At 41.3% G+C, this 121,235-nt stretch overlaps 3 protein-coding genes across 5 annotated transcripts; all 3 read right to left on the bottom strand.

Moving 5' to 3' along the window:
* Positions 1 to 6,734: 6,734 nt before the first annotated feature.
* On the bottom strand, positions 6,735 to 12,222 carry LOC139202660 (uncharacterized). Its single transcript, XM_070832208.1, has 7 exons — positions 12,186 to 12,222; positions 9,727 to 9,846; positions 9,517 to 9,633; positions 9,208 to 9,264; positions 8,647 to 8,802; positions 7,866 to 7,979; positions 6,735 to 7,739 (listed from the first exon to the last, which is right to left on the bottom strand). Exons 2-7 carry the CDS (start codon positions 9,844 to 9,846, stop codon positions 7,692 to 7,694), a joined length of 612 nt encoding a protein of 203 aa, XP_070688309.1. The 5' UTR covers positions 12,186 to 12,222; the 3' UTR covers positions 6,735 to 7,691.
* Positions 12,223 to 14,326: 2,104 nt separating this feature from the next.
* Positions 14,327 to 39,663, bottom strand: lpin1a (lipin 1a). 3 transcript variants are annotated; one of them, XM_070846745.1, is made up of 23 exons: positions 39,502 to 39,663; positions 29,777 to 29,977; positions 29,302 to 29,397; positions 26,053 to 26,149; positions 25,734 to 25,956; positions 24,395 to 24,469; positions 24,036 to 24,128; positions 23,793 to 23,904; positions 23,122 to 23,353; positions 22,882 to 23,034; positions 22,710 to 22,803; positions 22,305 to 22,504; positions 22,065 to 22,158; positions 21,506 to 21,575; positions 19,874 to 19,966; positions 19,659 to 19,723; positions 19,425 to 19,563; positions 18,970 to 19,118; positions 18,676 to 18,762; positions 18,404 to 18,556; positions 17,860 to 17,974; positions 17,528 to 17,631; positions 14,327 to 17,404 (listed from the first exon to the last, which is right to left on the bottom strand). In XM_070846745.1, the coding sequence occupies exons 1-23, from the start codon at positions 39,577 to 39,579 to the stop codon at positions 17,233 to 17,235; spliced, it is 2,895 nt and encodes a 964-aa protein (XP_070702846.1). In that variant the 5' UTR covers positions 39,580 to 39,663; the 3' UTR covers positions 14,327 to 17,232. The 3 variants fall into 3 exon arrangements, with proteins under 3 accessions (XP_070702846.1, XP_070702769.1, XP_070702910.1); XM_070846668.1 differs by having other exon boundaries at positions 23,793 to 23,907; XM_070846809.1 differs by lacking the exon at positions 39,502 to 39,663 and adding an exon at positions 32,800 to 32,934 and having other exon boundaries at positions 23,793 to 23,907.
* A 2,286-nt stretch (positions 39,664 to 41,949) lies between these two features.
* Positions 41,950 to 60,323, bottom strand: greb1 (growth regulating estrogen receptor binding 1). Its single transcript, XM_070830856.1, has 33 exons — positions 60,170 to 60,323; positions 59,884 to 59,991; positions 59,161 to 59,337; positions 58,729 to 58,911; positions 57,389 to 57,502; positions 57,107 to 57,241; positions 55,097 to 55,270; positions 54,122 to 54,244; positions 52,509 to 52,694; positions 51,904 to 52,040; positions 51,458 to 51,734; positions 51,218 to 51,346; positions 50,916 to 51,128; positions 50,349 to 50,546; positions 50,036 to 50,219; positions 49,725 to 49,908; positions 49,470 to 49,606; positions 49,014 to 49,365; positions 48,787 to 48,902; positions 48,494 to 48,699; positions 47,793 to 48,390; positions 47,049 to 47,205; positions 46,851 to 46,953; positions 46,591 to 46,746; positions 46,274 to 46,410; positions 46,010 to 46,171; positions 44,690 to 44,894; positions 44,386 to 44,548; positions 44,131 to 44,249; positions 43,651 to 43,883; positions 42,979 to 43,179; positions 42,694 to 42,832; positions 41,950 to 42,113 (listed from the first exon to the last, which is right to left on the bottom strand). Exons 1-33 carry the CDS (start codon positions 60,321 to 60,323, stop codon positions 41,950 to 41,952), a joined length of 6,024 nt encoding a protein of 2,007 aa, XP_070686957.1.
* Positions 60,324 to 121,235: the final 60,912 nt, after the last annotated feature.

Consider the following 121,235-nt stretch of genomic DNA (forward strand, 5'->3'; position numbering starts at 1 on the left):
TCCTTGGCGTGCCGTTGGTGCAGTGCGTGAGCTGTCACCAAGCATCCAGTGAATTAACACTCAAAACCACTATTTGTCAAAAAGCAACAACTGAATTCAGGTCAGTCTGTTAAATTAATTAATTTTACTGTTTTTCAGTCTGTTAATGTTAATAATGAAATAAATGTTAACTGTCATTTGCAAAATATTTGTATATGTACATTTAGCAATAATGATGTACATATTTTTATTTAGCAAACCAAACTATGTTGTGGAATAAGTTATTATTAAGTTGCAATTCGTGCCACAACACTCATTTGAAATGGTTCCCTAGGTGGCAGTGTGTAATAGTATTTCCATTGCACAGTTTCCAGGGAAAATGTACTACTGCCCTGCGGTTTGCTAGAGGTGTGGCTGTAATATTAAACTGCCACAGAGATTAAGAGGCGTCACAAGCACATGGTGTGGAAGGGTGGGGAAATGCCCTCATATGGAGTTGTCAACAAAGCGTCAACCGGTGGGCTGGCTCATAGTCCTCCTGACACTGGAGAAGCTTCCCTTTAGAATTAAAGCACATAGAAATGATTGGATACACCACAGCCTTCTTCATCAGTGCATCTACGGTGGCTCGAGCGTAACTCTGACAAACAGCAGAAGACTACATGACAGATATGACAGTCTGTTTTGTATCTGACCATGGTCTGAACTCCTGACAGAAAAAAGACAAGAAACAACGCTTACTAAGAGAATTAGGTCATTATTCTATCATCAGTATGAATGACCGGCACTGTCTTGTACTCATTTCTTTATACACAATACAATATACAATTTTGTATTTACTGTATATTTGTGTATTTCAAAAAATGGCTTCCCTGATACCAACTTTTTGTGGTGTGAATAAAACTACTGGCTCTATAAGCTGCAGTTCTGTGGTCTTCCATTGGTTCTCCGTGGGCTGCTCTCCATCCCACTCCATAACAGGCCATGGAAATTCTGATGCAAGAAGCAAGTGCTCCTTATAGGCACCTGTCCTTCCACGTCACGCCAAGCTCCCAATATGAAAAGCGTGTGATTGTTTTCCAAACGAGAGTGTGCGTAGATAGTAGACAGGGACTATATAGCTTCCATGGGGGTTCTTTTAACTGAGCTGCAAGCAGCACATGGTGGGACACTGTATGCTGGAAGTTTCACACAGCACACCACAGGATAGTTTAGTTGCTCCTCTCCCAGTATAACATGGAGGTAAGATAATATTTATTTCTACCTGATGTACATGTTGAAGCAGCTTGTACAACTGTAATGACTTCTGTGACTTTACTTTTATTGATGATTTAGAATATTTCAGAATGCTCATTATTAGGGGTGCTTTTTATTTTCATTGGTTATTCTTGCTATTGCTAATTTATTCATTCTAAGCATGTACTGACAATTATGCACGTTGAACACACTCAGTCTTATTGATGTGCTTAAACGACAAAGTAGTTGTAGAAAATTGATAAACCTTGTAAATGAATGCCTTTCCATGGTTTAAACTGTCATACAAGAAAGAAAGGCCAAGAAGTCCTTCATAGGCTTGTAACTGACAGACGGTGTAGATCTGTATATATATATATATATATATATATATATATATACACACACACATATATATACACACACACACACACACATATACATGCATATATACACACACACACACACATATATATATATATATATATATACACACACACACACACATATATATATATATATATATATATAGTGGGGAAAATAAGTATTTGATACACTGCAGATCTTGCAAGTTTTCCCACTTACAAAGAATGGAGAGGTCTGTAATTTTTATCATAGGTACATTTCAACTGTGAGAGACAGAATCTAAAAAAACAAAAAAAACCAATCCAGAACACATTGTATGATTTTTAAATAATTAATTTGCATTTTATTGCATTCTTGCTGGTTGGTAGGTGATCAAATACTTATTTCATTCAATAAAATGCAAATTAATTATTTAAAAATCATACAATGTGTTTTTCTGGATTTTTTTTTTCTCTCACAGTTGAAGTGCACCTACGATAAAAATTACAGACCTCTCCATTCTTTGTAAGTGGGAAAACTTGCAAGATCGGCAGTGTATCAAATACTTATTTTCCTCACTGTATCTGCTCTGTTTGCAGAATTAAGGATGTAAGGTTTTAATCACAAGTAGCATAAACTGCAAATAGAAGAGTAAACCAGCAAAAGCACTAAAATGTCTTTCAGCCCAATAAGAGTTAACACAGACAAACTATTGGAGTCTATTTATGTTTTCCAGGGCCATTCATCTCTTTAATCTTGTAATCCAAACTGCAATAACTACTACTGACTGAGCTCTTTACTCACCAGGTGGCACCCGGTGTTCAGGAAGCTAATAGCCACGCAGCATCACTGTTGGCAAGTCTGAACCTCCAGAGAGAACAAGCTCAGTTCTGTGACTGTGTAGTCATACAAAGACAGAGCCCAGGTCGGCTCTACCCCGCACACAGGTGAGCGACCTAAACTGGTTTTAAGTACATATTGGCAACATATTCTTGTTGTTATTGGTTGTTGTGTCTCCTGCATAATGTTCATGATTTGGTACAGCATCACATATGTAGTATCCTCTTTGCTCCCCCAGGTGTGTCCTGGCAGCTTCTAGTCCAGTGTTGGCATCTATCTTATCATCTACGGGTGCCCTGGTGGAACTGCAGGCTCCGTGTCTGTCGGACTCTGTCCTGGCACTTCTTTTGGAATACATATACACAGGTGCTTTGCCATTCATTCGTAGCCATCAACAATATTACAGTCTGCTCACTGCTGCCTGCCACTTGCAGATGGATGAACTGCAGGAGGCTCTGAGGGCTCGGCAAGATACTGAGGTGAATGCTGCAGATAATACAAATGCTTCCACTGGAGCAGAAAATCAGTCATATAAATACACTGACAATGCTTATAGTAAAACTGTGAACACCTTCAGTCAGAATCTGCCATCATCAAACACTTGCAGTGTACATTCACTGGAGAGAGAGGATCATCAATATCCAGCCAATATGGACATGTGTGAGAAAGCAGAGCTGTGGAGAAGTAGCAGTGAAGACGGTGCAAACCACAGAAAATGCACAAGCCCTTTAAGCCAGACAAGTACCTGTTGTAGTACATCTGAAAGCACTGACAGTAGTGTAAATGTAGGTAACTGCAGACAAATTACTTATGTGACACCTCAGGATGGGAATCAAAATATCCCTCACACCGCCGGAGTGTCTGCAGTGGACAAAGAGGTGAAAGAGGATCAGTTTCATTCAGCTGGCAGTGTAAACCCAGAGAGTTGGCAGAAGAGCACAGAGGAGGAGCAAGTGCAGACAGTTGACTACAGGAGGAGCGTGCATTTACTCTGCACTAATGAAGTGCAAGAGGAGGAGATGAGTGGAGCGGCGGAGACGCAGCAGCTGTGTTTACCAGTGAAAAGTAAAGCAAAGGAGAAGCAAACAAGCAGAAAAGAGGAAGACAAATTGTTTCACTCTCCCCGTCATCTCCTGACCTCACACTTAAAGGACAATGCCGGTGCCTCACAGGCCTCCTCCTCTTCATCGTTTTCCTCATCACCACATCCGTGCTGTGGGGCCGTACCTGTCATCTGTCACAGCAGTAGAGCAGCTATGGGAGAAGTGTCTACAGCAACTGCTCTCCACCCAGTATCCCAGGCCTCCGTCAGCTCCAGCAGGGCCCCTGAGCCCCGATCAGAACGCACCGACACAAACAGCATTGTTGAAGATATAACCACTGAACACAAAAATCATTATGTGGAACAGAATCAGGATTATAGACACAATAAAGACCATATTGGAACACATAGTTGGGATTACAATGATAATTCGGATCAATGTTCAATACAATACTTGTGTTACAAATCCAATGAAGATCGGAGCGACATAAAGCGTGCTCTCAGCAGCAGCAATACGGATCATTTTACAAAGCAGAGTGATGAAAATATGGGCAATGGATTATCTGACATTACAGACCGTAATCACCACCATGCTCATTCATTTCAGAATAAGACTCACACAAAACACGTTAGGATAGATTCAGTGCTGCAGAACAAGGATTGCAGCAGTTTCACCAGAAGATTAAATTATAAAACTGATCACAGTTTTGATGACCCCACCCCCAAACATCAGCGACTGGATCACTCTGATTGCCACAATGGCTCAGAGGAACAGTCCATTCAGTCACAGGATCCAAGAGCTGTAGTTCCATTTCCTGTCCAGGACTCAGACCCAGGAAGTGACTCTTGCAGTGAAGATTTGCGCCCCAGAGGAGAAGTGAAAGCGGAGCACAGTTACTCAAGCAAGTGTCCAGCTGAAATGAGACAGGACACCCACTGTAACCTCTACGGAGTACGGACCTCTACGGATTGGTACCAAAACTTGCATAGAGCTGAGATGAACACAGACGATGAGCGTCACTCATACAACAAAGACACAGTTATGACAAACAAAAGAAGCAGTGTAGATGTTTGTCTGTCTGTGTCCACCACACCGGGATCAACTTTGGATACTGATGTCACAGGCAGTCTCTCTGCCCTTGAACGCCACACACTTTTGGAGCTTGAAAAGATGTCAGGCACTGAGGTCACAGAACCAGACTTAACTTTTACAGTGTCTGAGGACAACAATACGTCTGACCCTACGTATAGTGTTGTGGGGCAGTCATACCGTGGACATCTTCATTATCAATGCTTACCCCAGGAGGGGACACACTTATCACATGAAAACTCTGATCACAAACACTCCTACGCTAGTCACCCTGATCATTCAGACCACTCCAGTGATGATGAGGAGGTGGGTTCTTTTGCCAGTCCAGGTCACAATCGTCTGAGGCAGCACTTTGCTTCTACAGACAAGGTTCTACTGCTGGACATTAGCGCTAAACCTGCTGAGTTGCTAGTGTCCTGCAAGCACAGCTCTGACCAAGGAGAGAAATGGGTTCCATGCAGCCACGGGGACACAGATAGGAATGCGTCTGGGAATAACGACAGACAGCAAAGGAATGAAATAACGTCTGCAGAAGGGGATGATGAGACAAAAATTAGAGCTGGGACAAAATGTGGGTCTGAGAGTTGTGATGAAACTAAATCTTGGTTCGGAGGAACAAATGTTGAAGAAAGAAAATCAGCTGGTAAAGTGCTAAGCTTGCCAGGAGCTGAGGTTACACATAAAGCCAAAGTTGTGGAGGGTGAGAGCCAGACCACCACTTTGACAGTCTGTTCACCTTCTAGTGCACCAGACTATGTAAAAGCCTCCATGTCAACTGCCTTGTCTGTGTGCATGCCGTCTACCCTTTCAGCCAGCATGCCAACAAATATCTCAGCTCATCTGTCAACCCCTGTTCAACACCCTTTCCAGTGCTCTATGTGCGACCGTTCCTTCAGCCAGCGAGGCTCTCTGAATAGACATGTGCGGAGTCACCTTGGCGTACGGCCCTTCCCCTGCCCCCGCTGCCCTATGACTTTTTCACGGCAGTACCGTGTCACAGAGCACATGCGTGTTCACCTGCGCTGTGCTCTTGAGAGTGACTTTCAGAAGCCCCCTGCTTCATCAATTTGAGACAATGCAGGGAGGCCACAAAAGTGAAATGTATTTACCTACAATTGGAGAACGGTATTATGCAAATGTGTTGGTTTGTTTAGCTCAGCATTATGAGATTTTATTCTATTTATATTATTATATATATATTATTATATCTTGTTTTATTATTTATTGAGATTTATTCCATTTTTTGCAATTACATGGACAATTTGGGCACTATAGTTTCAACAAACCTATAATCAGTATTTTTATGTCAACAATGGAACACATGACTACTTGTGAAAGGGAACACAAATGATGATTATCACCCAAAGCTACCCTCAGCTACCCTCTATAGAGTTTTAATTTTGGTTTTTTACTATACGTTACCTGTCCAGCACCAAACAGCAGGCACACAAAATGTTTTTTTCAGTCACTGTTTTAAATGAAAAGCCACTAGCTGGTCAATATAGAGACAGATATTTCCCAAGACTTGGTAGAGGCAAAAACAGTGAATATTGGTCTTACAATTGCCAGGTGGCCACAAAAATGATTCCAATGAATGCTAAGTGTTTCTGTGTCTGCTAGATGTGCAAGTTGGCAACTTTCTGTTTAGAAGTTCATCATATAAACTAAACCAGAAAGCTAGCTACATTCTGTCTAAAAGCACAACCTGATCCCACTGAAGCAGAATGAATTCATGTGTGATTGCACTTTGGTGATGTTTGAATTATGTTGTTAATCTGTGCTCAAAGTGAAAATGTGAAATATTGGACCTTTTTCTGATGTTGTGGCAGTGTTAAACTGAACTGTTCCTACTCCTGACCCTTGTGTACATACAAACATTTTCCAAATGATTGCTTTGTTTTATTACATCAAAATGTAACCTAAATATCATTGCACTCCCTGTTCTGTTAACACGGAAATGTATTTATGACTGACTATGTCTCATGCTGTCCTCTGTAAGTGAGGACAGTCTATTGGGTGTCGTAGTGTTTGTACTTAGTGGTGTTGCTGCTGAAAGATGAGCTGACAAAGTAAAAAAAGTTCTGCAATGAGAGTCTGCATGTTCTGTCTGCTCTATGCCAAACTTCTTCTGTGAGATACATGAAGGCAGAAGTGGATTGCATCCTTCAGCGGTCAACACTTCACACAATAAAAACATGGGAACAGTTTATCAGAGGTGACGTGTTTATGGTCCGACATTACATTTTCATGTTCAGATGTCTCCGCTCTGATTAAAAACACACTTTCTCTACTCACATGTTTCAGAACTAACATGGCTGCGTGTTTCCATTTGGTAATAATGCAATTCTGGATGTGAACCATCAATAAATAGCCTACTCACTTTCTAGAGTCATTGTGTCTGCAGTTCTGAAAATGAGTAAACATTTAGTAAAGAATCAAAGTTTCTTACTTCTTAAGCCATAAGCACGAGTTTTGTAAATCCTCTGAAGTTATAAGTGTTAATAAATCTTTAATGGTCAATAATAATTACGATAACGAATGCAGTTTTGTCATTCATTTGTTCACAGTTGAATTCTGGGCCTGATGTTCTGTAACACTTTTTCTAAAGGTAAGCGGTCAAACAGTACCCTGATCAGACTGATCTGCCTTTGCCAAAAATTGGACATGTAGGCAGTGATCCAGTAAAGCTGGTCAACCGGTCCACAGAAAATTATGCCATGCTGGAGGATAACCGCTCAATGACCTCTAAACCATTAACAGCCAGATCACATTGTTAGAATGTGGTACCTATTTACTGCAACAGGAACACCAGCAAGCTTGTCTCAGTTTACCCCTGCCATGAAATTAAAATAAGTTTTACTTTTCAACCAGCTCAGAGGAACATTGGTTTTCAGAACGTTGTCCTGTGGTCTAGTAGTGCAAACATAATGTGGAGACAGGTCAGCCATCACCAGACTGCAAGTAAGTAGCAGTTGCAATGCTCACACAGTGGTGGAAGTGGTAATAAATCAGACACATATCATACATATACACACAGATTCATACTGGGTCGGTAAGGCATTAATATATATTTAGGAATCAGGTATCTTGTTGTGCCCATACAGAGAAATACTTTGCTGTCCTTGTATGCTTTATATTTCTATATTTCTCCACCTGTGCTCGTTATTCAGCTGGTGTTTCGGTTGCCGTAGTGGTCATCATGATAATGGCCTAAAGAGAAGAGAAAGAAGAGCACTGACTGCTTGACTTAACTGGACCTTAGTCATGTTGCAACTTTGTTTAAGCTTAGCAAACATTGTGACTGAGACTGTATTAGTGCGTTTTATATCTTTTTACCTGGCTCTTAGTGGAACGCAGAGCAGCCCCGGCAAAAACTGACATTACAATGAAAATAATTGCACCCACGATGCTGTAGAAGAGGAAAATCGCTTCCACAGCCACTCCCATGTCCTGTCCAAGACATAAGACAAACACAAAAAGAAATGTAATGTATTTAACATTTGTAGAGTTGTTTGCCCAAAATGTACAGAGGCTCACAGTGCCATTATTAAGCTCATTATTGTGATTTTTCCCTCTGCTATATTTGAGTTTCTTTTTATTTAATTCTAGAAATTTCTTATTTAAAAATGTTGGGTTTTATTTCATAACGCCACAGACGTGCCTCAGCTTAATTGGTTTAGTAAAATGATGGGAAATGTTATCATTTATTATTTTAATGTCTTATCTACTCAAATACTGAACACTTTGGGGTTCCATTGTTAATAATGTAATTTATTAAGTAATTGAGATAGAGAGGTGATCCTGAGTCAATGCCAATTAGGGTAAGTTTTACCAAAAGAAAATTGAAAAAAAAAAAAAACTGGGCAGTACTGCAGATGTATGCTTCCAAAATATCTGCTTAATCTATGACCCAACAATCAATAAATCATTTAAAATGTACGTTCACAAACCCAGAGGAGCTGACCATGTAAAGGTGAGGTGTTCTTTTGATATGGACATTTTAAGTCAAGCCAAGGTACACAAACTGATTGTAAGAAAACCATCATTCGATGAAGAAATGTAATATCTAAAACCACCACCAACAAAACCAACCAGTAATAATAAAAATGATAATCACCACATGATATGACGACCATAACGCATTTTCTGTGGTGTTGTCGTCGAACTCATAATGCCTGTAGTAGTGGTTGTGTACTAAGCTGGGACAGATGTGCAGGATAGTCCAACATGAGCACAGTATACTCACGATACTCAGAGCCAACGAGATGGTTACCTACATGTAGACACGAGCAGACACAGTAGAGAAGAAACAGACAGAAGCTCACAAATGCTGTAATACGTCAGTACAGTATCTGGACATCATGGAGAGCCCTGCAAATGGCCATACATCAGTGGATTCAGTCATGCCAAATTGGTCAATGAAAAGAAGCATTGATTAACACCTAAATAGTGGACTCTATAAATCCTAGTAGGTGTCATTTTAAAAGCTTAACTGAGAAGTTAAACTTTTAATGGAAAAACCATATTAGACATAAATTAATATTCCAAACATTATTTGTATTTTACATGTCTGAAGGGGATCAGTAATAAAATGTTTGATCCGCAGGGCTCTTCTGGTCCTCTAAATAGGTATTTGTTGGAAAACATGCCAGTGTCGCTTCAAAATATTCGAGCTTACTGTTTTCTTGGTTGGGTTGTGCTCTGTGACAATATACAGAATCCCACAAATGATGAACTAAGAGAGGTGGAGAAAAAATAAGGTCATTATTTAAACCTCAGATGTTTTGGGGTGTCACAGTAGTGCGCTAAATAATAACTGATCAGTCTATTGTTGGCGTTTAACTACTGAAGGGAATTCAAATTACCATCAGCTCTAAATCAAATTTCAATTAATGATGACTTCTTGGTTTTGTACTTTGGCTGTCTAGTAGATAACTAACTAACTAACTAAATAATGACTGAATGAGTCTCTTGTTGTGCTACCAACCACTACTGCCAGCAGAAAGCCGGGCGGGATGACTGTCCATATGTGGAGAAAAGAGGAGTTTTCCATCAACGCGATGGAAACGATGAAGAAACACGAGCCCATGACCAGCACAGTGACCTAAGACAAAATCAAAATCAGCCTCAAGCATGACCTCTTCATATGTATTCTATTTAAATTTACATCATATCAGTGTTTGTGTGTGCTTCTCACGCCAATAATCTTGGGTTGCCCCTTAATGAAGCGGTGCAGAGGTTTGCTGCCTCCCACCACTGCCGTGGTGCCTTGAAGAGTTCCATTATTCCCACTCGCAGAGTAGAGCTCAGCAGACATCTTGTAGACACAGACACAGGACGGAGAGAGACTGAGAATATTAATATGGCCAGTCATTTGAATGCGATGCATCCATGTTACACATAAGGTGTCATGTCACGTTAGGTGTCATTTTGATTTTACTGAGTCTGACGGATATCTCAATTCCAATTCTCCCAATCAATTTTGATTCTTATTGAATCTTGATTTAAATCTTTTTTTTTTAATTTCCCATTACATTTTTGTTTACAATTATATTAGCAGTAGAATCCCCTCCCCCAAACACAACCCAAACAACGCTTGGATCTACACCAAAAATAATATTTATAATCATAAACTAAACTAAATACAGGTTACTTACAGAACATACATAAGATCCAGTAACCCACAGTAAAGTGGTATAATATTAACATGTGCAACAAATACAAAATACTACAATAGAAATAAATCAAAGCTCATACACAAGCTACTTGTCAAAGTGCACACATGTGGGTCACAAAAACATTTAGCACACATGCATGTCTTTAGATGGCTTAATAGATGTGCGAAAGGCTATTGTGGGGACAACGAACAAACAGTAAGCACATAAACAAAATGACAAACAAGAAAAAAAAGGGACACAAATAAAATGAAAATAAATGAATCAAGCAAATACTTGGGTTAGGAGATCATCATCATCATTATACCAGTAAGTAACATAGTTATGGCTGATCAGTTGGAAGCCTTTTTAGTTAGTGTGATATTAAAGGTTTCTTGACCTCTCGAACCTCTGAGTACAAATCTGATTTTCCCAAGTTCAAGAAAGAACGTCAGGTTCCCAAACCAAGAGGATGCTAATGGCGGACTGGGTCATTTCTAGAGGAGCAGAATCCTCCTTTGTGCCAGGAGGGAAGAAAATATAATTAGCACCCTTGGTGTGCTAAGGTGGTGGGGGTGTGGCTACACCTGTCACACATGCTGTTCCCATTTAGGTATATTTATGCTAATTTGTCTCAACAGTGGATCCTGTAAAAGACCTTAATCTGTATGAAACCCAGTCATCCACATGATGTAGTAGAGCTTACCCTGTCAATTATCTCAATATTCATTTCTTTCTCCTGGCAGCTTTAGTTTGTTAAATGACATTAGGCAAAGATAAGTGATCTCTGGCTGGGGCCAAAGTAGAACAGTTCCTCCTAAAGCATCAGAGCTGGTTGTGAAGGACATGAAGGAAGCTGAGTGGATGTATAATAACGGTTGAGATGAGGGCGTGTCTAAGTCTTTGTTGCTCAACAGGGGTACAAAGCTATAGAATAAAGGTCAAGAATTAGGGAAGCCAGCGCAACTGGATTTTTTGTTACTGGGATGAAGATATGAAGAACACAGCAGAGTGGGAGAGGTGTTGACATGCATGATTTGGTATTGGTTGAAGGCTAAAAGAAAAATACATTAAGCACAAAAGCTACCAAAAGATCCTTTTGGTAAAATTAGAGAAGAATCATATTTTTCTGGGACATTATGACTGGATATGTCAAAAACACTGCACTCTGATGTACTTCCTCCCTTGAAATATATAACAGTGATGACATTGGTTGTATTTTGTAATGCTTCAGTACCCTTTTAGTGTGGGTATTGACTAGAAACCGGAAGTGGAAGGGCAAGAACCCCATGGATAAGCAGCTCTCCCTCCTAAACAAATCTCCTGTTTTATTCTTTTTCTTTTACTCACCTAAAGTTTGAAATTACAGTCTATTTCTTTGTAATTTCCGCAAAAAAAAAAGCACAAACCTAAAGCAGGTAGTGTGCAGTATGACATTACATTGACTTCAGTGTGATACATTTTACACTTCGAGGTCATCACAAAAGTGCTCACACATGTTATTAATTAAAAAAAACAAAACGTTAAACAACTACATCTCCCATGACGCCATGGCAGCAGTCCAGTGGCTGAGGCGCATGGGATATGCTGTCCTTAAATGCCAACAGATGATTCGTCTTCTTTAACCTTAAAATAACTTATTAAAACAATATATTAGACTGTAATCGGTCGGTAAAGGAACAGATACATGTTTCTATCGGTCCAACAACTAAATACACCTGGAATGACCAGTTTAAGATCGTCCGAAACTCTTCATGTGAAAACCTACGGAAGTAAACAGTGCAATACTGACTACATTCACTAGAAAAGTTTTAGGATTTAGGCCGCGTGTCTGTTAGTCTGTATGTATTTAGATATCAAATCCTTACGATGACATCGCGCAAAATTGATTTACTGAGAAAATAGCACACAATCAGTAGCAGAGATTGTAAACACGTCTATCTGTGTGCTACTGGTATAATAACGTAGCGCAGAGTAATGTAGTGAGAGAAAAGTTAGAGACCTTGTGCTGTGCTGTGCCGTCCCGTCGCTGATGGAATACTCCCTGTCCCTGAACTAAACACTCACACGTTCACATCTGGAGCAGCGTCATGGGCGATCAGTGAACGATCCGATCACTTTGAACACAACCACAACGGTGACACACAGGCAGTAGTCACCAGGGTTTCTTATTGTTCAGTGACTCTGCTTGGTATTGTGAGACATTTAATTTTTTTCTTTTTTGAAAGACATAATTGAAGGACATAATGTTAACTAGTACAGGCAATAAAAAGTGACCTTTAGCTATTGTACAGTCTAGCAGAGTGATTCCACACAAGTGACTGAGGTGGTGTGTTCAACAAGTCCTTCCAATTATATGATCAAATGTTTGTCGTTGTAGTTGGCTAAGAAATGTGAAAACCAAGATGGTTGCAAGTGCATGAGTCTCAGAATTGTTTTTCAGTAGCTTTTAATGATTTAGCATCACTCTCACATTATATGGGAGCTCCTGAAAAAGAATTCTGTGTTTTTCCATTAAAATATTCATGAAAAAATGATGCACCTATAGTGATAAGCAACAGTTGCAGGTGTGTGTGTTTGTACCTCTTCCTGACAGTGTCATCGCTGAAGGTGTTTTGATTCATCCTGAAGGACAAATTCGTTTTTTTCTTTGGATTTGCTTTTGGAGTTCCATTGTTTGTAGTCAGCAATCTTTTTTGTCCAACCATAGCAAGCATTTACTCGCAACTCAGTAGACAGAAAGAGAAAAGCATGGCCTACCCTCTGGCGGAGCAAACACTGCTGGCTGTTGGACCCTCCATCCATCCATTATCTGTACCACTTATCCGTCAGGGTCATGGGGGGAGGGCTGGAGCCAATTCCAGCTGGAAGCTGTTAGACCCTGCTTATTTTTTCCAAGGAATGTTGGCACTGACTTTGTTATATCAACAAATACCATAAAAATCAGTAAGTAAATCAGTAAGCCATATACTCAGCCACCTTTGTGTTGATTCATCTGGCAACGTTGATATTCCACTGAAAATTTTCAAGATCATAACTTTAACCATTAACAGTCAAAAATGGCCGTGTCCTAAAAGAGAGTCTAACTTTCCTTCACTCCAGGAAAAAGACAGGGGATGGAGGGAGGGGGCTGTGTGTGTGTGTGTGTGCGTGTGTGTGCATGCATGTGTGTGTGCGACAGGGTGTGTGTGGTCACAGGGGGCAGAATTGAAATGGAGAAGTACAAGGAATGTGATGAAATAGTTTGAGAGAGGGGGAAGGAAAGAGATACAAAAGTTCCTGTTTTTCCTAAATGAATACAGCTGTGTGTTTCTGTGCTGCTCCTGTCATGAATTTGATGAGAGTTTAAAAAGGCCAAAAAGAGGATAAGACAGCAAAGATAGAAGGAAGAGGACTTGGGCTATATTTAAAGGGGGAATAATTGATGAACTTGATAGCTGCTGTGTTTTTCACAAGATAAAACAAAACAGATTAAATGTTTCCTTGCGTCCCTTGTGTCATTTACGTTCTGCTCTCCATCTGTTTCCAGTGGGAGATGCAAAACAGTATTAGGCTGTTTACTCCAGTGCCTCAGTTTCGTCCATTTGGGTCGTTCCCCTTCTACTTTGCACCCATCACCAGTGACACAAGTACAGTACTTGAATGAATGTAGTTACTTACTTTCCACCAATGCCCCTTAAAGATGGATTAGGAAGGACACCACAGCAGAGATAAATCCATTAATAAGAATAACAAACATTAAATGGTAATAGGTTGGATGGTCCAGTGATGGCAGAACAATAATGAACAACTGTTCCGACTGGCTCTGAGCCACAACACAAGACCTGGTTACGTGCAAAAGTATAACATTTATTTAACCAAACAAACACAAGCAACTGCTGGGATCTGGATCAGGTGCCAGGGAGCTGAGCATGTGGGGGGAAAACTGCTTATATAGACTCTGCCCACAACTCCTTACAGGTGTCCTCAATCAGCCATCAGCTACACCTTGTACACAGAACACAGAGTGAAAGACACATGCTAAACAATAACAAACAGTGGCCTGTCACGCGAGTTTGCCAAGGCCAACAAAGAAACAAGAAACAAGCAACAAAGAAACAAGCCATGCATTGGTAGAGGAAGAGTAACACAATGTTGTTCATCACCGTAAAGTTTATTGAAAAATGTGTCCATTGTACTGTCTTATTCAAACTATATTGTTAACAAGTGCACTGTAGGCTGCTGCTTAGTGCCCACAACATAATCTTCACATGGGACAGCAAACTGGATCAACATCCATGTCAACACAGAGACACACTGGATAACTGGTCAGAGCTTAAATAGATCTTTCACAGAAAGAGTCGGTTGATAATCATCACAAAGATGATTTACTCTAAAAATTTGAGAGGAGCATTGCATTCACTAAAAAGAAAAATAACCTTTGCTTAATTTTGACTTCCATATGTCATAAGACGTTGTCATAAGAAGATGTCATATAATGATGGGAAAAAAAAGGATCTTTCAATTACTTAAGTGGCACTGACCTCACACAGATCAGAGTGTGCCTTTAATTACAACGTAATGTCATTTCTTTGCATGTCAAGACTGTGGGAAAATTATCTCATAATTCTGACATATGGAAGCCAAATTATTTAATCTCTTTTCCTTTTTTTAAGGGATGAATTTCCCTACAAAGATCAGGTGACAAGACAGTGATCATTACAATCCACGATAATATGCAACATTACAACAGCATGCATCCTTTGTGTCTTTTCCTCTTATACACACTACACTGGACTCCCCAGAGGCATGTGAACATGTATTTTCAGAAAACAGTTTAAGATCAGTTTTAAGGTTAATTCCTGATTAGTTTTCCTTTAGACAAAGTCGCAGCACAGCTTCAGACACACAGTATCTATCCTAATCACAAAGAATACAGTATATAACACTGACAGGTTCAGTCACAATCAATCAGAGGGCTTCTTAACAGTATTCTGGCATTTTGATTTCACTTTTTTCCCAATATATTTACATTAACATTAATTTTAACAAAATTTTCTGAATTTCTTAAAATGAAGTTTTCTTTTTACATTCAAAGCTGCTTTCAGCTATCTGATTTTGCTTTAACATCAACAGAAGAGGTTTTATTAGGGTTGATGGAGCTCTGCATACTGTAGTTTGCTCCTCATGTGACCAGCCACCTTGATGCAGATGATAAACCAGAGGCACCAAATGAAACAAGATGACACAGGATTATCAGGAAAGAGGACGTTAATTCATCTGTTGGCTTTCTTGAAATTCACGTTAATCGATTGCTTCAGTAACCACATGGTGAAACTGCCACCTCTTAGTGCAACGGGAGGCTGGTTTAAGAGGACGTTTGCAGTAAGGTATAACATGGCTGTAAGTGCATTAGGATGAGCACCAGTAACAAATTACTCTAGACAAAATATATTAGCTCCTCAAAGATTAGCAGAGCTTTCTTTAAAAATAAAAAAAAAGTTTACTTCATATGGTCACAAAATGAATGTTATTCATCATTTACAGTGGTTTCCCCCATTTTAAATCATACATGTGGTACAAATGTACAGACAGGCTTCCAGACAGCTGATGTTATTTGATCAACAGTGGACAAACAAACATTTAATAATCAATGAAAAAAAAAAATTTTACCACTGACAAAAACAGATGTGTTACAGCATCTGAATATACTGCATTTGATTCTCCTATACAGGACATACTAGTGCTGTACACAGAAGTATTCTCATCTGTGCAGTAACAATAATTACAAAACCTGTATGAGCTTATACAGTTATTGCATTGATGAGCATTAGCCATTAGAATAACATACACCCTACATTCTAGCATATCACTGGAGTTCATTTTTTGCACCTACAAAAACACAGACAGAAAGAACACTGACTGAAGTTATTTGCATTGTCCTGCATGTTTCTTGAGTATTGTCACTGAACACTAGTTAGTTGTTCCAGAGCCACATGTTTCACAGTAGTACGGTCAGAAGACCACATGCATTTAGCTGGACCTGCAAAGGCATCTGGCACAGAAGATGACTGGATACACTATCTGTGCTATTTTTGCATGTCCTGGATGATTTTTTCTGTAACACAATGTTATGTGTGGTGGTGTTTCTGGTGCAAAGCATTGTGTTGTATCCGCTGCAGTTGAGGTCAGAAAAGAAAAACTACAGCCACAAACCTGTACCAGGTCAAATCTTAACTGAGATTTTGAATCTCTTTCTATTATTTGGTGACCATACAGAATGTATTCTTTGCTGAACAAGATAGAAATGAGTAACACGCCATGAGGTTGATCTGAGATTTGAAAAGCTGAATGGAACATGTAACTGTCGGTAATGTAGGCAATGTGGAAGAGCTGATTGTGTAGAATGTCTGCGGGGGGTACAGGAGATTTCTGCAAAATAATTTAATCAATTTAACTTTACTTATCAATTTACATTTTAGTAGACTACACCCACTGCTTAGGTCAACTTAAGACAGCTGGCTATTTTAAGATAGGCATGTCTTTTTTTTGCATAGAATTCTGAAAATCCACGGGTATCAGGTGATACGAGCTGGGATAAATCGTTATTTATACCAGCCTATATAAGCCGTTTTGGTGTGTGTTGGTAATGGAATGCCTTTACGCATAAATTATATTTATGTGTATATATTTGTATGTCAGTGAGTCAGTGCACTTGCAAATGTGACATGAATCTTGAATGACGGTAAAGTGGCTCATTAATGTGGAAAACTGAAATGACACAGTATTTACTTTGAGTCAGTAGTTGAATCAGTAGTTACTTATCTTAAGTAACGTCTATGAGCCTTGAGAGAGCCACATAGCTCCATTTATTCATCAGGTATATTAGGAAAAGCTTGATGGCTGTTTTCCACACAGTTCTTGGATACGTTTTTGATTCTAAAACAATCAGCATCTTCACTCTGAACCGAGGCTGCCAGCTACACGACGAATCGCAGAACCACTGACCACAGTGTCGTTCTTGTTTGCGATGTGGACAAAAGCTGGAATGCAGAGTCGTCAGTGTTTCCTCAGCTTGTCTCAAGTGGTTGTGGGTCTTCTTCTCCCTGGCTGGTGCCATCGGGAAGTTGTCCACTCCAGTAGTTGCACTGGCCAAAGTTGTCAGAGCAGGCGAAGTCTGCTCCCTCATTTCGAACTAGGACTGGGAAGACATGGTCAACCATCTCGCACAGACGGCCAAAGCTGAGAAGGAGACACACGGGCATTAAAAGACTTCAACTGTACAAAAGCAGAATTCAGACGCTCAAACGTCTTTTTATCAGGTCACATGGATGAAAATCAAGTGAAACAGAGAAAATAGCTTACGAGGAGATATTGGTTTTGGCGTGCTCCTGTACCAGCTCGCCCTTGGGATTGACAGTGAAAATCCTGTTCAGTGGGACACCCACCTCCTTATAGGAATACACATCCTGAAATCACACATACACCCACAATCAGGTTCACCACCAAAAGCAAAAAGCTCTATTGTGTAATCGTGACAAAGCTGTATTTCAGTCTTGAACAAGTGATTCCACATAACACATGCAAATAATTACAGTTATCACATTAGTATTTTAGAAAGAACTACATTGTCCCTGTAAAATAAAAGTGATTTATAAAAGCCGTCCACTACATGCCTGTGTCTGTAGTAGTCTTACCGTAGCTCTGTTACCAAAAGCAGCGTAGAAAGGTTCAGTGTTTGGGTAGAAAAGGTGCTTTATGTCTGTGAGACACTCGATCTTAAACTTCTCTGGTTTCTTCTCAATCACCTCCCTACACAAGAGGACATGGCACCAAACACATTTTAGACATTAACTGGGAACGTTTTTTATGCTTATCCATGATGCATTTCTGTTCCAGTGCCATTGTCTGAAAGAGATTCATTAACTAAGAGATGTAAAAGAATGACTGAAATGAAAGCATAAAAATCCCTTAAATTGTGGTTAGAGAATTTGCATATCACAACACTAATATGAGCAGTCATTTCTATCATTGTATATGCACTGTATAAGGCAGTCTGTCAGACAATATGAACAAACTGTGCAATTATTGTGTAGCTGCTCCTACTAAATGTTTTATGAATCCAAACTTCAAGCAACAATGATGTACTTCTGTTGAATACTTTGTTTTTATGCCTTCTAGACCATATGAATTCTGATTTATTCAGTGCAACAATTGTTGTACATGTTTTGTGTGGCTGACCTATGCAAGGCAGAAAAAAGGCTGCTGGGGCTGAGCAGCACTGGGCCCATTGGCAGCATGGTTCCCCTCTCATTGACCCAGTGCAGATAACCTCGTGTCATATCAGCCATGCCAATGGCCCTCGCTGAGCAGTACATGAATTTATACCCATTTCTGAGACAGAAAGAGAAGAAGAAACAGACACACAGAGAGAGAAAGCTGATTTAGCCAGATTTCCATAGTTTCACAACTGTACTCTTCTCGATGTGTGCAGATTGTAAGGTTGCACTCACTGGCTGACTCTGTGGTAGAGCCGTGCGATACCCTGGTGGGTCCAGTCTTTACCCAGTGTGGGGAGGATGTGACCCAGGGTGTCTGACCTACAGCGGCGCACAAGACAGGCATCACATTATCAATACAAATACACTTTATTACAGTAAATAGACAAACAGCCGACACCAAATTTGTGTAAAGTCTGACATCTACTGGTGAAGAGCTGACACTGAACTGCCTTCTGTTTCAGTCTTGTTTGTCATTGCAGGTGAATTTCACCTGTTGGCTAATAACAGCGACAGCAGTGACCTTACCTGGTGATGGTTCCATCTATATCGGAGATGACTATTTTGTCATCCCAGCTCCAAAGATAGATTGTGCCATGGCAGCGACAGGTGCCCTGATACTGAGTGGTCACACTGAACACTACATCATTAGGGCCCTCCTTCAGCTGCAGGCTAGTCTGCAAACACACACACACACACACACACACAAATTCATCAAATTCATTCAATGTTGCCAGCTGTCTTTCATTCCATTCCAGTGTTTTGCAGTGACAGATAATTGAATCCATGAAGCCACATGTTTCCATTTAAGATTTATAGCCTAAGATTGGTCCATGGGAAGACAGTGAATCCATGTTTGTTTAGAAGTTGTCCACATTCTTGTTTTGTCATGGTGAACCATGTTCATAAACATGTTTGCAGCATGTTTTTATGTGCAGGAGTTTCTCCCCAGGACAGTAAAAACCGGCTGTAGGAGCGCTCACCAGTTGCTCTGAGGTGAGCCGAAGAGTCTTCTTATAACAGACGCTGCCAGAACTCATGAGTGGCTCTGATTGGCAGGATCCTGACACCTGATTGGATGATCTGTGATCCTCATCGCTAGAGGATGACTCATCCTTCACCCTTAAAAGTCAAAGACAACAAATATGGTGTAAGATAAAACTATGAAAACGTGTTCAAAATTAAATGAATTAAAAAAGGACAGTTGATAGAGTCACCTGTTCACTGAGGGCATAGCGAGTGAGCTCTCTTCTTGGTCTCCTCCTGATTCTGTCACTGATTCCTGCAGTTCACAAAGGTCAAAGGTCACAACTGGCTTAATTGATGGAAACATCAAACAACAACTCCCATGCTTTGTTTCGTATCCTTTCCCCTTTTTGGACGCTCTTTACTGTGCAGGATGTGTAATGACGGCTAAGGATAACTTGCTTACTGATTTGGAGTCGCTGTTCCTGCTCCTCCATGAGAACCACCAGCGTCCTCCTTTCTTTGGCATCTTCTCCTTCATGATGTTCTCCACTGAGGCCTGGAGACAACCGTTGCATATACAACTCAAAACTGACTGAAAAACTCAAAACAAAGTGAGGCAAAAAAATAACAACACTTGAACAGAAAGCACAAAAATAAAGTAAAAATGCAAAGTTTCAAACCACACTCCACAACTCCAAAACAAAAAAATAAAAGTAGTTACAGGTGAAAATTCAATGGCAGACAATTGTTTGTGTGCCATTGAGCAAAGGATGCAATGTAAAACCTGACAGACTTCTCAAGACTGAGACAGGACAGCGATGAGAAAATTAATCCGGAAAATGCACACATAGCACAAGAAGAAAGAGAGAGACATGCAAGACAGAGAGAGGCAAACAGATAGTTTCACAGTGGTGGGAAATGGAGACAACAACACCAAACAGGTAGACAGACATGCCCTAATCAACTCCCAAGCAAAGCAAGAAAACATCATACAGGCTGGTGAGAATCGCTGGAGCCAAAGAGACCAGGGAGGCAGTATGAGAAGAGGCCAAAAGCAGAAAACACATAACTCAAACACCAACACTTGGTGCACACAAACATCGGATGGATGGTGGGAGGTAAAAAAATGTGTAAAAAGGGAAAAAATAAGGAGGGGGATAAAGACATGACATTATTAAAGTGTTAGGAAAACAGTTAGACTGAAAGCCATATTTCACTGTGGTATAAGACTTGATATGAGCCAACAGCCAATTTTAATTACTGGTATATCAGTATCCATAGCGATGCTGTCCGCCTTGGTTATTGTATCATAGATACTGTAAAACCATAACCAAAATGATTTAGTATTGATTATGAGAGCCAGACACAAATAAATACACACATTATCTGGTAGCTTTTGGTTGAAATAATGAGAGCAAGCTGGCAACCAATGACAACAGTGAACCAAAGTGAAACATCAGTTTAAGGAGAATTAATTGCAAAGCGCTGGGAGTGCACAGGAGAAAGTGATGCAGGGGGGTGCAGAAAACTAAAAGACATCAAACACCACCTCATAAATATGAGAATATAATCAAGTTATAATGGAAAATTTTAGCAACTCATTCTGTGCTGTATGTATGTTGTAGCACAAAATGAGATATAACAAAAAAAAACTCCTCTCCATTTACAGTGATAAAAACAGCTCCATAACACGTGAAACATAGTTAAAGATGTGACATAAGGAAGGTTTGAGATAGTATACAGAGGATTCGAGGGTTTGCAATAGTATACAATGATGACAATCATAACCAATGGTTGAACTTAACTGACTACATTTAACTCAAGAACAGTTTTGAGACGTTTGTAGTTTGAGTATTTCATGCTACAGTACTTTATACTTCCACTTCACCACATTTCAGGAGGAAATATTGAGGTTTAAAATACATAAGATATAATACATTGCTCACAAAGTAGATAGATAGATAGAGTAATGGGTCAATAAGAATAATACAATTTTTTCCACCACTGATGCCACGAACAGATAACATAAAACATACAGCACAGTAACTGGAAACAAATGAGAGCATATATTTGTGTATCACTGTGGTGGTCTTACCTGCGGCAGTGGTTTCTGATAGACCTGCATGGCCAACATGACGGGAGCTGCTGTGGTCCAGTTGTAGTACCTATAATAGATGACAGAGGGCGGTGTAAGCATGTCTTTTCAGACTTCAGTCTGCAAAAGATAGCTGACATGTTTGATTCGAAATGTCAGTCAGTTTAAGATGTGATGGAAAGCAGAGTTTGGGGTTTACTGGCTGTGTCCAAACTAACTTACTACTCACTATATAACAAGTTTGCCTTTTTGTAATGCTGTCTGAATGTGTAATGGGGATTATTATACCCTATATGCAGTGGACTCAAAGTATCCCACAATGCATCATGAAAAATAGTGTGCAACCAATGGTCACTAACCAAGCTCTATATTCCATCATGTGGAATGAAGACATAATGAATGGCCCTGCCAGTATTGTCTGAAAGTATTTATTCATGTAGTGGATGAGCTCATTATAAAGTCCTTGTGAATAAGTGAATTCTTTCACTGTCTATAGTCTCTGTGTTCAGTGTAAATGTATATCACTCTTGGGTATTGAACATAGTGTCGTAGTACATACTTGTTTCCTATCTTTACCACCAAGTTAGGGTCATCAATAATAGAGGGGTTTTCAGAGAACTGCTGGTAGGAAACAGCCCTCTCCTGGAACTGTTCTGTGGCATCAAACACACAGAGAGAGAGAGAGAGAGAGAGGCAAGAATACACAGATAGATAATCATTAAACAATGTTTAATAAAATAATGAGGTAAAATTGTAGATAACAGAAGAACATTAGACATTTGTTCTTTTTGTCCTTTACCTCTTGTGATCTCCCTGTTGTCAGTGAGTCCTCCACACAAAGAGATGGCAACATGAGGCAGGTCCCCTATTTGGTCGGACAGACTGTCTACGCCGCTGTCCATCCCACTGCTGCCCACTGACTGCGGGGACTGATTAGCACTTCGCACTCCCATCATCATCATCTCTGAGTCCCCCTTCATTGAGCTACTGCCTCCATCACTGAGGGCAGAGAGAAGCACATGTAAACTCACAGATATACATTATATATCACTGAAACATATTGTTGTGTCATGAATCCTGTCGAGCCAGCTGAGGGCGAATTACGCAGGCCTGTAGTTGTATGTATTTGGGATGGAGTATGGTTTGTATTCGTATAAAGGCATGTGTAAACATGTTGGGTGCATGGGAGCGTTCATTACTGAACCTTTTAGGGAAGTAGAGAGCAGCTACTTCAGGCTCCAGCTCTGTTATGTCATCCAGGTATATACCATCAGCTCCCAGGTGTTGGCTTCTTTTTTCTAGTAAGAAAAAATATGACACATCATCAGTAACAGAAATAAAAGACATTTCATTTTATATCAACACAGCACTGATACCTTTTCTCTTGGACGGTGAATCAGTTCTTCTGATGGGACTCCCTCTGTTCCTGCCTTCATCAAGGCGATCAGGCAGAACCTTGGGAGACACTGAGCAGGCTATTAAACCCTCCATCTCTGGACATGACGGCCCAACACCTTCCACCTCTCTCGCTGGGAAAAACACAGTTCAGAATAAAGTGATGCATAAAAATAGGATACTTTGCACATTAAAAGTACTATTGTCCTCCATGTAACTACCTTGCCCTCTTCCAGCCCGCTCCCCAGTCTTAGTGGTTAGTCCAACCTTGGCTCCATTTTTGCTTTCCTCAGTGTCCACACAGTGAGCAGCGGTCTCCCCTGACTGGGGAGCATAGAGGGTGAGGCAGGAGGATCCAGTGTCACTGATGGCTCTGAAGTGAGTGCTAGAAGACACTGGGATGGAGACTGCTGCGGCAGGGTCCTGCTTCTGGACAGCAGTCAGGAAGGATGGCTGCGAGAGACAGAGATCAAACCTTTCACACAATATTTTTTTAATACTTTTGGACTCAAGTATGTTTCTACCAGGCTTTCCTTGTTTCCAATTATTCATCCAGTTGGAGAAATATACTTATTCTCTTACTTTAGAGTCTGATACCTATCTCATATCTGCTTGGCTGAAACCAGCAGAGTGACTCGCTCTGTCCAAAGATAACAAAAGCCACCCATGAGCAGCTTTAAACCACTAAGAACCACATCATTTCTCATTTGTAATCAAGCAGATGTTTTCCAAAATGTTGAACTATTCTTTTAACAGTAGTGAAACGTTCACAGTACTAATATGTAGAACCAATACAACACGCAGAAGGCTTTGAAATAAAATATGTAAGCAAGTGCAAGGATATTTTCTGCAGTGTGTGTGTGTGTGTGTGTGTTTGTGTGTGGGGACATACCTGGGCAGCCTGTGGCAGCTCCCCCCACGTCCACAGCATCTCAGGGTTGTCTTTGTTCTGATTGGCTAGTTCTGAGTCGCTCTTCGGCGTTGACGACCGCGAATCGTCAGGGCTGCTGGGAAAGTGACAGACACTTGATCACTTAATAATACATATTTTTAACAGATAAAGTACCTTTGAAATACATTTAGAGAACTTAAAAACAGATTGTAGAATAAAAATGCAGCATATTAAAGGTGATACCTAACAAGGGAGGAGAAGTGAGAGGTCTGCTGAGGACAAGAGATGGACAGACCACAGTGTGAAGGGATGGAGAGAGTCTCCTTAGTCAAATTACTACGGAAAGATAAAAAGACATAAAGACAGACAAAATCAGAAATAAGAGACAACAAGAGGGGAAGAGAGAGTGAGACAGCGAATCATGATCATCATCTATTCATTGTGAGCACAGAGAATCTATTAAAAACGAGATGTGCAATGTGAACAGAATACAAAGAACTGAATAGAGGTTAAGAAGTGTTTACTAGCCTCTTAAATAAGACAAGAATGAGTTTATCATCAAGTGTGTGTATCTGTGTGTGTGTTTAATGTCCAAACAATACCTCTGTGATCGGATCCAATCAGTGCCGGGGCGTGTGTGCGTGTTGGCTGTAGAGCCCTGATCACCATACACAGGTCTGATCACAAGCACAAGGAAGAAGTCAGTCATATACACGCCCATGCACACTATAATATATATATGTTCATATGTAGTAAAAAAAGAAGTGATTATGGTCATAAGAATCTCCTGAAACACATAATAATTAAATACTTCTAACTTTGGCAGCCTTTTCAAATGTTCAAATGTAACCACACATCACAAACCAGCCTAAAACCTGCACATCAGGACTATTTAACATGACATGAAACAGACGCGCATTCTTTCATGTCCTTAAGGGTTCAGCCCCGCCATGTGGTGAAGCTCCTAGAGAAAAGCTTGGAACCCCTGCAGTAAGGACAGCACACTGAGCCATTATTTCAAAGAGAGTGAACTCTGTGGGAACAGGGCAAATCCCTGGAGCGCGTCCCATAAACAGAGTTGGGCCTCACACATGTACGTTGTAAACACAAACATGCACACACACGCAGTCTCACACTAATTCTCAGGTCTACACTCACTATAGCAATTAAGATGTAGCAACATTTACAGCAGACTCATGATGAGAGTTGGTGGGTGAGGCAGTTGGCTGAGTTTTGAGTGTTATCAAACTTTTAAGATATTTATTTAAATTTTGATTGTTGATTTTTAGTCAAGAATATTTAATACAGAGATATTAGCTACAATTAATACTCCGACCCTTACCGCTTAATTATAATGAAAACGTAAGACTTAACCATACTAATGGTCAACGGCCATGCTACAGACTCACAATGACAATGCTAACATGCCGATGTTTAGCAGATACACTGTTTACTATTTCACATTTTCAGCACGGGGTGGCTAAGACTAACAGAATGTCCTCAGTTTACGAGGCCTTTTTTTGTATCTGATTCATGTGGTGCAAATGCACAAGGCCTTTTTTAGACAACTGGAACAACCACTTACACATTTATCCATGCATTACAGACACATACACACTGTCCCTCTGCTTAACACAATTAGAGGAGTCATTGGCAAGGGTTCACCTGCATCACAAACAGCATTGTGACTGCTGACGAAGGTTGTTTACCACAGCAATGGAACAGACTGACCTCTCTCCTTCTCTCTCTCTCTCTCTCTCTCTCTCCCTCTCTGTCCCTCTCTCTCTCACTCTAACACACGTACAAACACACAGACAGACAGAACTAGAACAGACAGAAATAAAACCATAAGCTATTGGTTTAGAAATAATGGAATAATGGAAATACTAAGATTAGATTAGATAATGGAAACACAGACACATCTCACACACACACACACACCTGCTGCTGTCACCCTCTCTTTCCTCGTCCGAACTCAAGTCAATGGTGAACATGTCCTCATCCCCCGAGAACTCTTCCTCGCTCTCTTCTCTCCTCCCTCCTCCTCCTCCGCCTGCCTCTGGTCGTGCCTTCCTCCTTCTCTTCCTCCTCTTCTTGGTCATCCCGCCATCACTCTGCTGCGGCCCCAGGTTCTGAACAGGAAGTGAGCTACAGGGGATGGTGTCTGTGTGGTGAGAGAGAGAAGCATGAAAACTGTTTTAAAAAAACACACACTCACATTTTCACACATTTTAAAGTGTCTTTTTTCAACAGGGCCTACCATGGTGACGGGGAGTGCCTCTGCCCAGTTGGGACTCCATTAACTCCTGCCCCACTGACATGATGGGTGATGTTGCAAGATGGGACGGAACTATTTCCTGTCAACAGAGGAACATAACATGATGATCTGAGACCACTGATGAGATTTTTTTAAAAATATATATAGATCACTCATTTCCTACACAAACTTTGTGTTTTGAGCTAAAATCTAACATTATCGTGGCTAACATGCTCACAATGACATGGCTAACAAACGTTTAGCGGACTCATTGGTGGCACTGGGTGAAAAGTCAGGGAATCACCAAAATCATAATGCTTCACCCACTGGGGATCATGAACATCTGTACCAAATTGCATACCAATCCATCAAGATAGTGGTTAAGATATTTATGGTGTGAAATAAGTGTGCGATCACTGACTGACTGATTTTGCCATCTTTGGAGCCACAGCTTTACAGAGCTGCTAGTGTGGCTGTATTTAGGCACAGCAGACAAAGGTGGTGCTAGCCAATACCCCTAAAAATATGATAATTACTGTATGTTTTACACCACAAAAACACAGTATTGCACTACAGTAGTGTTACTGACTGATGAAACAGAAAGGTTTTTTTTCCAGTGCGAGTCAACATAATCTGGTGGGAATTTGGGTTTGAGCTCAGATTAGCAAAATCACACAAATGTATTCCTCATAGTCTCACTACAATGACTACGCCAGAAAGAGACAGAGAGAGAAAGATAAAGAGATGATCCAGGCAGTGCAGAGTGACACATGCCGTGCAGTGCACGTGTCATGACACTGTCCAACATGGCCCAATTCATTTTGCCATGTCAGGTCACGGCTCATCTGCTGCAAACATCCAGCCCCAAACCACTCTTAATCCATTTAAATATTTTGGATGTTTCATTCTCAGTCGATTAACATTACTGTTCCTCTCAAAACTAATCATGAAGGACAAAATAGAATCTACCTGCATCAAATAAATATGAATGAGACTAGTCCACATCTAAATGCAAATTGGTTATATGCAAATTGAGGAGATGAAAACAATTACACTTAACTTTATGTTTTCATCTGTAAGGCACTTCAAAGTAACCACACCAAGATAAACTACACCATGTGTTTCTTTACCGCAGGTATTCAGAAATTCCTGATGTTCTAGCCCGAAGACTAATTTCTGCAGCAACATTTGGTTAATGTCTCACATGCAGGATCTATTTGCCACTAACAAGCCCAAACAAATCCTCAAGTTCATCTATACACCCTGAGGAGCAGAGAGAGGGAAAATAAAGGGGGGTTGGGTGGAAGAGGCACAGAAGACTGGGCTCGATGCCAAATAGTTCCTTAGAAGTGTTGCTGATCTTTTTCCATTCAGGTTGGTGAGATAATACCTTAGACCAAAATACTACAAACACTACTGGAAGATAAATACTTTGGAATTAACACAGCAGTTCTCGAGTTGCCACATCTGAAGGTGTCCCATCCCGTGCATGTTTATCTGCGTGGACGACACACTGTGGTTTACTTCTGCTCAGTATGTTCTGTCTGTTTATCTGCACTTCTGCATGTCTTGTTTGTCCTGCTCCTCTTTCACTATCTGTCTGTCCATCTAACTGTTTCGTCTGTCATCATGTCTGTTTGGGCAAATCACAGATCTGTGTCAGCCAGTTTCTGAGTGCTGTCTGTGTGCAACCAACTATAGAAGGTGAATTTGGCAGAGCTATTTTGCTGGTTTTCCACTCTGGACGGAGAGTTACGTCAAGGAGAAATTTTGACACTTGCCCAAACACTGTAATTTAAAGAGCACCTCTAGCACTTATTGATTGACTGACAGTTGGGGAAAGTCTCCCAATCTTAGATAGAAACAGTAAGTAATGAAAGCAGAATTAGTCCAGCATAATCCTTCAGATTAGGAATTAGATCTCCTCAGATTAAGACATATTCCTCTTAATTCCTGACTGCGAAACACAGCCAACTCTCATCATCATCATCGTCATCATCATCATCATCATCACTGCACTGACCCTCCAACTCCCCATGAATCCTTGTCTATCACTTCACAGAATCAGTTGTCAAGGTAAAAGGAGCTGGTCCCAGATCAGACGTTTTTTTGCTCCACGTATTCCCACGTAACATGATCTTGTTTGGACAAACTGATTCCAGTTTTACAAATAACTTCTAATTCAAACAAATTGTGTGTGAGTGTGTGTTTGTGTGTGTTGCTGATGTACCAGTATCTGTTTATGCTTCTGACTAATTTCCATGAAACTAAAGTCATGCTGGCCAACAAAACGCCACAAGACAGAAGCTCTTGTTCCTTCCTGTTGTTCAGCTTTTATTTCAGCTGCTGTGCTTTTCTACAAACACAGTCTCAAATGATAACGTTGTTTTTTTCTGCGTTTTCTTTGTTTGTTTCTTTAGTTATTTTCTTTTTGTTTATTTTCTTCTCTTGCTATCTGTACACTTCTAGTTGTCACACTTAGTCATTTGTAATTGCTTGCTTGCTTCACTGTACTGCATTGTTTAAAGTAGAATGGAGCCGGTGCTCTAAGCCTGCACTCGTGCTGCTAATGGCCTTTTCACACCAACAAATGCACACAAAAAAAACACATGGTTGTACAGAGAAACAGTTGGTTCTAACTGTAATGTCATCTGGCAATGACGTGCACCTTGTGGTATCTTGTGGTATTAATGCTGCCGTGACTAACTTTCTTCAAATTCTGATTCTGTGGCATATTTTGTATTATTGGTCACACGTTCTTTGCCTGTAATTCTAAGTCTATCTGGCCGGCAACACTTTTGAGTTTGCATTCATAGAAACATTTTGTGCTTGAAATCATTCTGTTTTGATGTTGTCGATCAAACTTCACACTAGGACTGTATGATGATGACAGGCCGTTCGCTGTTGAGAGGTTTCGAAGCCTCCTGCAGCACCTGCCTGGCAGAACTGATTCTCATGTTGTCTCTCAGACTACAAGATAGGAGGGGCACATTTCTGCCTCCTTTGGGCTTGTCTGGGCAGGAAAACAAGACATCTAAGCCTGATTATTATCATGACAAAGAAATGCATGTGAATGGAGAAATCAGCTGCTGTAGAACCACCACATTGCACGAGGACAAGTATTGAATGTATTCCAATTCAAACATTGCCTGTATTTGAGCTGTACGACCTTTGTGTCAGTAAGTTATGTTCTGTCCTATATTTGTGTGTGTTTACTCCCTCAGAGTGATGGCTCTGTCAATCATTACTTACCAGTATGTTCTCGGTCTCTTTGACGAAGAAAGCCTCTCCATTCTCTCCCAGCTTCATGTGCAAACTCACTGGCTCTCCATTAATCTCGATGTCCACCTACAGGATAGAATAAATGGGCCTTTAAACATGTTTCAAGCCTCATTAGCATGAAGAACTGTATATACAGTTATATATCTGTAAGTATATTTCACTGATCTGTCACTTTTGATATACACACAAAAAAAGCATACATACACAGAGTTGGGGGTGCTTCTTTTTAATGCACTGTAATGCAGTATTGTAATGCAGTGCTGTTTCAATAAGTAAAACATGTTGAAACATTACACTTTGCTATTGCTGCATTTACTTTGGTTGCTGTGTGAGCTACAGTCTCTGAGCTCTTAAATTACTTGCTCACAGAAATACACTGTTTATATGGATGAAAAAGTGAGACAGAGAGTGACAGTGTGAGGGAGGAAGCATCCCATAATCTCACCACTTTCTCACGGGACCGCAGCACACCCATCTTGCCGAAGCGGACGTGGAAGGGGGAGCACTGCAGGGAGCCATCGGGTTGCCGGACCACAATGACATCTATACATCCGGACAGTGTTGCAGGGTTGAGTCCCCTGTACAGCTCCTTGACCTGCACAAACACCTGGCCCGCCAGCTGACCCACATAGTTCATGGTCTGTAACTGGAGACAGAGGGGAAGAGGGAAGGAGAGATTTGGGGATTTTATGTTGATTTCTCTATTGATATTCGTCTTTCTGTCCATTATATGGGGTTTTATTTACATTTCAAGCTTTTAAAGCATCCTGAGCATCACACACTCTGAACAGATGAGATGTTCTGTGTAACCACAAGGCCACACTGTCAGGTTAAAATACATTATTGATCCACTGAGTCCAATTACTGCCCAGACACACCGCCAGCCTTGCAAACTCAGATGTTAGGCAGGTTGCTGAAACTATAAATAAGACTGATTTCACATTCTTATCTATATTTTTAGGATATATTTTTGGTTGTCAGTGTGTAAATAATAACAAGAAGAGGAATAAGAATGATAATGATTTTGTAGCACTTTTAAAAACCGGTTTCACAGTAAAAACTGACAATATAAGTAAATAAGATCCAAAATGTAAGATATAAGCCAAAACATGATAAAAGTCTTTTTTCATTGTCTGTTAAAAACAAAAACCATAACAGAAACTGAAAAGTCCTCTCTGTAAATCCACTCCATCAGGGACGAGAGTAATGGAGTGGTGCTGTGCCAGTCTCTCTGATCCACAGCCTCTAATGCTCTGTCTGTCTAGAATGCCAAACATGGCCCAAGAGACAGACGCAGAGGAAATGCATTCACCGAGATGGGCGGCTGCTGATTCAGGAGAGAGAAAGGAGTAAGAGTAAGGAGTAAGTAAGTAAATCATGAATTGTGAATAGACAAGTTTCATGCATATTTCATGCTTGCATACAAATAGGTAAACAAAGGAAGACCATGACAGTTTTGTTACTGCTTCTGGTATGTTGGACAATGTAACACACTGACTAATGGCCCTACAGCTATGACACCTTATTCTAGGGAGAAAGAAAATTGACTTTTTATCTGTGGAATGCAAATAATTTATGTATCCGAGCTTGTGTCAGTATTTAGTCAACAAACTGTGTTCCATTAGTATTTCTTTGGCTTCAAAGAAGGGTGAAAGCATTTGCTAAATGACTTTGATGGACGCACAAACACAGAAAATAATGTGTTGTCTATGCACCAAACTGTACCTTAAAACCTCCACCTGCCACCTGCTTGTGCTGACTCAGATACTGGCATCCATTATGTCCCTCACCCACACACACATACACACACACCTTCGCAGCGTGCCTAGGAGACAGATGGTTCAATATTTTGGCAGACTATGTGAGAACAGTCTAATGACGAGGATGATTTGTTAACACCCATTAATTACAGTGAATCACAGATTGGGGCTCTTCTGCTCTAATGACCCAGCATTACTCTGTCGTGCATCCGCCCCATGTGAGACAGACTTGTTCTTACCGGCCCGCTATAGCTACACGACAAACTACAACCCTGCCCTTGAACCAGTGAGTACACAGTGTCCAGACTGACCTGTACGGTACCTCTGCTGAAATCACATCCTAATAAAGTCTATTCTATTCCAATGTCTGTTACAGTAGACAGCAGCTCCACTTAAACTGTGCACAGTGAGATCTGTGGATTATCCACATTAACCGAGGAATTTCTGACTTTTAAAAAAAAATTTCAATGCTGTAAACATGAAAAATCCATTCATCTGGGGTGGCAACAGAAATGTGGGCAAATAAAAGCAAAACTTCCTGCATGGCTAAATACCACGGGAGTGAAAATATGTTTGTCTGATCATTTGGTTGGATTTACCCTTTAATCTCTTAATGTTTTAGGGTGACTACTGCTCAAGAACATGGAGTGGGGACTGTGTGACTATGATTACATCATTATTTTACAACGTTGTCCCCCTTGTCCCTTTATTTTCTATGTCTCACAAACACACAGACTCACATGCCCCCATTCATGGACATGCCACAGACCTGATATCACTGTCAACACGGACCACGTGCAAACAGATGGGACCGTTCATACACACACACACACACACACACACACACACACACACACACACACCCCAAGCCTGGCCCACTCTTCTAGGAAATCTTTGAATTACAGCCAATCACAATGCTTCTCCTTTACGTAATAACCAATCACGGGACAACTCATAAAGTCACCCACTGCCATTCAATGCAACTGCTAGAAGAAACAACACGCTATTAAAGGAATCTCGTCTAAATAATAATTAACTGTGAGTGGACAACACTTGGCTGCATCCATACACTGAAACATAACCCCCCCCCCCCCCCCCCCCCCCCCCCACACGGGCCTCTTAAAGTTACAAATATAGAACTGGGAGTTATAATATTCAACTCCAGCGTCACTCCAGTGTGACCAGCACACATAAACAGACAGAGGCTGAGGGATTTACAGGCAGATGATGATGTGACGGATCATCCAATTAAATCACTTTAATCTGACTGGAGCAGCAGTTTTACACTAGATTACTGACTGTTACTACTAAAAGGCAACAAGGACAGGAGATCATCATATTCTAGTGTGGGATGTGGTTTTGCACGATGCCATATATTCCTTATTATTTATGACTTATACATAGGCAACACAAATTAAAGGCTTTTTTGTCTCCTTGAATATGTTCACGTTAAAGCTGAGTAACAAGCCTGATGGAATAAAGCACCCTGCGTCAGCATGAGGCTGATCACTCGTAGTATCATGAGTGGCCTGTGAGGCGACATGTAAACATGACGGGGTGAGGCTCTGCAGTCTGCAGTCTGCAGCGCAGCCTGCATCCGTTCCCATCACATGCAAAAACCACGGGAAGGCAGACCGAGAAAACCCAGGATAAATATGCTTTCAGGAGAGCTGATCTGACCCTGTACAGTCCAATAAATAACACTTACATTATTTATCAATGTCTCTTCTCTTCGCTCCGGGATCCTTCCGCCATCCAATTCTTCAACCAGACGTCCTGTTCAGTTTTAATCCGTTACGTGTCAGTCCTCAAATCAAACATAGTCGGTAACGCTTTCCTCACATCTGATCTTAGATCTTCTGCTCAAGGCTGCTTCTCTATTTAAACCGCTGTCAAAATATTCCTCCCTCCTCCGCCGGACTGCAAATAAAGAGCGAGCCGGTTGGCTGAGCCGGGGCGTGACGTCACTCAATGTTGACTGAAATTTCCCACTAAAAGTCACTTTGATTGTGGTTAAATGATAGTGATCTTATACTAGCCTGCTGACACTATTGTACACTGTCTATTCCTTTATCTTATGTTAGGCTGCTGCTGTATACTGAGGTACCATATTTAAAGCATGTACAGGTCCAGGTCCTTTGTGAAAATACTCCACTACAAGTAAAAGTCCTGCTTTCAAAGCCCTGCTAGAGTAAAAGTGTGTATTATCAGCAAAATGTACGTGAAGTATCAGAAGTGAAAGTACTCATTCTGTAGAAAAATGGTCCCTCGGTCAGTGTTTTACTGTATATGATGTTTTTGGATTAATATCACTGCTACATAAATGTGCATGTTGCATTTTACTGCTGTTGTTCTTTAAGCTTATGCTTATTTTAACTAGGACCACTTTTAATGCTGTTGGGTAGTTTGATCTACAGCAATGCATCGTGGTCAATAACATCATCATATGTTGTAATATAAAGTAGCAGAAAATGGAAATATTCAAGTTAAGCACAAATACCTTGAATTTGCATTCTGAAGCCTGAGTAAATGCATTTAGTTACATTTCACCACTGATGCTGTAACTAATGACTTATTAATGGTTAAATGTATTAATTTTAATTAAGTTACTGATTCGTTTGACACTGACCTCCTGGACAAGAGCTGCAGGGCGTCTGGACCAAACTTAACTTAAATATTAACAACAAATTAATGTTCATAAGTGCAGACGTGGACTACTAAAAACAAACGTATTGATGGTTTACTACAATTCATCAGGACAACTAATTTTTGCTGTCGGTTTACTAGACAGTGAGAAACTCTTGACCGTCTATTAATGACTTCCTAATGACTTGCATATTAATTTCTCAACAGCCAGAAAGACTTTTCACAGCCTAATTCTCATGAATGAATAACTGATCTATGGAACACCCGTAAATAATTTATCAAAACTTAATAAAGCTGTTAGTTACAATTTGTAAACAGTTGCATGTTCATGGCAAAGTTCCATATTAAATCTACACAGTATTGTTTATAGTCTGTAAACGCTAAGTGCTTAATTGACATACAGTAAGTTGAAGGTAGAGAGAGCAACTGATGCTGCATGGGAAATATAGTCAAGAGACCTGTGAAAACTCAGTTACCCAAACTACAATACTAACAAACACAGCAATCTCAGGTTCTATATACATTTTACAGAATATGTTTGGGGACGCTTTTCTCCTGTGTATATCTGAGAGAGGAGCAGCAATAAACAGGATCTTGTTCATGTTCTAAAGAAACACAAATCTAGTATGTGGAGCAGAGGAGACAAGAATAGCACTGACATTCAGACAGCTCGAAGGCATCTGTAGTTGTGCAACGTACTGACTGTGGCTCAGTTTTCAAAATGTAAATCTACCTCTATCTGTCTATCTGTCAAGACATTGTTGGAGTGTTCATTATTCTTAGCAGGCTACATTTTGATTCCCAAATGGTGGACTTGGACCAGTTTTGGCAAAATCAGCGAATCAGACCTACTGAACTGTTCTGATGCAGACGCTCTATATAACTGCAACGCTGCAACATTGTACAACCAATGTACTGCACTGGGAAAAACACGATCTTTCCAGAAGTTCCAGGTTATCTACAGCAATATGAAGACTACAATATTTAGTGTGACTGAGCATAAGGTAGTAAGACTATACATTTAAAGGAATAGCTCAATATTTTGGGAAATTGATACTGTGATATCACTTTCATGTCTGTGTGATAAATATGAGGCTAAATGCAGCAGCTAGTTAGCTTAACACAGCACAAAGACTGGAAACAGGGTGACACAGCTAGCCTGGCTCTATCTGAAGATACCAAAATCCAAAATTTCATTTGTACAAAAAAGCAACACACAGACAACAGTTTGCCACATTCCTGTGCTTTTACTGCGTGCTAAGAGACAGCATATGTACTATGCATACGTACATATACATAGACATATTTACATCTGCCCTTAAGACAAGTACAGGACGGCTGCAGACTGACACAGGCAACGCAACAGTAAACAAAAGGAGATCATGACATTTCATTGTCTTTGTGACAAAGAGACAGACACAGAGAGACACGTTGGCTAAACAGAGTGGAGCAGAGTGTGATGGTAACATAAGGTCAATAAGAAAAAACAGCACAAAATAACTAATGGCAGCAGTTCTATTCCAGCAACAGACAAACACTATCAGGCATGTTTTATTCTGCTCAAATAAACATGCACATTTATGAGATGCTATGTTGCTGCTCCTAAAAGAAACCGAGCATCGTCATAGTAGCAGGACAGCTTGTCTTAATTCTGTATGAAAATATGTATTGTAATATCCTCAGCAGTCAAAATTATGTTTTTGACAATTGCTGTTATCAGTGGATTACTGTAATTTATAGATTAATGCATGGCCGCAAACCAAATTTCTTTTCTGGATAACAACAAAGGTATAAACATTGCTGATGCGCAAACAGACACAACTGATTTATTTCCACCGGACACTGGTAGAAAAATGTATCAAATTAAACCAATCTCAGTGTTTTTCTTACTAACTAGAAGTTCCTGAACTCTCTAATCTGATTGTAGTAAAGTTATATAAAGTGCTATTCCTTGACCTCAGTGTCGAGTTCTCGCTTTAGTTCCCACTTTAGAGAAACAAAGGCAAAAGTTTCTCTCCCCACAGAGTCTCCCCTGGCTGGGTCCCACAGCTCTTTTTTGTTGTTGCTCAATGATTCTAAGAAGCAGCCACACCGAGTTTCACTCACACCCAACTCCTCCCACTTCTGTTTGTTATTCTGTATCTATTTAGATATAGAGCACAGTCCTGTGTGTGTGTGTGTGTGTGTGTGTGTGTGTGTGTGTGTGTGTGTGTGTATGTGCGTGTGTGTGTGTGTGTGTGTGTGTGTGTGTGTGTGTGTGTGTGTGTGTGTGTGTGTGTGTGCAGTCACAACATGTGATACAGTTCATGGCCGTCTGGATCCGTTTCTGCAGTCAGTGTATACACATGTTTGACCTGTGTAACTGTTGAACATGTGATTGTTGCCGGAGTCTGTGATTGACACATACACACATGCACACACTATCAGCACCATGCAGCCGGAGAGGGAACAAGGAAACACGTGTTGGGTTTTCTAAGAACTGAGTCATTCATCAGGGAGCAACGGGTAGCCAACTAGAGAGGAGAGGGAGGGGAGAGAGGGAGACAGAGAGTGTGGGCTAGAGAGAGAATTTGCAAAATGTTGAAGATTGTGTGGATGTGTGACAAAGGGAGAGTTGCAGAGGTGTAACAGAGGAGAGGGACTGATTTATTTACTGCAAAGTGCAGGATGATCATTAGATGGATTTACTGAGGCTTTGGTGCACAAATTGTGTTTTGCAGTGGAAGTAAACACAGTAATGTCTATATTTAAAGCCCTACAAGTCTATCATGTATAACACAAGATAAATTATTAAAGTTATATTTCATATTCAATTATATTCTTCTTCTATCTGCTTATTCTTTTCCCATACTTAGACTTTTAGTCTTGCTAAAACTGTGTTACCATCCAAAGATATCGTTTGAAATTTTAAGGAGATGGATGCTACTGTAATGTAAATATATATATATAAAGCTGCAGTCAGCAGCCAGCTAGCTTAGCTTAGCATAAAGACTGGAAACAGGGGGAAACAGTTAGCCTGGCTCAGTCCAACAATAGCAACATCCATGTACCCGCACCTCTACAGGTCTGTGCAAAACCAGACTCAGTCTAGATGTTTTATCCTGTTTCCAGTCTTTATTCTGAGCTAAGTTAAGTGCCTGCAGCTAGATAGTTAACGTAGTGAAATGAGAGTAGTATCAATAATTTAATTTAACTCTTGGCAAGGAAACACAAACAATAATGATAATTAAAATAATTATTCCTGTCACACCGTAATTAAAATAAATCTATGTGGTGTTCTGTACTCAACGTTTCTGGATTCCACAGAAACGATGGTTGGAGCTTTAGTTCCAGGGATGACTCTTTGTTTTGGTGATTCACATTGGCTTCATGGTTTTGGATTCAACAAAAACATCACTGAGTTAAGCGTATTTATGTGTTAAGTGAAGAAAACACTGAGGCTGACTTGATTTTTGTGTCATTTCAGGAATCTCATTCATGACAGCATGTGTGTGACCAAGTTTGCTTATGTGGGTGGGTTAATATTTGCTCTCTGCATGCACGAACTGTATGTGTCTGTGCGTGCATGTGTGTGTGCGTGCCTGTTTACAGTATGTGGGTGTGTGTTCGTGTGTGTGCTGGCTGATGTGTTTTCTAGTGTTCCCTCATTTCAGACACGTGAGAGGGAGAGAGAGGATGAAGAAGGTGGGTTCCTGAGACAGGGGAAGCCTGATCTCTCCCAGGAACTCTCTGGGGTCAAGAATGCGTTCAATTCATCACCACGGAGACCGGGGGGGGGGGGGATTTGGGGGATGGGCCGCAGGAGCCAATCAGAAGGCTGCCTAAGCCACACAGTACAACTGTGAACGAATGAACCCTCCCTCAATGTGGAGTCCTACCAGACATGCTCCACGGCTTTAGACAAACCTGAATAGTTTGGTTTTTAGGGCCAGGATGAAGCTTTCTTACTGCTGCCACCAATCCAACTGTTTTCACCCAAACAACAACGTCTGCCGTATCCCGGAACAAATATGTCACTTATGATTTCTTATTTTCTTTTAATCCATCATTCAGTGTTGTATATTGACCCTAAGAATTGCACATACTGTTAGTGAGGCCACTGGCTGGCCTCAGATAGAACAACAAATCCTCTTATATAATAAATAGTTGTTACATTCCAAGGTTTACTAGCATCATAAACAGCGCATATAGGCATTGTGTTGTCTTTAGCAATGTACATCAGGTAGCAGTGTTCCTTACAAGGTGGCCATGCATTCAACCAGAGGCTGTGACCAATAAAGTTTTCCAAATGATATGTGAACGTCCATCATCCTCATCAGACCATGACACATTCTTTCAAGATGTCTTTCTTTACACTCATGCTGACTTCCATTTCCATTTTAAGGTCCCAACAAAAAACATCATCACAAAGCATCTGTGTGCTTTATATACTGGACTTTAGGATGATTTTATACTCTGAAATCCCAGCTCTTTATTAATTAAGCCCACGGTGCACCTCCTTACAGCATGGAGACCCAAGAGCTTGATGTTTCACAAGGTTTGTTTGTGTTTACAGTCATCATAAAAATGGAAAAATGGGAATAAAGAAAAAGAAAAAAAATGGCACACACCATATTCTTTCCCTCAGACTGACGCCTCTTACAGACTAACACATCCTAACAGAGAACAGCAGCAACCAGAGGGGCAAAATAATGGCAATAATTGGATTTGCGGCTGATATAATCTTAAAGAGGAAAATGGAATGTGGAGGTGCTGCCTGAGCCCACAGAGCCACTCACAAGCCACTGCACGGTGGGACTATTATGTAATAGCTCCTCTTACTGTGGTGTAATATGCCTTTATAAGTACTTGTGTGGGCTTGAGGTCATGCGAGGAGATATGAGCTGTTGATCTAGCACATGGTTTTACTGCACACAGACAAAAACTCACATGCTCACACGCACATACTGAGAACTGGATGTCAAGTATGCAGATGGACAACGGGGGGGGGGCACGAACGACGACACACGGACACACACACACTTCTCTTTTCATAAATACAAACACACACACACACACACACACACAGAATACGCATGTCATTTGATCGCAGTATTTTCAAAGGCAAGTTTTCTAGGAAAGCCTGTCTGACCGGCCATGTGTCATCACCTCATGCTTCCATCCATCTTCACACAAGCCTTCATGTCAGATTTTTACTACTAGAGTTTTCTCTTAGTAAGAAGTAGGTGTTACAGTGCACCTGTAGTCTCCTCTGCACATGAAGACAGTTCCACCATTTCTCTTAGAGATGCTTCTACCTCTCTATGGGCTCAGTTTAGCTCAGTATATTTCTTACACTCCTCTCATGCACTGCCTGCTGCTGGTTGTTTCTAGCCTAGATGTTTTAGGAGCTGTTTAATTTTTCTACACTTAGTAGAAACAGTCACAGAAACAGGTACAGTACTGGTAACTGGAGACCTTAATGACAGAAGTAATAAGGTATTGTCTGTGGCAAAATATGGATCAGCAGGGATAATAAATATGAAACTGGACAACATAATGGCATTGAAATGATCACCTGAATTGATGCAGTCTTTCTAGAAAGTAGATCACAGAACGTCATTGTTTGATAACTCTTACTGCCTTACATACAAATCTGTAGTAAAAGACAAAGCTCGCTACAATTACATTTTCTGCTTCTTGTTTTTGTCTTTATTTTACTCTCCTTACTTCATTCATCTATGTAGTACATGCAGCATATAATTGTATATAATAGTTTTGTTACCAAGGACCAGCTGTCACCGGGGCTGTCATCCTCACTGTAGCTGCTGAAGTTGCTCCCTTTCTCTTCCATGAGGGTCATGTCTCCATGTCGGATGGTTCACAGGCCTGAGCTGCTGTACAGACTCTTCAGTGAAAGACTCAGGCAGGATATCTGAAGGAATCCTCTTCCCTGGTCAGCTTTAATCGTTAGTGCCTTTGTTAAACTCAGTTTGACAATACTTCTCGACAGATGCAGAATGAACTCTGAAGAACCTACTCTGCTAATTCTGATTACATCTCTTTGGGATGGCGCAAAAGCCACTCTGGGTGATTCTGGGTGAGTCCTTTCACTCTTAAATCTGTGGGACTGTTTGTGGAGTAGCTGTTTGTGGGACACGCAGTGAGCGTTTTAGACTAAATTTAACAAGTGTGTTCTGGGAATGGACTACTTGGAGGAAATCTGAGAGGATCCAGACTTGCTGGACTCTACTACTGCTGCTTTAAGTGCCAGTCTGACGCCACAGTGTCCACACACACGCACACACAGCCTTGGAAACATACATACGATGTGGATTTGTGCCAACTGATGACATATGACAGCAGGTTTTTCTGGAGGCATTATAAAACCATAACTGAACATAGTTTGTGTATGGATGTACAATCTGTGGTTTTATTGTGAGCAAAGCGATTACTGTGGCAGAGAAAATGATAGAAGTACAGTTGTCATTAATAAAAAGTTGTGAAATCAGTTTGCATCACACACAGACGCACTGACTTCCATGTGAGGACAGAGGGAGCATCTGAGCACAGAAGCGCTGTCTGTCATCGAAGGATAAAGTTTGTTACTTGACACCCCCCCCCCCTTCTGATGCTTCAGCTAACCTTGGTTGACTTTGGGGGCTCCATTTGCAGTCTCACATATCTCCTGACACAAGACACAACTCCACCTGATGGGGATAATATCCTTTCTGTGCACTTAAATCTGTTTCAGCCAGGCTGCCTATTTATAACATATATTCAAGCTATTCTTGCAATGCAGGGAATATGAACATTTGTTTTATGTTACGTTTCAAACGTACACAGTCTTGGCATTCTTGGCAGTCCAATTTAGATAAATAAAAGCAGCAGTTAGTAAGTTTAGTGGTAACGGCGATAAAGTATTATGTCGAGCACACATTAACTTTGTTTCTGTTCTGTTTTTAATTTTAAGTGAGAGACAGTAACAGCAAGTGTGCAAACAGACTACTTTGTCAAATCCTCTTGGCTTTTAGGCTGCAAAAGTCTAAAAACACTTGTTGACTTGTTTGAAAGATACAAGGGACATACAAACACACACAAGTAAAACCATTTAAAATGCCTGTACATTTATACAATTAAAAGAATACAAAAGCGTACATTGTGAAATGCTGTCAACACACCATGGATTTGTGTTTTAACAGTTACAAATGAAATCATCATGCTGTCTATGGAGGATAAAGCAAAGCAAATGTTCTGCATCCAAACTGAATACGTTTTCTCGTACACACAGTTAATAAGTACTTTTTTACATCCTGAAAATCTTACAAAATATATTCAAAATATAAGTAAAAACATGCAAAACAAACCTTTACATAAATCGCCCAGTAAAAACGTTTGTTGCCAAAAATCGGCTACCATTGCACACAAATGATTGTGCCTATCCTTTTTGAAAGCTTCTTATATTGTGTGCACCTGCCAGGGAGTGTGAACACAGAACACTGTGATATTGCAATAAAAACTTGAACAAAGCTAATCCTGCAAACACATAAGAAATACAAAAGCAGTACCTGTAATTACTGAGTCAGTGAGTTTCTTCAACAGGAACGAATGACTAGTCATTGGTTCATCTTTCTCCTTCAAATATACTGTAACTCAAGTTACTGTATACACCTATCAAGAGGTTTTTAACAAGAGGAATTCTCTAACATTTTAATCACCATTGCTACTTTACAATGGTTATTCTTTAGATAATGTCTTTTTTTTTTAATTCTACCCTACAAAAGGTACTGTGACAAGTGATTTATGGGGTGGCACATACACCACACTAAATGTAAACAATACGAGTCAGAAAATGCCCCGTTTCCTTTTGCTGGCTCACAGGACGACCATGACTCAATAAAGGCCACATAAAAAATATATTTTGCTAAATTATTTCCTCTTGTCTCTTTGGCCAAAACATGTTGGCAGAACTAGACCTCAGAATTATATTTATGTGTGTGTGTGTGTGTGCACACGTTATATGTAGATAATGATCAATGTTTCATATTCCACCCACAACTTTTCCAGTGGGTCTCACGTCTGGGCAATATGCACTGTCTTTTGCATCTTGCATTGTCCATTCAGAACCTGTGGTGCTATAAAAACACTCAAGTACATTTCTACTCTTTGGCAATTAAAGTGATTCCAATCCTGACTGTGACTCTTTGTGGCCCACTGCACGCACGCTTTTCAGTCATATATGTTTTCCAGTCAGAAAGAAGAGCGGTCGGTCCTCCTTGGCGTTGGCTGTCTGGAATTCATCGCTGAGCCTGAACCTCCACTCCTCCTCGAGCTCCAGCCTACCCACCGTCTGCCTCAAGGAGCTACGATCTGCACTGATGACACACAGAGTCGCACCTACAGGGAGGCAGACAGGAGGGAGAGGAACAGAGACTTAAACTATGACATGGAGGTCAAAATCACCTTAGGATGCCGCCATCAGCATGAACAAATGATATCCTGTTTCACCGTTTGTGTTTTTGCCAAAGGTTTTTTTTTAAATCAAGACCACATGTTCTCATGTAGTTGTCTTGGACCTTCCTGTCATGGAGATCAATCTTGATTCTTCAGTTAACTTTTTCCTGAGGCGTTGAAAGCCTTTGCTCTTTTTGAATGTTTTAAACAAGAGCGTCCTATTCTTGTTTTGTGCTGTAATGCAGTTTTCCTTTGTGCCGTAATAAAATTAATCAAGTGTCTTGTCCAGCTTGTTGAAATGTGAAATGCACTATAGCTGCTGTTCAAGGAGGCTAACCTCTAGGTAAACAGGAGTGTCGTAGCTACATGTAGTACATTTAGGCATTCAGACTGAGATTTAAGATATCATGCATAGCTTGCTCTGTACAGTACTGCACAGAAAAAATACACCTTAGCATATGTGCCATCTCTAGCACACATACTGGTATACTTTTTCTTTTCTGTATTTGGCCTGCCTTTGTACCTTTGAGAAAGGTGAACTTCTTTAGGAACCCAGGAGTCACAAAGGAGTCGGCGAAACAGAGAAGAAGGCCACTGAACAGCAGGCCTGTGGTACTGATGTTGACAGAGTGAGGTCTGGAACTCACAAAACACACCGTTACCTGAGGGAGACAACAAGGGTGCTGGAATTAATGGGTGTGTGAACCTGTACTTCGGTTGAGAGGTTAATAATTTACCACAATCACATATACTGTGATAATGCATGCATGTGTGTGTGTGTGTGTGTGTGTGGGCGCGTGCAGTATACCTCAGGCCCCAGGTTGAGAAAACAGTCCACGGAAAGCACAGGGTGTGTGTAGTTCCTGGTGCTGAGTGGAAACAGCTTCTGGCTGGTGTGCTGGAGGTATTTTTCCAGGAGGAGCTGAGCTGGTGTAGCCAAGAAAAGGTGCTTGCTGTCTGGGGCACAGATGTACTGTGAGGGCCCCACTGAGGTGGGAACATCTGTCATCTGGAGAAATGTTAAACCTCTGTTTAATGATCTTGCTACTATAAAAGTTTGCAACAAAAACATATTTCATTAACTGTCACACATATGTAGACATCATCATAGACATATTGATGGGGGGAATGTGGCAAAAAAAATATGGAAATCATGCAGGTGATCACCTGTTTTTGAGGCAAAAACAAGTACATTCTTTCCTATTTTATTCATTTTCTTCTTGGAGAACCAAAATAAAGTTAATCTAAACAATAATCTATTAAATTTATGACTACTGCCGGCTGAATGAAAAGGTTTTAACTGAATATTGTTTTTATGTGAAATTGAAATTGTCATTTGTTCCTGTAGCTACAAAAGGTGATTTTGTGTACGTGTAACTTACTATGCAGGCAATAATCATGAAGTGTTCCTTAAATTTACTTCTTTATTCTGCTCTGTGAGTAACATCTGGTTATGGTTTAATGTGTCTTCAGCATCTACCTTGGTCTTTATAATAAATGTCCTGTATCCTCCAATGGCAATCTGTTTCTTCATGACACTGAAGCTGTTGAACCGGCAGACGAGCAGTCCGGCACTGTGCAGCCTCAGGGTGAAGTCCATATCATGACAGGTGAAGCGGTTCTGGTCATACTGAACGTTCTGACTCCGGTCGACATTGAGGAGGAGGAAGTCGTGAAGGTGACCTCTGGAAAATGGCTCCCTCTGTTTGTTACCTGGATGAAACAAAATAAACTGTAAGATTTGATTTGCCTTCCACTTTATTATCATTATTACAAACATGTATTATAAAAATGTCCAGTTTCTCATTGTGATTCGTAAAGTAGATAAATTATTTAAGTCAAAATAAAAAAAATTAGTAGTTCTTGGTTTTTGTTATATTATATGATGTTACAATTCCTTTTTCCCCTGCAGGGAAAATATATCTTCTGTTAATTTGTCTCTGACATCATGAACTCTGACCTGTGAATCCACGGCTGCTCCACTTCCGGATCCCACAAAGTCCGTAGTGGGCCAGGTCTGGACAGGCCTCCATGTGCTGTAAGATCTGCTTCAGCGAAACAGCGTGCTCCACAGGACCACTGTCGACAGCAAAAAGGAAACAGAAGCTATGCTAAAGCCAATTCGTAAAAAGAATAAACATATTGCTTCTTCTAATACAAGCAACAGCTATTTTGTCCTACACGCATAAAGTATAAATAATGTATCTGTACGTACTTGCGTGCGTCGAGGTCAACAGCGTTCCACATGACACAGGAGTCATCAGCCAGGATGATGAAGGGCCACACATCACTGGCTGGGCCCCCTCCCTCCAAACGCCGACTGCGCTCCAGCTCCAAGTTGTGATACGAAAGCTCCTTGATTAAGAAGTGTGCAGCTCCTACAAGGGAATGGAAATTGTTATTAAGCTCACGGACTGTAAACTGATATTGACATTTCAGAAACTGCTAAGAATACGCGTGTTAAAACTGTTTGAAAAGAAGAAACCACTGCATATCTAAGAGTAGCAGCAGTAACGTACCTATGCCAGCTCCATTGAAGACAGTGGGCAGTACCAGCATGATGTGGTTGGGCCAGTACTTCTTATACACAGCCATCTCATACTCTTTGACCACCAAGATATGTAGATGTGAGGCTCCGTCCATAGCATGGTACAGGTTAAACAGACCGTGCTCATGACGACCCGTGGTCGGGGTGAAGATTGGACTCTTGATACAGTCGGGGCTCTGGGACAAACGTACAGGATGATCAGACATTTTCTGGCTGGTGTGCAGGAGGTTGCACTGCATGTACAAAAAATCTTGTCCAACAGAAATCTGCTGAGCATATACACTGTTGCCCAGTAAGTAATTGTACAATACCCCCAATTTTGTTAAAGCCTGAATACACAGTTTGCAAAGGTTAATTGTGGTTTAAGTTTCACTGTGATATGTTTGGAAGAGTTTGATCAATAAAGTTGAGAAGATATACACTTTATTTATCAAGAATAAATCACATTGTCACAATCATTTCATGAGAAGAGGTAAAAAACATTTTATTCCAACTTTATGGGCAACAGTGTATTTGAATGAAAATGAATATGAACCACTGGGCTACAGTAATCCGTTTTCCCATTAGGAGTATTTGAGTCATAGTCTAGTCTTTATCACCACCTAGTGGATCTCCACAGTGTTGCATTGTTGTTAACCCAGCAGAACACCATTTAAATGCAATGGTGATTGTGGCACGTGTGTGGGAACTGAAAAATAGACTCTAATAACATTTCTAAACAGGACATGAATATTTCATGATATCAGTGATCTGGTGCAATGTTAAGAAGGCTCAAGCAGTGATGCACATCACCTTCTTTCTAATTGTATTTTCATTTCTATGTCTGTTCTCTATATTATGAGATTAGCAGTCACAGGAACATTTTTGGCCCATTTGCTGTAACTCTGACCCCCACAAACTACTGATATCCTCAGTAATGACTGTGATCTTCACAATGATGGTTTCAGAACCCTCCTCCTTGTCGGATGTGTCCAACAAATTTTTGTAACTATCCGAAACTGACAATCCCATATTCACACTCACTTCATGCAGCTGTGTGGAGTTAGGAAATGAAGCTGGTTTTGAAGTTCTCTCTCTAGCTCTCTTTTTTCATCTGTTGCATACCCATTTGTGTGTCACTTTCATGCATACAAACAAGCACAATCATTAACAAATGTTTGTGTTTGGAATAAGCATTTGGAATAGCTGCTTCTGCTGCTTTATTATATTCCACTCAGCACATCAGCATCTGACAAAGGAAACACAAGCATCTGATATCCAGTAGTTCAGGTTTTACTAAGGGAAGTCTTACCCAATCAGAGGTGAGAGGCAGCCGCATGCTCTCCAGCTGGCCTCCCTGTTGGCTGAAGCTGAAGTAGTGCTCTTTCGACTTTGGGATGATGAAGTAGAGCTGGATCTCTTCGCCAAGTAGTAGATGAGTGAATGTGAAGGCATGCAGTGTTGACTCATACATCTGAATATAAGATGGGAGAGGACGGACGACATCTGTGACATTCACATTTCAAAAGCAGAGTGTGTCATTTATCAGATTGTGTGTGTGTCGTGTTCTGCTGACCTGGTATCTGGGGTTGAAGCCCAAGTACTGATGACACTGTTCACAGTGGTGGTAGGTGTTGTAGGCCGCGTATTTAGACAGCTTGATCCTAGATGTCCGCCTACGAAGGTACACATCCTCCTGGCGCACATGGTTTCCTTGGAAGGACAAGAGGGGCAAAGATCGATTAGGACAACAGCACATTACACAGGTAACCTTTGAGGAAAGGTCTGGATTTATTTTTACAAGCAACAAACATTTAGAGATGATGGATGTTCAGAGAATATAGTGGTAGTAGTGTATTAATATATTGACTTTATTTTTCTGATAGTGCCTACCCTCAGCACTGGGTTTATATCCAGGGTTGTAGATGGAACTGATGTCATCATATTTAGGGTCATGGATGGTGTAGTCAAAGGGCATCGCTTTCATAATGTCTGGATTGGGCCAGGGAGTATTCGGTGGGTGGTACTGCACCCCCTCCACCTGGTCACCTAAATACAACACAGATTTACGAGTGTATGCATTACACATGGGTTTACAGTGCCGTGAATATTGAAGAATCTATTCTGACAAAATCCTAGAAATAACTACTGACTGTAGTTGATGTCTTCTTCATCATAGATATCCACCTCCATCAGCCTGATCAGCATCCGAGACAGGATTCCCAAGAAGTGCAGGTACGCTCCTGTCTTACCCACCTGACCGTGGAAAGACCAAAGGGAAATGAATATTAACACTGAGCATAGCTTGGCCTTCAGTTTGAATAAAAGGAAGAACTAACAACAGAAAGTACCTGTGGGGGTCCACTGAGCAGCAGCCTGCGAGGGTGAAAGTTGTCACTTCGTCCTTCGGTGCGATTGCTGCTGTCCATGTGGTAGGAGCGGGGGACTGTCCACTGGCGATAGTACAGAGACTGTTCTGTACATGTCATCATTTTACTGAGCAGGGGCCTGCATACGAAAGACATATTTTGTAATTACATTTCTTCTAGTGAAACTCAGCATCCAATATTTCAAAAGTTAGTTACTGTGTATTGGTCACATCATGTCTTCAAAACTACATATGTTCTTTATGCTAATGATAGAATAATGGGACGCTTCATAGAAAAAAACAGGATAATAACCTCATAACCTTTCATTAATATCAGCTGAGTCACTGAGCCAACTCAAACAGTTAACCTCTGGTTAATTAAAGTAAATGGACTATTTATGATTGCTACAACCTCGAGATTAATTTTGAAAGGAAGTTTTTAAGGATTTCTAACATTGTTGGACTGTTAGATTGCTATAAATAAGGGAGACAATCAGGCATTTTTAAGGTTTAAGCTATATGCTCTGAACTTTACTTTACTAACTATAGATGTACAAATAATAGTAACATTGTATATTACTGACAATCCGTTAAAGTTCTTAACAGTGTTAACAGTGGAACAGTGGCTAGTAAATTTTCAGGTGGGCTTTTAGACATAAGATCTTTATTTTATGTCTATAATATCATACTATATGTACTGGTGTTTAAAAATATGTGTCGGCTTTACCTGAAGCTGCTTGCCCATGCCACAGACATGTGCGGCAGGAATGAAGTACACCGTGGAAGCCCACTGCTGTCACTGGCTGTGATAATGTCGTAGAGCGCACGAGGGAGGAGCACTGAAGGCGGGCGACTCACTCCCCGCGCCCAGGAGCAGCTCAGGTGAGGAGAGGAGGCTCGAGGGGACAAGGAGCCAGAGGAGGTGGATTTGGAGTGTTGGCGACGAGACTGAGCAGGAGGAAGCGGTTGAGGCTGAGGGTGAGGTATTTGAATCTGGGAGAAGGACTGGTGCTGGGGAGGCTGAGAATTTGTTTGCGATATCGGCTGATTTTGACTCTGGATGTGGGGTTGTGGCTGCAGCTGGGAGATCGGTTGGGTCTGGGAATAAGGTTGGGTTTGGTGGTGTGAGGCAGGTTGAGGATATGGAAAAATCTGAGATGGGGGCTGGGGTTGAAGCTGAGTCTGTGATTGGGAGGGAGAAGGTATGGTGTCCATTGTCCCTTTCTGGGTGCTTGGAGAGGTGGTGCTTTGGGCAGGGAAGGGGTCTGAAGCTCCACTGTCTGGACATGACTGGAGCTGCTGGCTGGATGACAGAGGTGAGTCTCCTGAAAATGGCCGGAGGGAAAAGCCAACAATAAATCAGTTAGAGACATTCCTTCAGGAAGGGAGAGAACATTTCACAAAGGACAGTTTATGTGCATTTTCTACCATTCTCCTGTCCCTCCTCCTCCTCGTTGTCAGTACTGCTGAGTTTCTCCGCATCACTCTCCAGCAGGTCACTTCCTGGTCCGGGGTTGTGTGGGGGTCGTGACTCTGCCCTCACTAGATAAGCAGCCAGTCCTAGTTCTTGTTCAAGAGTGGTTCGCTGAAGGTAGGAGCAGCTTATCACTCTGAGATCGCAGTACTTCAGAGACCTGTAGGCAGAATGAATTCATTGTTTGAACTCCAGATTACATTTATTAGGATTTATCAGGGAGTTAGAATTACATCTCAGTTTGTACCTTGGTAACGATTCTCCCAGCGGCTCAGCCCCTGACAGGATCAGGATGCAGGGAAGGGCCTCCAGCTCCAGGTAGGTCCGAGGGACCCAATCAGCATCTTGGATCTTCAGCCATGTCTGCAGGGCACACACACAGATTTTTAGTCAGTCAGAGTCCTTTTATTTTTCTGCTTGTGCACTCATATATCCATGATATGTTTTGTCCTGTATTTCACCACATGTCCCCACCTTGATCTGATCAGTGAAGCTCTGTCCAATATTCAGAGCTTGGTTTGGATTCCCCAGAATGATTTCAAAACTCTCCTCAAGACCCAGCTGCCTCCTCACTCTAGAAAGCCGTCGATGGGCCCATGCTGCCAAAGCCTGAGAGGGGATGCGCAGCAGGACCATGTGACCATGGTGGGCGGGACATTGCTGGGCAGCAGTGAGCAGTGATTGTACAATCTCCAAGGTCTCCACAGACGTGTGTTTGTGTAGATTGTGGGAGCCCCCGATTCTGCCAGATGCGGCCATTAGAGCTACGCAGTAGTGATTGATCAAAACTGTAGTCCGGATCACAGCACTGTGCAGCTTAGGAAACCTGGGAGGGAGAGATTGTGAGGGTGTAGAACTGCAAGTATTTTAAACTTGTTTGTGAAGTGTTGGGAGTTTGTGTGGATTAAGCGTGTGTGTGTGTGTTGCTACCTTTCTTCGAGGGCCGATGCCATGCTTTCAAAGGAGGAATCATAGCGCATCAGAGGCAGACTGCTCCCTGAACGGGTCGACTCTAAAAGCTCTGACACACCAAAGTACCGTGTCCTCTCATGATACAAGTCCACATCCTGCACACACACACACACACACACACAATATTATGGGTGCAACATGTTCAAGCAAATCAAGTGTTAAATCATTTGTGTCAGCCTCCAGATATGCATCACACACAGATTTCGGTCTTACATTGCTGAATGAAGAGGGCCAGTGGATCTCGTTGTAAGGGCTGATGCGTGTATACTGTGTCTGCAGAGCGAAGGGGAAGGAGGTGACATGGAGAATTAAGATGTTTGGAGCATCTCTGACCTGTCGGGAGTTTAACAGCGGGTCCACTAGACCCAAACCACTGTCTGAGCTACTGCAGGATGCACTGAATGGGAAAAAGAGAAAACACACTTAATTGCTTAATTGATGCTACTGCATTGATGGAATAATAGCAAGGGAACACAGTCTCTCTCTCTCATACACACACACACACACACACACCAGAAACACACCTATTAATGTCCCAGTGGGCGTGGTCATGGACCAGGATGTAGAGTGTGTAGGAGTTGCTATGTGCTTCCTGGATGAGGCTGTCAATTTGTGCCTGAGCACTTTGATCCATCTTGACCACATAACGCTCAGCCTCCCGTTGAGACACACAGTCCTGGTCTAAACCCCCAAGTTCCCGAAGGACACCTGAGATACACAGACAGAAAGGTAAAGAAGGTTATACAGGTCAGGATAAAATACACACAAAACAAAATGATTCTTCTTGTATCTCCTGACAAAAATGAATACTGCTGAAGAAAGAGCCACATAACTAACCAGAGCTCCAGAGGTGAAGAACGGTCTGCTGGAATGTGACCTCAGAGGGCGGGACCAAGATGAGGAAGCTGACCCTGTCAAAGGAGCCGAGGTCCAGGTTCTGTGTGCTGGAGTCTGCTATGGCACAAACATGGGATAGCAGCTTTCTGGCCACAGCCAGCTGGATGGGACGAACCTCACGCCACTCTACGGAGTACTCTACACACATACAAACAGAAACTCATGTCATCATACTCAAAGATTCTCTTAAAATATAATGATTGTCCTCGTCTCAATTGTGCACATTTGCTGGCAAAAAGAGGAAGGACCATGGCAATTCATGGAGATGTGATCTCTTGGCTGTTTTTCCATGTTCTATGATAAACGGATCAAATACATCCTAAGCAAGAGTTACACTGGCAAGAAGTTAAAAGGCAAGCAGCTTGGAATACAGCTGATGTAACCTGTACATGACCTGTCCGTGGTGAGAGAACAATTAATTATCTGATCCACACACTATTTCAAAGGGCATTTTCACACTGTGCCTCATCACAGCGTGACAGTGCATTCAACCTGTCTGTGTCTCACCTGAACAGGTGTCTTTGGGACTTGACGCTCGCTCTTTAGGGCTGGGTGAGTCTTTTGAACACTGTGTGTGTGAATCCTTCGGACTGAGTGTGTCTTTGGGACTGTGTGTGGTTTTAACACTCTTTTCTTCAGTTGATTCCTGACTACTGGATAAAGGGGATGGCTCATTGCTGTCCACAGTGGCACTATCCAGCAGGGAATCTAAATCACCATCTGAGAAACAGAAAAGCACACGTCATGTTGGTGAATTATGACTAAAGCACACAATGAAGACACAAAAGTGCATGGTAAAAAGGCCAGACCTTGTCCCAGTGAATCGCAGTAGTGGATGAGTTCCTGGGCAACACCAGTGGAGAGCTGGTGGTTGATTTCTTTCAGACCCTCATTAGGAGAGTACATACTTTCTGCCAAGGCACGACACTGGTGGTTACCTGCAACATGCACACAAAAACACACTGAATTCAAATGCTTAAGCCTTTTTTTAATTCTCCAGACAACTTCAAATGATTCACACACACTGTATATAAAAACTCAACACCCACCTGTGACTACCACACAGGACTGCGTTTCCTGTCCTGGTGCAGTGACAATTATGACCACGTAGTTGGTGCTTTCAAGCCGTCCTTCCATTAACCTGCTGAACGTTTGCTGGATGCCTTGAGCCAAAGATCTGATCTGCTCCCCTAACACAACCACACTCTCTCCACAGGACGACGCTGCCAACTGGGCAAGCCAAGGAAGCTGGCTGGGGGTCAGGGGTTGTTGGCTCTGGGGAGGTAAGGAGAGATGATGGGGTAGCCCGGGCAGGATGGATGGGGTCTGGAGACAGAGCAGAGAATAATGAGCACTTTGTTTATTTCTTCAGCGTTATTCTGTTCTGCCATCAGCATCCGTTTCTGTAATATGCTGCATGAAGAGTACGGCATAAGAGGTGAGGAAAGAAACGTATCATTTGACATTAGGAGATTTCTCAGATGTCGTGTCTCACCTCTATACCATAGTGCCTCCCTTGAGACGCTGGTGTTTGAGGCTGCTGGTACTGTCTGATCTCACTGAGGTGGGACTCCCTCCATGACCTCATGAATATCTGCTCCAAGTCCTCTATCAGGGGCACCTGGTCAGTGCCTTGGGTGAGAGACAAAGACAATATTGAGTGTGGTGATCCAACAGAAGAAATCCAAAATACCTAACAGTGGTTTTATGGAATATGCTTTTAGCTTGTGAACTAAAAAAGCTAGTAGCTTGGTACGCTTGGTTTGGGCAGCACGGTGTGAGTGTGAGTGGTTGTCTCTATGTGTCTGCCTTATGATTGACTTCCAGTCCAGTCCAGGGCGAACCCTGCCTCCTGCTCAGTGTCAGCTGAAACTGGCTCCAGCCCCTTCATGACCCTCAAGGATAAGCGGTATTGTATAGACAATGGATGGATGGAAGTTGATTTACTAATCGCTATCCTGTCTGCCATCTAGTGGCTACTATGAGGCACAGCAATGATATGATGATGTAATGAAAGGTCAATTATTTGCCCTCTCTCTGTACTCGTACTGAACTGTGTACGATTACAGCCTTTAATCTAGAAGAAGGTTTTACACTGACCCAGCTGAACAAGGTAGTAGACTGTGAGTAGAATCTGCATCTCAGTTGACAATGGCTGAATGGGTGATGGTCCATAGTGCTGATAGACTCTGGGGAGTGTCTGGGAGCTCAAGTAACAACTCTGGAGCAGAGAACTGACGAGCACTTCACTGACATTGCCAGTCAACTGAGGAAGTGGGCCATGACCTGCATCAATGAGAGTTAGAGAGACAAAATAGATAAATACAATGAGGTGGCTGAAATGATGGTTGGACGGAAAAAAACATGAAATGATGTGACATGACAGTTCTATGTCAGTGTGATCAGGCTCAAAGAAGCTCCCACAAACAAAAACACAATGCAGACTGCAGGCATCTTTGTCTAAGTCCGTCATCTATTAAGGCTGTCATCTGCTGTTCTTATTATAAGAAAAGGACATATAAATTAAATTATGATCCATATTAGATTATTTTGCTGTTCACGAGTGTATTGTGCTTCAGTTACTATAAGGAAGTCTTACACTGCAAAAACCCACATAGAGACCAGTTAGTACAGGATCAAGTGCCAGGAAAATACAGTTTTATCTACTGCCATAGAAGGATTAGAGTGGAGAAAGAGCGGGAAAACATAGGAAATGAAGATGAAGATGGATTGTTGGTGAGGTAAAGAGCAGATAGATGATGAATAAGGTGTGAAAACAGAAAGAAAATATTAGGATGAAAATACATATAGCAGATATAGTTTAACCAGTGCAGCTTCTCCAGCCTTTCCAGTCCTGGTTTAGTGGCGCAGTAAACTCACAGACCAATTGTGTTGTAAATCATCTTGTGATGCTACTCAGCCAATCAAATCTGTGCATTCTGAAGCATTGCAACTCGAGTCACTGAGCGAGATACACACATGGGAGAGACGAAAGGGAAGAAGTAAGTCAGAGAAAAGTTCAAAATAAGTCTCCTACGTTCTGAGACTGTTGTTATTATCAAAAGCAGCAATGTGAAGTACCACTACAAGACAAAGCACAAACCTTTTGGGCGAACTGAGGGCAAAGATCTAATAATCAGAATCCTGTGTTTCATTTCTAAATACAGCCCTTATTTAACTTGAAATGAATAAACATTTACTGATTATTGAATATGTATATACTGAGTGTATATGGCCCTGAATCATAACGCAAGTTAGTCTTTGTGATCTTCTGGACTTTTGCTTAAGGAAATTTTCTCTAACTGAAACCTCTTTGAATTGTAATTGAATCCTCCTAGCAGAGAGGATGGAGAGTGAAAGTGGATGAGTTGACAGGTGATACAAAAGGGTGAAAAGGGTGAAGGGGAGAGGGTGAGGGGAGGGCAGAGAGGCTGAGAAACAGCCCTGGGTGTTGGCTGACCTCTAACCTGTGAGGGGAGGCGAGCTACAATGGCCATCTGTTGGGTGTTTACTAAAAAACCTCACCTACTCACCTGCTTGAGAAAGTCCAGTACTGACAGCCAAACACCAGCTAGTCAGTATGAACTATGACTGATTAGTTGTTCAACTCTGTCACAGGTATAAATAATCTTCAGCTGTAGTCTACAACTGCATTAGAAACAGAGACAGTGCATTCTGTTATAATGCATTGATGATATAACTGATCGTCTGACCTTTGAAGATGACAGGTTGCAGTCTGCAGGTGTGCAGCAGCTGATCAGGGATTGTTACAGACAGCCCTGGGGGAGAAAGTGGGGTTAGGGACCCCTGTGATGAACTCAGTGGGGCTGCAGTCTCTGGAGAAAGCACAGAGAAACATTTACATGTACACATACGTTGCCACCTACAGTATCTCGTACTTTAAGTATGACCACATTGTATAAGCGTGTACACGTGTGTCTTGGCCCACATGAAGGACTGTCTACTCAAATGACGTCCTAGGCCTAATTAACAGAGCCTGTTAACTGGCACAAGTGACGAGTACATTTTAAATCCTTAATGACTTGTTTCCTTGGATCTGGCACCTCCGTTTTCCAATGCTCACCAAAACTTTGCTCTGTGCTACGTAGGAGTAGGTAATGATATGGATATGATTTGAATTGTCATATAAAGGATAAGATAATAATGGTAAACAAAACATGATGCTACACGTTTATTTATACATATGGTGAGGAAGTGAGATCTGATCGCAAGAGCTCACTTAAGATGCCATGTGTGAACTGACATACTTAGAGCTGTCACAGCACACATGTTAATGCCAGATCTGAAAAGATATGAATGTAGCAGAAGTGAAGCTTCGTCCTCTCTGCTGTGTGTGTGTGTGTGTGTGTGCATGTCTGATGCAGACAGACAGCAGAGGGGACAGACAGCTATGTAACCTGGTACACCATGCTTGCTGATACCCCCTTAAGTAAGATACTTACTTAAGTAAGAAAAATCTCGTTCTGCCTTTAAAAATGGTGGCTGAAATAAAGAGACTTTTTGAGGGGTAAAATAATGTCCCTGGAACTTAATTTAGACCCTGGCCCCTGCGGAGGAAATGCGGGTGTAGGCAAATACAACTTTCTGATTTACACATATTGCATTAACAAATATCTTCAGTGATATATTTTTTCTCTGATCTAATTCTCTCTTCTCCTCTTTTTTACCTGATCTGGCTCCATTTGTGATGACAGAGGACACTGGTAATGTTGATAAGGCTGCTGAAGATGGCGGCGTCTTCATAGTGCTCTCTGGCAGACTGTTGGCAGATGACTCAGGCGACCAGCCCTTGTGCCTCTTTTTTGGAGGTCCGGCATTTGCATGGAGTCCTGCAGGACACACTGGTATGTTATTCTTGTACTATACATTCTTGTACTCCCCACCTAAGAAATCTTGTAGCTGCTCATAAGCTACCTTTTCAGTACTTTTGTCTACATTTCTGTATAGCAAAGTCACTTTTCTAATTCCATTAACCCACAAATCAGCAGAACACACAGTAAATGATGTTTACTGTGATGGACTTCTGTCGATACAGTAAAAGGAAACAGTTGTATTTTAGTCATACATTAACAAGTCTCTTCCTCTTCCTCTCAACATTCTGTTGAAATGCAGTAATAGGGAGACACATAAAAGGTCCAGTTGTTAAAAGGGCCATGAAAAAAACAACATCAGCAGGAAGGAAGCTTTTCATTCAGCGAGAAAGCAGGAAAAAAAAAAAGATGAGACAGAGAGGGAATTTTACAACCCTGGTTAATAGAGGTGACAGACAGAAGGAGAGGGAGGGAGAGAGACAGAAAGACAAAAGACAACCCCCAACGCACAATGCAGCTGGCTGGCTCCTGTATAGCAGGGGTGCTGTAACACACACACACACACACACACACACACACACACAGGAGCTCTCCCTTTCAGAGGTGTGAAGAAACCCAGAGGGAGGGGCTTAATGACAACAGACACAAACTGACCACACTTACATCCACATGAGAAGCCAGAAAACAGTGAGAAATCTGGTCACAGCAGGGAATAACTACAATCTGCTACACATTAGATGAGCTAAAATAGTCTCACAAGTATTGGAGTAGGACAGTTATCAGATTCCTTTAATAATCATATTAGTTTGGGTGTATTTCACAAGCACTGTAAGTTCATACTGAGGAACTAAATGTTAATTAGAACTTTAAATATCTCCATAAAGTGTTTTTATATGTTTCTCAAATGTTGAAACTGCTATGTGAGGGTGAAGAGGGGAAATGTACAGGTCAGTCTGACCTGACAGACTAGCGTCTCTTCTATTGTTTTGAGAAGCAGATAGATAAAGATGTAATATCTTTGATTGTGAGAAACCAAAAGTGCTTGTTTTGTAAACATATTCCTGCTAGATACATGCCTACGCAGACAACGCTGACGGCTGGTGGAGACTGACGCACGGACCTCAGTGTCCAATCGAACATGGTTGCGTGTGATATCCACTCAGGACACTTTAAGATCTGTTGGCTAACTCAGCTCAGGGCTCCTCTGACAAGCACCCCGCCCCAAGGGCTGTCATGAGCCCAGCACTGCCTGAACCCCAGCGTTGTATTGCATTGTATTTCACCTGTGAACCTGAATTAAAGGCACTTCTGAGTCCGACTGAACCCTCCGGCTGATCTGTGAATAATCTTGGGCTGTCCATGAAAGAATGCGGGTTCTAACAAAATGACACAGGATGCTTCACAATTCTCGATATGTAAAATTGCCAGGCCACTTGGGGCGTGAAGTGCATGTCTGAGAGAGGCTCAGGTTTCTCATTTCCAAATAATTTCACCAGTAGGCTCTGTGAATGTCAGGAATACAGGAGGCCCACTGCAGTGTGCAGGTATGTGGGGACGAGAAATGATAGTTCACTGGAAAAGGCTTCTACGGTTTGGTTTTTATGTTGTGGCTGTAGTTCTGTAAGACAGTGAAATACATGCGAGGGTGAGCAAAAAATGTTCCACTCCATAAACCCCTCTACTGAATAGTTCAATGGTCAACACCCTCACCTCCACACTGACTTTGTAACTGTAATTCAGCTTAACTTGATTAACATAACTAAATGTGCCAGTCTTTCGATTTACATGTCATACGCACACATCCTTCAGATGAAGCTACTTCAGACATTAACAGTGTTATAGAGCTAAAGGCACCACAATGAGTACCTGCAGCTGAGGGCCTCCCAGGTCCTGACTGGCTCAGAGGTGGCTGTGTGACGGCGGGAACAGCGTGGTTCCCATTTGTCAGCGAGTGGGGGACATCAGCTGTTTGTGGCAGACCGATAGGATCCACATGCGATCCTGCTGTTTACAGAGATAAAAATGAATTATTAATATTAATAACTGTGACACAACAGAACCATTTTCAACGAGATCTCGGGTACCAAGCTGACACTCTTGGATTTGATATTCAAGTGTGTCCACATTTCTGTGTTTGTGGTGTGTTACCTGTGTAGGTGCCAGGTGTGTGTGATGGGTGAGTCAATGCCATGTTTGCTGGCTGTTCATCTGATGTCACATGGCCTTCTGAGAGGCTGGACCCCATCTGTCTCATCCTGCCATCTGAAACACACACAGATACACTAAGTAATTTGATATCCAGGGAGACAGAAACTTTGCAGTAGCTAGGTTATTGCAACAAACGATTTCTTGTGTGTGAGAAGAAAGTGAATACCAGTTATAGATGTTTCAGTCTGCAGGAGCCACACTGTATGCTTCACCCCTTCTCCTATTTCATACCCCTCTCATACAAAACCAATGGTTTTCTTTTTGTGAGGAACAAGTCAAGTTATCTAACCAATGCCACTGACACTGACAGTGCACTGGGTTAACTGACACTGCTCAGCTTTGGTATCAAAAACATTAATACCACCATATTTACTTTCATTAGTTTCTATAACTGTAGGGCCACAATGGGACTGTTAACGGGAATACAAAAATACACCTTTGGCCTTAATAAGCAAGCATGTGTCATATTCCAGAATACCAAACCTTTTGCATACTTAATATCATTTCTATTTATTGTAACCACAGATACATCCAAGCTTTGCTTAAACTAAACTCTTGCACTACCACATTGTGTGTATAGTCTTCTTTACTGTATTTATTTTATACTATACTGTATCTATTTCATTTCATATGTTTTGTAATATTTTGTTTATATCTGTATAGTTTATATTTAAATCTAAGGGAGTGCCATCTCAATTTCCTCTCATCTCAATAAAGATATTGAATCTTGAATCTTAACTTCCCTCTTTCCCGGTCAAACCACAACAGTAAAAACTTAAGGACCAAGCAGAAACAACAGGACACACTGAGAAACATTGAGCGAACACAATATCTACAGGGTTAGTGTTCCTTCTCACAGGCCTTTTCACTAGGTGGTGTCCTTTCACACCACTTTAATTTGATGGGCTACCTCCAGGCTGAGGCCTCTGTGTACACTGCGTAGTCTCACCTTTCACCTGTCCTGAAGGCTTTACAACCTGTCCATCTGGTAAGACCTGACGCACATAGCCTCCTGATCGAAACAAGTCATTTAAAGACTTTTGTACAACAGTACAGAACCTACATTAAAGACAAAGACCTCTGTCCTTGTGCATGTAGTATATCATGCATGAATAGTGCTTGTGAACTGATAAAAGTAAACCCTTATACAAGTTACCTAAACTATTTTTGTCCTGCTTCACTTGTTTTAATCTACTTTACTCTTATTGTTTATGTACATATACAGTATGCTGCATTCAAGGGGGAAAAAAATCCAGTAAGTGTTTGGACCGCAAACCTACCGTGTCCCCTCCAGCATATGGGAGCTCCTTTAACCAGCATGCCCTGGTTGTTTCGGTACAGGTGGTATTTCAAGTGCTTCTGTTTCTTGGGCTGGGTGCTGAGCTTCAGGTTAATGTGGTTGGAGAACTCTGTGAAATAGCGAAAACCTTTCTCTCCACAGCCCATGCAGTTCCCTGAGAAGCCTAGAGAGAGAGCACATACAGAAGAAGCATGATTCCAACAGGATGTGTTGTATGCATTCATACAGTCACACGTGTTAGTATGAGGAGTAATGGTATCTTTTAAATTTGGAGAGACTCAGCGTTGCTTTTTCTCTTTGTCTCCAGTTTTGATTCTAAGCTAGGGTACACGTCTGACCTCCTCTGTACTTCATGCACAGACATGACATGAATGAATGTTGGCATTTTAAGAGGTTTTTTTGTGTGTCTCACCCAGCAGTGCGTTGTGGCCCCGTTCGTCCGGAAGGAAGCGACGGTCCACAGCACATACCAGCAGGGTCTCAGGGAGGGAGGGGGGCTTCACTCCAACCAACATGAACCCAGGCGGAACATCCAAGGGATCTGATGCCAGCGAGGACAGTCGCAGGTCCCTGCCTGCCTGACAGAAGCCTATGGGAGGACGAGACAGGACAGGGCGGTTATTTACTTAAAATGATCTGGTAGCTTTTCTATGACTTTAGATCACTTTGTCTTATTTTAACATAAATACAAAGAGCAATAATATAAAGCATGCAGACAGCTGACCTGGATACTTTTCTGCTGCAAGTTGTGTAACTATATATCCAACACACAACCAGCCACACTCATTATATCTCCCTTTCATCATTACATGAGATTAACACTGATGACATGTCTGAGGGTGTATGTTTTTTTATCATCATATCTAAGAGATTACATACAATGTTGCCCATAAAGTTGGAATAAAATGTTTTTTACCTCTTCTCATGAAATGATTGTGACAATATGATTTATTCTTGATAAATAAAGTGTATATCTTCTCAACTTTATTGATCAAATTCTTCCAAACATATCACAGTGAAACTTAAACCACAATTAATCTTTGCAAACTGTGTATTCAGGCTTTAACAAAATTGGGGGTATTGAACAATTATTCCAACTTTATGGGCAACAGTGTATGTGTGTATGTTTACAAACCATCTGTGGTGCAGCAGCCCTCAGGTGGGGGCTTCATCTGATATGGTATTGGGGGGCTGTTAGACTCTGAGCCATCCTCATCATCCTCATCATCATTCTCTGTCCGGCCTGTTGGGGACATACACAAAACACCCAACAATATTGATGATGACCAGACATGTCAAGCAGATACAAATGCAACAGAGATGTCAGGATTCAAATGGGAGGAAATAAGTAAATAAAGAACTCTTTTGCTGAACATGTAATCACCCCCCCCCCCCCCCTCCTTTGCGTCCATGCAACCCACCATCATGTGCCAATGGCTGCTCTGTCTCGAGGTATAGCTGTGAGAAGACAGGTCGAGGCACTACGGTGTTCGACCTCAGCGATGCCTCAATGGAGTTATGGAGGACCTCCTCAAAGCGTGTGGTCCGCAGCTGGCCTGCATAAGAGTTCCCCATTGGTGCCCTGCAAAAACACATTTAACTTGTGTTTGGCATTCAAAAGATATATGCAAGCTGACGGTAATTTGTTTTTTGTTTGCAATAACCAGTTTCCAGTTTCACTTTTACTGTGCTGAAAGTCTTGCTTTGCTGCTTTTAGGTTCTGTATGTACAGTTTTACCAGCCTTTCCGATTTGCTGTATGATTTTGTATTGCCAGCTTTGGCTTTAGAAAGCAGCAAAGAAAACAGAATGTATCCCAGTAATATCTGACCAACAAGGTCAACCCCTTTGGAGAGTGGTTAGAATAGAAAGTATGATGATGAAAAGCACTCTGTGTGTGATAAAAGACAGAGAACAGACATGAAAGTCTGCTGTTTACATTTGTTGCAGCCTTCTGACAATAAGAAAAAATCTAAGCCACACACGCACACACACACACTTACAGACGCATCTACATTTATGCCCCAATGAACATGCACAAACACTGGAATCTAGAAATGAAATAATTCAAAAAGAAACACACGCAGGCCCACACACACATAAACAGTGGTTAGTAGTGAATGGCCTCTGTCCAGACAGCATGCCATAAAATCAGCTGCACTGACAGAGTCAGGGCACCCTGACCTAGACGCTGCTCCCTCTCTCTGTTTTTCCACTTTCTCTCTCCCTGCGTCTCTCTAATCTGCTCTCCAACAGATGAAAAATGCCTCAAGAAAGCAATTCTTTCCATGTACTTTTTCAAAATGTGCACTAGTTGCTGATGTTTACAAAGTTGTTAAAATGCATTCACTGATTTGATCCTTTTTATTTTTTGACATTTTACAAGTCTGTATGTTCAAGTTGTTGTATTTGTTTTTATCTAATATAATATTTAAATTGTTCATAACAAGTGTGACAAAAAACATGTTGCAAAAAAATCATTTAAATCATTTATTTGTCATTGTGTCATGTAAGACATCTCACACACTACTAGTTAGATTTTGATCATGTATATGGAGTAATACTACTATGATTAAGTTCTCCGGGCAGAAGATGTTGTCAGACCCAAAGACGTTTTGTGCTGCTCACAAACTGGGTCAGCGAGGAGGGAAACAACAAACAAGGTTGGATTGTAAACACCAACTTAATCCCCCTCCTCTAAACCTTAGACTGCCCATATGCTGGCTGCCACACACACACACACACACACACACACACACACACACACACACAGTAACACGACATGACAGACTGAGAAAGCACGAGACTCATTCATTGACGGGTCGGTAACCTGCAGTTCAGTTTAGCTTAATGAAAAGACGAGCATGTTGCATTACAGACTTAAAGCTGCTATATGAAGCAGCAGAGTGAGGGTTTTGTCTGGTAAAGGCCAAGTTAAAGACTATATTACTCAAACAACAGCACTTTGAAACAGACCTTTTAATTATACAGACACATAGATGAACGAAAAACAAAGCTTTCTCTGTCTCCAAAGTGATGCATTGCTTTACAACTCATGCGCTGCATCTCTTCCCCCAAAAAACATTGATTGTTTATATCTGTATTGCCATTTAAATTGAAAACTGCAGAACATGTTCTTTTGCAGCCTGGGTCACACCATCCGTCAGCAGGAAACATTTAAACGGGAACCAATGTGTTAATTAGAAACTTTGATATTGCAACAAAATGTCCTTCTGGTGTTAAATTAGAATGGACCTGCTCCCTCATTGTGAGAGTGGCCAGATAAAGCCAGGTTTTGCAGGTCACCCTGAACTCCACAGAATAGTGTCTCCTGTATTGTTTTGAGAAGCAGATAGATAAAGATAGAATGTATCAAAACATATTCTAAAAGTTATGACTATAGATACACGCCTATGCAAATGGAACCAAAGAAATCCTGAAATTTGCTCTTTCAACACTAAAAATTCTTTACTTTAGGTTTTCTAAGTGGCTCCACATTTGTAGGACTTCTCAATTGCTTGCTTTTAAAGCTCATCTATAAAAGCCTTTTACAAATGGGTTATGGTGGAATGTGGGATGCATACGTCTTAAGTGCAAAAATAAGACCGATAATGTAAAAACTTACTCGAATGAAAGACAAGAAAATCTCATTTGTTTCACAGTTATAATGACAGCACCCTGAGCTGCTCACGTAAATTAAATAAAATTATGTGGGTTGTTGAGAAGGCAAAAGAATCGGCATGGCAACTTCTGTGGTGAGAAACAGCATTAGCCCCAAATTCCCCTAAAGTTCAACATGCTTATTGTTAAAATATTCACACTACTAAGCCAAATTACACATTTTGATACACGTTCGATACAAATACCTGTAGAATTGGTTTACTGACCCTCAGGGAATTAGGTTTTTCCCTGATCTCTGCCAAAAAAAAAGCATCAGCTACAGAGTGCTACTACTACTACGTTGGTTGAAATTTTCTTTTAGAAATCTGCACGTTCCACATGATCATGTAAACAAGCCACACACACAGTCCCCCCCCCCCTCTCTCTCTCTCACACACCTAACCAGCCACCCTCTGCTTCCACACTTTCATATGTAAAGAAGCAGTGCAGACTTTTAAGGCCTTGCGCCACTTTGTAGAGAGACAGAGGATGGAGGACAAAAAGCCCTATCATAACACAGCCGGCACTGACAGGAAGCAATCACACCTTCTACCGAAGAGCACACTGATCTTTTTACAACCAGAGCAAGAGGAGACAGGGAGGGAAACAAGGAGAGAGCAGATGAAAGCACAGAGGTGTATTCCACCTTTTATTGAATCCTGACCAAAATCCTAAACTTCTGACCAACTGGTAATCTAATAACCAAGTCTACACCTGAAGTCACTTCATATGTGTTTACTGCATAGCTGGTTGCTCTACCACAAAGAGGCGGATCCAAAAAAAGAACTGCTGTTGTAGCTATAATGGAGAGAAAAGAGCTTTTCTGCCAAATAGAACTTTGATAATACAATATTGTATAACATCAGAGACAGATTGTTTGCATGTGAGATACAGTAGATGCTGGTGTCTCTTCTATTATGTCAACCACTGTGCATAAAAATCTGAGGAAAGCTAGTGCTGTGTTTGTATTGTTCAGTCAAAACGCCTTTTTTAATCTCTTGCTACACATCAACTCTTGCAGTGTTATTCTTCAGGAGTAACACACCTATGGTGCATAGAAGGAGGGATGAAGCAGAGATGACAGAAATGAGCAGAATGTAAAAAAGTCTTAATGAAGCTTTGTTGATCTTTTCTCCTCCCATCTCCCCCTCCTTCCTCTCTCTCTCTCTCACATGGAAGTGGGAGATCCTTTCATCTCACCCCTCCTCTTCTTCTCTGCCTTTCTTTCACCCTGGGGAGAGAGACACTATTGTGGTGTTTTATGACCCCTTGCACTCCCACCACCACCACCACCACCACCACCCTCAAACACACAACCTCACACATACAAACCTGTGGTTAGGATCCCTTTAAACTCTGAGCCCCGTGCAATCCACAGATAATATAACCACACCGCAGTTTTTATACTAAACATTTTTACACTTTGAAGGAGTTCCTTTGAAATTATTTTTCAGGATATTACTGAATCGCTGTCACATGAATATTGCAGACTAACAAAAACTATGAAAGATATTCATCTTTCTTAAACTTCTATGAATCAGTGTAATTCTAGACATGATGAAGTAAAATGATTTGTGAGCATCTTATATTATTTATCTATATTTTGTATAGAAGAAAGTGTTAGGAAGAGAATTGAAGTACTGGTCAGTGCTCCTACACACCCTCTATCAGGCCTAAACATTATGCCTCGCTCAGCTCCTTGCTGATATATGCAAACCCACATAAACATTCCCAGCTTTGAGGGCAGGGATGTATTATTGTGAGGGATGTCTCATGACCACAAGGTCAAAGGTGAGCCCAGAAAACAATGTTTAAGTAAGACTTTGATGTGGCCTATACATCCAATACACAAGCATATGTGGATGCACACACACGCATACACACCCACACACACACGCTCTCCCATGGGCTCAGGATCAGCGGACACAAAGGGCTTGTCCTAAGGGGTGAAAGGTCATCCTGGGAGAGGTCAGATAAGAACCCCAGGCTTTTTTTCTCTCTAGGCCAGGCCCACATAACAGCCGTACACACACTAACACATGCAGCATCCCTGCTATTCTTTCTTTCTGTTCAGTCTGACAAGCAGGGTTGCAGTCGCCAACCTCCAGCCCACCCCACCTCCAAACGTCGATCGAATTACACAATCACACACAATGCATGCACACAAATATGCTTGACAATGTGCATACATACACATTATAAAAAAAAACAGTTCTTGAGTGTGTGTGTGTGTGTGTGTGTGTGTGTGTGTGTGTGCACGTGTGTGTCTGTGTGAGTGTGTGTGTGTGTGTGTGCACGTGTGAGATAAGGCAGAGGAATGTTGACCGGTGTCAGCTGGTCAGTGCAGTATTTCTTTCAGCCCTGAACAGTAGAATTAAAAGAGAAAAACCTCAAGCTTTGCAGGTGCTCTGTGATCACTGACCCACAGCAACACATATGCAAACGGCTGTCAGTTGTACACATGCACAAACACACACACACACACACACATACATACACAGTGGACCCTCAGATGGGCTCATCACTGACCAGTGACCCACATCAAACGCTCTCATTCACCGTTTGCTCAACAGACATTGGATCGATGGCGAGCCAGCCAACTGGCCAACTGCTCAGGCGACCCCTCAGCCATCCATTCAGCTGCAAATCCACACAGACTGAACTGGCCGGCCACTCCGTTAAACTGTGGGCTCTGCCAAAGCACAACATTTCTAACCACTGTCTTGCAGGCATCCTCCAACTCTTTACTCATTTAGCCATTTACACTTTAAACTTGCCAACTTTACAAAGCCAATTCATTCATCATGCTATAACAACGCATGGAAAACACTGTCAGCTGTGACCTATGAGACAATGAAGGCAGACTTACAGATTTGCTGTCCATGTGTGTCTGCACAGCCTACTGTACAGTATATGAAAGCTAGAACTAGAACAAAGAAACAGCTGCAAAGCACTAGAAAGCTCCAACCTTTGGTATTCGGCCCGTCGGTCCACGTCCTTGAGCAGGCTTTTTTTCTTCTGCTCTCACTATCTTGCACAACTCCACGGGAACTTGTGTTGTCTACAGGCATGCAAATCCTGTTGAAACTGTATCTCGGTGTGTTTTAATCCCTTCAGCTGCAGGAGGTGTTGCAAACTTAAACTGGATCATGAGCTGAAAGATCCCCATCAACATTACATCCAGTGTTAAACCCAATATTAGCAATGGGAGAGGTGAAATACTCACACAGACGACTTTGCACCAAATTTCACGAGCAGCACCGAGAGTCGACACAGAAGTAGCCTGCAGGCTCGCGCACACACACACACACACACATGCACATGCACACACACAAACAAACTGCAGCAACTCCATCCTCCTCTCAATATGTGTTTTTACCACGTATCAATAAATCTCTATTAGATTTCACTATTAGAGAAATCTACTTACAAATATCTCATTATAACAAATCTGCAAGACAACAGTTAATCTGCAGGGGGAAAAAAACAAAAGTGTAAATGTATAAATAAGCAGTTACATACTCTGGTGCATCTTCAAGTGTCACATTATTACAAATACATTTAAATGTTCACAAAAAAAAATAAAAATCATATAATTTGTTACATAAGAGCAACACACACTGGAATAACTAACTTTTCTGCTGAAGCCAAACTGGCTTGGCCATAATAATGTTTTGGAACACATGAAATGATGAGTTCAGGCCTCATGTACGTTAAGTCTGACAAAGGGACTGAGACAATGCAGCGTAGTTCTCAGGATACAGGCGTGTAAAAGGGGACAGTTTGTGGATAAAACGCGTTAAGCTCCATACAAGCTACACAGAGAGACAGCACGAGCACACACGGGTAGACACCAGAGGTTTCCCTGACAAACACAGCGAACTTTCAAAAGCCACAAGTCCACAGTTTAAAGCCCTCTCAGTCGGCAGTGATCATCTCCCGTTTCCTAACAGCATCAGCAACAACAGTTAGTCATGAGGAAGAGGAGCAGCTCACCTCTGATCCAGCCCGGTCACTGTTCTTCATCCACACTCTCCGCGCTCATCCAGCGCGCTGCCACCATGTCTGCAGCTCACACACCTCCGGCGGGACTGAGAGCGCGTGTCATCACCTCTGATCCTCAGCGAGGACAGCCCCCAGCCCCCACTACCCACCTCCCACCCCTCCGCCAAAATGGTACGGTCCGGTTTCTGGTGGTCTTCAGTTCATGTCACAACCCTGCTGTGTCAGTGTGATGAGCAGGAACCAGCACACGTGTGTGAACACAAAACTGAAGGACTCATCAGGTGTCCGTGCTCATGTCACAGTAATCACACCTAGTGGTGCAGGAACCAAAGCATGCGGGGGCTCTGACATGTCTCCTTCATGGAATAATGTCATTCCCATGGACGAAGATCTGAGCTCATACACATCAGACATTATCTGCTATAATTAATTTAACCGCTAGATGAGAACACTACCAGCTCTAACTTCCCTTTAACTAGAGGGTAAACACATGGGATCAGTGAGTGTTCCCAGGCATCTTTTCTTCTCTGGATTATACTCACTGAGTAGTCATAATAACAGTTAATAATAATAATTATCACTTTGTGTGTTTTTGATGAGACAATGTCTGGGACCTGAAATGAATTATAAGCATAACTGCACACTGGTTAGTGTTTAATTAGATTAGGGTTAGAAATTAGTTATTTCTGAGAACAAAATAATTGTCAGATATAATAAGGCCTCATATTTAAAGCTGCTGATTCACAATAGAACCATATTTTTTGATAGATAGATTTAGCCTTTATTTATCCCACAGTGGAGAGAGAAACTAAGGCGATGTTTTGTACAATAGTGGTGTTATTTTCTTAAATAAAATATGGCACAAATGTCACTTTTGTCCCTGTGACATTTACTAGACAACAATGTGTTAAAGGTGAATCAAACCTCTCAGGACTCATTTAAGAAAGGAGGTATACTACATGATAATCTAATAACTTGCTAAAATGTAAGAAAAATTGAACATAACTTGATCAAAAATGTAATAAAACCAAATAATGTAACCATACAGGTACTTAACTACATTTTCAGCTGGTTCTTTTTTTCAGAACTGATAACATAATACTTTTGACCTATAATGTAATGTCCCAGGTTATATTTTGTGTTTTAAGAAATTGAGAAGTTTCAGTTTTAGATTTAAAATGGCAAAATGGCTATTAGGCTAAAGTGCAGACTTTGAGCAGCATGCAGCCGTATGCACATGGACAGAGACTCAGGGACATACTGCTACACCCTGGTCTTATTGTGAGGGTGAGGGATTACCTCCTTGGGAGACCATTCCAGGTCTGGTAAATTCCTGAGCAGCACTGGAAACCCTGGTAACTTTTCTCTTCATTTCCAACACAGCACTGCCTCATGAAAACTAATATGATGCAGAAGCTCCCAAACTTTTCTGGTCAGCCCCTCCGCCTTCAAAACTAGAAAATCAACTGAGTAACTGAGTAAAAGACAAGAAGTTTCCTCTTTTAAATGTTTTTAAATCTGCTAGAGTCTATTCTAAGATGCACTCTGGTCTAATAGGAAATCCTGCAGAATGACCACTCAGCATAGGGAGGGCAGGCTCAGTTTCCACTAGTAAGGATTTTAGTTAAATACATCTTCGCCTGATAATATATAAATCACCATCTGTAGTTTACATTTCAACATGACATCGGTGTCAAATGCTATTTACATGAAACAGTATAACTTTTTTTTACATTATAACATTATGCATCAAATTTATTACATCATTAGTTTTTAAATAAATGACCCACTTCAAGGGTTAGGGTTATTACATTACTGGTAAAAAATGATTACAATATTAGCCAGGACATTTTATTACATTATCGGTCGAGTTACATTACATTACATTATTGGATTTTATTACATTTTGGATCAATTTTTGGGCTTCATTACAATTTCAGGGAATTACTGCATTATTTGGGGCTACAGGTAGGGCCTGTTGGGCTTTTTGTACAAGATCCATGACCACGTGAGGTGATCGCATCAGAGGAAATGTATTTGGTGTATATCAAAGATCATGGAGCTGTCTGAAGAACTTGAATCAGAGTAGATTGAATCATTACATTCAGCAATTTCCATTAAGCTACTTTATTCAAATCCTCTTCATTCAAAGTCAAGTCAATTTTATTTATGCATTCCAGATGTTCAAATGTGTCTCAGAGGGCTTTTACAATTTGTACAAAATTCAAAAAAGGAAAGGAAGTCCACAACACCCTTTAGTTCAATGGTTGATAGTTATAGCAAACCACACTGTTAGAAAAAATAACAAAAACATCACATGAAAATGTTGCCATTGACTGTGTGAGCTGAGTGAAATAACTTAGTTAGACAATTAATATCACAGCACTCAGCTCATACAGTATGTATACGTGTAAAGCTGTTGCCCTCTACTGGACAAAAGTGGAACTTCAGTGCACAAGCAGGAGAGGAGACCAGGGAGAAGAAAGGCTAATCATTACAGTAATATCAATAAAATGTTGTTCTTTCTTCACATACTGTGTCTGAGTAAATCAGCGGCACAATTGTAACATTTTCAGAGGTAGTTTTGTTTTGCTAATGTCATGTTGGTAGAAACGCGTGGATGATAACTGGTTTTATATTCACCGTACATCACTGTAGACCGTAGTGCATTTAGAGCAGGGTGTTTGATGTGGATGTTAATGCGTACATTTAAACTGTTCACATTCTCTTAATTGTGTGTCGACATATGCAGATCCCATCATTCCCTTAAGATAGTTCCATCCTCCAAATTAAGTCTTGATTAATTACAAGTCACTGATGACAAATGATCAACTTTTTTAAGTTACAATCCCACAAACCACAGAGTGAAGAGTACCCTGGCAACCAACCTAATTATGGGTTTGGGTTTTACTGTAGATGAATGTAATCCTTCCAACTCTGCACTTTGGTTTCTTCGGCTTTGGGTGTTTCAAGACTAAAATATCAGAGTAACTTGCAAGATTATTTATTACATTATTTTGACTGTTAAAATGTTAACAAACCATCTGTATAATCTTATCATCTACAGGAGAAAACCTACCTGAAATGTACATTATCATCATCGGTTGCATTCAAAACACTGTGTGTGTACAATTGTGATTGATAGTTGAAGCCAAACTATGAATTATTTACTAGTAATAAATTATACATTTCTATATCATTAAAATACAAAAAAAAAACATAGAATAAATAGAAATGATGCTTTATTCACATGACTGATGTATTTATGGTGATTTAGATCATAATCAATATCAGACATTATCTCTTATGAGAATCCAACAGCAGCCGAGATGCTTCATCCATCTGGGAAAATAATAATGTAATTATTACTTTAATTTATTGGATGTTAAGACTGGTATGTGTAAGTAATACCTAAATCATAAAATGATTTGATGATATTTCTAAATGGCATGAGCATTTTCCACAGTGGTCCTCCCTCCTAATTACAGCTTACATTTTGTCACTGGGAATCTCATACTTCATCCTTTCCGCTGCCCCAACTGGGCAGTGCCAATCTGTACAGTGGCATAGCCATGCCACGCCAACACAACATCCCCTGATGGGAGAACAGGTGTTGGACAGGGTCCAGTGGAGCAGAGCGGAGCGGGCTGCCATGATATATCAGATGAACCGGCCAGCACCGACTCCTCTGGCCCGAGGGAGGGGGACCCAGCCATTTATTAAGTGTGTGTGTGAGTGTGTGTGTGTGTGTGTGTGTGTGTAGATGTTCTGTGAGGGCAGAAGCAGTACAACAATGAGTCCCAAAAAAACTGATTGTCACCCAAACACCCAACAGGGAGGCAGGCTAATCTGGGAAATCCCTGAACAAAAAGTATATCTTTTAGCTTGAAGCTATTCAAGCTGAAATATATTCAGGCTACAGAGGTTGTACTGTTTTACTGTTTTAGAGATTTCAAATTAAAAAGCAAAAGTTTTACTTTTTTTTTACTACATTTTGGATAAACTAAGATTAAATCCTGTCTGTCAGGACTGCATAAACAAGCCAGGAGTCATGTGGACAGACTGTGCATTAACTTTTACCTTTAACTCCATCAAATGAAACCCCATTTTGTTTTGCTGCAGATGTTTTTTCTTTGCCTAAACATATTTTTCCCTAATTGTGGGAGGCCATAACCAGGTCCCCATGACCCTTTTCTGTTCCCTGACTCAGATCTCAAGGGACTGGTTTACTGGGTTTTTGAGCTCAGTTTCTCAAGTCCCTTTACTGCTAATTTTACAGCCAAAATGACACTTGGTATGATGATTTGCTCAGTCGCTGTGGAGCCATATTGGCCAAGGCAAGGCTTGTAGTTCCTGTTAATGGGTTGAATATAATATTTTATGTCCCGTTGCTATAGCCACGCTGCTTAACTTGTGATGTAAAAATAGTCAGGCCCATTCATTTTAGTATAAATACTTCACTTCGCTTCAAGACACAGACTGAGCTGTATGTAAAACATGTCTATTTGAAAGTGCCCCGGCAGAGGGAAAAGGTATTGCTACTTTGCACATAATGACGGCCCAGGTCGTTTGGCTGAGAATAATGGTGGTTTTGCTGTAAAGCATATCACTCTCATTAGGTTTTTACACACTGGTCATTTCTGACTGGAGATGCACCTGTCTAGATATACACATGCATGGATTTACACACAGAGTGAACCCACACACATGCACACAAACACACACACACACAGCCATCTCCAAAGTCATTAAATCCCTCTGAAAAGAGGCCTCATTTGAGAGAAGCAATAAAATTTTTAATCATTTTATTACCAAAAGAGTATTTAACAAGTGGGTAATGAAACGCCAAAGGCAGGTTAGCTGAGTTTAACCTTCATAGAGGAAGCCATGTATCACATGCTGCCCCGAGGCATGGTGGGACAGAAATGTCATCCTCCATTATCCACCATACCTGAAGTGTGGCGTTGCGCGGCTGGCAGGCAGGCGTCTCGCTCTGCAAGGCGAGGCTGACGGGAAATTAGGGGGAATTCAATTAATGGACGTTTTTTACGCACCAGGGAGAGGGCACAGCTGCACACACACCTTAACGCGTGGTGCACTCACGTCGTAACAAATGTAACACACTTGTGAATGCGCACGCTCGTACCTCAAAGCACATCCTACACATCTCCCACTGTGAGGGGCTACTGGAGGGACAGGAGAGCAGGAGGAACACATGTTCTGTCTGTGGCTTACATCCACTCTGTCTCTGTCTTTGGCTCTCTCCACTGTGTCTCTCTCTTTTGATACGTCCACTACTTAACTTTCTGTCTTCTTCACTCTGCTTGTAGAGAGTTGCTTCTGTTGAATCTTCTTATCTCTCTCTCTCTCTCTCTCTCTCCCCCCCTGAGGTGATAGTGTAGCGGGGTCGCTCCACTGCTTTCCCTCAGCAGGTCAATTAAGGAGAAAACGAGGCAGAGGGGGACACTCTCAGCCCGTCACCATAAAAGAACCATACCTTCCAGCCTACCTGCCTGCCGATTGCTTGTATAACATACCGTTAAACTGCCCTGCAGGGTAAGTGCACGTGTGACTGTGTGTGCGTGTGAGAAGACAAAGAGCGAGTGGGGGTCTTTTTTAAAAGCAATACAGGAGAGGTTGAATCATAAATGCACCTGTTAGAGAATGAAAAAAGTGGTATTTCCTGAAAAGCAATTGCTAAGTCCTTAAGGGAGGGGAAATACACCAGCCACCTCTGGAAGCACCCAATACGGGCCCATACATTACATCTTTCAATTTCTTTGACACACAGGAATAATTTATTGCTGATAACAAAAATACTCTATTTTCAATAGCAAGCTTCTGCGGTACTTAGAGGGACTGGCCCCCAAAGTTAATTGAAAAGTGTCCTGGCTCTCATTTGCATAAGAAACACATTTAAAGGTGAAAAATTATAAATAAATATGCGGCCACCTGTGAAATATGGCTTTTGGCCTGCTGGTCATTTATAACTTTGCCTTTAATTACGTGACAGGCTGGGGTTCTGCAGCTGTAATGAGAGGCTGGAGTGATGGAGAGGAGTGTGTGAGAGACAGAGGGCTATAGGTCATTTAGTGTATGCACAGACATACATTCACACAGATGGACAGACACACACGCAGGTAGAAGGATATTGTAAATGTGCAAACACACACACACACACACACGCACACAAAAAGAAACACATCCATGTAAATTTAAACACACACACCTAAGTGGACAGGTATCCACATGGTCATACAAACAAAGATGGACCAGTGGAAAACTATACAGAAATACACACATGATCCTATTTTATAATTTGAAATACATTTATTCATGCATTAGATTTTGACAAAATCATTACCGTATCAGAACGTATTACCTTTTGACACCCAGTCATCTGTATCAGTATTATAGGCATCGTTCTGTCAAATCTATTTGCATAGACGTGCAGATGAGCAGCGTCTATTCACATTGTTCTGAGCTCATTCAATCAGAGAAAAGTATTTATAATTGAAACAGTGACCTCTGGGATGTGACCGAGTGGTTGATAATTTGGCCTTCATATAATCTCAATATAAATCCATGAGTGGACAGTCTGAAAACACAGTTTTTTTCTCAGACATCAGACATTTGCCCCTTTACCTGCTCAAAATGACAATCAAACAGGATGCTAAAAGTTAAAAAGCAAAGCACAGAGGACAGAAACAAAGGGGGAAAACACCTCCATGCCCCCTCAGCTCCCACCCCCAGTATCGAGAGAAAGACGTGATCCTTGTTGGATATTTCTTCTAGAATATTATTAATTATATATCATAGTATGTTTATGCTCAGAGTTTCCCAAATTTAAACTTTCTGGTAATATTAGCTTCCCTGACAAGTATTTGTTCTTTAATGCTCCACATGTTCACTTTTTCATTTACTTCAAATTTACTTTACTTTGCTTGTATTTGTAGACACTAAAAAAATTCTGACAGACAACCATGTGTTTTCAGTGACAGAAATATTAGTGATTAGAGTGTCATACAGACAGGATGTGACACAAGTCAGGTAGAGGGACGGACAGGAAGGCATTACAGAACATCAGACAGATAGTCAGACAAAAGACTGGGTGCTGGATACGCGGTGTGTGGTACTTCTGTGTCAGTGTCTCCTCCTCCCTCCCTCCTTCTCTTTTATGCATAAAGAAAACAGCTTGCATTGCCCTGCAGGTACTACCAGAGCGCTGTGCCGCCACGCACCACTTTCACTTTCACCTTCACACCCTCTCTGCGGTCACTTCCCGGTAGAGCTTGCGTCGCGGCAGCGCACTTCCTGGGGTGTTCTGTCTCTCTTTCTCCACATTTCTTTCTTTTTTTTTTTTTTTTTAACCCCTCTTCTCCATCTCTGAATAGCAGTAGGGCAGGAGGGAGGGAGGCACAAGCATGCCCCGGCCCAGCTCACTAAGTCCTATTATAAGTAGAGGAAGGCGATATTTCACCATTTCACCCCCCAGAAATATTACAAGATAGACAAGCAAGCGGGGGCTAATCCCTGGGATGAAATTAGCAGCGGAGGGGTTAGCGACAGGATGGAGGGATGATAGAAAGGGGGGTTGGGGTGGGTAGCTGAGCCCAGCTAGAGGCAACTCGTCCACAGGGATAATTACAAGATGCTCCCGGGATCTGTCTGTCTGTCTGTCGGCTGTGCTGGGCTGGCCTTCATTTTTGATGGCTCTATTTTCAACAAGGGGGACTAGTTTCCACACCTCGCTCTGTGAGTGTGTGTGTGTGTGTGTGTGTGTGTGTGTGTGTTGCCCTTTCTTTCTATGTCTCCAGTGCTTCAGATACATAGTAAAAGCTATTAAAATTGAAATTGTTCTAGGGGCATTGAGCGAACAGGGGGAAAGAAGCGACACACTCAACCCCCATGACAGACTGTTTAATAATGGCTGGAATGGTGTGTGTGTGTGTGTGTGTGTGTGTGTGTGTGTGTGTGTATGGGAGGTGAGCCTATGACCCAACTGGCAAGCATGGTGTGAATATTTCTTCTTATTTCAAGCTGCACTTTCACTGTCTCTGCAGGAATATGTCTCACGCAGAAATATTAAAATTTCATTACTGAAGTTCCATCACACTTAGAGACTTTAACCTGACTTCTTCTTCTTCTTCTGCCGCTTCTTCTTCTTCTTCCCTTAACGTTAGAAATGTTGCTAAACTTCAAAATCTATTTGTGAATGTGCCACACAGGAAAAAAAACCCCTTTCTGTTGTATAGTTTTGGTTCAGTTGCCTATTGTCAGAGTACCTGTTCTTTTTATCCTTGGTTTCCTCCATAAATGTTATTACTGGACACAAAGCAAATAAAATTAAGAGTTACAGCAGGAACAGTGAAAGCTCACGGTGTTAATTTTTCTACATTACAGGTATAAGTGACTAAATGCCCCTTCCTCCCTCCCTCCCTCCTTCCCTCCCTCCCTCTGGTCAGTGGTGGGAGGTGAGCGTGGCAGCAGAAAGCTTTGACCAGCACACTGACCCCTCTCTAGGGAAACAATGACTTTGAGAAGGCTGGAACACACACACACACACACACACACACACACACACACGAAATGAAGAATGGAATGGGCAAACTCATTCATCACTTTAACAAATATAACAGGCTATTGTAGGAGCTCGCAAAATAGACAAAAGCTAAAGCAGTTGCACTTAGGCCAATGGCTGCATTCACTCAGCCACATGCAGAACGCACCATCAGCGCACAACACACACACACACACACACACACAACACACAAAATCTGCGTTCACATGTAGTTTTGTGTCTGCAACTTCTCACTGAAACTTTTGGCTGAAAGTAGTTATAATATAATAAATATAATCACATTCAAAACAAACATTTTAAATGTGTCATTTTCCAATTAAATTTCCCCTTGTGGCAATTATAGCAGCAAACAGCCTGTTTAAGGAATGAAAATCAAGAAGCCTTAGGTTCAATGTTTAAGAGACACATGAACATAATGACAAGATAGCAAAGCCAGTGGCTACACATCATTATTTTCTTGTGAAACATTCTTCAGTTTTATTTTTCCAGCAAACCAGCTTTCTAACCAGGATACAAGCAGGAGTATAGTTTAAAAAAAGTATTACACTTTATTTATATAGGGTGCATGTGTGTTGACACTAATCAAACATCTCAGTCTTTACTCAATGCGTCCCCCCCCTTTGAGTCTGAAATGTTTGTCTCTTTTGAAACCAGCAAATGAGAGTCAAAGCTGTGAGTTGAGCCAAGGTGGCTCTGGCAGGACCTGTAGATGGCGCTCTATACCAGGAAATGGCACTGATGGAATGCGGACCGAAGCGCAGACAAATGTGTGTGTTTGTGTCTGTGTGCGTGTGTGTGTGTGTGTGTGAGAGCGAGAGGGAGAAATAGAAAAATAGAGCAAGAAAGATGGAAAGTGTGTGTGTGTTGGAGAGAGACAGAAAAAGAGGAAGAGAGAGAGAGAGAGAGGAAGAGAGAGAGGCGTACAGTACCTGATGTTACAGAATAGTCTAATGACCGTCCTTCTTTGTCTTTGAGCAGGTAGACAGAGTCATCCAGCACATTCAGCACCAGAATAGCTACAGAACAACCACGCATAAAGTGAAGTTATAAACAAAAAAGAGCACACTAGATCATCGAGACAGGCGGAGCTGGGATGACATTTTCCTTCTGATAACTGCAACCTCTCACATAATTCACAAATTCATCCAAAGCTTGGTCTGGAAGCTCCTGTGGGTTCAATTAGTTTTGAGCATTATTGTTTTGCTGCTAAACCTCTATTAAGTATGTTTAGGCAAATGGAACATCCTGAAAATGTAAAATTGTAACAGGCTTACAGCTTGAATCACAGTAGAAAAGGCCACACATGGAGGGAAAACAATGATTTAGTGGTAAAAATCAAGTTTAGGGATAAGATGAGGTTATTTCAGGTAGCGTTTGATGTTTTCCTAATAATCGGGTTGACTTGTTTTTATCGAAACCATACCATCATGTCACCTCCATTATGCTGATTACTATTTCCTCCTCTCAGACACTGCGGGGTAATTAAACAGTAATAAAATATACAAAATGGTGAATTATGAGTTGTGCTACAGGAACTACTAATATGGGAAAACTATGGAACAGGTGGTGTATTTGTCTTATGATGCCACCATGTTTAACAGTGTGATTAGTAGATTCAGTCAAGGTCAGGTGAATAATTGGCCTGGTGGTAACAAGCAGCTGCGTCACATTTTGTTACATGCAGTTACATTGGAATTACTCTGTAATTATAGAAAAACCAAATCAGCATAATGATTGCTTTGCTGCTCAGAATAATAACTATAGAGATTTAATTCTTTGTCATGTTGAGTCACAAGAAAATATTTTCATCATTATTTATAAATGTTCAAAGGCCATATCACAAGCTATTTCCTCTTTATAATAATGCACACATTTTAAATAAACATTTAAGGAATCACGACTGCCAGTCTCTAATTAGCCATTTAGTCACACAAATGCCATACTGTTTTTATACATCTTTTGAAAGCGAACGTTTCAGGGTAAAATCTGTTTATTATTGCATCGTGGCAATGACATTCATGTGACGGGGATCCCAGTTTAAAAATAGAATTACAGATGTGACCAAATAAACATGCACAGCGCTGCGATCTTGACAACGACCTGCGTGTTGCAGAAGCACGGATGTACAACTAAAATGCTGCAAATTAAAAAAAAAAAAAAAAATCTAAAAATGTAAAAGAAAAAAGAGACAGAGAGAGAGTGTACGCTATACTAACAGATTTTCTGCCACAGCCATATTTTAATTACAAATGTCAATATGCATACTTGATAATAATTTTAAAAAAGTTATTGCATTCTAAGCAAGTACCTTTTATATATTTTTATTCGCTGGCTAACATTGTCTTTAGTGAATCTCGTTCAAAACAGATGAGTAAACGTCTGGGTGAGAATCCATGTACAGATCGTGAGGAAAAACAGTCAAATACTCGACTGAATCTTAATCAAAATGACTCTTTTCAATGCTTCAACATTTGGTTTGAACAAAATATACATATGCAGAAATTATGGATGTTAGATATTTTGTTTTTCAAGAATTTAGTCACTGATTAAAAATTGCAGAGCACTTTTGGACCATATGCTGTCTTAGTGCCGACAGTACAGTCATAATTTAATGGTAGCTGCAGATGCATGATCACATATGTCCTACCCCGCACTGAATATAAAAAAGGTGCCCTTGACAATGACTCAGCCTTTCTGTATTGATGCTTTCTATCCTCATTTAATTTAACTTTTCTGAGGTTTAGTTTTTGTGCTGCACCAGTTTAGAAGGAGGAGAAGCGGGTGAGGTTTCAGACATACAGTGGTTAAAGGCAAACTTGTTTTCCATCTTCTCATAAATTGTGTTATTAAAAGTATTTAAAATACTGTGCTAACAAGGGCAGTATCTCCATTATTCATCAAATAATTATGAAAAATTCTGACTTTTGATAATATCACACACAGCTGCTGTTGTTTCTGTGATGTTGCGTGTGTCCACTGAACCAACGATATAAGGTATTTGGAAAATTTAGCATTTTAATCTTTCATTCCTGTAGAGAAACTTATTTCATTTGCTGCCTCCAGGGAGGTCAGAGGGAAAGGTTAACAATAAAATGGCACCCGTGGGAACCAGTGAGGGTCCAGTCTCTTGCTCAAGGACACTACAGCAGTGAAAGTGCTCGCTAAAAAGGCCACAGGAACCCACGTGTCAGTAAACAGCACACTTTAGTGACATATTTATGAAAAATCTGTAACATACAAAACAAAATCTTCTAAAAGCAATGCTGCGAGTGTTCATCATTTGCTTCTAATGGGTTTGTGGTAAATGAAGTGTTTTCCTTAAACAGACATAATGTATCTATATCAGCTGAAACTGGTGCATCTTTTCAAGTGTTGCAGTCTATTGAAAGGGTCAAAGGGGTGTGGTTTTTGTTTATATTCCATTAGATAACTTAATTCATGCATATGCAAAAATAAATATGTTATAATTTGAATTCCCCTCATCTTGTTTATAGTTCAAACAGGCTTTGACTTGACCATCATCACCTTCATACCCCCTCAAGGTGTCTCTCACATATAGGGACACACACACACACACACACACACACACACACACACACTACTGGCTCTTTAGCACTCACCATTTTACTGTTCAGCATGTCCCACTCAGCAGTGTATGAAAATAAAGACATCGCCCTTGACAAAGACACTCCAATGTTGCGAGTCCGCCTTCTCTTTTCTTTCAAGTTTTCTGACTAGGTTCAACGCTGCTTTAGGAAAAACTACAACCCCCTTCATACACAGCGATCGAAAGTCGCATCTCTTCATCACCTCCTCCTTTCATCATTTAAAACTGAATGTAATCTTTCTTTAGTTTTTTCAATATAAATTATTTTCAATAGTAAAATTAATCTTTTTACTGTTATTATCATTATTATTATTAGTAGTAATAGTAGTGGTAATTTTCTATAATCATTTCCATCACATTTTCATAATAGTATGCATTCATTTGCATCAACTTTGCTGTTTTGAGTAGCTTTCCATTTTCTTTACATAGATTTTACAACTTATTTTGCCACTATTATGATAATTTAAGATTTTACTTGTATCACTTGTATTACTCTTATTTAAAATGATCTTGTAATGGTTTTAAACTGCTTTGCTATTTATGACTGGTCTCAAGCACGTACGCATACAGGCATGGGCCGCACACAATCTGTCTCCCCTCCTCTCTGTCTCAATGGTCTGACTTTGTTGTGTGCATAATAGTTCGTAACGGTTACAACTAATGAATTGACCAGCCTCGGGGAGGTATATATAAACCTATTAGCTTTAATAAAGTCTGAAGGTATAAAATTACTCTCTGAGGTATTTCTCTATACACTTAGTACTCTCTCCAACCTAATAATACCTGCCTCTCTTGCAAGTACATTCTAGCGCTAGTTGATTGCATTCTGGGGTCTGTCTGCACAATTATTTTCAATTTAACTACTTAGAGGACAGTGGAGAAGAGAGAGAGACACACACACACACCCACAGAAAGAGAGAGAGAGATGTGTTGCCTGTTTTCAGGTGCACGTAATCTCAGAGTCAACTTGGAAATGGAGGAAACGGGAGATAGAATGAGAATGGGAACAAAAAAACAAATGGAGGGAACTGGAAAATAAGAGAGGATGGAGAGGGAGTGATGAAGAGAGAACGTACAGACAAAAAGAGAGAGACGAAGAGATATGACTTCCCTCCAGTTAGCTGAGTATGTGTATGCGCGCTCATTTGGCTGCCTCCAAATCCCTGATTCAATTTCCAGCCTTTAAACATGACGAATTACATTCCTGTCCTCACCTAATGCTTTTAACACATCCCTATAAGAGGCCTTAATCAGGTGAGATGGGCCCCAATGCTGCTGGCTGTGCACACACACACACACACACACACACATAGGCTGATTAGCCTAGCCACGGTGCTAGCCACCCCGGATAAGCCACCAGGTGGATAATGTGCTGCTTTAGCGCCTTAATTACGCCATAATCTGTTCAGCGCCTCAACCCCCTGCACAGAAGGACAGAGAGAGGGGGGTGGGGGGGGTTGGTTGGACGTAGGGGGGACTGAAAGACGGGACAAGAGACGAGTGGGTGGAGGGAGAGGAGCGGATGGAGAGAGCGAGGGAGTGAGGGAGCGAGGGAGTGCAGTTGGGGAAAAGAGAGGAAAAGGAGCCTGGAGGCACTCCGCTTCTTAACCTACACCCCCCCCCACCCCACCCCCCACCCCAGCTCATCTCTGAACTATCCCTGGTCCTGCTGTGTTTTACCTGCTTGTACTGTTTCTTTCATTCCTTCCTTTTTTCTCTCCTTCAATGCTTCCTTTCTTCCTAAATAACTTCATACTTCCCCCTGAGCCTGTTTTGTTCCCCAACACACTTCAATTCTCAGTGTTAGTCTGTGGCCAGTCTGCCTCTCCTGTTTCCTGTGTGTCTTGGAGCCCTACAGTATTCCACATCACCCTCCTTCTCTCTTTCTTTTCATTCTTCCAAGCCCCTGCCCCCCCTGGCCGTTCTCCCTCCATCCACCTCTCTCCTTTAGTTGCTGTGTGTCTCAGTATCTCGGGTCCTCCTGTACCCTGTACCTGTCACTGTGCGCAGCCCTTTGACAAATCACGTGAAGGGCAGACTCAGTTTTGTAGGACGAGACAAAGCTTAAACATATGGCTGCTGTGTCCCCAGGTGCTCTGCTGTGTGCTGTAGCAAGTCCCTGGGAGTCCTTATATATAACATTAGCTACCTGTCTGTCTACCAGGCTAGCTGTCTGTCTCTTTCTGTGTGTCTGTCTGTCCAGATATTTCTGTTTGAGACGCATAATCTAACTATGAGTGTTTTTCGTCAGCCTTCCGTCTGTCTGTCTGGCTGGTCGTCTGCCTTTATGATTTTTTCACTGGTTTTCTACCTTTAAAGGTGGCGGATTCATTGATAGACTATAAAAGTAATTGACACATTCTTTGAAGTCTCCATTTGACTGCCTGTCTTTCAGCCCGTCCAACTGCCACAGTTATGTACATGTGGCAAATTAATCATTGTCTTTTATGCAGCGGTAGAAATGTAATAAGATAACTTTAAAAAGTCGACACAGATATTCAAACAGATGGTACAAAAATGAAAGCCGCCACTTAGTGAGACATTTGGGTCTATTTCTTCACAAGTAATCAGTCACAGTGAGGAATAATAGATATCAGCAACAGTTGATTCTCTGTTAGTCTATGAGTCTGTTCTGTTTTTGTAGCTGACACAGCTGAAACCAGTGTTACAGAACTGTGTGAAAGGGGACACGTGACTGCAGGTTTGACATTTCTGGATGACTGCATGCCAAAATGATAAAAGCCTCTTTTGGCTTGTTGAGAAATGAAGCTGAATCATTTGTCTGGCAGCTCATGTAAACCAAAACATTTTTCATCTAGCATTTTATTGTTGCATCTGTTAATACTGAAAGAATTCTGTTGAATTTCCTTTTTTAATTTGATACCTTGAAATTTTCAAGAACCAACTCCGGTTAAAAGTACAAATATGACCCAGTAATATTGTTTTTTATCAATGCCTGCTGGTTACTATTCTTTTTGAAGTTCACACAAACACACACACACACACACACACACAAGCAAATCACATCAGTTTTCCCACTAATGAAGATGAAGTGAGATATGAGTGTTTTCTCACCACACTCGATGCCCCATTTAATGCCAATTAGTCACTGAACCTCAATTTGTGTCATGTTATTTATTCTTTTGAGTTTTTCTTTCTTCCCATAATATCAGTCAACACTGGAGAAGAACTATCTTTACTTCACTCGACGCTTCAGGCAGAGACGCAAACACATATTAACACAGGAGACACACATGTAAAAAAAAGGTTTTGGTGAATCTGAACACACTCCTTTCAAAGTGAAAGGTTAACAACAGCACACACAGACTTCAGCTTTTCCTGTAACAGTCTCCTCAGGGTGAGTAAAAAGAAAAAAGAGGCTACAAATAGGTAGACCACATGTAGAAAACATTGTATTGAGTATTGCTTTAAAACAAGTAACCGATAAGGTAATCCTAGTATTCTAAATTAGTAGAAGTTTTATTTTCAAATTATTTTTTATTAAGATAAATCAAAAGTAACAGCAATGATGGAGTGGAGATGTTGTTCCACTAACAAACAGGTAAGGTTAATGTAGTCACGTGAGGATCCTGTCACACTGGCTGTGTGGGACTAGCAAAGGGTAAAAACATTTCTCTGTCGTTCAAAACCAAAAGACAACTGCACAATTAAAAAACAATGGCTTGTTCAGGACATAAAATTAGAGTAAAACTTCACTCGAGTCTCCAGACTTCAGACCTGCTTATGACTTGACATGACCTGTGAAAGCTTCATCTCTGGTGTTTACTATAGTTAAAAAAAAGAAAATCAGAATTACTTGGTGTGTAATGGGCTATCAGCAACGTCAAATAATAACAAGGGAATTAATTAACACTGGTGGCTGCATAGTCAAGTACAGGTTTTCTATATTACACCACCAGATTTATATGGGTCCTGCTATTGTTGACAACCAGTTTGAAATAATCACCTACATATTGCTGGTAAAATCCTGGTTTCCATGAAAAAAAAACAAAAAACAGCTGACTCTCATTTGGTAACTAATCAGTACGTTTCAGGCATTGGTAGCAGGGAATATTGACAAAAATGGAGAAGCAACCCACCCAATTTTAATGTAAAAAGTAACAAATACAAAAGACTGTGGTACTAAACTAACTGCAACACTGTTGTTTGTATAATACACAAAGTTAATATTTTTTGAAATCAAGGGTTCCCAATGAGCTGACATTATCAGTGTTAAAGTAATGACTGTACAACCTCTGGTGGTTTCTTCTTTATCCATTGATTCTAGCAATCTTACCTTAAAAGCCATTTTTATCAATTCTACTCATTTTATGCTGTCGCATTATGCTTTCTGTCTTTTCTAAGGTCTCACATAAACGCCATTTCCCTAGATAGATAGATAGATTTAAGAGTGCCTGAGAAAAAAGGAAAGGTATGTAGCAGGACAAAGACTGAGGAGGGGAGACAGACCATGTTTGGGAATGTCCTACAAAGTTTTGAAGTTCTTTTCAAACTTTACGTGTATTTGCTGTCATGCAGAATAATTTTGGGCTTTGCTCGTCTCCGGGGCAATGGCCTCAGGGGCAGCAGACCCCCATGGGGGACAGGTGTCAGGCAGGTGTGTATGCATGTGAGTGTGGGTGTGTGAAAATGTGTGTCTGTGTGTGTCAGTGAGTAATGGCGCTATCAAGTGGCCTCCACGATCCATCATGCGCGTCCCTGGCCTATACCACCTCTAGGGCCGCAGCGCACATGCACACACGCACACACGCACATTTAAATGAGCAAACACACACACACACACTCATATATGCACATTAATACACGCCTACACAACTAGATGTACTTAAGCATGAAAAAACGATCAGCAGTCAGTTTCTTTCTCCTCTGCACACACGCACACACACACGCGCACACACACACACACACACACACACATTAAACATTACATATACTGTATACATGGCCTCTCACATTACCGTATTAATATTTATGTTAAATAAGAAAGAAAATTGAGACGAAGTTTCAAGATTGTTGATTCAAAAGTTTGGTGATAAAGCACTTTGAATCGCCTTGTGGCTGAATGAGGCTTTATAAATACACTCGCCTTGCCTTTTCAGTGCCACACACACAGCTGCAAAAACTCAATCTCCATCAGCAGAGGGCAAACATTTAAAGAGCTTGCCTGAATTTCAATCAGCAATCGTGGACACTTGCTGCTTCAAAAGCCATGCCACTAAAAACTTAATTAAACACTAATCAAGAATGCTGTTGTATTGTTTAGTTTGAGTATGAAAAAAGGCCGTTTTCAATTCCCTACTATACATCACTCTTCACTTCCTGCTATTTTATCTCAGTTTGTTTATTTTTTGTCTCTTTTGTTTCCTTTCCTTTCCTTTTTCTCTCTTTGTCCTGCCAATTCGTCCATCGTCCTCCTTCATGTAGCAGAAAATCTTTCTGAACAAATCGCTCTGTTCAGTTATTATCTGAAAGGGGGAGGGTGGCATTATAATTAACAAAACAATAAAAGTTTATTAATGAACATTAAAATGCAAAATAGCAGGAAGAGAAGATGGTGGGTGCTATCAATCAAAAAGAAGTGACTCCCCCGCTTTTTTGAGTCTTAATTAGCCGTCCGCTCATTAATGGGATGAGTGTGTTTGCGTGTGTGGGTGCAGGGGAGGTTACAAAAGGACTTTAATTGATCAGTGGCCCCTAAATGGGCTATCAGCAAGTTGAAGACAAAAAAAATGTAATTTATAGAATGGTGTCAGTTTTATTTCCACACGAACTAATTACGAAAGCTAAGGAGTGCAGCTTTCACTTGGTTGAAGGCCTCTTTCAAACTGCTGAAGGCAGGAGAACATTAGCCTACAGCACAGTACCCACAGCAACAGCTACTACTGATGCTTTACAATGTTCTAACTGTTAAACTCACTAAAAGTTTAGATAACTGAGGATGTAAGTGAAATCGGTCAGCTATTTTAAGTTGTTTGAAGTTGTTCTTTAAAGTATATGTCACATGGAGTGTACACATTTAAACAACTTAAACTGACCAAAGTGCTGTACAAAAATATCAAAATATAAAAAAGTAAAAAATATGAAGAAAAACAAACCAACAGCAACAATTAACAAGGCACAAAATACAGAATTATAAGGTCTGAGCCTTGATTTAAAAGCAGAGATGAAGGGAGCACATCTACTATCTAATGGTAAGTGTTTCCACAAGCAGCAACCGCAACATTCTTTGGTTTCAGTCCTGAACATGGGAGCCGCAATAGTCCTGCTGTAATGTCATGTGAGTATGAATTACTTATTCCATATAATGGAAAGGCATAATTAGCGTGAGTTTGGAAATGGTTCTTAACTGATACAAATTACTTTTAATACCAGAGCTGATTTGTCTGTCTAAGCAGAGCTCAGAATAAAAGATAAATCTGAGGCTTTTTGCATGTGACAGCAAATATACAGTAGGTGAGGTAACCTAGCCTACTGGCGAGATGGCTTCTAGACTTAGAGGGACCAAACATAATAATGTTAATTATATTGCTGTTAAGCTGCAAAGCAGCTTAAGGAAATGATTTGCCATCCAGTGTTTATTGTCATAAAAGCAGTCGAGGAGAGGCTATCACTGGGTTACTGAGGGAGGCAGAGCTGAGAATCATCAGCATAGAAATGACAGGAGATGTTGCACTTCTTAAACTAGTGGGTTTAAGAAATGTCTTCTTAAAACCAACTTAAACACTTATTTGAGATTTGTTCTTAGTAAAGAACAGAATCGATGCACACTCAAGAGCACAGTTACATTGCCAAATTGTTCCACTAATCAGTGAAAGGAAACATGTTGACTGTGGCTGTTAGTTGAATTTACTAATATTATCAGCACTGCAAGCATGCACACAACCAGGCTGATAGTCCTGGCCTACTGTGAAACCCTGTGTAACAGCATCCTATGCATCCTTTTTAGGTTATTTTATATCCACTGATGTTACTAAATATGGCAGCATTTGGTTTTCATCTCTTGCAACTGTACCTCCACTTCAGAACTAATTAAGTTTTTCTTACTTTTGGAGTCTGGTGCTTGACAGTCTTAAAATTTTCTTTTGGTCTCTGAACTTTTCTTTTCAATTTGTCTGTGTGATCTCTGTGTGCTCAGAGCTCTGCAGTCTCATGCCCTTATATGGCGATTGGCAGGGCTTTAACCTATGGTACATAAGGACCAACTCGCATGAGCCCCCTCAACGTACAAGTACAATGGGATTCATCATTTTAAGAACAAAGGTGCGAACAATTCTGCAGTTTAAGAACACGGCATGAATCCGACGTAGACTTTTCTTAGGTGCTTTTGTAAGAACAAACTCAAGAAAAAACCTGGAAAGATATTAGTGAATGAGGCCCAAGGTTTCTAAAAAGGAGTATGTATAGGCAGAATAGTGCTGGCCCAATGATGGATCCCTGAGGGACCCCATAGGTGAAAGAGGCGGAGGAAGAGTAAAGCTAACCCATAGTGACTGAGGAAGTTCTATCTTTAAGATAAGATTTAAACCAGCTGTACCCTTAATACTAACCCACTCTTTGGGATGTGTCAAAAGGATGTCATGATCCACCGTATCAAAAGCAGAGCTAAGATCTGGAAAAACCAGGGTGGCATTTTCCCAAGAATCAACAGAGAGTAGCAAATAATTAGTGACCTTTAACAGAGCTGTTTCAGTCCTGTAGAGGGCTTTGAACCCCGATTAACATGGATCAAGGATCGCGTTGGTATCCAGGGATGTTGCAATAATAACATTTGTGATGCTCTCTATTCATTTTGAAACAAATATCAATTTAGAGATGGGCGATAGTTATTTAAACATTTAACATCAAGGTTTTTGAGTAGAGGCTGGACAACTGCGTGTTGAAAACATGCAGAGAGAGTCACAGAAGTTCAGCAAGAAATAATAATGAATTCAAAGGGCAAATTTTATCAAAAATATTCTTTATGATATGGGAGGGTACAACATCATGGGCAGAGGTTGTGAAGAACCTGCCAGTGGAGTCTGAGCAGTGGGCTGTGCTCCCTCTCCCCACGTCAGAGCTTCTTTGTATGGATCTGCATGTTATATTTGATTTTGGATGGCTTGGGATTCCATGACAAAACAATTCCTTTGAAGCAGCGCAGAGGTCAAAAAAAGTATCATGATAATTATTAACTAAAAGTGCTGTGGCATTATTCTGAATCATGATATTGTTGTTCTTGTATTCGATTTAACGTAGTCATCACAAAGAAACTGAATAGAAAAGTTTTATGACATGACCCAACAGTTAAGTGCAGAATATCACAAGCATGTCACGCACGAGTAAGACACCATGCTGCCCCGATGAAGCTATATTTAACAGTATACTTTGAACCAATCAGAAGATCCCTCCCTTTTCCTCCTATACCTCTCACACACACACACACACACACACACACACACACACACACAGGCACACAAATTCACACATTATTACACCCACATAGACACACCTGAACACAAATACAACCCAGCTCGATTTATAATAGTTGGCATGACCCTTTGGCCCCTCTCAGGGAGGAACTAAGAGAGTTCAAATCGTGGCCTAATTACGCCCCGCTCCGCTTCGCTCCCTCCGCCCTGTGCTCTCAGAAAGTAGAGCGCATGGCCGCAGCACACACATAAGCACTAACACGCATAACACGCACACATGCTCTGCTTTCAGAACAGACGGCCTGTTTCAGAATTAACTCCCCTGTTTCTGTCGGGCACACACATACACACACAAGCACACACACACACACACACACACAATCATACACACACTTCCGCAACTGCTCCTTTGCTTCTCTCCCACAAATCTTACCTTGTGTAGCACTCTATATCAATTTTATGCACACACACACACACACACACACTTGCTGGGTCAACCTAAATTTTTCTCTCAGTGAGACCCAGTCACTGTACTGGGAGTTCATGAAGTTCAGATACTTGAGAAAAAAAGGCCAAAAAGAAAGGAGCGAAAGGTGAGTGACTTCTCTTTATGAATAAACATATTCCAAAAGATAAACCTAAAATATTTGACAATCAAAAACAGTGGTGACGGCATCCATCCGACGTGCTTGTTAGACAGTTAAACATTTATGTCCACTTAATGCCTCATCAGTGTTTGGAGATGAGAAAGGAGTAAGAGTTTAAACTTCTGTCTAACTTTTTCATTCTTGACATTCTTCTCTTTTCATGTAAACAACAACACCCGAATGCAACACTATGAGTGTCCTCCAGGAGAGACTGTCTAGGAAATGTGCACTGCTCTCTAAGACGGCTGTTTTTTTCACTCCAGCTTTGACTGTGGCTGTTAGAAACAACTACAAACACTTTGACTATAAACACAGGTCATATGAAACACTAATTTTCTAGCATAACTCAGCCCTTAGATATCACACAAAAACAAACATGGCTCAAGTTGCAATGGTGACAGGCTGATTAACTATAGTGTACAATAATTAAGATAGAGAAAAAAAAAATCAAACAGTGGCAAAAGTTGGGTCAGGCCCACCTTTTTTCTAAGCTGTGTTTTTCCCCATGTATCAGTGTATTCTACTTGAAGTGGCCTACTGTGGGCAGTGCTTTTTTTCATGCAGTGCTAATGTTGGTCTTAACATAACCTAAAGACTCCTCATTATATACAAAATTATAAAGCAAGTGAGTATGAGCAAACATTTGTGGTTTATCATTTGTCTTATTGGTGTCACCTCCTGTCCCACTGGACATGCTGCATATACAGTAGGTAGTTTGAAATATCGCTGAACCACCAATACAAAACATCTCTTGCATGGATTTCCATTTCCATTTTATCTTCTCTGAAAACTCATAATGATCACTCCTGTGGCGATTAACAACTGTTGCAGATTAATCATGGCTATTAACTACATTAGCTTTAAAACTGAAGCCAGGTGATCACCACAAACAGCCTCCAAAACTGCTGCAATCGCACAATGTATCATGTACAGCACCCTAAACATGTCTCCGATTCTAACAGGCCTCCAGGCAGCTTTGAAAAGTGGCAGAATTCACACTGTTGTTTTAAGATTGAAATTCTTTTAAAAACAAGCTCTTTAGTATTTAAAAATAAGTATTTAGTATTTAGAGTTTTGCAAATGAAAGTGCTTGGGCCCTAGACATTTTCAATGATCGCTTGCAACTAACTGACAAGCCCAGTTTCCTTGAGACGAAAACAAAATCCACGTTCTGACTAATGTTCTTAACCATCAAAATGTAGTTGAAGGAGCGAAAATAATGGAATCACTGGAGGCATAAAACGCTCCAGACCTCTCAATGTCACAACTTTCCAGACACAACGCTTTGGTTTAGATTGCCTGACTGCGTTTGAGGATTGGTAAGCTTAAAGTTGTAAAAATCTGCCTGCAGAAGTTTAATTTTCATTTCCTATCAAACACACACACACACACACAGAGGTAATCTCTGTCAGTGTGAGAGGAGAGCAGACCTGATGAAAGAGAACAGGAGTAAATTGGACGCTGAGTGTTTGATAACTCCATTTCTTCTCCTCCTTGCATTTCTGCTACATGCTCACTCTTCCTCCCCCCAGGTTGTTAAGTGACATTCTGCACTGCTTTCCACGTGTCCCTTGGTTCAAACAAAGATAACTGTAAAATAAAATCAAAATAAAGATACAGAGGGAGACAGAGGGAGAATGAGGGAAACAGAAAACCAAAGCAGAGACTAAAATGTGTGTGTGTGTGTGTGTGTGTGTGTGTGTGTGTGTGTGTGTGTGGCTTGGTTGGTGTGTGTGAGGTCTCACAAGAGAGAGGGAGAGAGATTTGAATTGGCCCAGTGGAGTTGCAGCAACTCGACGGCTCTATTCTATTTTTGCCTTTTTTCTCTGGCCAGACCCACAGGCTTTTCCCACAGAGCTGCCACAATACATACAGTACCACCTCCTCTATACATGTGTGCCTGCGCCTGTGCCTGTGCATGCAAGTGTGTGTGTGTATGTGCACGACTTTGACCTGTCCTTGAGAAGACGTGGCTTCCACTTAAACTGCCGGGAGAGAAAGAGTAAAGGCAGAAAAGAGAAAGAAACTTGACTACCACACTCATTTTGCCCATATTCATTTGTAGATGTAATCTCTGGCATTTTAGATTTTTATTCGTAGTGTGGACTGCAGAGCTAGAGAGCACAAGTTTTTATGACAGTGGCCACACACTTAGCCTATGATAATATATGATCATGGATCTTTTATTAACACTGAGAAGAGTGACATGTTTAGCTCAGACAGCAAGATCTAAACATGCTTTTCCTACCAAGTCTCTGACACCACTGTTTAACAAATAATCCACTCAGTTTAAATTAATCAGGAATGACATGAAACCATAAGTTAATTTTAGTCTGATTTTAGTCGTTTCATACCTTAGAAATGCAGGAATATGGAACTATTTACATCATTTCTACATTTTACAAAAACACTGATGGATGTCTGTTGTAAATAATGAAATTAAGCTACATTAAATGAAGTTGACTTCCAGCTTCGGAAACAAATTAGTCAGTGTCAGGGATGAGGAAAAATGTTCTTTACACCTGTCTGTTTCTGTCTGTCTTCGCCGCTTTCATGACACTCACAAGCTATTTTTCCGATTTTCCCTCCATTTCCCTTTATCATTGTAGAGTTAATAAGAGCCTGCAGTGTAATATGTCCCTGTCTCATTTCACTGCTGTGCACTGCTTGACTACATGGTGGTAATGTAATAATTTCATGGCCACATGGTTGCAAACACGCACATACTGTAAATACAAAGCCTAAAACACATATGCAGCATATTGTATTCTATTCTAAACAAACAAACAAAAAGTCACTACAGTCTCTTTGATGGAAATATGACAGGACAGACAAACATGATTTAATTCTCTTTACAAGCTTGGCTGTGACGACAAACGCCACATGCTGATGATATGGCCCATCACTCTGTGTGTGTGTGTGTGTGTGTGTGAGTGTGTGTGTGAGAGTGCACTTGTGTTGTGTTGACATCTTACTTCAAGGAGCACAGACAGAGAGATTGAGATTAATGAATGGACAAGGAACAGAGGAAGGGAAGAGAGGTGACGAGAGGTAAAGAGAAATAGAGAAACACTAGGAAAGGAGATGAAAAGAGAGAGTTGAAGAGTTGAAGAACTGCAATATCCTGAGAGAGTAGGGCAGTAGAAAATGATTTCCTAATGTCATTGTATGTTTGTATGTATGCGATAACCTACTAACTGGCAAGCTTTTGTAAGCAGTGAATTCATATTTTCTTAAATTACCTTTAAAAGGATAAATCAATAACTGCAATTATTCACACGTGCGCACACACACACACACACACACACAAAAGTATTTGTGTGTGTAAATGGCTTCTTTTGGTAATTTGGCATCCACTATAAATGCGCCGCAAATGTCTTTTTAAGCTGTTGGGGGTAATTACTGTTTGTATGAGTGTGTATCAACCCCCAGTGGTAGCATGTGTGTTCAGCTTGTGTGTGTGTGTGTGTGTGTACATGTGTGCCATCCCTAAGGGAATTTTTTATCTCCTGTTGAAAATCAACTGTCTACAGCGGGCTGCCAATATTTCAGTCTGCTGTGTAATTATTTATTTATTTAATATACTCTTTGTGTGTGTGTGTGTGTGTGTGTGAAGAAAAGGAAGGTCTCATCTCATTCAGGTATTGATGTGCTTCAACCTTGACGCCCTCCTTTCTCACACCACACACACACACACACACACCTACAGTATACCTGACTGGAGCAAAGCAGACTGTAATGGAACTCAATTCAGTGGGAAGCAGCACTGAGAATGGATCACTCATTACTTGTCCTGAAGTCACCACACACACACACACACACACACACACACATCTGGCTGCAGGTGGCTGTTGACATACATCGTGTCTACCTTCATTCTGAATCATGGCAGCAGATGCTTCTTCGTTGGCGTGTATGGCACTATATGAACCACATGACTCTGCTGGGTTGAGGGCTCAGTTTCCAGTGGTGGCACCTGTGGTAAATCTATATTATACAGTATGTTACTGACATTACAGTGTTTTAGATTTTCAAAGCTGTTGTTCAATCCTGATTTTTATTGGCTGTATGCACACACACACACACACACACACACACACGCACACACATATATATATATAAATCATGCTTTTGTTATGTTCTGTATTGCAAATATCTAAATTTTATATTTTTAGATTCTATTTCTTTATTTCTGTATTATGCACCAACACACCAACACAATTTCCTTGTAAGTGAAAACTTACTTAATAAATAAACCTGTTTCTGATGTTGCTCATAAATAGGCATTTTGCACAAAAAACATGTTGTCGTGTCACAGTGAATAAAAACAGCTGTAAATAATTAAATGATGACTGAATTCCACTCAGTTACTTCAGCTTCAGCTTCCTGGTAGTTTGCTAGCCCTGAAACTGGAAATGTTACATTAAGGTCTTAGTTGTGTTGTTTGCTAACTTCTGATAGCGCTGGACTTGGTTCCTGATGTTTTCTGATCTCCCATAATTCCTGCATAACTGTGTCCGAAATAAACCTGAACATAAGTCCAATTAGTTACAATAAGTGAAAACACACACACACGGACACATGGACACACACACACATATATAAACAGAAACATTGATAAATCTGCAGGAGATTTCCGCCAATATCTTTAGTCTTTGTTTGTCTTAAATACTTCTACTCTTTCTTCATTGTATGGTGAACAAATCATTCCTTGCGGAGAATGTGATTGAATGTGACGATGCAGGTAGAATATATGTGCTAAACCAGGAACTAAAATGTACCAAGTGATAAAATAGGGCAAACTTAGTCTTGCTAGAAGAGCAGTGTTCTGCGTGTGTGTTTGTGTGTGTGTTGTGGGGAGGCAGACATAGCTCAGCATGTGACGTCTGCTGAAAAGAGAGCATCTCTGATCTCATCTGCCACGAATGTGATGTGTGTTAGTCTTTGCGTGTGTGTGTGTGTGCGTGTGCACAGAGCCAGTCAAGGCGACGGCCTGCATCGCACTGCTGATGACCTGTCTGGTCCAGTCAGACCCTCGTGTGTCTGTCTGTGTGTGTGTGTATGTGTGTGTGTGAAGAGAGGTGGGAGGGAGTCTTAAAATGTCACTTGGCACTCTTCCCTGCAGCTGCATCTGTGACCTGATGGTAACCTCAACACACACACACACACACACACAAATACACACATGCATACTCAAGTTTTTTCTTGCTCTCCCTTTTCATAAATAAATAACATCTCTGAATAGCACAAAGAGACTTACTAATGTAACATCACTGGCAGGTAAATCATTGGAGGTGTATTTGATGGTTACCTGTGAGTAGTTTGGTGTTGTAACCGTCAGTGTTATGTGATTACCAGTGTTTTGGCAGTTGATGTTACATTATTGACACAGGTTTTAAAGGCAGAGTATTGACGTTGTAAGGGTAGTAGTGGGCTAATTGATCAACCACTTGCTTAATGCTGACAACATTAAGAACATGTGGGAACTCCATTACCAGAAGCCTCTGAACAGCCTGACAGCAAATACACACACACAGACGCGCAGGCCTACCTAAGATGATTTAGACAAAAATGCATTGAAATGCATCTGCAAATTCACACAAAAATAGAATAATAGATGGATATACACATGGATAGGAATATGGCTGTATCTATGTGTATGTACAAGGAAAATTATGATTTAGATTAGAAAATGTCTAATGTCTGAATAAGTAAAGAAAACACGGACAACTTTCAGTACTTTCGGACACTCGGTGTTAGTACAGCAGTTTGATACGGATGCCCTAAACATCATTGTTGAAAGGAGAGGCACACTTTTTCTTCCCTTTCCTCTCTTGCGCTTCTCTGAGATGTTAATACAACTAAAAGCAACGCCGTCTCTTGGTCTGTTATCAATTCTCTCTCTCTCTCTCTCTCTCTCTCTCTCTCTCTAAGATGCCAGCCATAATGGCAGTGCCAGGCAGGTGATGGTGATGCCAAGCTGGAATGACACGCACACGCACACACACAAGCATACAAAACGTATCCCTACGGACGCTCTTAATTAGACTCCACCCGTCCCCCACGGTCCCTGTGGCAGGCGAGACAAAGGGAGGCTCACTCGTTTGGACGTGTGAGTGTGTCTGTGTGTGTGTGTGTGTGTGTATTGTGTGTTTGTGTCTGAGGGGCCTATCTTTAGCAGATGCTCATACCTCTCCCGTCTCTCTGTGTGCGGAGCAGTGGTGCTATCATTAAAGTGTCATTGAGAAGTGGCACCACTTAATTTTAGCTGCTCTCACTGGGGGCACTGAGGGAGACGCTGGAGACTGAGTGGGGAGGGAGGGCGAGGGGGAGGAGGATAGGGAGAAGAAATGGAGACAGAGAGGGAAGCTTGGAGAAAGATACAAAGGTTAGATAGAAGAGATTAAGAGGGAAAAGACATGTGGGTTTAAGAGAAAAAGCAAAACTACCGTTATAAGGAAACTTCCTGCAGCCACAGGCTCAAGTATGTTTCCACAGCAGCAACACAGAGAGAAGTTGTGGACTTCGATCACATGTTATAAGGTTTGCTCAAACTGCGACATCATGTAACATCTTCTATTCTTGCTTGTGGTTTTTGCCACCATATTAGTGTCCTTTGCTTGGTCAGGGTTTGTAAAAGAGTACATTTCTGCATTTGTAAAGAGAGTGCAACAACTCAACAACTTCATCTTGACGAAGCACAATAAAATGGACAAAAAAGCCTTGCTGTGGACATAGACAGAGCAAGAGGCCCTGTTTTACTACATGGAATGCAGACATAGTATTGAATGAGCACAAGATACAATTTGTTCACACATTTCGATTAATTCACAAAGTAAATGATTAAAATGTGTGCACATTTTAACAGATCCCTAGAATCCTGCACAATCCTGGCAAAATGTGGCTACAGTATACATATATATATATATATATATATATATTTTTTTTTTTTTTCTCTCTATGACCACTCCGGGGCTCCATACAATACAATGCTGCATTTAGAAATCACCTTGGTTGGTCTCATAACCCCTGCTCTCCCTTTGTTACTGTCTTCTATCAAATGCAAAGGCCACCGCTAGAGAAAACTTCCCACCATTAGATAATTCCCAACCTTAGATAATTATGGTTGCTACTTGCAATTCCTGTAGCTGCTTCACGGTAAATCCCGTCTAGGGGATTCAGAGGGCATCACCAGATCTCTAGCCAAAACCCATGCTTCATCAATAGAGCTGCATCATACTGATTCATGTTGTCTCAAATTTGTATGAAAGACAGACGAAAAGACTGAAACAAGATATGATGAATAAATAAATTGACGGTAAGAATGAAAGAGGAAAAGAGTGAAAATGGAGTACATTACACCTCTCTCAGCAATTTCCTAAACAACTGATTGTCCTGAGATGAGTTACATGAGACATACACACACACACACACACACACACACACACACACACACACACACACACACACACACACACACACACACACATACACACACACACGCACAGACACACACACACACAGCATCCTGGTGGCGTCGGGCTCAGTAATGAATCCATGTCTCAGGGACGTCAGGTGAGAAGCAGCACTTCCTATGGAGGACCCAAAATAACCAAGTGGTCGAGTGTTTGGAAGAGAGAGCAGACAGACAGACAGACAGACAGACAGACAGGCGGGCAGACAGGCAGACAGACAGACAGACAGATATACAGACAGGCAGACACACATACTGTGTACCTGTAGAGTTAGATAGATAAGTGAGCATATTTTCATGTGAGAGAGATGAATGAAAAATCAACCATATTGTACTTGCAGAGGCGTGCTATATATAATGTGCACATCACATTTTCATAGGGTCCTCCTGACTTTTCTCATTGATTTAGTGACCTTGACCTTGGCATCCCCACTCTTTCCCTCCCTCCTTCCCATTTGTCTGTCTGCCCGATGTGTCAGTAAAATGTTAGCACATTGTCGTTGTCTTCAAGAGCAGGTATAGACTTGTTAATCCTGCCCCCATCCACCCTCCACTGCTATCTGCTATTTAGATTTTGTCTGGAAGGCTAATGTGTTTTCATAAGGCACTTGCCAACACATACAGAACATTCTTCACCAGTCTCCACAAACTGTTACTTTTACTGGAGGGACTTTTAAAACTTTTTTTGACTCCCTATTACCACATAATCCTCTCTTTCTCACCTCTCCAGCCTGCCATCACTTCCTCCCTTCCATCCCTAGTCAAGGTCTTTCAGCTTTTAGAGGCTGCACTGAGCTGCTAAAACTGTTATTATTTATTTCTATCTTTTAGTTCAGTTTTCACTGATTTGAGCTAAAAGAACTGTGATCACAGCCATATCCTCTTGATGAAAAAAAGCATCTTAATCCAGTCGTCCTCATCCAAGAGTTCATATCTGCAGTATTAGATGCAAAAGAAAAGATATCAAAGACGACACAAAAGAGGCAATATGTAATAAGTAAATTTTCTGTTTTTAGTGACTTTTATCAACCATTATTTCCCATGAACCCTAGACCCTTGTGGGCAAAATTTCACAGCTTGATAAAACAGGCGAGCACAGGAGGAAGTTGAGGGGCTGCGACTTGCTCAGATGTTACTGTGCAAGGAATGAGCACCAGGCATTTTTAGGCTAGAAATTAATAGAATAGAACATACTGGTGAGGGTGGGTTTTATGGAAATGGTTGATACATTAAGTTAACAATGATACAAGTACTCTGTACTTGTAGTTTGCTCATTTGAACTGTACTGTTTTGGGTAATATTTCAGATGACAGCCCTCAACATGTGTCATTTGTACTAAAGGTGTATCAGTTCAGTATGAACCAGGGGGGCAAAAATTCGGGATCTTGCGAAGAACTTATACAGCAGTTGCTTTTTAACTACTGTGTACCTATTCTGTTATTACAGAATAATATGTGTGAGCGATAATCTGGAAATTTGGGAGGAACACAGGGAGAATTTATACTGCAGTTATTACTTAACTACTGGGCAACTATTCTATTACTGTTACAGGGTAATATTAACAAGGGGCAAATGTAACATCTCAAATTAAAAAGAAGCAGGAAACTCATTATGCACGTGGTCTGTGATGATGATTGTCTGCCTGCCTGCCAAAGGACAAGGATCGAGCTTACTCTGTAACTACAGAGAACAATATGAGAACAGTTTGCTATGAAAATCGTATATTAACCACACACACACGTGCTGTGATTCTTACTTTGTGTTTTGTCTTGATATATTTGTATTTATTTGGGTGGATGCAAGGGGTTCAGAGCTGCAATACTGGTCGGATTTATCACACAATATGAAAAGTAAAATCCAGGAATAAGAGTAACAGAAGTAGTGGAGCAGAGGCTAGTCAGGTATCTTTAGTCAGGTGTAGTCAGGCTGTACAGCCATAAGCCCACAGGGGTTATGGTGATGCACTGAAAGGAAGTTGACAAAGGCAATGGTGACCAATGTATCATCAGAGCAATGCTGAATTATATTAAATAAATGCTAATGCTAAAATACCAGTCAAGAACAAGCTCAGTCAGTTTCACCCAAATGACTCACCATGATTTTTAGACAGCACTGATGTCAGGGAAGCTGTTTTTCTGTGTCAGTTTATCATTGACTAGATTGACTAAAAGCTTGTGTCTTTTTCTGCTAAAAATGCATTTTCATTTTCAGCATTCCTGGTGAATGTTTTAATCAGCACACAGTATTATGAACACAGAGCATGTGTCTCTTTTCCCAACCAGAATGTCCTTTTGTCTTATTTTAATACGCATTACCCATTGTCTCCTCTCTCACCTCTCCCTGCCGCCACCCACTGCTCCCTCCACCCTCCATTCTCTCCTTGTTTGACACTCACTGTCATACAGTTTTGGCATCTGCTCCCTGAATCACCTCCCACTTGTCTCCTTACCTTCTCCCAACCATTACACCTCCATATCTTCCTATACTCACTTTACATCTTTGTCCTTCTCCTTTTTTTTAAACCTCTGTCTACATGCTGTGTCTGTGTCTCGTCTCATACCATGCGGAGCACTCGATAGGGCAGCTGACTCCGAAGTCCTGATATGAATCTCTGTGTGTTGTTGGCTGGGGTTTGATTGTAGTACCTTCAGTGTTGGGACCCCTAGTGTTGTTTAGCTCTTTCGTCTCTCCACATGGGATCCCATTTTAACCCTCTCTGGTTGAGTTTTATTTGAATAATTGTCTACGGCTTCTACTTTCAGCATTCTTTTGTAGGTGGCTTTTGCTTAAGTATTTCTAATTAAATGGAAAATGTTATAATAAACCTCTTTTTTTTGTGGAATTTCCCACAGTTTTCACTATCCAAGTGGAGTCATGTTATAATCACTTAAAAAATGCATCCAGTATTCATTTTCAGGAGCTGGTGCACTCACTCTCTGTCATTCACTTGTTAACTTTGGCTTTCCACCATTTTCTGCCATCCAGGAGTCTGAAGTTGAATCCGAGCTGAAAGGACAGCTTACAATTTACAAGGTAACTGAGAGAAGTGAAACGCAGAAGAACACAATAGGTGTTTTTCAGAACTCACGTCTCTTCCTCGCGTCTTAGCTCCTTCCTAGCGAGGATGTGGGATAGAGATGTGACTCCGGAGGGCCGAAGGATACACCCGTGTTCACTCATTATAAGCCTCCTCTCCTTGGCTCCTCAAGGTGCATTTAAGGGATTGGAAGATCCTCCATGAAGGTGGAGAGAGAGCTATTCCCAGGTCACAGGAGGAGAGAGGATGTGAATAAGCACAAGTTAGTATAATGAAAACCACCCACAGTCTGGATGTCAGAAAAACAGAAAAAGCACGGCATCATTTAATGAAGGTCTAATTTTCACAGTTCTGGTTACACTGACTGGTTATAGTGACTGTGTCATTACACAACAGTGATGACATGAGGATAGTGTGATGTAATGAGTCTTCAGGTGGCGTTTGACTGCTGCGTTTGTATATTTGGAGCACTAATTAATGGTCCAAAGTGTACAAACCAGCATTAAATCATAGAGGCTGGTTTGTCATGGCTGCAACATCTGTCCCCTTACAAGATTTACTGAACTGTACATCCTCCGTGTGTCGGTGTGTCATTTACAAAGTGGGATAGGGTCACAGGGTTTGTGTTATGGGTAAACCGCGATAGTCTGCCATGAGAGGAGATGACAGGAAAGGAGAAAAGAACACACTATAGGAGAAAAGAAGAAAGAAATACTGAAAAGTGGTGTGGAAAAATCTAAAAGAGGTAATTAGACGCTGGAGAAAAAATGGTAAAGGAGCGAGAAAAGTGAGGTGAGTAGGACAGAATGAGGAGAAAAGGGAAGGAATGAGAAGACATTTGGAAATGAGAAAGTAGGAGAGTAGTGAGAAAAAGCGAACTGAGGGGAGGTGAGAAAGAAGATGAGCGGGGACCTGAAGAAGGGATGAGAAAGGAGAGGATGAGGAGGAAAAAAGGAGAGAGGCCCTCTTCATTTATTGCTCCAGTGGAGAAGAACGTAGAGCTCTCTAATGGCGCTGCCGCGGTAATAACAATAAAAACCAGGAGAACAAGAGAAAAAGACAGACGGAGAAAGAGAGACAAAAAGAGAGAGGTTAGGACAGAGGGGGAAACATAAAGCATGATTGTTTTCTTTCTACATTTCCATATTTCCCCATCTCACTCCCCCTCTCTCTTTCCTTCTCTGCACCCTCCACCCAACACACACACACACTTTCCCTCTCTTCTTCTTTTCTGTCTTTCTGCTGTTGGCGCTGTGTGTCCTTGCTCTATGCTTTGTTAGGCAGGGCAGTGGCACTGCTGTAGTTGCTGTGTCAGGGCTTTCTATTGGTGGTGATTAATGTATGGAGATGGACTGATCGTCACCAGCCACCAACAATATTCTCACCGCCGGCACAGTGGAGGTGCACACAGGGGGTAGGGGACATGGAGACAGGCAGCACACGGGTGTCAGCAGCACTGAATCATAAACGCTTGTTGTATTCACGCTCACAAACATATACACAAATGCATGCCATTCGTTAAAGGAGAAGAAAGAAACTTTTCATTGCAAATATAAATATTTTTTTACCTTCTAATTATGAGAAATGATTATCTCAGTATTGTGCAGGTGTAAGATATGGGGTGTGGTAATTACAGGATATTTTTCTCATAATGATGAAATCTTTATCTCGCAATTATGAGATTTTAAATCATAATTACAGGATACAAGCGTACATAATGTTTCTGTTACAGAGGTGTGTTAAACTGTGTTTAGTAATGTCTTCCCAGTCGCTCTGGTTCAGTGATCCTTCCGTTTCAAATTGTGCGCTGTACTTTTACTGCAAGGCCAAAAGCAGTACTTTTTTCGACATGTCCCAACATCTCTCCTTTGGGGATCAATAGGCACCTCTTGTGTTAAAAATAATATCAGTCCCAGCTAAAGATGTGTTAATTACAACATAATTTGACACAACAGACAGTATCAGGCCAGGAGTGGCCTCATTACATCATACCTTTATGAATGAATCTGGAAAACTGTACACTGCTGAAAAGCAGAACTATAAAAATAAGATGGAGTGGCGAAAACATTTGTTATTTAATGAGTGTAATTAACAAGTAAAATTTGTGTGATATCTGAGTACCAAATGGTGTGCCAGCTTGGCATTTCTGCCCACACTACATATGTGTGTGTTGTGATTAGGCCACTGAGACAGTAGATAAATTAGCTTTGGGAAGAAAATGAAAGTGCGAGATATACTGGATTGCCCTGTGAGAGTTCATGTAGTAAGTAGCCACACACACACACACACACACACACACACACACACACTGAACCGTCCCTCCCTTCTTTTCTATCCACCTTCCCATCCATCAGGCCATCTCAGGGAGCTGCCCGCGGTTCCACTGGCTGGTTTAATTGTTAATGCTAATTGCTATTTATTGGCTCAGATGCAAATGATAGGCTGGCCAAAGTGAAATTTTATGAGGAGTGAACTCCCCCTCTCACACAAATTGAAAAAGTGAAACAAGAGGAAGAGGGAAATGAGGCGAGAAGAGAGGAGCTTAATGGCGGCTCTTTAATGGCAGAGAGCAAAAATTAAGACTGATTTAAGACACGGAGCTAAATCCCCCCCAAAATCCACTGTGATCCCATCTCAGGGAGACACCCATTTGGCACAGGAGGAGAGGAGACAAGGAGGAGACAAAAAATTGGAAAATGATTTAGTCTTGAAAGCTTGTTGTCAATATTACAAGTTTCAATCTGTGAGATTTTTAAAATTTTTGACTTGATTAAAATTTGCTTGTAGTTCTTGACCCAGAAAGTCATTTAAAAATTAAATAAAAAATACAGGTACAGGAAATACACAATTTTCACAGACAGACAGACAGACGGACAGATGGACAGACAGACAGACAGACAGACAGACATGACTTCCCACTTGATAAGTGCAAAGACACAGTGGAATAATTGTATTAAAGGAGAGCATATGGAGAATGACACTGGGCTGAGGTCAAACTTAGCCAGCGGCTGCCTCTCTCTCGCTCCCTATATACTAACTGAGCTTGCACTTGAGTATCATCCACTTTCTAATACACTCTAAAAGGCAAAGCAGTATTTGCACAGCACATTATCTTAATGTAAGCCTGAGAATGTGTGTGTGTGTGTGTGTGTGTGTATGCGCGCTCTACCATCGACCAAGCACAGGACAAGCTTTGCAGTCCTGTGTGACACAACGGTGTCCTCTTTTTAGTCTCGCTCATTTGTTTTCCATCCATCCAGTACTCCCATCATCCCTCGCTCCATCACTCCGTCTGATTGAAGGGTCTTCTCTCCATCCTCAAGGTGTGATCGCCCTGCCAATTAAAGACCAATCCAATCGCATCTGAGCTTCTGTGTGTTTATGTGTGGGGGAGCAGTGCGTGTATGTGTGTCTGCATGTATATACTTACATATATGAGAATGCATGCACGTGTGTGTGTGTGTGTGTGTGTATGAGAGAGAGAGATGTGAGATCTGGGAGGTTAATGCAGTTAGGGTTATTTCACAGTCCATTAAGAAGCTTATGTTGACCTCCTGACCCTAAAGCCAACAACACAGAATCCATTATCATGACAATAGGACTGTGTGCACACACATGTATGTGTGTGTGTGTGCGTGCGTGCGTGTGTATGGGTGTGTTTGAGTGAGGACTCCATTTGACATAGTTCTACCATGTGGAAAACCTGTATTAGCATTTATCAGAGATGATCAGAAGGGGAAGAGACAGAGCAAAAGATACAGACACCATGACAGCAAGAGAGAGAAACTCCCTGTTGTTTCCCGTTGTGACTGCTGAAGGATTGTCAGTTCCTTCTGGCCTGCAGACTAATTTGTACCATTGTAGATTACAGTGGAGGAGGAAGGACGATCAGTGGCCATGCAAAAATGAACAGAAGATGCTGACAGCACTTTTTTTTTTGGTGGCAGAGGGTGGTGGAGAATTTGATTCAATTACGTAAAGAGCAAAATCTAGTAGTCGCGGTACGTGCTGGCGTGTGATGTGTGTGTGTGTGTATGTGTGTGTGTGTGTAGCTGACAGATGAAGCTATCACTGGAAAAACAAGTTTGTCAACTGTGAAGGCAACCTGAGTAACAGCACAACTGTAAAAAGAATTATTCACCTTGCTTCAACAATATGTAAAATAAATCACAGTGTATAAAGATATCTGTGAATCTTTGGATTGTTACATTTGTTAATTTTATTTTCAAAAAATTATTTACTAGTAATATGATATATAATTCTATATTACTTTTCGCTTCCTGCTTTTTTTCCTTATGAATCCAAAAGTGCATTTTCTTATTAATTCGAATTTCTTAGGAGTCAAAGGGATTTCCTTTACATCATGACACCAGATGCTCCATTCTATGTAAAGAGTCTATTTTACTGAATATGTATGGCACTGCATTTTGTTCAGGATTTAGTGTAGAAAGCAGAGATAAAGATTTCAGTGTTTGTGAACCAATAAACATAATCTGACTCTTGTTTAATTGTATCAACACTGACATATTAAAAAAAAGCAACTTATGATGAAAGAGATGTATTTCAGTATGAAACACTCATCAGAAAACATCCAATAATTCATATGAGAATACACAATTCCACTTTGAGTCAATAAGTCTGTCTTTCTCTCAGTTTCTCTCCTGTAATTCATTTACTTAAATCACTGTCTCTGTCTTTTTCTCATCTGTTTATCCACTTATTTCCCTAACACTGGGAGGCTAACCCTGACCCTCACCTTGCCCCTCACTATCCACACGTCTAGGATGGTTATTGATCCACACACACACACACACACACACACACACACACGTGCGAACACGAACGTACACAAGGGAGCCTGGCCGATGTGTCCATGGCTAATGGGAGAAACGGCCAGTTTGGGTCTCAATGGGTTACAGTTCAGTGGCCTATAAATAAACTTATAGCACCTGAGGGAATGGAAAAATTGAATTCATTACATTTTCGGTCACAGCTTGAAAGACATTATTTGTAAAGAACAAGGTTCACAACAACAGAATTGAAACCTACACAAATGTCCTCCAAGACGAGACAAAAGTGAGTAAAAAGAAATAATAACTGAAAATGATGAATGGTACATTCCTTTGTATTTTGTACCGTTAGCTCTCTATCAGCAGAAAACAACTTGACACCATTGAGTACCAAGTTTATAAGGTGCATATTGAGGGAAAAAACCCAAAGAAATCTTTTTAACACTCTCCCCTTCCCCCTTCACCTCTGCCCTCCCCTCAGATGTTTTGGGGTTGAGTGTGAGTGTGTGGTGTGTGCTGAAATCAGTCACCTATATTATGTGTTACACCCTGTGTTGTTGTGTGTATCTGCCATCATGTAGTTATGTGAGCTTGTGTGACAGCACACATAGACAGCTGAAATTGATACCCGTGTCTTTGCGTCCCAGGCAATATGTTGCCTGTTCAGGAACTTATCAAACTGATGGATGGGAAGGGGGCAGAGCCCTGGGGACCCCTGCCATAATCAACTCCACACACACTCCAACAATTTGAGCAATAACAACTTAAGACAGCATGGTCCTGTGTGCACGTGTCTACCTGAGTTCGTGTTAAATGAAAAGCTTTTATTGATAGTTATGAAAACCCATAACTATCAATGAAAGCAAACTATGCTAAACATGCATAGATGGGCATGTTCTCCTTAGGAGATTCTCTGAGACCCACAGTCCAGTAATATGTTGTATGAGGAATACAAAGAGAGACAAAAGATGGCAGCAAGGGAACAGGAAAGAGGGAGAGACAGAGACAGAGAGACAGACAGACTAACAGAGAGAGAGAGGGATGGTTTTCAGTAAACCTGAAATGAATATTACATTTGCGTATTGTAGTAAAGTGTACAAATAGTTTAAAATCTTGCAAACTTGTACATAGTCAGTTTTTGTAATTGTAAAATTTTGTCAAATAAAACTCAAACAGAAAATTAGATATTTTGAATTACATGTTTATTATTTTGGTTCTTAAGCTTGAATTTTTTGCCCTTTTTCCTGCAAATCTGTTATGAACTCATGTTTCAATCAGCCATCGGCATTGTCATTTGAAATATATTGTTTGCATTAATATAATATGATCATGTTTCTATTGTATACATTATTTAAGGTTTAGGCAGTAGTTAAGAAAATCATTTCCATCATTTCTCAAATAGTTTTCATGGGCACATTTTCAGACTCTAAGGTGTGCAGTGCTTTTGATATTCATCTATGAACCTAACGCATTCAATAATATTCATTAATTCCTCCATCATTCCACTGTCTGAATAAATCCATCCCTTATTTTAACTTGATGTAGAAAATTGAATTTCAGCTGTACATTAAGCTGTGATTACATTTCTATTTGAAACATTTGTCTTTGGTCTCTTGTAGTTTCACCTCTCTGCGCCTGAGTGTGTCTGCATGTCTGTGTAGGCACACACTAACCCTGTTTTAATGACTCTGGAAGCTGTTTATCAGTGAAGGGTATACAATGCTCTGTTGTCAGTACTGTCCAAAAAAGCACTGGGACAAAGAACACACACACACACACACACACACTCACATATGGATGACGACGCTCTCTAAATTGTCCTTCACACGGCTCTCCCTGTATATTGACTGTGTGTCTTTTTTCTCAAGCTGACGTTATTGTCAAATTGTTTCTCAAACGGGACACAATTGAAAAGGCGGACAGTTGTTCAATGGCTCGAGTTTTACCATTGATTACCAATAGGGCCGTCTATTCATCTGTCGACTGGAGGAACGGAGGGAAACTCTGCACTAGTCCCACGACCGCTCTCGTTTTATTTCAGCACACACACACAAACACAGGTAGATATTTGTGTCTGTGCATGTGCACATATGTCCCCTTTCATTTAAATATTGCCCCTGTCCCAGCGCATTCCATTACTTGATACAGTGTGATACCCACAGATCAATTGAAGCCAAGGAGACACCACACACACACACACACACCAGACTGTGTGTAGCCTGCAGGCAGATGGTATCTGCAGTAGACGCTTGTTATTCTCAACAACTCTGATATGGAGATCATTAGCACAAGGAAAACAGTAAAATACGCTGAAACACCTGAAGCGAATACACGAGATAAAACTTTTTACGTTAGAAATCACCATATTAAAGCAGCCATGTGTGTGATTTTTCTCTGTAATATATTGCTGTTAAATCATTGAACACACATGCTGCTGCTAAAAATATGGACGTGAAAAAACATTTCAAAACTGAAGGAAAAACATGCCGTACCTGACAATATTACACACAATATAATTCTGTTAAATAAATATATAGAGAAAATTGCCAAGATAGAATATACTCCATGTTATCCTTGAGCTACATTTCGTTGGTGTTCAGCAGTAAAAAATACTGCTATGTCCACAAACTTATGATAGATTATGTTGCCATATTGTATTTTAGTGAAATGTCCCTTTCAATTTTAGTACAATCCTTAAAACTTGAAACCAGAATGTCCTTGGAGTATGTCAGAGAAAAAGGGATAAATGTGACTCATACACACCAGTGTCCAATACACCTTTGAAATCAGAGGGTCGAGCAGAACAAGTGTTCAGTGACTTAGTAACAGGAAAGGATGCTTTACTTCAGCTTGAAAAACTAAAACAGACAATAATTTGATTTTCTCTCACAACTGCATTAATGTGTAATAAGTAAACAGTTAAGTTAGAGTCAGTTCGTTCAACACCCATAAAAAGGGTATCTTTGGATCTACTGCAAACAAAAAAAGAAATCTCTTAAACTACAAATCCACCCGAACCTTCATCATTTTAACATATTTTGTATTATGCATATGGTACCAGCATTGGTGTCTTTATGTTACATTATTGTCTTAATGTCACAATTTCTGTGTGGTTTTCTTAAGCAGGAAATTCCTCTTGTTGGACATTTGAAAGGAACCGAACTGTTTAAAGCCCCTAAGTGTACATACAAAGTACAGAAAGTACTTGGGCTTGTGAGCATATCTGAAAATCTCCTGCTCGCTAAACATTTACTGTACGATTGTACCAACTGTACATGAACTTGTGAGCAAAGGAATCAGTCAGTAAAAGAAGTTATATCACAGAAGGTAAAGTGGCATGAACAAAAGAGAAGTGAAGAGGGCAAAAGAGAGTGAATAGACAAGTGCAGTGGAGAAGAAGAGGATGAACATTATTTTTCTCCTTCTCTGTCCCTTTCTCCTTGGTGGCACTTTCCAAGCGTAAATAAATTAGACAATGGAAGTGTGTGTGCGTGTGTGTGTAAGAGAGAGAGAGAAACACAGAGCAAGGAAGATAGTGGCAGATACATTACAAGGCCCATGGTGTGTGTGTGTGTGTGTGTATATGTTTGTACTTGTACAAAACCCCTCATTGCTCTGCTCTGTCCCTCCCTCTCTCTCTGTTTGTGAGTGTGTGTGAAAGAGACAGTATCTGAGGGAGCGCGCGGTGCTAGATTGATGTGTACCGCCGGCATGGCCATTTCTGCTGAGAACGGCCACACTCCTCTGCCTAATGATGCCACATCCATCCTGCAGCGCCGAGTGCTACGTGGGTAGGTTTGTGTGTGTTGCGTGTGTGTCCACGAGGCGTCTATCCTGGGGGCTACAACGCAGCACCTTACACAGCCTCTGATCACTCTTTATTTGGCACCGAGCATGTGTGTGTCCATATGTGTGTGTGAGTGTGAGAGTGAAGGGTCCTATGCGCCCATTAATATTAAATATAGATACCCTTGTCAGTGAATTACATCCTCTGATCCCATATCCTCCTCTCAGGGAGGAGAGGTGAGGAGAGAGGAGACACCGGAGGTGAAGGAAGGGAGAGATAAAGTGTGGAGAGGAGAGGAGGAGGACAGGAGGTGAACTGGGGAGAGAGAGAAAGGTAGAAAGGGGGTGAGGAATGGTTCGAGCATGGGAGGAGAGGGGTGTAAGGAGAGAGGAAAGAGAGTAAGGATGTAGAGGGTAGAGGAGAAGCAGGGAAGGGCATGATGAGGAGTTTATGAGGAGAAGAGGAGTTAGAAGGCAGGGAAAGGAAAGGAAAGGAAAAGAGAGGAGAGGAAACTAGAGAGGACACAGAGATGATTATGGTACACTTATCTTGTAAAAAGTGCCTCATAAATGTTTAACTTGACCAAAGAAAGGGAGAGAAAAGGAAGATCAAGAAAAGGAGGAAGAACTGAGGGCGGAGAAAAGGGAGGAAAGAAATGATTCGATGACAGAGGAAGTGCAGGAAGCTACAGATTAGAAGAGAAGCAAAGGGATGCAAAGGTAGAGAAAAGTAAGGGATGGGAGAGATTGGAGGAAATCTAGGGAAAGAAGGACTACAGAGGGGACCAAGGGGTTTAGGGATGGATGGAGGAAAGGAGGAGGGGGCAGCTGATTGATTGTGCAGAGTGTTAGAGACTTGAGGAAAGAGGGATGAGGAAAGGGGGAAAGGGAAAAGAAAACAGAGGACTGAATCCATCACTTGGAGGGAGGAAGAGAGAGGAAAGGATTGGCATGCAAAGATGAAGAAAAGAGGTACAGAAAAGGATCAGGAAAAAGAGAAAGAGAGGTGGCAGCAAAGTAAGCTGGAGATAATAGAGAGGAAAGTGAGATAGAGTAGGAATAGACTGGAAAGATAAAGATGAAGGAAGACATCAACAGACAGAGATTTGTTGGATGAAGATGTAAGGGAGCAAGAGGTGATTGAGTGATGACGGATGGAGGAAAAACAACGGAGTGAACGGCAGCAGCTTTGACCTGTCATCTGTCTGTAATGAAGGAGTGAAGGGAGGAAGAGAGGAAAGGAGGAGTGACAGTTTGATTTTCCTAGCCAGGCGTTCATTCCCATATTCCCTGGCAAGCTCTCACCTGATGGAAAGATGGCAGAAAATCAATAGTCCATGTGCGTAATGGAGTAATGACTCTGAGTGTATGTGTGTGTGGATAATGATAAGTGTGTGTGTATCTGCCCGATCCCTAAGCAATCACACACAGCTTAAGCCAGTCCCAAGGGGTGGGGGCCACTTTAACTAACAACTTCATTACTGCAGCCACACACACGTACATACTCACACACCAAACCATCCCCTAACACAAACACCGCTGATCGGAGGCTAAAGACTCATCTATGGACTTTTTAGATGTTTTACAATGTGACTTGTTTTAAAAGAATTTCACAAGAATTTTAGATTTAAATATTTGTATGTGTGTTATCAGTGATTCACAGGGAACGTGGCACCTTTGTTGTCAGGGACAGCTTGTTGGTGGCCACTGGTGGCGTCGATAGTATAGATATGGATATTGAAAAATACTTTTATGATAAGAAAATGACTTTAAAACGATGACATTTTCTTTAAAGGGCGACAAATACAGTCCAGGTGTTTCAGCATGGTGTCCCTTTGTGAGTGTGTGTTTATCCAAACAGCTCTCAAAGTGTTTCCAGTCTCTGCCAAGTTGTTCTGAGGCTGTGAAAACATTCCCAGTTCTGGGAATGCGAGGCCCTGGTGTGCACACACACACATACACACACCCACACACCCACACACACACAGATGCACCTCAATCAACCAATTAGGTCATCAAGGGGATCTCTCATCACTAAAACAGGCTCTCTGCCATGTCCAAATGATGGGCTGCTGACGCACAAACACACAAGTGCACACAGACGCAGCCGTGATCCTCGTTTGGCTCCAAACTCAAGAGATGCTGAACCACAGAATACACATACATGTGCACACACACACACACACACAATTCAAACACGCAAGTGGCCCCTTCTCATTATGGGTCCACTGATCAAAAAGAATGATGCTCCCTGTAACTATCTACCAGAGGAGGATAGAGAGAAAAGAGGAATTTGGACAAAAGGCGGCCCGTTGCGGCGCGGCGGCGGCACAGACCGGCAGCTCATGGTGGCAGCCCCCTCTGTTTACTAGCAGCTAATTAATTCGCCACATATGCTGAGAACATCTGTCGCTAGTGACCTGCCGGGAGAGCAGAGGACGCACTGCTGCGACGGCCCGCCCCCCCCCCTCTCTCATTAGCACACACACATACAGTTTCATACACACACACACACATAAACATGGATGAATGTATGCACTTGTGTGTGCAGACACACATAGCTTCACGTACATATAACTACATTGAGACACGGAAACAACTTTGATCTGTTATTGGTTCAGGACTGGTCTAAGTTCCTGCAAGATTATTAGAGATTCAAAGACTTGGACAATTCAAAACACATGGCCACTGAACGCACACACACAGGAATCAGTTTGCTACACTCACGCAATTCTCTATAATATCAATATTGACTAAAAACACAAAATATGTACTTTATGTTATGAGGAATAACTATATTTACTCCATATGTAATCAGCATATGAGATCAGCAGCTCATCTCAACAAGCTGGTCACTGATTTTTTTTTTTTTTTAAAGGCTTCGTTTTTTGGATATTTACCTGGGAGGCATAATGGTCTGAACAGTAAACGTGAAGAATTAACTTCTTCCAGAAAAGTTCAATTCACAGATGACCAAACAATGTTAATATTGGTATTCTGCATAGGTGCTCATCAAGATGTAGTCAGTTGAAGGGCAGCCAACAGTCTTAAGTTGTCAAAAATCTGTCTAATGTGGGCAGATATTAGTGTAATGACAGATTCAAGGACTTCCATGACGCCTAGAATTTTCAGCGGTTTCATCGAAATATCTGAAAATACGCATAAACAGAAAACACTCCAAAGACATCAATCAGAAAACAAAAAGCTTTCCAAAATATGCATTTTACAATGAAAATGTTCATTTGGGTCAATGGTGAATTTAGGGAGTTGTAGCCAGCAAACACACACTGATTGCTGAGAAGACATAGTAATACGAGCTGTATGATGAGAGAAATGTGTAATGACAGACAGAAATAGCAGTAAAAGGGGCTCTATCCATATAATTATCATTTACAAAACATAAATCAATCAATCAAATCAAATAAAATAAGCTAATAGTGTGTACTGTATATTTTATAGATGAAATTATGTAAAAATATTCTAAGTCTATTTGGAACCACATTTTGTTCTGTGGCCTCTAACAGTGTTTCCACACCGTCACACACCTATTCCACACCTTCAGTAAAATGTAGCTCTTTTTTTGTCTGCCACTCTGTCCTTCATGCCGCGCTGTGCTGAAGCCAAACTTGGCGAAATAAAAAAGTGAAGCCCTGCAAGTGTGCAAACCGCACCACAAGCAGAAAAACTCCCACCAGCCAATCAGATTCATTAACCTCCACTATCCCACAATCCCCTCGGGGGTACCTACAGAGACAAAGACAAACTCTCTCCCCCTTGTGTCCTGCATGTCCCCCTCTTTCTCCCCCTCTTTCCTCCTCCCACACCCCATAACACTCACCAGGTCCCCACACCCACCCTCACGCACCACCCAACAACCACATTTCAACACAGGGAGAAGCAGGAACATAATTAACAAAATATAGATCTAACTTATAAAATATAAAAGACTAAGAGCCATGATTAGGGGACACTGTGTGAGGAGGGTACAGCACAGAACTGCGGGCCTGGAAATGACCACCAGTCTTTGTTCTTGAAGTGCACTGAGTTGGGCTGGAATGGCATTTTGATTGAAGCTAATGATAGCTGATACTTAATGCACATTACTACATATGGAGACTTTTGAATTCCATGATATTTATGTAAAGTCAGTCAGTCAGCAGTTCATTTACAATGTCACCTCACCTGTTTCTGTTTTCTGCCCACTGAAGGACTCTAACGCAGCCAGCAACCAGGTCAGTCAACCAACCACCGAACAAGTCAACAAGTCAGCCACTCGGTGAAGCAGCCGACCAAGCATCCAGTCAGTCAAGCAGCCACGCAGCCGGTGAGCCCCCCACCTGTCCCTGCTAATTTGGTGAGGAATCAATTAAGGCAGTGTTTGCTGAGTTCTCCTTGCCTTCAGCTCATCTGCTCCTCTCTAATGCAATTGTCCTGTGTGCTGCGTGCAGAGCGGCATAATAAAGTGATAAGGCTAATCAGGTTGGCTGCTCCTCTCCTCTCCCCATACGCACACTACACTTATTCTATTAGATGTGTAATGAGATTCTGCACTCCATCAACACGATGCCGCTATGTGCGTGTGTGCATGGGAAAAAGTGTGTGTCTTTATGTGTGTGTGGAAGTATGAAAGTGTGTGTGTTTGAGCGAGAGAGCTTCTGTTCTTGCAGAGGAAATTTGCTCCATTTACATTCTATCATTAGCTTGAAACAAATGTGCCCTTGAGCTTAGCGCCCCTGTCTCTCTCCGCTGCAAACACTTTACTTTGGCAGGCGATCATAGTAACATGCGCGTGCACGCACAGGCGCACACAGACACACACTCCTGAGTAAGACACTTCAGCATATAATTGAATACAGAAATGCACAAACACACACTTAAATGAAACTAACGGCACAAAGTATTACTCAAATGAACGTGTAATGCTGCATGTGCGGTTGTGAGATCATTAGCTTAGGGATCATCTTACTTTTCATTATGTAAACATGCACGTAAACAAATATGCACGCAAACAAACAAAACACACACAGACTTTCACTTCCATCCAGTCACTCATCCCCTCATTCCTCCATCTAACTACCACATCTTAACTATCCTACACACCAGTCCATTCAACCACCCACCACCTGACACACACAGACACACACACATACACACCCCCCCCACCCAGACAAGCAGAGAGAGCGATGGTCGAGTAGATGTAGAGGACACGGGGCTCTATGATGTGTAGAACAGTTCTGGTCAATGGGCCAGATAATGAGTTGCCATAAACAGCAGCAGTCTTCCACTGTCCAGCTCAGCTCATTACTGTAGCTAGCATATGTAATCAGTGTGTTGCTGGGGCGTGTCTTAATGTACTCTACTCTGCTGTTTCTCAAAGACAGAGCCGGGCCCACAGGGTGGGTCACAGGAAGGTAAGAATGGATCAGTGGATCATCCTACGGAAAAATATTGGTGATTCGTATTCAAAGCAGCAAACACTGGCCGAGCTACAAGGCCCAAGTTTGCCACCTTCCTATGAATGTAATTTATGCTAATTAAGCTACTAAAGAGTGCACTATGTTGTGCAAAATACTCCATTTTAGTGGCCCCAAATGTGTTGTTTTAATGAAATAAAAATTGAGAACAATGTTGAAGCATGAAGTCATTACGGCTGCAATGTTTTTTATCCCAAGGAATATATAAAGCACAAGCTTATATATTCCCTCTTTTGCGACTGTCTTCATTAACATAAACCAGTGGGAAGACAAAACAACAGAGGGTATACAGTATATGGGTATTTTGGAGGCCAGAAAGCTGTCACAGAGATGTAATTAGAAAACACACACACACCCTCACACACATACAAACACAATATCAAGCTGTGCACATCCTCATTAACTCCTCGAGTATGATAAAACACGATTCTCTCTCATCCCACCCAAGATTCCATAAAGAGGAGATAGTATTTCAAGCTGCCGACACTAAATCTCTAATTATAACTTTATTTGAAGAAAACAAGGGAGCACTTAATAAGCAAATGAGAGTGATAATAACTTGGAATATGGATTGGACCTAACAGACTAGATTATAGGGGTGAACCCCTGCTGAGAGAGAGCAAGAGAGAGAGAGCGGGAGAGAGAGAGAGTTGTAAATAACGTGACAGAATGAGTAAATTATGAGGCTAAATACTCAAAGCTGTAATTATGGCTTTCTTTGAATAGACAGAGATGAGTGGGTATGAGGATGATCGGATAAAAAAAAAAAGTTAACTGCCTTCTTCATTTGCTCTCATTCACACACATCCTTCATTCTCTATTGTGCCTCTCACTTCTTCTGTCTTGGTCTGAGTTTTTCATTGTGTTTTGTTCACTCAGATTTTAAAAACGTAAAATTAGGAGACCACATTATACAAAGTGACAGCCCATCAATTTGCTATGTACCTTGCAGGCCTCTCCTTTTCGCTTGATGCTGTATTTCCTGCAACTGCACCCAACCGCAGTTGGATGTGCACACTATTCACCTTTTTCCTGGGTGGTTTTTAACCATTGCTAACAGGCCATTTAAAGGGAAATTGTTATTCATTTTGACATCCTGACAAAAAGGCAAAGACCTCAGATCCACAACATCATTAAATAATGTCATGTGTCTTCACCCACTGAGGTGTCTGAAAGAATCCTATTTAATCTTTTGTTACTGTATAAGTCAGTGCAGTTGTAGATATGAATGAGTGATGCTGCAATGACTTTACAACCCCAATTTAACACACGTTAACAGCTCTTACCAAGGTCTCTCTCTCCCTCTTTGTCTATCACACTCTCTTTTAGTTTCTTCACTTCCTCTCTGTAACCCTTTTCATTCGTCTTCTGTCTGTTTCTACACTGTTCCCAAATCTCTTTAGATTTGTAGGGAGCTACAGGATATGAAATTGACTTGTAAAGACGAGACAAGTATTCACAGAGGATTGTTCCATTCAAGGTTGATTTCATTTTATTCGCTATCAGGGCTGTCTGTCTGTTTGCATGTTAAAGATATGAGCTGGGTGTGCAAGTGTGTGTGTGTGTGTGTTGCTCTGCACTTAGTGTCTCTGCCATTCAGCCAGCTGTACATATGTCACACAATCTCACTTTCTATACATGGTTATATTTGACATATGCTTAACGGGGGCCAGGGGGATCGCTTGCAGCATTGTGTGTAGGTGTGTGTGTGTGTGTGTGTGTGTGTGTGTGTATGTGCGCGCGTGTCCCTGAACAGCAGTCTGTGCTCCTGTACCAATCCAATGAAGTTGTCTGAGAATGACAGCTTCATTATCTTGTATGAAAGTGGGACAAATGGAGGCTTGTCTCTCGATCACGCTGAGTGTAAGTATGGAGAGCTGAAAAATAAAAACCATCACACACACACACACAAACACACACGAAGGACAAGCAACTACACTTTCCTTTCTTTGCTTTATTTCTTTCCTAACTTGTCTTAGGCTTCAGTCTCTCCAATCTCTCTCTCTCACACTCTCTCCTGGTGAGCAAGTGTGTGTGTGTGAGTGGTGAGTGTGTGTTGGCAGCTGGGACCAGTAAGCGATGACTGTGTCTAAATGTTGATTACTGGGAGATGCTCTGTTGTTCTGAAATGAGGTGGTAGGGGAGGTGTGTGTGTGCGCGCGCGTGTTTTGGGGGGTCGCTGGCAGATGTCAAACAGCTGAAGCCTCACACAGACGTGCTGACAACTCTCTTAGTAACTGGGTACCTAAGGGGGGCAGGACAGGTGTCTGTGTGTGTGTGCATTTGTGTGTGTAAAACAGAGAGAGAGAGAGACAGAGAGAGAGAGAGAGAGAGAGAGAGAGAGAGAGAGAGAGAGAGAGAGAGAGAGAGAGAGGAAAACAGACATGACCTACCCCCTCCATCCCATCCCATCTGCATCCTGACATCTGACAGGGGCATCACACCAGACCAATCCACCAATCCATGTGTGTGCGTGCGTGTGTGTGCGTGCGTGTGTGTGTGTGCGTATGTGGTGCCTCATATCCAATAGAAAGGTAATAGTATGTAAATGACCCCACATATGTCATCCATGAGAAGATGGGGATGGACACACACACTTTTTCCCCTCTCTATTACACTCACACACACACTTTATGCCCTCAGGGTTGGGGGGTCTCTGCCCCTGTCTGATTTCTTTGGGTCAGTTTCTCACACTTCTGACAGGGTCACACACCTTTCCTCTCATTATTAACCTGCAGTAAAACGCCACACAGCCAAACCTTAAGTGCGTATATTGGTGTGTGTGACTGATTTAGAGAGAGAGGGAGAGTGTGTGTGAAGAGAAAAAATGACAAACTGTTCCTGCGTAGCTAGGAAGGAGATTGAGAGATGGAGATGGAGAAACTGAGGTGTACAGAAAGACACTTGTGTGTGTGTGTGTGTGTGTGTGTGTCCTCCGGGCATTACCTATCACATTAGTAGTATGACAGACTGCCCAGCCTCCTCTCTCATTTCCTGTCAATCAAGCACAGAACATCACATTCAGCCAACAATACCTCACTTTAAAGAGAAAAAACACCCAATTACAGTTTTAACACGCTGCCCCTGTGCTTTAGGACAGTTTAATGCATATCTATGAACATTCAGCACCATTTAGTAGCCTTTACCCTCACGGCTCCCATCTGTAGCCAAATCCCCGCAGCCATTTCCAGTCCAACATGAGCTAACGTGTTACTCTCACTTTAATTTGGTAATAATATCATTCAAAATTGCCATGAGGGATAAGAAGAATCGTAAATATTTTGTGAAAAATAATGGATGCATGGAATATATAAGTTGTCACCTCTTATTGAGGCTTTCAAACTGATCACTGCAACAGAGGAAGAACAGAGGCAAGGAGATCAAAGTCATGGAAAAGGAAAAGGACATGGAAACATACTGCAGAAAAAATAGGAAAAAAAGTGAAAAGTGAATGTGTGTGTGTGTGTGGGTATACATGCATGTCCCAGATCGTACTTTTTGCCTGCATGATTCACCGCGTGCTGTTAGATTTATAAATAAATCAAATCCTCTCTAAATTCCATCACAGTTACTGACAGGATTACAGTGTGTGTGTGTGTGAGGTGACAGGTGATGAGAGAGTCCAGCACTGTGGTCACTGCTGACACACAATAGGATTATGACCAACACCTACCTGTGTGTGTGTGTGTGTGTGTGTGTGTGTGTAAGCAGAGCAGTGACCAACGGGAGAGGCTCCTGAATGATAAACAATGACTACATCTCTCTTTGTTCCTTCTTCCTTTGTCTTTATCTATCACTCCATCTATCTCTCCAACCATCTGGACCCTATGTTCACCCCCCTCACACACCTATCAGCCCCCAGCCTTAACACACATACACACATTAATGTACACATGTTGAGTGATTCACACGTGTACATATCTGAATTTTCAACAAATGCACAAAACTATGTTTTCACACAATGTTTGCGTGTCTTGCATGTACAAAAGTATTATTTGAATATTCTACACATTTGTTTGGTACTGTTGCAGCATCACAAGCTGGCCAAAGAGCAGCTGTACAGCGGTGCACATATAGAAGTCATCCCTCATCTCTCTTTATTCTCACTTCCTGAATCAATACTAAATGCCCCCCCCCAAGCAATGAACAAATATAGTCATGTATTCATGTATGTGTAACATGATGTTTAATGTGAGCATGAATTCTCCCTATATTGTTTTGAAGGTAATATCTGCACATGTGTGAATGTGTGCAATGTGTGTGGGTGTGTGTCTCTGGCCCCCCAGGCTCACTCCATCAACCTCCCTTCACCACCAGCTGTCTCCCCTCATTTACATACTCTCTCCTCCCACTAATGGAATTAGCCACAAGTTTCCTGAGGTGAGGCAACACACACGCACACAGACAGACACAGACTTATAGACACAAGTGTGTGTACAAGATATTTTGGTGGTGATGTGTGTGTGATTTGGGGATGGGCTGCGAAGGTCAATCAGAAGACACAAAGACCGCGGCTCAGTCCAAAAGTACTGTGCCAAAACACAGGGAGAAACTAAAACAAGTGATTATCAGATTTTCCTCCCCAACAGAGCCATGATGCCTTTCGGTTCAGAGCTTTTTGGGCTTAATACCAACTCTAAGTAAGCCAGATATAAAATAGTTCAAGTATTAAGATGTGTTAGTTACTGTACCTGTTCTGCTTAGTTTGGCTTTGAAAATGTTGTACTTGCACATTTAATATGTAAACACACACAAATTATCGAGACTCCTGTGCAAATCTTCTCTGACTGTGGACAGTATGTGGCGCTGCCACTCGCCAGCAGCCACCAATTTTCTATCTTGACCGTACAATGGTGGATAAACCCTCCACAGAAGTCAGGACGGCAGACACCACTCCCCAGCTTCTGTGGCAGGCCGAAACATGCCATGCTAGCTCTTGCTAACATTTCATTTACTACCATTTACCAGGAGGATGAGTGCACTTTGGGGCCTTTTTCATAGAGGGCACTTTGACTTGTCACAAAAAAAAAAAAAAAAATGGTGAAAGTAATCAAATGAATGAGGTGAATTCCATTTAGCTCACTGTCACACTGTCATGGCTTACTGGGACACTTGAATAGAAGACAGCCATAGTTAATGTTATAAGTAACAACTGTGAAAAAGGCATGGTCCCTGAAGTCCCTGAACTTGGTGTACGTTAAGTCACTTTGGAGTGTTTGTCAAATGAATGTGATGTTAACATGCTTTTAATGGCTCTAATTCAGTGAAAAAACATTCAGTAGTAGAAACAAGTGTCTCAATAGTGTTGATCTGAGAATGTGTGTGTGTGTGTGAGAATTGCTTAGAAATGTGAATCTAAATGGCAAACCCATTAATTTAATCATTACAGAGCAACATCATCATGTCACTGTAGTGGCCACAGATTAGAAAAGCAAATCCTTGGAAGATAAACAATTGTCATTATTGGACTTCTAAAGAAAATGTACTCTCAGGATAGAGCTGAACGTGAACAGGTCCAGGCCCAGGTTAGAAACTCCCCTTCCCACTCCTCTTCCTCTCTCTCCTTACCATGACCTTGAGAAAGTTTTGCAGGCCCCAGTTACCACGCTACCCCGGCCTTTTTTCTCCTTCTCCTTGCTGTCTCCTCTGCCCTTTTTCTCCAACGTTGCTCTGTTTCTTTTTGTTTTGTCCTCCATCTCTCTGTCAGCAGGCCCCTTCCATCAATACAGAACTGTCAGTCATTGCAGTGACAATTGGCAGCTGTCGATACAGTGTAGAGGGCCGCCAGTCTGTATATAGGCTTCAGCTCCTAAAATGCTATCAGCTGCCAATACATAAACACACACACACACAAGCACATGCACCGTTTGACATGCACAAACACACACACATGCACACACACACACACACACACACACACACACACACACACGCACCTTATTCTCTTTGCATCCTCATCACACTTGATCATCGCTGACACAGGGAAATTTGGTTTGGTAGCAACAAGATCAGATCAGATGAGGAAACAAAGAACCACCTTCTGACTATTCAGTCTTTGGCGGCGGCGGCGCACACACACACACACACACACACACACACACACACACACAATCATACTGATGAAGGTCTTTTGATGGAGTCACTGACACATGGCTCCCCCTACTGGAGACCTATAAGACCTTTGGCAATGACATTCCAGTCCCTGGTTACACTGTAGCACATTAACATTCATTAATTGATTCAATCATCCATCTATTCATTTAATCACTCCTCCTTCTTTCTGCCATCCTTTCCCCCCCACTTTATCAAACTCTTCCTCCTTTCCTTCCTGCTGTCTTCTCTTATTCATTTGGTTGCTAAACTTGTATCCTTGCACCCTTCCTTTTCATCTTTCCATTTTTTGTTTCCTCCCATTTACCTCTTCTTTTTCATGCCCTTAATGCCCTTTGTAGTTCTGCAATGCAGGATCAAAGCTTCTTCCTAGTTTAGGTGTAAGAGCAGAAGAATCACAACCATTCATGATGTACTCACCAAAATAAGCAGTGAGATCTGGGAACACAATGACATTACCGGAACAAAGTCAGAGAAGAAGAAACACGAGTGATCAGGAGATCAGACAGAAAGTGAGCACAAAATGTCAGTAATAATCCGCAACTATGAGAAGCAAGCACCATGGCAAGTACGGTAGGTCAAAGTTAAATAGTGGAACATGAACATGAACAAAATTCACGTAGAGCTAAATGCTCATACAGGAAGAAGCTGCAGAGATGGAGAGTGATCAATTTCTGAAAGCAGGCAGCAGCGTGGCATTGAGGATGCAAGGCTCAGCATTGTCATATGCACACCGAATGATTGGAGGTTGTATGGGCCATGTGACTATAACATGACATTGGGCTTGCCTGAGCCACCGCAAGTCACCATTAGCCTGCATATGCAATTCAAAACAAGTCTAACCTGGAGGTTTGTTGAAAACCTGTACGATCCTCGAAATACTTTCTTGCTCTGTCACCCTTCTTTTTAGTGTTGCTGCTTTTTTTTTTTTTTTTTTTTTTCAGCAATAAAGTGGAGAGTACCAAGTTATTACAGAGCTGTGATAATCCCCAATTTTCCTTTTACTATATTTACATTCAGACTACTGATCCCAGTTTATTGATGCCTTTCATACCGCTACATCCCTTTTAATTTGTGGCCTAAGTTGCTGACTTAGGCCATAAATTAAAAGAACTGAGAGCAGCAGACGCATATAGAAGCAAACAGAACACAGAAAACACAGAACAGAGACAGAAAGAATCTAATGACAGGAACTGTGAGAGGAAATGCCTGCCTGTCTGCGTTCTCTTTTACGCACCCATCCATATGAGAAATGTGATTACAAATGAGAGTGTGAGTGAGAGAGCGGAGTACCACAGCTGGCATGGCATCTGGCTTGGCATATCGCTGCCCGGCCTCGCCCGCTGCCTGTGCGCTCTAATGTGGCTGTCGACAAGCCCATTAAGAAGCCATTACTAAATGCTCTGTCTCTGCTCCTCTTCCACGCCTTATAGCACAGGCCCGGGGGAATGCCAGAAACATGGAGGAGAGGGAGCGCGGAAGAGTGAGGAGACCGACAGTAAGGTAAGAAGGGAAAAACAGGTGGAGGAGAGAATGAAGATAGCAAAGTTTGTGTTAGAGAATTAACAAGTAGATGGAGTGATAATACTTTCATGTCCTGTGTCTGTGCCAGGGAGAGCGAGTGATGGAGGACAGCAACTCTGAACTCACTTTATACGTCACCATCAAAACAGACAACTGCATAAGGAAGTTCTGCCTCAGGGCCAAGTAGGAGAAGGTTTCAGACTGAAGTCTTCACTTGCAGAGACAGTTCAGCGCTTGTCTAAATAATTTAGACTCTAATTTTACAAAAGTCTTTCAAAAGGTGCCAGAATAAAGAATGATGATACATTTGTGGATGTGTGACCTGTATCACTTCATCCTGTATCATCCTTCATCCTGTATCTCAAGACACTAGACTAGTCTTATTCAGGCTAATCATAGAATTCAAACATGTTTATAAGTTTTTTACAACTGTGTTGACAATAAGTTGATGATTATGAAATTAGCACACATTTCTTCTAAGTACCAATGCTGCTTGTTGTTGACCTTTTGTTTCTCTTAAAAAAGATGAGTTGTGATATTTAGCAGTTACATACCCAATCTACACAACAAGCAGAAATTCAATCAGACTCTATTCTTCGCATTGTAATGTGATGTGTATTTACATGCATAGGTAAATATACAGTATGTGTTGGCCCCAGAGTAGGGGAGCTGTTTAGTATCTTTTCTATTGCTGGCACTATCATAGCCTACAGGCACACATGTTGTCTTCTGTTAAACTTTCCCTCTCTGTGACTCTGATTCACACACATTACGACACTACGATTGACACATTAGGCAGGAGAACACTGTAGTATGTTCAGTAAGTATGTTGTCTTGAGGAAATGGCTGCATGGCTGCTATTACTACGACTTGGCTGACAACACTGAACTTAAACACTCAAAGGAAGAAATGGTTCGGATGAACACATCAGGCAGTGAAATAAATACAATAAATACAATATGCAATATTTCTTTATTTGTACTTCTCTTCATTTTTTCAGGCCAGGAGGATGTGTGTCACACGATGCTGTCTGCCTTGGAGTACAGATGACGTCGCAGATGTCAAACACGGTCTTGAACTGGTGGGGAGGAGAGGGAAGGCAGAGAGCGCACAAAGACAAGGGATGAAAATGATTTTTTGGGGGGAAAAAATAAAAAGGGAAAAATAGAGAAATGGGACATTAAAGCTTGTTTGCCTTGATGAAATCAAAATAATGCAAAAAAACAAAAAGTGAGTGAGTGAGTTTGTGTGTGTGTGTGTGTGTGTGTGTGTGTGTGTGTGTGTGGGTGGAGCGGTGAATTGCTCTTTTCATGAGTGACTGTGACAGGTTTCTCATCAGGCCCTCAAGCCTCCTCGCAGTTAG

Source organism: Pempheris klunzingeri, chromosome 1, assembly GCF_042242105.1.
Source record: "Pempheris klunzingeri isolate RE-2024b chromosome 1, fPemKlu1.hap1, whole genome shotgun sequence".
Lineage (NCBI taxonomy): Eukaryota > Metazoa > Chordata > Actinopteri > Acropomatiformes > Pempheridae > Pempheris > Pempheris klunzingeri.

Excerpts from the sequence above, each read along its gene's own strand:
- LOC139202660 (XM_070832208.1), bottom strand. The coding sequence starts at position 9,846 with ATGTCTGCTGAGCTCTACTCTGCGAGTGGGAATAATGGAACTCTTCAA. Across the intron at positions 8,803-9,207 it reads ACAACCCAACCAAGAAAACA|GTAACCATCTCGTTGGCTCT; the intron begins GTAAGCTCGAAT and ends GTCTACATGTAG. Across the intron at positions 7,740-7,865 it reads TGCGTTCCACTAAGAGCCAG|GCCATTATCATGATGACCAC; the intron begins GTAAAAAGATAT and ends TCTTCTCTTTAG.
- lpin1a (XM_070846668.1), bottom strand. The coding sequence starts at position 39,579 with ATGACCCTCATGGAAGAGAAAGGGAGCAACTTCAGCAGCTACAGTGAG. Across the intron at positions 29,398-29,776 it reads TGCGGTCCCGTGAGAAAGTG|GTGGACATCGAGATTAATGG; the intron begins GTGAGATTATGG and ends TCTATCCTGTAG. Across the intron at positions 17,405-17,527 it reads GCCAAAACCAATATCTCCTC|CTTTGGCCGTCTGTGCGAGA; the intron begins GTAAGCTATTTT and ends TCTCCTTCTCAG.
- greb1 (XM_070830856.1), bottom strand. The coding sequence starts at position 60,323 with ATGGGGAACTCTTATGCAGGCCAGCTGCGGACCACACGCTTTGAGGAG. Across the intron at positions 52,041-52,508 it reads CTACTACCTTGTTCAGCTGG|GCACTGACCAGGTGCCCCTG; the intron begins GTCAGTGTAAAA and ends CTCTCACCCAAG. Across the intron at positions 46,411-46,590 it reads ATATAAACCCAGTGCTGAGG|GAAACCATGTGCGCCAGGAG; the intron begins GTAGGCACTATC and ends TGTCCTTCCAAG.